We start from the raw sequence: 144,179 nt of genomic DNA, 5'->3' as shown, positions 1-144,179 counted from the left end.
CCTTCCCTTCCCCACAGCACCTGTATATATGTATATATGGTTGTACATATTTATTACTCTATTTATTTATTTATTTTACTTGTACATATCTATCCTATTTATTTTATTTTGTTAGTACGTTTGGTTTTGTTCTCTGTCTCCCCCTTTTAGCCTGTGAGCCCACTGTTGGGTAGGGACTGTCTCTATATGTTGCCAATTTGTACTTCCCAAGTGCTTAGTACAGTGCTCTGCACATAGTCAGCGCTCAATAAATACCACTGATGATGATGATGATGATGATGAAAGAGTGAACAGAAAGCCCACTCCCTCTCCGGCTGCGTCTTCTCTTTCTAACCAAATCAAGCACAATGAAACGGAGTTGACTCCCTCGATCCCTGGTGTGAGCACTGTAATAGTAATAATGGTGGCATTTGTTAAGCACATATTACGTGCCAGGCCACTGTACCAAGCACTGCCACTGTACTAAGCTCTGATCAATAGTCACTTTGGAGAATATATAAATTATCATTCATTGGAGAAGGGAAAACCCGAAGGAGGCCGCCCACCCGGGCCAGACCACCCTCTAAGTCGCTCAACTGTGTTTGGGAACAGAGCGGCGGCAGCCGACTCTCTCCTTCCCACCCACCTTCCCGCTGCGTGGAATAACAAGGAGGCTTTATTTCGAGCCTCACATTTCTGAGACATTAGGTAAAATCCAGTTCGGACGGCATGCTAGGCCCCAGTGGGGCCGGGGGCAGCCGATTTTCAGGGCGCACGAGAGTTACCTAGAAACTTATAATAATAATAATAACGTTGGTATTTTTTAAGTGCTTACTATGTACCAAGCACTGTCCTAAGCACTGGGGTAGATACTAGGCAATTAGGTTGCCCCACAAAGGGCTCACAGTCTTAATCCCCATTTTACAAATGAGGTAACTGAGGCCCAGAGAAGTTAAGTGACTTGCCCAAAGTCACTCAGCGGGAAGAGACCGGGCTTTGGAGTCTGAGGTCATGGGTTCAAATCATCATCATCATCAATCGTATTTATTGAGCGCTTACTATGTGCAGAGCACTGTACTAAGCACTTGGGAAGTACAAATTGGCAACATATAGAGACAGTCCCTACCCAACATTGGGCTCACATCCGAGCTCTGCCAATTAATAACAATAATAATGGCATTTATTAAGCGCTTACTATGTGCAAAGCACTGTTCTAAGCGCTAGAGAGGTTACAAAGTGATCAGGTTGTCCCACTGGGGCCTCACAGTCTTCATCCTCATTTTACAGCTGATGGAACTGAGGCACAGAGAAGTTAAGCGACTTGCCCAAAGTCACACGGCTGACAATTGGCGAAGCTGGGATTTGAACCCATGACCTCTGACTCCAAAGCCCGGGCTCTTTCCACTGAACCCGCTTGTCAGCTGTGTGACTTTGGGCAAGTCACTTAACGTCTCCGGGCCTCAGTTCCCTCATCTGTAAAATGGGGATGAAGACTGTGAGCCCCCCTGGGGACAAGCTGATCACCTTGTAACCTCCCCAGTACTTAGAACAGTGTTTTGTACATAGTAAGCACTTAATAAATGCCATTATTATCATTATTATTATTATTATTATTATAAGTGGCAGAGCCGGGATTAAAACCCACGACCTCCGACTCCCAAGCCCGGGCTCTTTCTCCTAAACCACGCTGCTTCTCTAACACCTTGGATTCCTTGAGACACTGAATTCATGCCTACCGGTGAAGAAAAATCACATGCAATTAGCAAAAATCCACCTCCATCTCTTTCCCAGTCTGGCAGTCCAGGGAATAGCGGACTTTATGTTGATATTTGATATTATATTGATATTTAGGACAAATTCCATCCAGGAGAGAGGGAGACTGTGAACCCACTGTTGGGTAGGGACCGTCTCTATATGTTGCCAACGTGTACTTCCCAAGCGCTTAGTACAGTGCTCTGCACATAGTAAGCGCTCAATAAATACGATTGAATGAATGAATGAAGGGAGGGAGGAAGCTCTTTGAGGTCTGAGCGCCGCCTAGTGGAGTCGGAAAGTGCTATTCCTGAGAGCTAGGCCTGTGGTGCCCTCTTGTGGTGGTATTTGGGATTGCTTTCAATTCTAACCCCGTGGGTCAGAGCCTAATAAATAAATAAATAATAATAATAATAATAATAAATCGTATTTATTGAGCGCTTACTGTGTGCAGAGCACTGTACTAAGCGCTTGGGAAGTACAAGTTGGCAACATATAGAGACGGTCCCTACCCAACAATGGGCTCACAGTCTAATAATGGCGTTTATTAAGCGCTTACTATATGTAAAGCATTGTTCTAAGTGCTGGAGAGGGTACAAGATTATCAGGTTGTCCCAAGTGGGGCTCACAGTCTTCATCCCCATTTTACAGATGAGGGAACTGAGGCCCAGAGAATAATAATAATAATAATAATAATAATAGCATTTATTAAGCACTTACTATGTGTAAAGCATTGTTCTAAGCTCTGGGGAGGGTACAGGATTATCAGGTTGTCCCACGTGGGACTCACAATCTTCATCCCCATTTTACAGATGAGGGTACTAGGGCCCAGAGAATAATAATAATAATAATAATAATGGCATTTATTAAGCGCTTACTATGTGCAAAGCACTGTTCTAAGCTCTGAGGAGGGTACAGGATTATCAGGTTGTCCCACGTGGGGCTCACAATCTTCATCCCCATTTTACAGACGAGGGAACTGAGGCCCAGAGAATAATAATAATAATATTGGCATTTATTAAGAGCTTACTATGTGTAAAGCATTGTTCTAAGCGCTGGGGAGGGTACAGGATTAACAGGTTGTCCGTCGTGGGGCTCACAATCTTCATCCCCATTTTACAGATGAGGGAACTGAGGCCCAGAGAATAATAATAATAATAATAATAATAATAATAATAATAATAATAATAATAATAGCATTTATTAAGTGCTTACTATGTGTAAAGCATTGTTCTAAGTGCTGGGGAGGGTATAAGATTATCAGGTTGTCCCACGTGGTGCTCACAGTCTTCATCCCCATTTTACAGATGAGGGAACTGAGGCCCAGAGAATAATGATAATAATAATGGCAATTATTAAGCGCCTACTTATATGCAAAACACTGTTCTAAGCGCTGGGGAGGATACAGGTTGATTAAGTTGTCCCGCGTGGGGCTCACAGTCTTCATCCCCCTTTTACAGATGAGGGAACTGAGGCCCAGAGAATAATACTACTACTAATAATAATAATAATGACATTTATTAAGTGCTTACTATGTGCAAAGCACTGTTCTAAGCGCTGGGGAGGATACAAGCTGATTAAGTTGTCCCACGTGGGGCTCACAGTCTTCATCCCCATTTTACAGATATGAGGGAACTGAGGTCCAGAGAATAATAATAATAATAATGGCATTTATTAAGCACTTACTATGTGCAAAGCACTGTTCTAAGCGCTGGGGAGGTTACAAGGTGATCAGGTTGTCCCACGGGGGACTCACAGTCTTCATCCCCATTTTACAGATGAGGGAACTGAGGCCCAGAGAAGTCAAGTGACTTGCCCAAGGTCACACAGCTGACAAGCGGCGGAGCTGGGATTAGAACCCATGACCTCTGACTCCCAAACCTGAGCTCTTTCCACTGAGCCACGCTATTTATATTTTTTATTTCATTTCACTTTTTAATTTAAAGGTATTTCATTAGATACAATTGTATTTATTGAGCACCTAATGTGTGCAAAGCACTATTCTAAGTGCTTGGGAGATAATAATAATAATGGCATTTAATTCATTCATTCAATCGCACTTATTGAGCATTTACTGTGTGCAGAGCACTGTACTAAGTGCTCAAGAAGTACAAATCGGCAACATATAGAGATGTTCCCTACTCAACAACGGGTTCACAGTCTAGAAGGGAGAGACGGACAACAAAACAAGTAGACAGGCGTCAATACCCTCAGAATAAATAGAATTATAGCTATATGCACATCATTAATAAAATAGAGTAATAAATCTGTGCAAACATATATACAGGTGCTGTGGGGAGGGGAAAGAGGTAGGGCGGGGGGATGGGGAGGGGGAGAGGAAAGAGGGGGCTCAGTCTGGGAAGGCCTCCTGGAGGAGGTGAGCTCTCAGTAGGGCTTTGAAGGGAGAAAGAGAGCTAGTTTGGCTCTCTTCGTTTGCTAGCAAACAGGGCAGGAGCAAAATTGCCATTCAGTCAGTTGTACTTCATCATCATCATCATCATACTGATGGTATTTGCTAAGCGCTATAATTATGGCATTTACTAAGTGCTTACTATGAGCAAAGCACTGTTCTAAGCGCTGGGGGGATACAAGGTGATCAGGTTGTCCCACGTGGGGCTCACAGTCTTCATCCCCATTTAACGGATGAGGTCACTGAGACCCAGAGAAGTTAAGTAACTTGCCCAAAGTCACCCAGCTGACAAGTGGCAGAGCTGGGATTCGAACCCATGACCTCTGACTCCAAAGCCCGGGCTCTCTCCACTGAGCCACGCTGCTTCTCTAGTAATGATAACGGTGCTTACTGGGGGCCAACTCTCCACTGAATAAATTTTCTTAGGCGGTAGGCTTCAAATAATAATAATAATAATAATAGCATTTATTAAGCGCTTACTATGTGCAAAGCACTGTTCTAAGAGCTGGGAGCCACGAAGGGCTCACAGTCTTAATCCCCATTTTACAGATGAAGTCACTGAGGCCCAGAGAAGTGAAGTGATTTGCCCAAAATCACACAGCTGGCAATTGGCAGAGCCTGGATTTGAACCCATGACCTCTGACTCCAAAGCCCGGTCTCTTTCCACTGAGCCACGCTGCTTCTCAAGCAGTGTCTAAACTCTTAAATAGATGTTTCCGAGCATCTCGCGGTAAAAATAAAAATACATTTTCAAATGCCATTGAGTCATTTCCGACCAAAAGAGACTCCATGGACAAACCTTCTTCAGAGTGTCCTATCTTTTCTCATAAAGTCGTTCTGGTGTGTGTATTATAATAATAATAATAATAATAATAATAATAATAATAATAATGTTAGCATTTGTTAAGCGCTTACTAAGTGTATACATAGAGTTGTCTTGGTAAAAATATGGAAGTGATTTACCGTTGCCTTCTTCCGTGCAGTAAAAAACCAGAGTCTCTGACATTGTCCTTGATCACTGTTTTGATCATTGGATCAAAGAGGCTTTGACTCTTTCCTGCGTCCCTGCTGCCCAGATGAATCGACTTTGAGGCTTCGGCTAATAATAATAATAATAATAATAATAATGGCATTTGTTAAGCGCTTACTATGTGCAAAGCACTGTTCTAAGCGCTGGGGAGGTTACAAGGTGATCAAGTTGTCCCATGTGGGGCTCACAGTCTTAATCCCCATTTTACAGATGAGGGAACTGAGGCTCAGAGAAGTTAAGTGATTTATCCAAGGTCACACAGCAGACATGAGTCGGGATTCGAACCCATGACCTCTGACTCCAAAGCCTGGGCTCTTTCCACTGAGCCACGCTAAGACCTTTCCATGATGGGTAGCCCTATATAGCATAGCTCTAACCTTCATCAGCGAATGCAAACTCTCTTAATAATAATAATAATGATGGTGGCATTTATTAAGCACTTACCACGTGCAAAGCACTGTTCTAAGCGCTGGGGAGGTTACAAGGTGATCGGGTTGTCCCACGGGGGGCTCACAGTCTTCATCCCCATTTTCCAGATGAGGGAACTGAGGCCCAGAGAAGTGAAGTGACTGGCCCAAAGTCACACAGCTGACAATGGGCGGAGGCGGGATTTGAACCCACGACCTCTGACTCCAAAGCCCGGGCTCTTTCCACTGAGCCACGCTGCTTCTCATCTTGCCACGATGAGGCCTCGAGTCACAAGAGACAGTAAATTAAGACACTAGGAACTGCATAAAAGTCTCTCTGTTACCCAGGGCAGTGGAAACTGTAGGTGAAGCAAATCTGCGAACAGAGCAGGGCTTTGTGAGAGGAGATACCGTGGCTCAGTGGAAAGAGCCCGGGCTTTGGAGTCAGAGGTCATGGGTTCAAATCCCGACTCCGCCAACTGTCAGCTGTGTGACTTTGGGCAAGTCACTTCACTTCTCTGGGCCTCAGTTCCCTCATCTGTAAAATGGGGATTAAGATTGTGGGCCCCCCGTGGGACAACCCGATCACCTTGTAACCTCCCCAGAGCTTAGAACAGCGCTTTGCACATAGTAAGTGCTTAATAAAGGCCATTATTATCAGCGCTTAGAACGGTGCTTTGCACATAGTAAGTGCTTAATAAATGCCATTATTATCAGCCCTTAGAACAGTGCTTTGCACACAGTAAGCGCTTAATAAATGGCATTATTATCAGCGCTTAGAACAGTGCTTTGCACACAGTAAGTGCTTAATAAATGCCATTATCAGCCCTTAGAACAGTGCTTTGCACACAGTAAGTGCTTAATAAAGGCCATTATTATCAGCGCTATGAACAGTGCTTTGCACATAGTAAGTGCTTAATAAATGCCATTATTATCAGTGCTTAGAACAGTGCTTTGAACACAGTAAGCGCTTAACAAATGCCATTATCATCAGCGCTTAGAACAGCGTTTTGCACACAGTAAGCGCTTAATAAATGCCATTATTATCAGCCCTTAGAACAGTGCTTTGCACATAGTAAGCGCTTAATAAATGCCATTATTATCAGCGCTTAGAACAGTGATTTGCACACAGTAAGCGCTTAATAAATGCCATTATTATCAGCGCTTAGAACAGTGCTTTGCACACAGTAAGTGCTTAATAAATGCCATTATTATCAGCCCTTAGAACAGCGCTTTGCACACTATCTCTATATGTTGCCAATTTGTACTTCCCAAGCGCTTAGTACAGTGCTCTGCACATAGTAAGCGCTCAATAAATACGATTGATGATGATGATGATAAATGCCATTATTATCAGCATGTAGAACAGTGCTTTGCACATAGTAAGTGCTTAATAAATGCCAATATTATCAGCGCTTAGAACAGTGATTTGCACACAGTTAGCGCTTAATAAATGCCATTATTATCAGCCCTTAGAACAGTGCTTTGCACATAGTAAGTACTTAAATGCCATTATTATCAGCCCTTAGAACAGCGATATGCACACAGTAAGCGCTTAATAAATGCCATTATCAGCCCCTAGAACAGTGCTTTGCACACAGTAAGTGCTTAATAAATGCCATTATTATCAGCCCTTAGAACAGTGCTTTGCACATAGTAAGTACTTAATAAATGTCATTATTATCAGCCTGTAGAACAGCGATAAGCACACAGTAAGCGCTTAATAAATGCCATTATCAGCCCTTAGAACAGTGCTTTGCACATAGTAAGTGCTTAATAAATGCCATTATTATCAGCCCCTAGAACAGCGCTTTGCACACAGTAAACGCTTAATAAATGCTATTATTATCAGACCTTAGAACAGTGCTTTGCACATAGTAAGTGCTTAATAAATGCCATTATTATCAGCCCTTAGAACAGCGCTTTGCACACAGTAAACGCTTAATAAATGCCATTATTACCAGCGCTTAGAACAGCGCTTTGCACACAGTAAGCGCTTAATAAATGCCATTATTAGCCCTTAGAACAGCGCTTTGCACACAGTAAGCGCTTAATAAATGCCATTATTATCAGCCCTTAGAACAGTGCTTTGCACATAGGAAGTGCTTAATAAATGCTATTATTATCAGCCCTTAGAACAGTGCTTGCACATAGTAAGTGCTTAATATATGCCATTATTATCAGTGCTTAAAACAGTGCTTTGCACATAGTAAGCGCTTAATAAATGCCATTATTATCAGCGCTTAGAACAGCGCTTTGCACACAGTAAGCACTTAATAAAGGCCATTATTATCAGTGCTTAGAACAGCGCTTGGCACATAGTAAGTGCTTAATAAATGCCATTATTATCAGCGTTTAGAACAGCGCTTTGCACACAGTAAACGATTAATAAATGCCATTATTAGCCCTTAGAACAGTGCTTTGCACACAGTAAGTGCTTAATAAATGCCATTATTATCAGCGCTTAGAACAGTGCTTTGCACACAGTAAGCACTTAATAAAGGCCATTATTATCAGCGTTTAGAACAGCGCTTTGCACACAGTGCGCACTTAATAAATGCCATTATTATCAGCACTTAGAACAGCGCTTTGCACACAGTAAGCGATTAATAAATGCCATTATTAGCCCTTAGAACAGTGCTTTGCACACAGTAAGTGCTTAATAAATGCCATTATTATCAGACCTTAGAACAATGCTTTGCACATAGTAAGTGCTTAATAAATGCCATTATTATCAGCCCTTAGAACAGTGCTTTGCACACAGTAAGTGCTTAATAAATGCCATTATTATCAGCCCTTAGAACAGTGCTTTGCACACAGTAAGCGCTTAACAAATGCCATTATCATCAGCGCTTAGAACAGTGCTTTGCACACAGTAAGCGCTTAATAAATGCCATTATTATCAGCCCTTAGAACAGTGCTTTGCACACAGTAAGTGCTTAATAAATGCCATTATTATCAGCCCTTAGAACAGTGCTTTGCACATAGTAAGAGCTTAATAAATGCCATTATTATCAGTGCTTAGAACAGCGCTTTGCACACAGTAAGCGCTTAATACCATTATTGTCAGCCCTTAGAACAGCGCTTTGCACACAGTAAGCGCTTAATAAATGCCATTATTATCAGCACTTAAAATAGTGCTTTGCACACAGTAAGCACTTAATAAATGCCATTATTATCAGCGCTTAGAACAGTGCTTTGCACACAGTAAGCGCTTAATAAATGCCATTATTATCAGCGCTTAGAACAGTGCTTTGCACACAGTAAGCGCTTAATAAATGCCACTATTATCAGTGCTTAGAACAGCGCTTTGCACACAGTAAGCGCTTAATAAATGCCATTATTATCAACCCTTAGAACAGTGCTTCGCACATAGTAGGTGCCTAATAAATGCCATTATTATCAGCACTTAGAACAGTGTTTTATGCATATTAAGCACTTAATAAATACCATCATTATTATTACCACCGAGCCCTGGCTTGACTGGCGTCAAGGAAACAAACATCCCCTCCGAACACGAGCCCAGGAGCAAAACGTTAAGTAGAAAAAAGGCCTGAATGATGAAAAATAGAAAAATGGCTTCAATCACAAGGTCACAAGCACCAAATCCTCCCCAAACATCGAGCAGCAGATGGATCAGTCTTCTAGACTGTGAGCCCACTGTTGGGTAGGGACTGTCTCTACATGTTGCCAACTTGTACTTCCCAAGCGCTTAGTACAGTGCTCTGCACACAGTAAGCGCTCAATAAATACGATTGATTGATTGATCAGTCTCATTTTTTCAAGCAAAATCTTCCAAGGCAACTCCAGCCTCCTTTCAGCTCTGTGCCTAGGACAAGGGAGGAAAACATTTCTTCTCCGCTACCAAGAAAGAGTGGTGGGGATGGGAGCGGGCCTGAGATGTCAAACCTCAGACCTCCTTCAATCCAGGAGAAGCAGCAGGGCTCAGCGGAAAGAGCCCGGGCTTTGGAGTCAGAGGTCATGGGTTCAAATCCCGGCTCTGCCAACTGTCAGCTGGGTGACTTTGGGCACGTTACTTAACTTCTCTGTGCCTCAGTTCCCTCATCTGTAAAATGGGGCTCAAAACTGTGAGCCCCCCGTGGGACAACCTGATCACCTGGTAACCTCCCCAGCGCTTAGAACAGTGCTTTGCCCATAGTAAACACTTAAATGCCATCATTATTATTATTATTATTTTGATGCCCTTGCTTTGTCAAACTTTCTATTATTTATTGGTCAATAAACAATTGTCTATCGCCTGCAGTATGGCCTTGTGTCTGCTGTGTGACTTCGGGCAAGTCACTTCACTTCTCTGGGCCTCAGTTACCTCATCTGGAAAATGGGGATTAAGACTGTGACCCTCGTGAGGGACTGGGATTGCGTCCAACCTGACTGGTTTACTACAAAGCACTAACATACATATCTGTATGTTTGGGAAGCAGCGTGGCTGAGTGGAAAGAGCCCGGGCTTTGGAGGCAGAGGTCAGGGGTTCAAATCCCGGCTCCGCCACTTGTCAGCTGTGTGACTGTGGGCAAGTCACTTCGCTTCTCTGGGCCTCAGTTACCTCATCTGTAAAATGGGGATTAAGACCGTGAGCCCCATGTGGGACAATTTGATTACCTTGTAACCTCCCCAATGCTCAGAACAGTGCTTTGCACATAGTAAGTGCTTAATAAATGCCATCTTTATTATTATATCTGTAACTTTATTTATCCCTTTGCTCTTCCCCATCCCAGCCCCAAAGTACTTATGTGTGTATCTGTCATTTTATTTATTTGTACTGATGTCTATCTCCCCCACTCTAGACTGTGAGCTCGTTGTTCACAGGGAATGTCACTGTTTATTGTGGTATTGTACTTTCCCAAGCGCTTAGTACAGTGCTCTGCACACAGTAAGCACTCAATAATTATGATTGACTGAATGAATTAGCTTGTATTGTGGCTCAGTGGAGAGCACAGGCTTGGGAGCCAGAGGTCATGGGTTCTAATCCCGATACCACCACTTAATAATAATGATGGTATTTGTTAAGCACATACTATATGCAAAGCACTGTTCCAAGCACTTATCTGCTGTGTGACCTTGGGCAAGTCCCTTAACTTCTCTGTGCCTCAGTTCCCTCATCTGTAAAATGGGGATTAAGTCTGTGAGCCCCACATGGGATAACCTGATTACCTTGTATCTACCCCAGTGCTGAGAACAGAGCTCGGCACATAGTAAGCACTTAACAAATATTTTCTATATTTCTATGATAGTATACTGTTCTAAGTATATATATGCACATATATGTGGAGAAGCAGTGTGGCTCAGTGGAAAAGAGCCCGGGCTTTGGAGTCGGAGGTCACGGGTTCAAATCCCAACTCCTCCAACTGTCAGCTGTGTGACTTTGGGCAAGTCACTTCACTTCTCTGGGCCTCAGTTCCCTCATCTGTAAAATGGGGATTAAGACTGTGAGCACCCCGTGGAACAACCTGATCACCTTGTAACCTCCCCAGCGCTTAGAATAGTGCTTTGTACATAGTAAGTGCTTAATAAATGCCATTATTATTATTATTATTATTATTATTACTAAGCACTGGGGTGGTTACAAGGTTGGATGCAATCCCTGTCCCACATGGGGCTCAGTCACCATCCCCATTTTCCAGATGGGGTAACAGAGGCCCAGAGAAGTGAAGTGACTTGCCCAAGGTCACACAGCAGACAAGTGGCAGAGCTGGGATTAGAACCCATGATCTTCTGACTCCCGGGCCTGTGCTCTATCCAGGTAGTAAAGAATAGTAGAAGGGGATGATAATAATAGTTTTGGCATTTGTTAAGCGTTTACTATGTGCAGAGCACTGTTCTAAGCGCTGGGGAGGATACAAGGCGATCAGGTTGTCCCACGTGGGGCTCGCAGTCTTAATCCCCATTTTACAGATGAGGTAACTGAGGCCCAGAGAAGTGAAGTGACTTGCCCGAGGTCACACAGCAGACAAGTGGCAGATCTGGGATTTGAACCCATGACCCATGACTCCCAAGCCCGGGCTCTTTCCACTGAGCCACGCTGCTTCTCTAACCAGCCCGACTCCGACTTGCCCTGGCTCCCAGGCAGAGACTGGGGGGCGGCTGGGGGAAGTGAGAAGCAGCGTAGCCTAGTGAGAAGACCCCAGCTCTGGGAGTCAAAGCACCTAAATTCGAATCCTGGCTCTGACAATTGTCTGCTCTGTGACCTTGGTCAAGTCACCTACCTTCTCCGTGCCTTTGTTCCCTCATCCGCTAAATGGGGATTCAATAATAATAATAATAATAATAATGATGGCATTTATTAAGCGCTTACTATGTGCAAAGCACTGTTCTAAGCACTGGGAAGGTTGCAAGGTGATCACGTTGTCCCATGGGCTGGCTCACAGTCTTAATCCCCATTTTACAGATGAGGGAACTGAGGCCCAGAGAAGTGACTTGCCCAAAGTCACCCAGCTGACAAGTGGCAGAGCCGGGATTTGAACCCCTGACCTCTGACTCCAAAGCCCAGGCTCTTTCCACTGAGCCACGCTTTTCTCCCTCCAATTCAATCATTCATATTTACTGAGGACCTACTGTGTGCTTGGGACTATTGCTTGGGGCAGGGATTGCGTCCAACCTGATTTGCTTGTAACCACCCCAGTGTTTAATACAGAGTGTGACACAGAGTAAGTGATTAATAAATGTCATTATTATTATTAATGATAATAATAATAATGATGGTATTTGTTAAGCACTTACTATGTGCAAAGCATTATTCTAACCGCTGGGGAGGTTACAAGGTGATCAGGTTGTCCCACGGGGGGCTCACAGTTTTAATCCCCATTTTACAGATGAGGTAACTGAGGCCCAGAGAAGTGAAGTGACTTGCCCAAAGTCACACAGCTGACAGTTGGCGGAGTCGGGATTTGAACCCATGACCTCTGACTCCAAAGCCCGGGCTCTTTTTTCCACCGAGCCAAGCTGCTTCTCTATCCCCAAATCTACATCTACTGCCCTTTCTCCTTCTCTGCAGGCTCACATTTCCTCCTGCCTTCAGGGCATCTCTAATAATAATAACGGTATTTGTTAAGCACTTACTATGTGAAAAGCACTGTTCTAGGGAGGTTATAAGGTGATTAGGTTGTCCCATGGGGGGCTCACAGTTTTAATCCCCATTTCACAGATGAGGTAACTGAGGCACAGATTATTATTGGCCTTCCCCTCCCCACACCGCTCTGATGGGTGGGGTGGGGGTAACGGGAGACACAAAGAGGGTGTATTCTAATGGTTGAATATGAATGCACTGTAATAGCCTCCCCTATATTCTTAGTCTTGAATAGTCCCAAGTGCTTTGGAGAGGACAATACAACAATAAACGGACACATTCCCTGCCGGCAATACCTACTTAGACTGTGAGCCCACCTAGGGCCTGATTATCTTGTACCTGCCCCGGCGCTTAGTACAGTGCTTGGCACATAGAATGGGCTTAAAGAGATTTGCACATAAGTGCTAAGGTTGGAAAAGATTACAACATTTGCTTGAACCGCTCTCTCTCTGTGAGCCCGTTGTTGGGTAGGGACCGTCTCTATATGTTGCTAACTTGTACTTCCCAAGCGCTTAGTACAGTGCTCTGCACACAGTAAGCACTCATGAATGAACATCCACATTCAATCACCAAATCCTGAAGATTCTTGCCTCCCTTTCTCGCTAACCTGATGCTACTATCCCGGCTGGGCAAAGGACAGAGAGGAAAGCCGGTACTCAAGGATTTAGATCCATCAATCAATCAATCGTATTTATTGAGCACTTACTGTGTGCAGAGCACTGTACTAAGTGCTTGGGAAGTACAAGTTGGCAACATATAGAGACGGTCCCTACCCAACAGTGGGCTCACAGTCTAAAAGATGAGACAATATATATTAAGTGCTTGGAAGGCTACAGAATGGTATCTGTTGAGCACATATATGCACAGCACTGTACTAATCAATCATATTTATTGAGCGCTTACTGTGTGCAGAGCACTGTACTAAGCGTTTGGGAAGTACAAGTTGGCAACATATAGAGACAGCCCCTACCCAACAGTGGGTTTACAGTCTAGAAGAGCACTACTACCCCGGCTGGGCAAAGGACAGAGAGGAAAGCCGGTACTCAGGGATTTAGATGAGACTATATTAAGTGCTTGGAATGCTACAGAATGGTATCTGTTGAGCACTTATATGCACAGCACTGTACTAAGCGCTTAGGAGACTACAATTCCACAGCATTAGCAGACACGATCGCTGCCCATAACGAGTTTAGAGTGGAAGGGGAAACAGACATCCATGTGAATAAATAAGATGTGATCCCTGGCCCCGGACCCATCAATCTATCAGTCGTATTTATTGAGTGCTTACTGTGTGCAGAGCACTGTACTAAGCGCTTGGGAAGTACAAGTTGGCAACATATAGAGACAGTCCCTACCCAACAGTGGGCTCACAGTCTAAAAGGGGGAGACAGAGAACAAAACCAAGCATACTAACAAAATAAAATAAATAGAATAGATATGTACAAGTAAAATAAATAGAGTAATAAATCTGTACAAACATATATACATATATACAGGTGCTGTGGGGAAGGGAAGGAGGTAAGATGGGGGGGATGGAGGGGAGACGAGGGGGAGAGGAAGGAAGGGGCTCAGTCTGGGAAGGACCCTTGAAACTCTTGGTGGCTTGTAAGCCCCACGCTAGGAAGCAGCATGTCATACTTGATAGAGCACGGGCCTGGGAGTAAAAAAGTTATAGATCCTAATCCCAGCTCTGCCACTTGTCTGCCGTGTGCCCTTGGGCATATCTTTTCACTTCTCTGTGCCTCAGTTACCTCATCTGGAAAATGGGGCTTGAGACCGCAAGCCCCACGTGTAAGCTCTCCCGAGAGTACAACAATAAACAGACACATTCCCTGCCTACAGAGAGCTTAGTCTAGAGACGGGGGAATTGTTTAATTCCCTTTGTAGGGACCTTGCCCCCTGCTTTAGAGAAAAAGGTAAAAAAAGGGATGGTATAGATGGAGGCGGAGTGAGCAGATAAAAGCACAATGAACTCAGAGCCTATTATTAAGAGGCCAATTCTAGGAATCTCCTGGAAAACTTAATTAGCTATGAATTATACAGATGCTGACGAAATTCAAGCCCGAGGAGCAATGTAGTCTAGTGGAGAGACCACCGGCCTTGGAGTCAGAAGGACCTGGCTTCATTCATTCATTCAATCACATTTATTGAACGCTTACTGTGTGCAGAGCACTGTACTAAGCGCTTGGGAAGTACAATTCAGCAACAGAGACAATCCCTACCCAACAATGGGCTCACAGCATAGAAGTGGGGAGACAGACAACAAAACTAAAATAAAACAGGTACAAGTATATGCAGCGTGGCTCAGTGGAAAGAGCACAGGCTTTGGAGTCAGAGGTCATGGGTTCAAATTCCAGCTCCCCCAATTGTCAGCTGTATGACTTGGGGCAAGTCACTTCTCTGGGCCTCAGTTCCCTCATCTGTAAAATGGGGATTAAGACTGTGAGCCCTCCCCCCCCCCCCCCCGGGTGGGACAGCCGGATCACTTTGTAACCTCCCCAGTGCTTAGAACAGTACTTTGCACATAGTAAGCGCTTAATACCATCATTGTTATTGCTATATGTATCAGGATGAAATCACTGAATAAAGAGCTGAATGTACAGTTGAATATACCCAAGTTCTGAGGATGACTTAAGTGCTGAGAATAACTTACTCTCTGCCCATCTCTTTAACTTAGTTTAAAAAGTTAAAAAGTCAATATAATCCATCCAAAGAAACAACTATGACCACTTAAATAATAAAACAGGTAATGTTGCTTTGAGAGTATCACCTCAACCTTATTTCAACAACAAAAGAACCCATCAAAAATGAATGACCCACAACACTTTGAGCAAACATTCATCTCGAAGAAGTTCAAATAAGTTGATACACAGTTGTTAATTAATTATGGTATTTGTTAAGCACTGCTATTGTTCCTCTGCTAATTGCTTGCTGTGTGGCCTTGGGCAAGTCATGACATTTCTCTGTGCTTCTGCTAAAGAGATACCTGTTCTCCCTCCTACTTACTGGCCCAGTGGAAAGAGCACAGGCTTTGGAGTCAGAGGTCATGTGTTCAAATCTCAGCCCCGCCAACTGTCAGCTGTGTGAGTTTGGGCAAATCGCTTAATCTCTCTGGGCCTCGGTTCCCTCATCTGTAAAATGGGGATTAAGACTGTGAGCCCCACGTGAGACAACCTGATCACCTTGTAACCTCCCCAGCGTTTAGAACAGTGCTTTGCACATAGTAAGCCCTTAATAAATTCCATCATTATTATTATTATTATTACTTGGACTGTGAGTCCCGTGCGGGACAGACTGTGCCGACCTAATTAACTTGTATCTTCCCCAGCTCTTACAACAGTGTTTGACGCATAGTAAATGCCTAACAAACACCATTTTAAAAAATTCCAGTGATTTTTATCTTTTCTTCTGACTTGAAATTCGGAGGTATTAGGATAAGAAATAAAAACAAAAGAGATGTTTTGCCTTAGGCTGGCTCTTCGCAGCCCTACTCTGACATCAATCCAGATAGGGTAACTAACTGTCAGGGTTGAACTCCAAGTTCCTTTCCTATAATCTTCTCCTGTCAAAAGTCACCCAAATAATCAATGACATTTATTGAGCACTGTCCTAAACTCTTGGAAGAGTACTCTAAAAGCCAAACCCATTCAGCTCTCTTTCCCTTATTCATTCATTCAATCGTATTTATTGAGCGCTTACTGTGTGCAGAGCACTGTACTAAGCACTTGGGAAGTACAAGTCGGCAACATATAGAGACGGTCCCTACCCAACAGTGGGCTCACAGTCTAGAAAGGTATCTGCAGTCTATCTGCAAGGTAGAGGGGAAAGCTCAAGATAATGACAATAATAATAATCATAATAATGATAATAATGGTATTTTCAAGCCCTTACTATGTGCCAAGCACTGGGGTAGATATACAAGGTAATCGAGTTGTCCCACATGGGGCTCGCAGTCTTAATCCCCAGATTCAGAGGTAACTGAGGCACAGAGAAGTGAAGTGGCTTGCCTAAGATCATACAGCAGACGGGATTAGAACCCACATCCTCTGACTCCCAAACCCTCGCTCTTTCCACTGAGCCACGCTGCGTCTCTTATTTATTGAGCGCTTACTGTGTGCAGAGCACTGTACTAAGTGCTTGGGAAGTACAAGTTGGCAACATATAGAGACGGTCCCTACCCAATAATCAATCGTATTTATTGAGTGCTTACTGTGTGCAGAGCACTGTACGAAGCGCTTGGGAAGTACAAGTTGGCAACATATAGAGACAGTCCCTACCCAACAGTGGGCTCACAGTCTAAAAGGGGGAGACAGAGAACAAAACCAAACATACTAACAAAATAAAATAAATAGAATAGATATGTACAAGTAAAATAAATAAATAATAGAGCAATAAATATGTACAAACATATATACATATATACAACAGCGGGCTCACAGTCTGGAAAGGTATCGGCAGTCTACCTATCTGCAAGGTAGAGGAGAAAGCTCAAGATAATAACAATAATAATAATCATAATAATGATAATAATGGTATTTACAAGCCTGTATATATGTATATATGTTTGTACATATTTATTACTCTATTTATTTTACTTGTACATATCTATTCTATTAATTTTATTTTGTTAGTATGTTTGGTTTTGTTCTCTGTCTCCGCCTTCTAGACTGTGAGCCCACTGTTGGGTAGGGACTGTCTTTATATGTTGCAAATTTGTACTTCCCAAGAGCTTAGTACAGTGCTCTGCACACAGTAAGCGCTCAATAAATACGATTGATTGATTGATTCTCTTACACAACATTGTAACCCAGGATATTCAATAGTTCCTCACTGTGGCTTTTTAAGCTCTCTAAAGAAACACTCCATCAACTAGGTGGGACAAGAGAAAATCTTTTTAATTCCCCCCCCTTCTAAAAAATCCACATGTAAGGTAACTAGTTTTAATTTGACAGGGCGAAGGGCATTTCTAAATGGAACCGTCTTTTGTGGCTACTTCAATTCTTCTTTTCCTTCTAGACTGTAGGCTCGGGGTGGGCAGAGAACGTTTCCGTTATATCAGTCGGTCGTACTTAGAGAAGGAGCGTGGCTTAGTGGAAAAAGCACGGGCTTGGAAGTCAGAGGTCATGGGTTCTAGTTCTGGCTCCGCCACTTGTCAGCTGTGTGATTTAAGGCCTCCTTCACTTCTCTGTGCCTCAGTTCCCTCATCTGTAAAATGGGGATTAAGCCTGTGAGCCCCATGTGGGACAACCAGGTCATCTTGTATCTATGCCAGCGCTTAGGACAGTGCTAGGCACATAGTAAGCACTTAACAAACACCGTCATTATTATTATTATTTACTGAGTGCTGTATGCTGAGCACTGTACTAAGCGCTTGGGAGAGTGCAATATATTGCTAGTATCTTATATAAAATTGTTAACATTTTGTTAATCTATACTGTCAATATATTGAGCAATATAATTAATGTCAATCGACATTGTCGATATATTGTTATACTGTACTCTCCCAAGTGCTTAGTACAGTGCTCTGTACAAAGTGCTTAATAAATACGATGGATTGATTTCCAAGATTCAGCCTAGTGAAATACTTGCCTGCTTTTTGCATCCACCACCTCCTCCCGCTCCCCTTCCCTCTCCCTACCAAGATAGAGTACAGAAAGTTCAGGTAGCGTTACCAAAAAACAACAGTCCTGGGATCTCAGAGGGATATCAACAGAGCATAAGAATGCCAAAAAACCCAAAACATCTCACCTCCTACAGAATCATCAGAGGCCTTCGACTTTAGTTAGAGCCACCAAAACGCAGGCAAAATGTTCTTACCTTCAGGTAGATGCCAGGTGATCCCTGTTGATGGAGATTTGGTTGGGAAAACTCTCAACTGGGAGGGGTGCGTGTCCCAGGAGGCCTAGAAAAAAGCAGGTGAAGAAGAGAGCTCACCCATAGTGCCTCATGCTCCCTAGCCCTCCCTTAAAGAGAAAGGTAGAAAATTAATTCATTCAATCGTATTTATTGAGCGCTTACTGTGTGCAGAGCACTGTACTAAGCGCTTGGGAAGTCCAAGTTGGCAACAGCTACAGACGGTCCCTACCCAACAACGGGCTCACAGTCTAGAAGGGGGAGACAGACAACAAAACAAAACATATTAACAAAATAAAATGCATAGAATAAATATGCACAAATAGAGTAATAAATTCATACAAACATGTACATATATACATGATGATGATGGCTCCTGAAGCTTTCAAGGCAGACAGGCTCCTGTTCTCCAAAGCGGGAGGAGTGAGAGGCAGGTGGTGAAAACACCCCAAATCTTGGGGTTTAAAGTGTGGATGTTGGCCGGCAGGTAAGTGAGTAGGATCGACTGGATTTAGGACAGCAGGAAGCAGCGGTTACTCGTTCATTCATTCAATCGTATTTATTGAGCGCTTACTGTGTGCAGAGCACTGTACAAAGCGCTTGGGAAGGACATGTTGGAAACATATAGAGACGGTCTCCACGCAACAGTGGGCTCACAGTCTAGAAGGGGGAGACAGAGAAAAAAACTAAACATATTAACAAAATAAATAGAATAAATATGTACAAATAAAATAAATAGATAGAGTAATAAATACATACAAACATATATACAGGTGCTGTGGGGAGGGGAAGGAGGTAAGGTGGGGGGATGGGGAGGGGGAGGAGGGGGAGAGGAAGGAGGGGGCTCAGTCTGGGAAGGCCTCCTGGAGAAGGTGAGCTCTCAGTAGGGCTTTGAAGGGAAAGCTCAGTGAGGGCTCTCTATGACGAGGCTTGAGTCTCCGATTTCTCATGGCTAGTAATCATAATAATAACAGTAATAATGGCATTTATTAAGTGCTGACTATGTGCAAAGCACTGTTCTAAGCGCTAAGGAGGTTGCAAGGTGATCAGGTTGTCCCACTGGAGGCTCACAGTCTTCATCCCCATTTGACAGATGAGGTAACTGAGGCCCAGAAAAGTGAAGTGACTTGCCCAAAGTCACACAGCTGACAAGTGGCGGAGCTGGGATTTGAGCCCATGACCTCTGACTCCAAAGCCCGGGATCTTTCCACTGAGCCACGCTGCTTCACTTTTCTGTGCCTCAGTTCCCTCATCTGTAAAACGGGGTTTAAGACTGTAAGCCCCACATGGGACCACCCGATTACCTTGTATCTCCCCCAGCGCTTAGAACAGTGATCAGCACACAGTAAGCGCTTAACAAATGCCATTATTATTACTACTATTATAATGCCACAGAGTTGGTAGACATATTACCTGCCCACAGAGAGAAGCAGCGTGGTTAGTGGAAAGAGCATGGTCTTGGGAGTCAGAGGTCACGGGTTCTAATCTCGGCTCTGCCACTTAGCTGTGTGACTTTGGGCAAGACAATTAACTTCTCTGGGCTTCAGTTACCTCATCTGTAAAATGGGGATTAAGACTGTGACCCCCCCCATGTGGGGCAACCTAATAACCTTGTATATACCCCAGTGCTTAGAACAGTGCTTGGCACATAGTAAGCACTTAATAAATGCCATCATTATTAATAGGTTTACAGTAATAATGATGATATTTAGTGCTTACTGTGTGTCGAACACTGTTCTAAGTGCTGGGGTAGATTCAAACTAATCAGATTACATACGGTTCCTTTGTCTCACAGGCTCACAGTCTAAATTTCCATTTTACAGATGAGGTAACTGAGGCAAGAGAAATTAAGTGACTGCCCAAAGTCATAGCAGACAAGTAGCAGAGCTGGGAATAGAACCCAGGTTCTACAGTCTAGAGGTTGCTCTCTCTTGCTCGCTCTCTCTTTCTCTTTTCTCTCTCTCTCTTTTTTCTCTCTTTATCTTTCTCTTTTTTCTCTTTCTTTTCTCTTTCTCTTTTCTCTCTCTTTTCTCTCTTTTCTCTCTCTTTTCTCTCTCTCTTTTCTCTCTTTTCTCTCTTCCTCTCTTCCCTTTTCCCTTTCTCTTTCTTCTCTCTTCTTTCTTCTCTCTTTCTCTCTTCTCTGTTTCTCACTTCTCTCTCTCTTCTCTCTTTCTTCTCTCTTTCTGTCTTCCCTTTTCTCTCTTTCTTCTCTCTTCTCTCTTCCTCTCTTTTCTCTCTCTTCTCTTTCCCTCTTCTCTTTCTCTCTTCTCTCTTTCTCTCTTCTCTTTCCCTCTTCTCTTCATCTCTTCTCTCTTTCTCTCTTCTCTCTTTCTCTCTTCTCTCTCTCTTCTCTTTCCCTCTTCTCTTTCTCTCTTCTCTCTTTCTCTTTCTTTCTCTCTCTTTCTCTCTCTTCTCTCTATCCTTCTTCTCTCTCCTTCTTCTCTCCTTCTCTCTCTCCCTCTTCTCTCTCTTCTCTCCCTCTTCTCTCTTTCTCTCTTCCTCTCTTCTCTCTTCCCTCTTTCTCTCTTCTCTTTTTCTCTCTCTTTTCTCTCTCTCTTTTTTCCCTCTCTTTTCTCTTTCTCTCTTTTCTCCCTCTCTTTTCTCTCTCTCTCTTTTCTCTCTCTCTTCTCTCTTTCTGTCTTTTCTCCCTCTCTCTTTTCTCTCTCTCTCTTTTCTCTCTCTCTTCTCTCTTTCTCTCTTCTCTCTCTCTTCTCTCTTTCTCTCTTCCTCTTTTTTCTCTTCTCTCTTTCTCCCTTCTCTCTTTCTCTCTTCCTCTCTTTTCTCTTCTCTCTTTCTCTCTTCTCTCTTTCTCTCTTCCTCTCTTTTCTCTTCTCTCTTTCTCTCTTCTCTCTTTCTCTCCTCTCCTCTCTCTTTCTCTCTTCTCTCTTTCTCTTTTCCTCTTTCTCTCTTTCTCTCTCTCTTCTCTCTTCTCTCTCTCCTTCTTCTCTCTCCTCTCTCCCTCTTCTCTCTCTCCCTCTTCTCTCTCTCTCCCCCTTTCTCTCTCTCTCTCCCTCTCCCTCTCTCTCTCTCTCTATCTCTCTCTCTCTCTCTCTCTCTTTCCCTTTCTCTCCCACCCCCAAATGAGTTCTAGTGCCAATCAGTTAATGGTATTTATTGAACGCTTACTTTGTGCAGAGCACTGCACTAAATGCTTAGATAGAGTAGTAAAATCTCTATGTATAAAAGTGCTGTGGATGGAAGATTATTAGTGCAAAAACTGTGGAGGTGGCCAAAAAGGTGCTGAGGTGGAAGTTAGGAGAATACAACCAGGGAAGAGAAAAATTAATTGGGAGAGGCTTCCTGGTGGAAATGGGATTTCAAAGGGGTTGTGAAGACCGGGAAGAGCTGTGATCTGGCAGGTTTGAAGGGGATGGGAGTTCCAAGGCAAAGGGAATGTAAGCAAGAGGTCAGAGATGGGAAGAGAGGCAAAATGAGTAGGTTTGCTTGAGAGGAATAAAGAGCCCAAGCTGAGGGGTAGCAGGAAAAGAGAGTGGTTAAATAAGAGGGAACTGATTGAGTGTCTTAAAGCCGAGTTAGGAATTTTTGCATGGTGCAGAGAGAAAATCATGGTTTGTGGAAAAGGGAGATATGTGCGGAATAAAGTTTTAGAAAATTGATCTGGCAAAAGCAGCATGGCTTAATGGTTAGAGCAAGGGCCTGGAAATCAGAAGGACCTAGGTTCTAATCTAATGCCATGGGTCTGCTATGTGATTTTAGGCAAGTCCTTTCACTTCCCTGTGCCTCAGTTGCCTCATCTGTAAAATGAGGATAAGAGTGAGCTCCATGTGAAACAGGGACTGTCTGACCCGATTAATGCGTAGTGCATAGAACAGTGCTTAAAGAGAAGCAGCGTGGCTCAGTGGAAGGAGCAGAGGCTTTGGAGTCAGAGGTCATGGGTTCAAATCCCGACTCTGCCGATTGTCAGCTGTGTGACTTGGGGCAAGTCACTTCACTTCTCTGGGCCTCAGTTCCCTCACCTGTAAAATGGGGATTGAGACTGTGAGCCCCCCCCCGTGGGACAACCTGATCACCTTGTAACCTCCCCAGCGCTTAGGACAGTGCTTTGGACAGAGTAAGCACTTAATAACTGCCATTATTATTATTAATGGCACATAGTAAGTGCTTAACAAGTACATTTATGAAATCTGGATTGAAGAGGACAGAGGCTGGAGGCAAGGAGATGAGTGAGGAGGCTGTTGCCGTCATCAGTCTAGATGCCACATGTGTCTGGATCAACGTGTTGTCGATTTTGCATGGAAAAGGAGGCTTGGAAATGTCACGGAGGAAAAGCCAGCAGGATGATTTAAGGGGAGAGCGAATGCGGGCATTCAGTGAAAGTCAAGGATAATGCCCATTCGGAGATTGGGAGGATGGTGATATTGTCGGAAATGATTAACGAGTCCAGGTTAGGTCAGCCTTTTATTCATTTTGTTGCAACAAAAAGTCAGTGGCTGTTTGGCAGCCAAAGACCAAGAACTGAGGATGAGCCCATCCTTATATTTCCCGCTGGTCCCGCTTCTCCGGGTGACGTAGCACCAAGTCCCTCAAGTCCTATCTGTTCGTGCGCTGGATTGCAGCGGGGCTCAGTGGCAAGAGCCTGGGCTTGGGAATCATCATCGTCATCATCATCAATCGTATTTATTGAGCGCTTACTATGTGTAGAGCACTGTACTACGAGAAGCAGCGTGGCTCGGTGGAAAGAGCTCACCTCCTCCAGAGTAATATATATATAAATACATATATTTATGTACATAAATATAAATAAATAAATAAATAAATATTTATATATTTATTATTTATTTATTATTTATATATCATAAATAAATATATAAACATATATATATATTTATATACATAAATACAAATGCATATATAAATAGAGTAATACATATTTATTACTCTATTTATTTATTTATTTATTTATTTTACTTATACATTTCTATCCTATTTATTTTATTTTGTTGGTATGTTTGGTTCTGTTCTCTGTCTCCCCCTTTTAGACTGCGAGCCCACTGTTGGGTAGGGACTGTCTCTATGTGTTGCCAATTTGTACTTCCCAAGCGCTTAGTACAGTGCTCTGCACATAGTAAGCGCTCAATAAATACGATTGATTGATTGATTGGAAGAGCACGGGCTTTGGAGTCAGAGGTCATGGGTTCGAATCCCGACTCCGCCACATGTCTGCTGTGTGACCTTGGGCAAGTCACTTAACTTCTCTGAGCCTCAGTTACCTCATCTGTAAAATGGGGATGAAGACTGTGAACCCCACATGGGACAACCTGATCACTTTGTATCCCCCCCAGCGCTTAGAACAGTGCTTTGCACATAGTAAGCGCTTAACAAATGCCAACATTATTTATTATTATTTTACTAAGCGCTTGGGAAGTACAAATTGGCAACATATAGAGACAGTCCCTGCCCAACATTGGGCTCACAGTCTAAAAGGGGGAGACAGAGAACAAAACCAAACATACTAACAAAATAAGAGGTTGTGGGTTCTAATCCCGACTCCGCCACTTGTCAGCTGTGTGACTTTGGGCAAGTCACTCAGCTTCTCTGTGCCTCAGTTACCTCATCTGTAAAACAGAGATTAAGATTGTGAGCCCCGCGTGGGACAGCCTGATCACCTTGTATTCCCCCGGTGCTTAGAACAGCGCTTTCCACAGAGTAAGTGCTTAACAAATACTATCATCATTATTATTATTTTTATTATCACGTGCCGCTGTTTGTTGTCGTCTTCATTAGCCTCTCATTATACACCAAGCTCCTTCATTATCAGCTCTGGGTCATCCAGCGGACACTCTGTGGCTGAAGAAGTCTTCAGCAAGCATAGATGTTGGGTTTCAAGGCTATGGGCTGCAGCCAGTAATTTATTGCTGTTAGGGTTTGCTGTCAACCTGGGGTCTCAAGGCTGAGGGCTACCAATTTATTGTTGTTAGGGTTTGCTGATAATATGGGGCCCCAGGTCGTGGTCGGTGACTATATGTTGCCAACGTGTACTTCCCAAGCGCTTAGTACAGTGCTCTGCACACAGTAAGTGCTCAATAAATACGATTGAATGAATGAATGGTTGCCGCTAAAAGTGCTGACAAGGTAAATCACGGCCTTGCCGGTCGCTGATTTCCTGGGTGGAGCTCAGCACAACCCATCAGTCCACATACCCAATGACAGTAGCATTAATAATAATAATCATAATGGTATTTGCTAAGCACTTTTATACATGAGCAGGGTTAGGGCTTGACCACAGTATCGTCAACTGTGCTGGAAAAGTTGCAGACTGGAGAGGGGAGATGAGTTCAGCTTTGGACATGTTGAGTTTAAGGTGCCATCTCCTAGGAGAGAGATTTTAGAGGCAAGAGGAAATATGGGATTGCAGAGGAGGGGATATGAGTGTTGACCTTGGGGAGAGTGAGCTCAGTGGAGGGAAGTAGGGAGAAACCGGATTTTAGAGGATTCGGCTCTCAATCTGACTGCCAGTCAGATTGAGAAGCGGCACGGCTAGTGGAAAGACCACAGGCCTGGGGAGTCAGAGGACCTGGGATTTAATCCCAATCAATCAATCAATCAATTGTATTTATTGAGTTCTTACTGTGTGCAGAGCACTGTACCAAGTGCTTGGGAAGGACAAGTCGGCAACATATAGAGACGGTCCCTACCCAACAACAGGCTCACAGTCTAGAAGGGGGAGACAGACAACAAAACATGTAGATAGGTGTCAAAATCATCAGAACACATAGAGTTATAGCTATATAATTCTATATTCTATATATAGCTATAATTCTATAGATATATATCTATAATTCTATATATAGCTATATAGAGAGAGCTATATAGCACATCATTAACAAAATAAATAGGACAGTAAATATGTACGGGGAAAATACAGTAATAAATCTGTACAAATATATACAAGTGCTGTGGGGAGGGGAAGGAGGTAGGGTGGCAGGGCGATGGGGAGGAGGAGGCGGGGAGAGGAAGGAGGGGGCTCAGTCTGGGAAGGCCTCCTGGAGGAGGTGAGCTCTCAGTAGGGCTTTGAAAGGAGGAAGAGAGCTAGCTTGGTGGATGGGCAGAGGGAGGGCATTCCGGGCCCAGGGGATGATGTGGGCCGGGGGTCGATGGCGGGACAGGTGAGAACGAGGCACAGTGAGGAGGTTAGCGGCGGAGGAGCGGAGGGTGCGGGCTGGGTTGGAGAAGGAGAGAAGGGAGGTGAGGTAGGAGGGGGCCAGGGGATGGACAGCCTTGAAGCCCAGGGTGAGGAGTTTCTGCCTGATGCATAGGTTGATTGGTAGCCACTGGAGACTTTCGAGGAGGGGAGTAACATGCCCAGGGCGTTTCTGCACAAAGATGATCTGGGCAGTGGCATGAAGTATAGATTGAAGTGGAGAGAGACAGGAGGATGGGAGATCAGAGAGCAGGCGGATGCAGTAATCCAGTCGGGATAAGATGAGAGATTGAACCAGCAAAGTAGCGGTTTGGATGGAGAGGAAAGGGCGGATCTCGGCGATGTTGTGAAGGTGAGACCGGCAGGTTTTGGTGACGGATTGGATGTGGGGGGTTGGATGTGGGGGGTGAACGAGGAAGCGGTGTTGAGGATGACACCAAGGTTAGGTAACTGAGGCCCAGAAAAGCTAAGTGACTTGCCCAAAGTCACCCAGCTGACAAGTGGCGGTGCCGGGATTAGAACCCATGACCTCTGGCTCCCAAGCCCAGGCTCTTTCCACTGAGCCACGCTGCCTGGCCCATAGTAAGCACTTAACTGCTATTATTATTGTTCCCTGAAGTCAAATTGACTGAAACCGTACGTTATTTTATTCAGCCGTATTTATTGGGTGCTCACTAGGAGCAAAGCACATGCTATAGTCGTCAAAAACAGACCCAACTCGGCCCCGACCTCCTAAGGCCAACAACCTTGGCGGCCATTGGCTCTCCTCTCTTTCCTGGCATCCTTAGGGCGGCCCCCTCCCCACCTTATTACACTATTTATTTATTTATTTTATTTGTGTATATTTATTCTATTTATTTTATTTTGTTAATATGTTAAGGTCCTACTGAGAGCTCACCTCCTCCAGGAGGTCTTCCCAGACTGAGCCCCCTCCTTCCTCTCCCCCTCCTCATCCCCCCTGCCTTACCTCCCTCCCCTCCCCGCAGCACCTGTACATATGTATATATGTTTGTACAAATTTATTACTCTATTTATTCATTTTACTTGTACATATTTATTCTATTTATTTTATTCTGTTAATATGTTTTGTTTTGTTTTCTGTCTCCCCCTTCTAGACTGTGAGCCCGCTGTTGGGTAGGGACCGCCTCTATGTGTTGCCAACTTGTACTTCCCAAGCGCTTAGTGCAGTGCTCTGCACACAGTAAGCGCTCAATAAATACGATTGAATGAATGAATGAATGAATGAATGAATGAATGGCCCCCGCGACCGGCCTCAAAGGTCGGGGAGGGGAGGGGGTCCCTGCACCATAAAATAAGAAAAGGGGAGAGGAACTGCCCTGGTCCTTCTCTTTGGGGAACAGCAGAACACAGACACCGTCCCCGTGTGGATTTGCAGTACTTCCCAAGCGCTTAGTACAGTGCTCTGAGCACAGTAAGCGCTCAATAAATACGATTGATTGATTGATTGATTGACTGATTGATTGATTTGCAGGGGCCCACCAGGGGGCAGCAGAACCCAGTCACCGCCTCCGTGTGCATTTGCAGGGGCCCACCAGGGGGCAGCAGAACCCGGTCACCGCCTCCGTGTGCATTTGCAGGGGGCCACCAGGGGGCAGCAGAACCCGGTCACCGCCTCCGTGTGCATTTGCAGGGGCCCACCAGGGGGCAGCAGAACCCAGTCACCGCCTCCGTGTGCATTTGCAGGGGGCCACCAGGGGGCAGCAGAACCCGGTCACCGCCTCCGTGTGGGTGATAATAATTAATAATGATAATAATGATGGTATTTATGAAGCGCTTACTACGTGCAAAGCACTGTTCTAAGAGCTGGGGAGGTTACAAGGTGATCAGGTTGTCCCACGAGGGGCTCACAGTCTTCATCCCCATTTTCCAGATGAGGTAACTGAGGCCCAGAGAAGTGAAGTGACTTGCCCAAAGTCACACAGCTGACAATGGGCAGAGCCGGGATTTGTACCCATGACCTGACTCCAAAGCCCGGGCTCTTTCCACTGAGCCACGCTGCTTCTCTCACTCAATCGTATTTATTGAGCGCTTACTGTGTGCGGAGCACTGTACTAAGTGCTTGGGAAGTACAAGTTGGCAACATTGTGCAGCACAGTGGCTCAGTGGAAAGAACCCGGGATTTGGAGTCAGTGGTCATGGGTTCAAATCCCAGCTCTGCCAACTGTCAGCTGTGTGACTTCGGGTGGGGACTGTCTCTATATGTTGCCAGCTTGCACTTCTCAAGCGCTTAGTACAGTGCTCTGCACACAGCAAGCGCTCAATAAATACGATTGATTGATTGATTGGGGCAAGTCACTACACTTCTCTGGGCCTCAGTTACCTCATCTGTAAAATGGGGATTGACTGTGAGCCCCACGTAGTACAACCTGATCACCTTGCACGCCCCCTCAGCGCTTTGAACAGCGCTTTGCACATTGTAAGCACTTAATAAATGCCATCATTATTAGTATTATTATTAATAGTATTATTATTACTATTGTTATCCACATGGAGATGGTGACTGTGCCCTGCTGCCCCCTGCTGGTCATCTCGGAATCCACACGGAGGCGGTGACTATGGTGTGCCGCTTAGCCAAATATCAACATTATTATTATTATTATTATTAATAACAAATACTATCATGAGAAGTGGCGTGGCTCAGTGGAAAGAGCCAGGGCTTTGGAGCCAGAGGTCATGGGTTCGAATCCCGACTCCGCCAAATGTCAGCTGGGTGACTTTGGGCAAGTCACGTCACTTCTCTGGGCCTCAGTTCCCTCATCTGTACAATGGGGATGAAGACTGGGAGCCCCCCGTGGGACAACCTGATCACCTTGTAACCTCCGCAGCGCTTAGAACAGTGCTTTGCACATAGTAAGCTCTTAATAAATTCCATCAGTATTATTATTCTCGTTATTATTATTATTATTGTCATTATTATTTGGGCCGACCCCAGGCCTGAAGCAGCCGTACGCCCTGCCGGGCGCCATCCTCGACGCGCTGATTGACAGAAGGGCGGGTCACGTGCCCAGGCCGCCGGGGCGCAAGGAGGGGTGTATTGCACCTGCGCAGTGGGCGGGGACGGGATGGGGGCGTGTCGCGCCTGCGCTTTCTGCGGGGGGTTGCGGCAAGAGGGGCAGGGAGCGTGCCGCGCCTGCGCACTGGGCAAGGGGAGCGCAGGGGCCGTGCTGCGCTTGCGCCGTGGGAGAACTGAGCGGAGGGGGCGTGCCGCGCCTGCGCAGTAGGCGAGGGGCTTGCGGCACGTTGAGAGGGGGCGTTCCGCGCCTGCGCCGTGGGCGAGGGGTTGCGGCGAGGGGAGCGGAGTGGGCGTGCGGCGCCTGCGCGGTGCGCGAGGAGGGGAGAGGGGCGTTCCGCGCCTGCGCCGTGGGAGAGCGGAGCAGAGGGGGCGTTCCGCGCCTGCGCTGTGGGCGAGGGCCGGGGGTGGGAGGGGACGGTGCGTGCCGCGCCTGCGCCTTGGGCGGGAGGTGATACGGCGAGGCGGCGTGCGGCGCCTGCGCGGTGCGCGAGGAGGTGAGGGCCTGTGGGAGGACGGAGCGGAGCGGGCGTTCCGCGCGTGCGCCGTGGGCGGGGTGTTGCGGCGAGGGGAGCGTAGCGTGAGTGCGGCGCCTGCGCGGTGCGCGAGGAGGAGAGGGGGGCGTGCCGCGCCTGCGCCGTGGGAGAGCGGAGCGGGGGGGGGGGGGGGGTGTTCCGCGCCTGCGCCGTGGGAGAGCGGAGGGGGCGTTCCGCGCGTGCGCAGTGGTCGGCGTGTTGCGGCGAGGGGAGCGGAGCGGGCGTGCGGCGCCTGCGCGGTGCGCGAGGAGGAGGAGGGGGGCGTGCCGCGCCAGCGCCGTGGGAGAGCGGAGCGGAGGGGGCGTTTCGCGCGTGCGCAGTGGTGTTGCGGCGAGGGAGCGGAGCGGGCGTGCGGCGTCTGCGCGGTGCGCGAGGAGGCGAGGGGGGCGTGCCGCGCCTGCGCCGTGGGAGAGCGGCGCGGAGGGGGCGTTCCGCGCGTGCGCCGTGGTCGGGGTGTTGCGGCGAGGGGAGCGGAGCGTGAGCGCGGCGCGTGCGCGGTGTGCGATCCGGGGCCTGCGCCGCCGCCTCCGCCGCCGGTCCCTCAGCCTCCGGCCCGGGCGTCGCGTCGCGTCCAGTCCCGTCCGGTCCCGTCCGGTTTCGTCCGGTCCCGTCCGGTCCGGTGAGGATGAAGCAGAGCTCCGCCGTGCCGGCCTTCCTCAGCAAGCTGTGGACGCTGGTGGAGGAGGCCCACACCAACGAGTTCATCACCTGGAGCCAGGTGCGCGCGCATCCCCCCCTCCCCCCCAGGGTCATTTAATCAATCAATCATCGTCCTCATCAATCGTATTTATTGAGCGCTTACTACGTGCAGAGCACTGTACTGAGCGCTTGGGAAGTACAAGTGGGCGACACAGAGAGACAGTCCCTCCCCAACAGCGGGCTCACGGTCTAAAAGGGGGAGACAGAGAACAGAACCAAACATACCAACAAAATAAAATAAATAGGATAGATATGGACAAGTAAAATAAATAAATAAATAGAGTAATAAATATGTACAACCATATATATATATATACACATATTCTATGTACTGAGCGCCCACCGTGTGCGGAGCACTGGGCTGAGCGCTGGGGAAGGCCAAGGCGGCCCCTCCCCAACAGCGGGCTCGCCGGCTAGAAGGGGGAGAAGGACAAGACAAAACATATTCCCTATTTATTTATTTATTAATTTTACTCGTCCATATCGATCCTGTTTATTTTATTTTGTTAGCATGTCTGGTTTTGTCCTCCGTCTCCCCCATTTAGACTGCAAGCCCACTGTTGGGTAGGGACCGTCTCGATCCTATTTATTTTATTTTGTTAGTATGTCTGGTTTTGTCCTCCCTCTCCCCCGTTTAGACTGGAAGCCCACTGTTGGGTAGGGACCGTCTCTATGGGTTGCCAACTTGGACTTCCCAAGCGCTTAGTACAGTGCTCTGCGCATCATCAATACATACGGTTGACGATGATGCTATTAACAAGACGCTCTGCACACAGTAAGCGCTCCCCAAATGCGACTGACTGAATGGTAAATAAATGCAAGTCAGTCAGTCAGTCGTATTTAGGGAGCAATTACTGTGTGCAGAGCACTGTACTAAGCGCTCGGAAGTCCAAGTTGGCAACAGATAGAGACGGCCCCTACCCAACGGCGGGCCCGCGGCCTTGAAGGGGGAGACAGACAACAAAACATATTAACAAAATAAAATAAATAGAATAAATAGGTACAAATGAAATAAATAGACGCACACGCCCCGCGGGGGGAGGTTGGGCTGTGGGCCTCCGCCCCCCCCCCCCCCCCCCGGCCCATCTTGGGGTCATCGTCGTCATCATCAATCGTATTTATTGAGCGCTTACTATGTGCAGAGCACTGTACTAAGCGCTTGGGAAGTAGAAGTTGGCAACATCTAGAGACAGTCCCTACCCAACAGTGGGCTCACAGTGTAAATGGGGGAGACAGAGAACAAAAGCAAACGTACTAACAAAATAAAATAAATAGAATAGATAAATAGAATAGATAGAATAGAATAGACTGGGTCCGGTCCTGGAGGCCCCGGGGGCATTCTGGAGGGTCAGAGGTCACGGGGTCGTTCGTTCGTTCATTCATTCACTCACTCATTCATCCGTTCAGTCGTATTGACGGAGCGCTTACTGCGCGCAGAGCACTGGACTAAGCGCTTGGGAAGGACAAGTCGGCCACAGATAGAGACGGTCATTCATTCATCCAGTCGCATTGACTGAGCACTATTGTGTGCAGAGCACTGGACTAAGCGCTTGGGAGAGTCCAGGCTGGCAACGTATAGAGACGGTCCCTACCCAACATTCATTCATTCACTCATTCATTCATTCAGTCGTATTTATTGAGCGCTTACTGTGAGCAGGGCACTGTACTGAGCGCTTGCGAAGGACAGGTCGGCAACAGATCGAGGCGGTCCCTACCCATCATTCATTCAATCGTATTTGTTAAGCGCTTACTGTGTGCAGGGCACTGTACTAAGCGCTTGGGAAGGACAATTCGGCAACAGATTGAGGCGGTCCCTACCCAACATTCATTCATTCACTCATTCAATCATACTTATTCATTCATATTTATCAAGCGCTTACTGTGTGCAGAGCACTGGACTAAGCGCTTGGGAGAGTCCAAGCTGGCAACTTACAGAGAAGGTTCCTACCCAACATTGTCAGTCATTCATTCAGTCGTATTTATTGAGCGCTTACTGTGTGCGGAGCGCTGGACTAAGCACTTGGGAAGGACAAGTTGGCAACATAGAGAGGCGGTCCCTACCCAACATTCATTCATTCATTCATTCAGTCGTACTTATGGAGCACTTACTGTGTGCAGGGCACTGTACTAAGTGCTTGGGAGAGTCCAAGCTGGCAACTTATAGAGACGGTCCCTACCCAACATTTATTCATTCGTTCAATCGTATTTATTCCCTACCCAACATTCATTCATTCATTCAATCGTATTTATTGAGCGCTTACTGGGTGCAGAGCACTGGACTGAGCGCTTGGGAAGGACAAGTCGGCAACAGATTGAGGCGGTCCCTACCCAACATTCATTCATTCACTCGTTCAATCGTACTTATTCATTCATTCATTCACTCGTATTTATCCAGCGATTGCTGTGTGCAGAGCACTGGAGTAAGCGCTTGGGAGAGTCCAAGCTGGCAATGTATAGAGACAGCCCCTACCCAACATTAATTCATTCATTCATTCAATCGTATTGATTGAGTGCTCACTGTGTGCAGAGCACTGGACTAAGCGCTTGGGAGAGTCCAAGTCGGCAACAGATAGAGGCGGTCCCTACTTAGCATTCATTCATTCAATCATATTTATTGAGCGCTACTGTGAGCAGAGCACTGTACAAGCTGGCAACGTATAAAGACGGTCCCTACCCAACATTCATTCATTCATTCAGTCGTATTTATGGAGCGCTTACCGTGTGCAGAGCACTGGACTAAGCGCTTGGGAAGTACAAGTCGGCAACAGATAGAGACGGTCCCTACCCAACGTTTATTCATTCATTTATTCAGTCGTATTTATTGAGCGCTTACTATGTGCAGAGCACTGCACTAAGCGCTTGGGAAGTACAAACTGGCAACATACAGAGACGGTCCCCACCCAACATTCATTCATTCGTTCAGTCGTATTTATTGAGCATTTACTGTGTGCAGAGCACTGTACCAAGCGCTTGGGAAGTCCAAGTCGGCAACAGATAGAGGCGGTCCCTACCCAGCAGCGGGCTCATGATCTAGAAGGGGGAGACAGACAACAAAACAAAACATACTAACAAAATAAAATAAGTAGAATAGTAAATATGTACAAGTAAAGGAGAGTAATAAATATGTACATACATGTATACATATATACAGTGTGTACATATATATATATATATGTGTGTATATATATATATATATACACACTCATCCATTCAGTTGTATCGATGGAGCACCTACTGTGTGCAGAGCGCCGCGCCGAACACTTGGGAAGAAGCAGCGTGGATTTTTTCTTCCAGTCATTCAGCCAGTCAGTCATATTTATTGAGCTCTGCACACAGTAAGCGCTCAATCAATACGATTGAATGAATGAATGAGCACAGAGCACTGTACTAAGCGCTTGGAAAGGACAGGTCGGCAACACGTAGAGACGGCCGCTGCTCCACAAAGGGCTCCCCCCGGCTCCTCGACTCGTCTGCTGGGTGACCTTGGGCAAGTCTGGGCCTCAGTGACCTCATCTGGAAAATGGGGATGTAGACTGTGAGCCCCGCCTGGGACAACCTCATCACCTTGTCACCTCACCAGTGCTTAGAACAGTGCTGGGCACATAGTAAGCGCTTAATAAATGCCATCATTATTACTCTCTGGGCCTCAGTTCCCTCATCTGTAAAATGGGGATGCAGACAGTGAGCCCCCCGCGGGACAACCTGATCACCTTGTAACCTCCCCCAGTGCTCAGAACAGTGCTGGGCACATAGTAAGCGCTTAATAAATGCCATCATTATTATTCTCTGGCCTCAGTTGCCTCATCCTGGAAAATGGGGATTAAAACTGAGCTTCCCCGGGGGACGACCTCATTACCGTGTATCCCAGCGCTTAGGACAGTGCTTGGCACAGAGTAAGCGCTTAATAAATACCATAGTAATAATACTTAATACGGGGCTCTGGGGGGACGGCCTTGTGGGGGGGGGTGGGAGGGGGTCCGGGGTCCCAAAGGGTGCGGGGCGAAGAGGGCTGGGTGATGATGATTGTACGTATCTATTCTATTTATTTTATTTTGTTAGTATGTTTGGTTTTGTTCTCTGTCTCCCCCTTTTAGACTGTGAGCCCACTGTTGGGTAGGGACTGTCTCTAAGTGTTGCCAACTTGTACTTCCCAAGCGCTTAGTACAGTGCTGTGCACACAGTAAGCGCTCAATAAATACGATTGATGATGATGATGATGGTATTAAGCACTTCCTATGTGCCAAGCCCTGTTCTAAGCGCTGGGGGAGATACAGGGTGAACAGGTTGTCCCCCGGGGGGCTCCCAGTCTTCACCCCCATTTTACAGATGAGGGAACTGAGGCCCAGAGGAGTGAAGTGACTCACCCAAAGTCACACAACTGACATGTGGCGGAGCCGGGATGAGAACCCACGACCTCCGACTCCCAAGCCCGGGCCCTTTCCTCCGAGCCACGCTGCTTCTCACGCAGCGCTCATTTACCGAGCGCTCACCGTGGGCAGAGCACCGTACTAGGCGCCCAATGCCGGATTGGGGGTGGGGGGGAGAGGACACGCAGTTAAAAATAAGCCTCAGCCTCGTGCGGCTCCTCGCCCGTGACTCCGCTCCCCCGGGAGGGGATTAAAGCGGGCCGCCGATGGTCCAGGCCGGACGGCTGGACGGACGGACACGTGCTCCTGCCTCACGGCCGCTTGAGATTTTTCTTTTTCTTCCCCCCCCTCGCACAGGAAAAAGCAGCCCCACGCGCGGCTCCTTGGGCCCCAGTTAGCTCGGGTTGGCTTTCTGCTTCTGCTTCCTGGAAACAGTCACTCCCCAACATGGTGATGAGTAGCGGTGCCGGGTGTCTAGCGGCCCGGGTCCTGGGAGAGCGTGGTGTCGGACAGGATGTGCACATGGACAGTAATAATAATGATTATTATTATCATTATATATATATATTATATTATATATAATAATTACAATGATAATTATTATTAATAATGATGGCATTTGTTAAGCGCTTACTATGTGCCAAGCACTGTTCTAAGCGCTGTGGGGATACAAGGTGATTAGGTTGCCTCATGGGCTCACAGTCTACATGAATAATAATAATAATGATGGCATTTGTTAAGCGCTTACTATGTGCAAAGCACTGTTCTAAGCGCCGGGGGGGGGGGATACAAGGTGCTTAGGTTGCCTCACGGGGGGATCACAGTCTACATGAATAATAATAATAATGATGATGGCATTTGTTAAGCACTTACTGTGTGCAAAGCACTGTTCTAAGCGCCGGGGGGGATACAAGGTGATTAGGTTGTCTCATGGGGGGCTTACAGTCTACATGAATAATGATGATGATAATAATAATAATAATGATGGCATTTGTTAAGCGCTTACTATGTACAAAGCACTGTTCTAAGCGCTGGGGGGATACAAGGTGATTAGGTTGCCTCACGGGGGGCTCAACAGTCTACATGAATAATAATAATTATGATGATGATGATGGCATTTGTTAAGCGCTTACTGTGTGCAAAGCACTGTTCTAAGCACTGGGGGGATACAAGGTGATTAGGTTGCCTCATGGGGGGCTCACAGTCTACATGAATAATAATAATAATGATGATGATGGCATTTGTTAAGCGCTTACTATGTGCAAAGCACTGTTCTAAGCGCCGGGGGGGATACAAGGTGCTTAGGTTGCCTTACAGGGGGCTCACAGTCTACATGAATAATAATAATAATGATGGCATTTGTTAAGCGCTTACTATGTGCAAAGCACTGTTCTAAGCGCAGGGGGGGATACAAGGTGCTTAGGTTGTCTCACGGGAGGCTCACAGTCTACATGAATAATGATAATAATAATGATGGCATTTGTTAAGTGCTTACTATGTGCAAAGCACTGTTCTAAGTGCCGGGGGGGATACAAGGTGCTTAGGTTGTCTCACGGGGGGCTCACAGTCTACATGAATAATGATAATAATAATGATGGCATTTGTTAAGCGCTTACTATGTGCAACGCACTGTTCTAAGCGCTGGGGGGGATACAAGGTGATTAGGTTGTCTCACGGGGGCTCAGTCTACGTGAATAATAATAATAATAATAATGGCATTTGTTAAGCGCTTACTATGTGCAAAGCACTTTCTAAGCGCCGGGGGGGATACAAGGTGATTAGGTTGCCTCATGGGGGGGCTCACAGTCTACATGAAGAATAGTAATAATAATGAAGATGATGGCATTTGTTAAGCGCTTACTATGTGCAAAGCACTGTTGTAAGCGCCGGGGGGGATACAAGGTGATTAGGTTGGCTCACAGTGTCCATGAATAATAATAATGATGATGATGATGGCATTTGTTAAGTGCTTACTGTGTGCAAAACGCTGTTCCAAGCGCCGGGGAAGATACAAGGTAACCAAGTTGTCCCACGGAGGGCTCACAGTCGTCATCCCCGTTTTACAGATGAGGGAACTGAGGCTCAGAGAAGTCAAGTGACTTGCCCAAGGTCACACAGCAGACAAGTGGCGGAGCCAGGATGAGAACCCGTGACCCCTGATTCCCGAGCCCGGGCTCTTTCCGATGAGCCACGCTGCTTCTCTAACTACAGGCCGGCTGCCTGGAGGAAGGTGCCCGCCCGCTTCTGGCCCTCAGAGAGGGCACGGAGCAAACTACTTTTCCGAGGGGGCAGGCTAGGGGGGCGTTTAGTTCTGATCGGTCATCGGTGGTGTTTATTGTTAATAATAATCACGGTGTTTGTTAACAGTAATAATAATGATGGCATTTGTTAAGCCCTTACTATGTGCAAAGCGCTGTTCTAAGCGCTGGGGAGGATACAAGGTGATCAGGTTGCCCCACGGGGGGCTCACGGTCTTAATCCCCATTTTACAGATTTTACACTGAGGCACCGACAAGTGGAGTGACTTGCCCAAAGTCACCCAGCTGACAAGTGGCGGAGCCGGGATTTGAACCCTTGACCTCCGACTCCCAAGCCCGGGCTCTTTCCATTGAGCCATAAGCGCTGACTATGTGCCAGGCACCCTACCAAGCGCCGGGGTGGACACGCTCCCCGTCCCACGTGGGGCTCACAGTCTCGATTCCCCCCATTTTACGGATGAGGTAACTGAGGCAGTGAGAAATAAGGGCGTTTGCCCAAGGTCACACAACAGACAAGTGGTGGAGCCGGAGGTAGAACCGGTGATCTAACTCCCACGCCTGTGCTTTCTCCGCTACACCGTTCTGCCTCTTAATTGGTGTTTGTTGGGCGCCTACCATGTGCTAGGGCACTGTACTGAGCACCTGGGAGAGTACATTGGAACGGAGCGTGAAATCATATTCCCTGCCCTCCAGGAAATTCCGGTTAGTGGGATGATTCGGTTCTAATCCCTACCCTCTCCTGCGACTGGGATGCTCGAGTGCGTCATGGAAGGGCTACATCGATAATCCATCAGTGGTATTTACTGAGCGCTTGCCGTGTGTAGAGCGCTTTGGGAAGCGCTTCCCACTTGGGGAGCTCATTTTGGCACAGTAATGCCACTTTGGATCTGCCCCGTGCTTTACATTTTATTTTAGCGGTGCTTGTTAAATGCATACTACACGGCGCGTCCCCCACGGGGCTCAGTCTTAATCCCCATTTTACAGATGCAGAAACGGAGGCAGAGAGAATTAAGCGAGTTGCCCCAGGTCACACAGCAGACAAGCGGAGGGGCCGGAATTAGAACCCGGGTCCTCCGACTCTCCGGCCGGGGGCTCCTTCTGCCACCATGCCACGAGGCTTCCCGCAGCGCTTTCTCGTCATCAATCGTATTTATTGAGCGCTTACTGTGTGCAGAGCACTGTACTAAGCGTTTTCTCATCGGTTATCGTATTCTATCGTGCCAGAGAGAGATTTGGATGATTATGTCTGTTCGTACAGAGGAAGAGAACCGAGGCCCAGAAAGGTGGAGTGGCTTTCTGGAGGTCAAACAGTAGGCCAGTGGCAGTCGGGAGAAGAGTCCCCCCGCCTTCCCCCAGTCCATCACCTCTCTCAACTCCAGTCCCGGACCCTCCCTACCCAAACAAGCGCTCTCCCTAACCATCATCATCATCGTCAATCGTATTTATTGAGCGCTTACTATGTGCAGAGCACTGTACTAAGCGCTTGGGAAGTACAAATTGGCAACGTCTAGAGACAGTCCCTACCCAACAGTGGGCTCACAGTCTAAGTCTCGTGGGTACAAGCGCTTTTCTGCTGTAGGGGTGGACGGGTGTGATCGGTGGGCGACGGTGACGATATCTGTTAAGCGCTTACTATGTGTCAATCACCGTCCTAAGGGCCGGGGAAGCAGCGTGGCTCAGTGGAAAGAGCCCGGGCTTTGGAGTCAGAGGTCACGGGTTAGAATCCCGGCTGTTTGACCTTGGGCAAGCCACTTAATAATAATAATAATGGCATTTGTTAAGCACTTACTGTGTACAGAGCACTGTTCTAAGCGCTGGGGGTGGATACAAGGTGATCACGTTGTCCCACATGGGGCTCACAGTCTTAATCCCCATTTTTACAGACGAGGGAAGTGAGGCTCAGAGAAGTCAAGTGACTTGCCCAAGGTCACACGGCAGACATGTGGCGGAGCTGGGATTCGAACCCGTGACCTCGGACTCCAAAGCCCGGGCTCTTCTCCACTGAGCCACGCTGCTCCTCTGCTCCACTTGACTTCTCTGAGCCTCAGTGACCTCATCTGGAAAAGGAGGATTAAGACGGTCGAGCCCCACGGGGGACAACCCGATCACCTTGTATCCCCCCAGCGCTTAGAACAGTGCTTTGCACGTAGTAAGCGCTTAACAAATGCCATCATCATCATCATTATTATTATTATTATTATTATTACAAGGTAATCAGGCCGGACGCAGTCCCTGTCCCCGGGGGGGATCACGGTCTCAGTCCCCATTTTACAGGTGAGGGAACTGAGGCCCGGAGAAGGTCACACAGCTGGCAGGTGGCGAAGCCGGGATGAGCACCCGTGTCCCTTTGATTCCCAGGCCCGGGCTCTACCCATTAGGCAACGCCGCTTCTCACGGCCCCGCCGGTGGCGCAGGTTTCCGAGCGCTCAGTACAGCGCTGCGCACACAGTAAGCGCTCGATAAATACGAATGAGTGAATGGGCTGGCGGGCTGGAAGGTGGCCCGGGTGGCCGCCGCTCTAAGCCTTCGGTGCCCGGGGAGGGGAAGAGGGGGTCAGCAGGGCCACCTGGGTGGGCTCGTTGCCCCTGGGGCCGCGTCACGGCCCCGTCGGGCCCTACAATCCCCCTCGCCCGGATCCCAAGTGTCACTTGCTGGCAGCCCTGGGAATCCAGGGAATCATCCCGGTCGGGAAGGGATCTTGAGCTTTAGGGAGGAGGCACCCTCTGCCAGCCCAAGATAGTCGGGCAGCCGTGGTGGGGAAAAGAAATCAGGGTTGACCAGTCCCCTGGGTAACTAGCAAACAGAGCAGAGGGAGGCAGGGAGGTGTGGATATAGGAGATCAAACAAAGAGAGAAATCAGAGGTGGCCGCAAGTATTCATTCATTAAATCGTATTTATCGAGCGCTTACTGTGTGCAGAGCACTGTACTAAACGCTTGGGAAGTCCAGGTTGGCAACATAGAGAGACGGTCCCTACCCAACAGCGAGCTCACAGTCTAGAAGGCCCTCACCCTCCCCCATCGTTTCCCCGACGGGCCGGAGGGCGTGCCTTCATTCATTCATTCAGTCCTCTGTATTGATACGATTCAATAAGTACGATGGGATGAATGAATGAAGGGAGTGCTTACTGTGTGCAGAGCACTGTGCTAAGCGCTTGGGAAGTCCAAGTTGGCAACTTGGGCAAGTAGGGCCTCCCTTCAAGGCCCTACTGAGAGCTCACCTCCTCCAGGAGGCCTTCCCAGACTGAGCCCCTTCCTTCCTCTCCCCCTCGTCCCCCTCTCCATCCCCCCATCTTACCTCCTTCCCTTCCCCACAGCACCTGTTTATATGTATATGTGTTTGTACATATTTGTTACTCTATTTTACTTGTACATATCTATTTATTTTATTCTGTTAGTATGTTTGGTTTTGTTCTCTGTCTCCCCCTTTTAGACCGTGAGCCCACTGCTGGGTAGGGACCGTCTCTCTATGTTGCCAACTTGTACTTCCCAAGCGCTTAGTACAGTGCTCTGCACACAGTAAGCGCTCAATAAATACGATCGATGATGATAATGATGATAGAAGGGGGAGACAGACAGCAGAACAAAACATATTAACCAAATAAAATAAATAGATTAAATATGTACAAGTAAAGTAGAGTAATAAATGTGTACAAACATATATACAGGTGCTGTGGGGAGGGAAAGGAGGGGGCTCAGTCTGGGAAGGCCTATCAGCCCTAGCTGTTGCTGCTACTTTAATACTGTTCACAGTGACAGTTTAAATGGGTAGAGTTCCCATTTTATTCCCCCGTTTTGGGCAGGTGAGGAATCTGAGGCCCAGAGAGGTTGCGACTGGCCCGAAGTCACACAGCAGGCCAGAAGAATTCTGTATCTTTAGGCCGCAGCTGTCTCTTTAGGGTTTGGAAAGCAGAGTTGGTCCTCTTTGGCATCGTTGAGTCCATTGCCATCTGCGCTTATCCAAAGAGCCCAAATCCACAAGTAGCTCCGTCAGAAATTTCCCAGTGGGGAGGGGCAGTGGAAAAGCCGAAATCTATTATTTAGGAATGATTGCTTCCGTGCCTTAGGGTCCCGGCTTTGTTTGATGGTCTTCCGTTGTCTGGGAATATTTCAGACAGAACGGAGGACCAGTTCGGTAAACAGAAGGTTCTTAAGGTAAAGTTTGTGCAGAGTGTGTCAAAAAGAGCCGCAAAAATTGCAAGTCCGCCCTCAGGGTGTTCCCGAGCATTGGGGGATCATGATCTGCTGCACTTTAATTTTTACCTTTTTTAAAAAATATGGTATTTAAGTGCTTACGATGCGTCAAACACCCTTCTAAGCGCCGAGGCAGGTGCAAATTAATTATGTCTTTTAGACCGTGAGCCCACTGTTGGGTAGGGACCGTGTCTATATGTTGCCAACTTGTACTTCCCAAGCGCTCAGTACAGTGCTGTGCACACAGTAAGCGCTAAATAAATACGATTGATTGATTGATTGATGTTGGATGTAGCCCCTGTCCCGTGCTGGGCTCACAGTCTGAAGTAGGAGGGGGAACCGGTATCCCCATTTAATAGTTGAGGAATCAGGCCCAGAGAAGTGAAGTGACTTGCCCAAGGTCACGCGCAGCAAGCAGTTGGCAGAGGCGGGATTAGAACCCGGGTCCTTCGGACTCTTAGGCCCGCTTCCCGTTTATATTTTTTACAAAGGCCGGTGTCCAAGTCATTTACTCCCCCCTCCCCCTCGTCCCCCTCTCCATCCCCCCATCTTACCTCCTTCCCTTCCCCACAGCACCTGTATATATGTATATATGTTTGTACATATTTATTACTCTTTATTTATTTATTTTATTTGTACATATCTATTCTATTTTATTTTGTCAGTATGTTTGGTTTTGTTCTCTGTCTCCCCCTTTTAGACTGCGAGCCCACTGTTGGGTAGGGACCGCCTCTATATGTTGCCAATTTGTACTTCCCAAGCGCTTAGTCCAGTGCTCTGCACACAGTAAGCGCTCAATAAATACGATTGATGATGATTTAGGCCTAGAAGAACAAAAGCCTGCGGGCCTTTTAAAAATATCTTTGAGTTTATATTTTCCATCCCCAAAATAGATGGTGGTGTGCGCATTCTGGAATCTTTCCCCCTGGCAGTTTGTGGTGCCGGATGGACAGCCGGTGTGAAATACGTAAAGTGACTCGCCGCGCCGTTGCCAAGTGCCCGTGTGTTGGGGGAAGCGTCCGTTGCCCTTTGGGAGGTCACCTGTGATGGGGAGGACGCCGCGGGCGGCGGGAGAGATGAGAGAGAAGCAGGGTGGCTCAGTGGAAAGAGCCCGGGCTTTGGCGTCAGAGGTCGTGGGTTCAAATCCCGGCTCCGCCAACTGTCAGCTGGGTGACTCTGGGCAAGCCACTTCACTCCTCTGGGCCTCAGTTCCCTCATCTGTACAACGGGGATTGACTGCGAGCCCCCCGTGGGGCAACCTGGTCCCTCTGGAGCCTCCCCAGCGCTTAGAACAGTGCTTTGCACGTAGTCAGCGCTTAATAAATGCCATCATCATTATTAAGGTGGTCGGGTTGTCCCACGGGGGGCTTCACAGTCCTCACCCCGTGGCTCAGTGGAAAGAGCCCGGGCTTGGGAGTCTGAGGTCGTGGGTTCAAATCCCGGCTCCGCCACTTGTCAGCTGTGGGACTCTGGGCAAGTCGCTTCACTTCTCCGGGCCTCAGTTGCCTCGTCTGGAAAATGGGGATGAAGACTGTGAGCCCCCCGTGGGACAACTTGATCACCTTGTAACCTCCCCAGCGCTTAGAACAGTGCTTTGCACATAGTAAGCGCTTAACAAATGCAATAATAATAATAATAATAATAATAATAATAATAATAATAATGAATCAATGCCCCTGGAGCCGTGGACACCGGCAGCAGAAGTTTCAAAGCAGCGTTGGGGGATTATCCTCCCCCCAGGAGAGCATTGGGCGTTCGTTCAGTCGTGTTTAGTGAGCGTTTACTGGGTGCAGGGCTCTGTACTAAGCGCCTGGGAGAGTAGAGAAGCAGCGTGACTCAGTGGAAAGAGCCTGGGCTTGGGAGTCGGGTCGTGGGTTCGAATCCCGGCTCCACCACTTGTCAGCTGTGTGACCTTGGGCAAGCCACTTAACTTCTCTGGGCCTCAGTTACCTCATCTGTAAAATGGGGATTAAAACTGTGAGCCCCACGTGGGACAATGTCATCACCCTGTATCCCTCAGCGCTTAGAACAGTGCTTTGCACATAGTAAGCGCTTAACAAATACCATTATTATTATTATTATTATTAAAATACAACAATAAGCAGACACATTCACTGCCCACAGTGACTCCTGCCCATCTTGCCGGGGAGAGAGGTGGCCGAGTCAGGGTCGGAGGCCCGAGGGGACCGCACCTTGGGGTCAGTCCCGTTGCATTTGAGCGCTCGCCGTGCGCAGAGCGCTGTACTAAGCGCTTGGGAGAGAGCAACAGAACAAACTCACTGCCCTCAACAGTAGCAGGACTGTCTTTTAGACTGTGAGCCCGCTGTTGGGTCGGGACCGTCTCTATATGTTGCCAACTTGTACTTCCCAAGCGCTTAGTACAGTGCTCTGCACACTGTAAGCGCTCAATAAATACGATTGATTGATTGATTGACTGTCGGGAGTGAGGGTGTCGGGTGGTGTGGAATGCATAAACGCTCATCGAAGGGCCTTGTTTGCCACAGGGGAAGTCGGAAATGTTGGGGAACTATTCTAAGGTGATAAAGTGGGGCAGGAGGGGAGAGAGTGACTTCACGTACTTTTTTTTTTTTTAATGATTTAAGCACTTACTAGGTACCAGGCACTGTATTAAGCGTTGGGGTCGATACAAGCTAGTCGGAGTGGACCCAGTCCATGTCCTACATGGGGCTCACAGTTCTAATCCCCATTTTACAAATGGGGTAGCTGAGGCACAGAGAAGTGAAGTGACTTGCCCCAGGTCAAACAATAATAATAATGATGGCATTCATTAAGCGCTTACTACGTGCAAAGCACTGTTCTAAGCGCTGAGGAGGTTACAAGGTGATCAGGTTGTCCCACGGGGGGCTCATCGTCAATCCCCATTTTACAGATGAGGGAACTGAGGCGCAGAGAAGTGACTTGCCCAAAGTCACGCAGCTGACAATTGGCGGAGCCGGAATTTGAACCCATGACCAGTGACTCCAAATAATAATAATAATAATAATGGCATTAATTAAGCGCTTACTATGTGCAAGGCACTGTTCTAAGCACTGGGGAGGTTACAAGGTGATCAGGTTGTCCCACGGGGGGCTCATAGTCAATCCCCGTTTTACAGATGAGGTAACTGAGGCCCAGAAAAGTGAAGTGATTTGCCCAAAGTCACGCAGCTGAAAATTGGTGGAGCCGGGATTTGAACCCATGACCAGTGACTCCAAATAATAATAATAATAATAATAATGGCATTTATTAAGCTCTTACTGTGTGCAAAGCACTGTTCTAAGTGCTGGGGAGGTTGCAAGTTGATCAGGTTATCCCAAGGGGGGCTCACAGTCAATCCCCATTTTACAGATGAAGTAACTGAGGCACAGAGAGTACCTTTTCCACTGAGCCACGCTGCTTCTCAAATAATAATGGCATTTGTTAAGCGCTTACTATGTGCAGAGCACTGTTCTAATAGACAAGTGGGGGGGGGGGGGGGGGGGGGAGGTCCTCTGACTCCCAAGCCCGTGGTCCAGGAGGCCAAGCTACTCATCCCAAAAGTAATAATTTTGGTAATTTTTTTTTTCTAAGTACTTATTAGGTGCCAGGCAGGATACTAAGCACTGAGGCAGATACAAGATCATCAGGTTGGACACGGTCCATGTCCCGCATTTTACAGATCAGGGAACTGAGGTACAGAGAGGTGAAGTGACTTGCTCGAGGTCACACAGCAGACAAGTGGAGGAGCCGGGATTCGAACCCAGGTCCTTCTGATTCCCAGGCCCGTGCTCTACTCACTAGGCCACACTGCTGGTTCAGAGCTTATTGCGTGGCGCGTTCAGGACAGTCAGATTGGACACAGCCCCTGTCAATCAATCAGTGGTATTTATCGAGTGCGTACTGTACTATCTTTTATCCACCTCGGTGCTTAGAAGAGTACCTGGCATATATTCATTCATTCAGTCGTATTTATTGAGCGCTTACTGTGTGCAGAGCACTGTCTTAAGCACTTGGGAAGTACAAATCGGCAACGTATAGAGACGGTCCCTATTCATTCATTCAGTCGTATTTATTGAGCGCTTACTGTGGGCAGAGCACTGTCTTAAGCACTTGGGAAGTACAAATCGGCAACGTATAGAGACGGTCCCTATTCATTCATTCAATCGTATTTATTGAGCGCATACTGTGTGCAGAGCACTGTCTTAAGCGCTTGGGAAGTACAAATCGTATAGAGACGGTCCCTATTCATTCATTCAGTCGTATTTCTTGAGCGCTTACTGTGGGCAGAGCACTGTCTTAAGCACTTGGGAAGTACAAATTGGCAACGTATAGAGACGGTCCCTATTCATTCATTCAATCGTATTTATTGAGCGCATACTGTGTGCAGAGCACTGTCTTAAGCGCTTGGGAAGTACAAATCGTCAACGTATAGAGACGGTCCCTATTCATTCATTCAGTCGTATTTCTTGAGCGCTTACTGTGGGCAGAGCAGTGTACTAAGCACTTGGAAAGTACAAATCGGCAACGTATAGAGACGGTCCCTATTCATTCATTCAATCGTATTTATTGAGCGCATACTGTGTGCAGAGCACTGTCTTAAGCGCTTGGGAAGTACAAATCGTCAACGTATAGAGACGGTCCCTATTCATTCATTCAGTCGTATTTCTTGAGCGCTTACTGTGGGCAGAGCAGTGTACTAAGCACTTGGGAAGTACAAATCGGCAACGTATAGAGACGGTCCCTATTCATTCATTCAATCGTATTTATTGAGCGCATACTGTGTGCAGAGCACTGTCTTAAGCGCTTGGGAAGTACAAATCGGCAACGTATAGAGACGGTCCCTATTCATTCATTCAGTCGTATTTCTTGAGCGCTTACTGTGGGCAGAGCAGTGTACTAAGCACTTGGGAAGTACAAATCGGCAACGTATAGAGACTGTCCCTATTCATTCATTCAATCGTATTTATTGAGCGCATACTGTGTGCAGAGCACTGTCTTAAGCGCTTGGGAAGTACAAATCGTCAACGTATAGAGACGGTCCCTATTCATTCATTCAGTCGTATTTCTTGAGCGCTTACTGTGGGCAGAGCAGTGTACTAAGCACTTGGGAAGTACAAATTGGCAACGTATAGAGACGGTCCCTATTCATTCATTCAGTCGTATTTCTTGAGCGCTTACTGTGTGCAGAGCACTGTCTTAAGCACTTGGGAAGTACAAATCGGCAACATGTAGAGACGGTCCCTATTCATTCATTCTCGTATTTATTGAGCACTTACTGTATGCAGAGCACTGTGCTAAGCGCTCAGAAAGTACGATTCAGCAACAAAGAGAGACAAGCCGTACCCAACAATGGGCTCACAGTTATTGAATCCCCATTTTACAGATGAGGTCACTGAAGCACAGAAAAGTTAAGCGACCTGCCCAAGGTCACACAGCCTGGATTAGAACCCAGTTCTCCGAACTCCAGGCCCTCGTTCTTTGGGAAGCAGCAGGGCCTGGTGGCTTCAACGGGCTCACAGTCTAGAAGGGGGAGGCAGATAACAAAATAAAAAGTAGATAGGTGTCAGAACCGCCAGAATAAATAGCGTTATGGCTATATACGCACCATTAAAAAAATAAGGGTAATAAATATGTACAAATATACACAAGTGCTGTGGGGTGGGGAAGGGGGTACGGCGGGTCGGGGGCGATGGGGAGGGGAGGAGGAGCAGAGGAAAAGAGGGGGCTGAGTGTGGGAAGGCCTCCCGGAGGTGGTGTGTTTTCAGTAGGGCTTTGAAGGGGGGAAGAGAGCTAGCTTGGTGGATGGGCGGAGGGAGGGCATTCCAGTAAGCGCTTAACAAATGCCATAATAATTATTATTGTTAGTACTATTCTGCCCATTCCACAGGGGACTCAGAGTCTGGGGCGGGGAGGATTTAATCTCCATTTTAAAAACGAGGAAACCAAGGCACAGAGGAATTGTCCAGGGTCACACAGCCAGGATTAAAACCCGGGTCTCCTCAGTCTCCCCACCCCCCTTCAAAGCCTTACTGAAGGCCCGTCTCCTCCAAGAAGCCTTCCCAGACTAAGCCCCACTGTCCCTCCTCTCCTAGTCCCTTCTGCATTGCCCTGACTTGCTTCCTTTGTTCTTCCTTTGTTCTTTTAGACTGTGAGCCCACTGGTGGGTAGGGACCATCTCTATATGTTGCCAACTTGTACTTCCCAAGCGCTTAGTACAGTGCTCTGCACACAGAAAGCGCTCAATAAATACGATTGATTGATTCCCCCGCCCCACAGCACTTATTTACATAGCTGTAATTGTATCCATTTATATTGATGTCCATCCCTCTCCCTCCTGCTCACCCCACCACACCCTGCAGCCTAGAGTGTAAACTTGTTGTGGGCGGGGAATGTCACTGATTATCGTTGTATTTTACTCTCCCAAGCTTGTGGTACAGTGCTGTGCACACAGTAATAATAATTAATGCATTTAATAATAAGGGTGGCATTTGTTAAAGCGCTTACTATGTGCAAAGCACTGTTCTAAGCGCCGGGGAGGATACAAGGTGATCAGGTTGTCCCATGTGGGGCTCACATTCTTCATCCCCGTTTTACAGATGAGGTAACTGGGGCACAGAGAAGTGAAGTGACTCGCCCAAAGTCACACAGGTGACAGTTGGCGGAGCCGGGATTTGAACCCATGACCTCTGACTCCCAAGCCCCGGCTCTTTCCACTGAGCCACGCAGCTTCTCAGGAAGCACTCAAACACATTTGAAGGACTGTGAGCCCACTGTTGGGTAGGGACGGTCTCTATATGTTGCCAATTTGTACTTCCCAAGCGCTTAGTACAGTGCTCTGCACACAGTAAGCGCTCAATAAATACGATTGATGATGATGATGATGAAAGTGTTGGGGCAAGTTCCTGCTAGGAGTCGACTACAGCACACGGGGCCACTCTAAACTGTCTCTTGGCTCCCTCCAAACAGACATCCTAACAGTCGCTGGTCCCGGAATAGCCACCCCATTCCCAGTTCCTTGACTCATTGTTGTCCGTGGATAATCAGAGAAAGAGGCAAGGCATCTATCTGGGGGGGGTGTTCGAGGCATCAGATTCCAGAAGTAGAAGAAAGGCAGCTTAAATTCTCCAGGTTGCAGCCCTTGCCGGTTTGCGCGTGCGTGCGTGGGACTCTGTGACCGGAATAGATCGGGAAGAAGGAAGGAGGGGAGTGGAAAATTAAACAGTCCTCGTTTAGTAAACAGCCGTAATCCTCACGTTGCCTCTCGTGACCCCGTGACGTTTGTTGCCCTACAGCACTTGATGTATAATAATAATGATGATGATGGCGTTTATTAAGCGCTTACTCATCATCATCATCATCAGTCGTATTTATTGAGCGCTTACTATGTGCAGAGCACTGTACTAAGTGCTTGGGAAGTACAAATTGGCAACATAATAATAATTAATAATAATGATGATGATGGCGTTTATTAAGCGCTTACTCATCATCATCATCAATCGTATTTATTGAGCGCTTACTATGTGCAAAGCACTGTTCTAAGCGCTGGGGAGGTTACAAGGTGATCAGGTTGTCCCACAGGGGCTCACAGTCCTCATCCCCGTTCTACAGATGAGGGAACTGAGGCCCAGAGACGTGAAGTGACTGGCCCAAAGTCCCACAGCTGACAAGTGGCGGAGCTGGGATTTGAACCCGTAACCTCTGACTCCCAAGCCCGGGCTCTTTCCACTGAGCCACGCTGCCTGTCATATAGAGCACAGGCCTGGGACTCAGAATTCAATTCAGTCGTATTTATTGGGCACTTACTGTGTGCAAGAACACCGTACTAAGCACTTGGGAAGTCCAAGATGGCAACATGTAGAGACGGTCCCTACCCAACAGTGGGCTCACAGTCTAGAAGAAGGTCACGGGTTCTAAACCGGGCTCCACCACTTGTCCGCTCTGTCACCTTGGGCAACCCACTTCACTTTTCTGGGCCACAGTTACCTCATCTGAAAAAACGGATTAAGACTGTGAGCCCCACGCGGGACGGGGACTCTGTCCAACCCAGGGACTCCGTGGGACCCGATTTGCTTGTATTCGCCCCGGGGCTTAGTACAGTGTCTCAATAAATGCCATCGATTGGTGAAGTGGGGAGGAGTGTGGCTTCCTGAGATGGGCTGTAGTCCTTCCTGCCTTTTCTTCCCATCTTCCCCTCCGCCCGGCAGGGCTGGAATCCCATCCCCGCTCCCTCCGCGCCGCGGCCTTCCCTGACAGAGCCCTCTTTTCCCCGGCTCGCTCTCCCTCCCGCATCGCCTTCGCGCCCGGATCTGCACCCTTTGGGTGTTTGATAATCACCCCGCAACGCTTAACGTACATACCTTTAAATTACACATTGTAAGTTATTTCTCTTAACATCCATCTCCCCCTCCAGACCGGAGAAAGCTCGTTGCCATCAGGGAGACGTGGCTGCCAACTCCGTTGCGCTCGGTGTTCCGCACAGAAGCGGTCAGTAAATACCTTGGATGGATTGATTCATTCATTCAGTCGTATTTCTTGAGCGCTTACTGTGTGCAGAGCACTGTACTAAGCGCTTGGGAAGTGCAAGTCGGTAACATATAGAGACGGTCCCTACCCAGCAACGGGCTCACAGTCTAGATTTGCCAAAATAAGCGTAGCGCTAGAGTGAGGGAGCTGGCCGTGAACATCCTTTTGAAGAAGCCAATCAATACCGTTGATCGGTAGTCAAATGAAAGCCTTCCTGCCTCCGGATGCTTCCCCTTCTAGACTGGAAGCCCGTTGTTGGGTAGGGATTGTCTCTCTCTGTTGCCGAATTGTACTTTCCAAGCACTTAGTACAGTGCTGAGCACACAGTAAGCGCTCACTAAATACGATTGAGTGAATGAATGAATGAGTCAGGGCTCAGAAGTCTGAGGGCATAATGCCTTCTCTTTCGGTTGGAGGCTTGTCCCTGGGGCTTCTCCCTTATAATAATAATAATAATGATGGTATTTGTTAAGCGCTTACTATGTGCCAGGCGCCGTACCAACGGCTGGGGTGAACCCAAGCAAATCTGGTTGGACGCAGTCCCCGTCGTAAGTGTGGCTGACAGCCTTAATCCCCATTTTGCAGATGAGGGAACTGAGGCCCGGAGAAGTGAAGTGACTTGTCCAAAGTTGCACTGCAGACAAGCCGGGATTCGAAGCCGTGATCTTCCAGCTCCCAGGCCTGTGCTCTATCCACCGTGGCACGCTCTGTCTCCGTATTAATGTCTGTCTCCCCGTCTAGACTGTAAGCTCCTTATGGGTAGGAAACACGTCTGCTAATTCTGCTGTATTAATAATAGTGATGGTATTTGTTAAACGCTTACTGTGTGCCAAGCACTGTTCTAAGCACTGGGGTAGGTACAGGGTAATCAGATTGTCCCACATGGGGCTCACAGTTTTAAACCCCATTTTACAGATGAGGGAACTGAGGCACAGAGAAGTGAAGTGACTTGCCCAAGTGGCGGAGCCGGGATTAGAACTCACAGCCCCTGCCTCCCAATCCCGTGCTCTTTTTTCTTTTTTTAATGGCATTTATTAAGCGCTTACTATGTGCAAGCCACTGTTCTAAGAGCCGGGGGTATACAAGGTGATCAGGTTGTCCCACAGGGGGCTCACAGTCTTCATATCCATTTTCCAGATGAGGTAACTGAGGCCCAGAGAAGTGAAGTGACTTGCCCAAAGTCACCCAGCTGACAAGTGGCAGAGCGAGGATTCGAACCCATGACCTCTGACTCCAAAGTCCGTGCTCTTTCCACTGAGCCACGCTGCTTCTCCCTGTATTGTACACTCAAGCGCTTAGCACAGTGCTCTGCACATTGTAAGTGCTCGATAAATATTAAATTCCCCCGCTGGATGCTTCCCCCGCTGATGGAGTCAGGGCTCAGAAGCCTGAGGGAATAATGCCTTCTCTTTGGGGGGCCGGGTGGAGAACTGAGCTCCCAATCTAGGCCTTCCTCCTCGCCTCAACCCCAGGCCCTACCGGCTCCCAAAAGGGATAAGCAGGGAGCGTGGGCCAACGGCCTAACGTGGAGGAATTTTCCATAGTCACGAGTTTTAAGGCCGATCCTAGACGGCTTCGGATAGTATCGTAGCGGAGGACGGATCAACCGAGAAGCTGCCCAAATAATAATAATAATGGTGGTCTCTGTCAACCACCTGCTACGTGCCAAGGCACTGGAGTAGATTCAAGAAAATCAATCAATCAATCAATCTATCAGTCGTATTTATTGAGCGCTTACTATGTGCATAGCACTGTACTAAGCACTTGGGAAGTACAAATTGGCAACACATAGAGACAGTCCCTACCCAACAGTGCGCTCACAGTCTAAAAGGTCTAAATCTAAATCAGGTCAGACACAGGCCTGGTCCCACATGGGGCCCCCGGTATAGGGCGAGCGGGGAGAGCAGGTATTTATCCCCATTTTACAGATGAGGAAAATGATGGCACAGAGCAGTTAAGTTGCCCAGAGTTGCAGATCGGGTGTACAGCTCGGGTCCTCCGATCCCCCGGGCCCGCCGGGATGGTGCGTCGTTCGTTGCGCTGGTCTGATTCCACCGGGATTTTCCCTGTCCCCGAAGTCAGGGTCGGGAAATGGCCTGCCGTAGCCCAGGCAACGAGCACAGTGCTCTGCACACAGGAAGCGCTCAATAAATACGATGGATGATGATGATGATGAGACCTAAGGGCCAGAAAAGTGAGCGGCAGGGTGGGTGGGGGAGGGAGGGCTGGCTAAAGGGAAATGGGAAACCCTTGTTTCGGGGGAAGGAGAGGGGAAGGGAGGAAGGATGGAGACTGTGAGCCCACTGTTGGGTAGGGACTGTCTCTATATGTTGCCAACTTGTACTTCCCAAGCGCTTAGTACAGTGCTCTGCACACAGTAAGCGCTCAATAAATACGATTGATTGATTGATTGAGAAAAGGGAAGGAGGAATCCAGAGCCAGGGAGGAGCGCCCTGCAGCAGGACTCAAAATCCAGTTTAACCCCCTCGTACCTTTTCTTTCACTCCCACACTCGACTCATGCCCCAAATATAATAATAATAATGGCATTTATTAAGCGCTTACTGTGTGCAAAGCACGTTCTAAGCGCCGGGGAGGTTACAAGGTGGTAAAGTTGTCCCACAGTGGGCTCACAGTCTTAATCCCCATTTCACAGAGGAGGGAACTGAGGCCCACAGAAGTGAAGTGACTTGCCCAAAGTCACACAGCTGACAGTTGGCGGGGCCGGGATTCGAACCCCTGACCTCTGACTCCAAAGCCCGGGCTCTTTCCACTGAGCCACGCTGCTTCTCTAATATATATACTAAAATACATAAATATACTAGTCATCCTCCCCGTTGAGCTGGATTATTTTTTTTTTATTTTATTTGAAGGAGGGCATTGGATGGTCCATCCCTAACCAGGAATTTAGGCATCCAGTAGGGTGAGCAAGTGCCCCGGGGCCAAGGTCCCGAGCTAATTAAGTCAGATCGGAGCCCACTATAATAATAATAGTAATAATCTCCCCGTTTTGGACTGTGAGCCCACTGTTGGGTAGGGACTGTCTCTATATGTTGCCAATTTGTACTTCCCAAGCTCTTAGTACAGTGTTCTGCACATAGTAAGCGCTCAATAAATATGATTGATGATGATGATAACAATAATAGTACTGGCATTTATTAAGCGCTTACTATGTGCCAAGCACCGTTCTAATCGCTGGGGGAGATACAAGGTGATCAGGTTGTCCCACGGGGGGCTCACAGTCAATCCCCATTTTCCAGATGAGGGAACTGAGGCCCAGAGAAGTGAAATGACTTGCCCAAAAACACACAGCTGACAGTTGGCGGAGCCGGGATTTGAACCCGTGACCACTGACTCCAAAGCCCGGGCTCTTTCCACTGGGCCACGCCGCTTCTCCGTGAGCCTGGTCGGTTAACCGATGTTTCGCTTTCTATTTCAGAATGGCCAGAGTTTCCTGGTGTTGGACGAACAGCGGTTTGCAAAAGAAATCTTGCCCAAGTACTTCAAGCACAACAACATGGCGAGCTTTGTGAGGCAGCTGAACATGTGTAAGTCTAGACCGACCCGCCGGCCGAGCGTCTCGAGCGTCCTGAAATTCATTCAGTGGTATTTATTGAGCGCTTACCGTGTGCGGAGCGCTGTGCCCTAAAATGGGAATCTCCCCTTGGAGAAGTAACGGAGGCATCGTGTAACGGCAGCTAGAGCCTGAGCCTGAGGAGTGAGAAGGTCATGGGTTATAATAATAATAATGATGATGATGGCATTTATTAAGCGCTTACTATGTGCAAAGCACTGTTCTAAGCGCTGGAGAGGTTACGAGGTGATCAGGTTGTCCCGCGGGGGGCTCACAGTCTTAATCCCCATTTTCCAGAGGAGGTAACTGAGGCCCAGAGAAGTGAAGTGACTTACCCAAAGTCACACAGCTGACAATTGGCGGAGCAGGGATCTGAACCCATGACCTCTGACTCCCAAGCCCGTGCTCTTCCCGCTGAGCCGCCGGTTCCCATCCCGGCTCCGCCACCTGTCTGTTGGGTGACCTTGGACAAGCCACCTCACTTCTCAGAGCCCGGGCTTTGGAGTCAGAGGTCGCGGGTTCGAAAGCCGGCTCCGCCACTTGTCAGCTGTGGGACTTCGGGCCAGTCACTCCACTTCTCTGGGCCTCAGTTCCCTCATCTGTCAAATGGGAATGAAGACTGTGAGCCCCACGTGGGACAACTTGATCAGCTTGTGTGTCCCCCGCCAGCGCTTAGAACAGTGCTCCGCACGTAGTAAGCGCTTAACAAATGCCAACATTATTATTATTATTCTCGGGGCCTCAGTTCCCTCGGCTGTAAAATGGGGATCGAGACCGGGGGTGGGACGGGGACTGTGTCCAACCCGATTTGCTCGTATCCACGCCAGCGCTTAACAAATGCCATCCTTCTTCTTCTTATTATTATTATTCCATGGGGGGGTTTCCCGGCGTTCACGGCCCCGGCGTTTGCCTTTCAGACGGCTTCCGCAAGGTGGTCCACGTGGACTCGGGGGTGGTGAAGCAGGAGCGCGATGGCCCGGTGGAATTTCAGCACCCGTATTTCAAGCAGGGCCAGGATGACCTGCTGGAAAACATTAAGAGGAAGGTAAGAGTGGTCCCTCCACCCCCCAGGAGCCCCTCACCCTCCGTCCGGGGCACGGGTGCCATCCCTTCTTCACCGCGGCGGGGGTCGGGGTGGGGAGAGTCGGGGCGAAAGCGCCGCTCCAGCTGAAGACCGTGAGCCCGTTGTTGGGTAGGGACCATCTATATATCGCCAGCTTGTACTTCCCAAGCGCTTAGTACCCAGTAAGCGCTCAGTAAACACGATTGAATGAATGAATGAATCCACTCTGCGGCCACTGCCACCGCTGCTCCAATCAATCACTCATTTATTGAGCACTTACTATGTGCGGTGCGGCTTAGTGGATGATGATGATGACGTTTGTTAAGCGCTTACTATGTGCAAAGCGCTGTTGTAAGCGCTGGGGAGGATACAAGGTGATCACGTTGTCCCACGGGGGCGTGCTCTCAGTCTTCATCCCCCTTTTACAGATGAGTTAACCGAGGCACAGAGAAGGGAGGTGACTTGCCCAAAGTCACCCAGCTGACAAGCGGTGGAGCCGGGATTTGAACCGATGACCTCTGAGTCCCAAGCCCGGGCTCTTCCCACCGAGCCACGCTGCTTCCCCAGGGCACAGACCTGGAAATCAGGAGGATCTGGGTTCTGATCCCGGCTCCGCCACGTGTCGGCTGTGTGACCTCGGGCAAATCACTTCACTTCTCTGGATGTCGGGTACCTTGTCTTTAAAATGGGGAGCAAGACTGTGGGCCCCATGTGGGAGGATGATGATGATGATGGCATTTATTAAGCGCTGTTCTAAGCACTGGGGTAGACACAGGGTAATCAAGTTGGCCCACATGGGGCTCACAGACTTCATCCCCATTTTCCAGATGAGGGAACTGAGGCCCAGTGAAGTGACTTGCCCAAAGTCACCCAGCTGACAAGTGGCGGAGCCGGGATTTGAACCCATGGGACTGTGTCCAACCCGATTAGCCCGTAGAAGCAGCGTGGCTCAGTGGAAAGAGCCCGGGCTTTGGAGTCAGAGGTCGTGGGTTCAAATCCCGGCTCCACCAATTGTCAGCTGGGTGACTTTGGGCAAGTCACTTCACTTCTCTGGGCCTCAGTTACCTCAGCTGTAAAATGGGGGTTAAGACTGAGCCCCATGTGGGACAACCTGATCACTTTGTAACCTCCCCAGCACTTAGAACAGGGCTTTGCACACAGTAAGCGCTTAATAAATGCCATTATTATTATTGTTGTTACCGACCCCAGCGCTTAGAACCGTGCTTGGCATATAGTAAGCGCTTCACAAATGCTATCATCATTATTATCGTAGATATTATTATTATTTGCAGAGCACCGTACTAAGCACTTGAAGTACAATGCAACAGAATTGGCAGAACCTGTTCCCTGCCCATAACGCGCGTGCAGACTAAAGGGGGAGGCAGACATTAATGCGAAGTAATTTACAATATATAATTTTAAAATAATGTAGGTGAGACCGGCAGCACCTTGAGGGCAGGGATCGTGGCTACTTCTTTTTCGTTCTCTCCCGAGGGCTTAGTACTGTGCTGTGCGCACAGTGAGCGCTCAGTAAGTACCACACTGATGGGTCGCTTGCTGTGTTCAGAAGGAGGGTTGCCCCGGCACATGCGTTCTGTGTTTAAAAATCATCATCAATCGTATTTATTGAGCGCTTACTGTGTGCAGAGCACTGTACTAAGCGCTTGGGAACTACAAGTTGGCAACACATAGAGATGGTCCCTACCCAACAGTGGGCTCACAGTCTAAAAGGGGGAGACAGAGAACAAAACCAAACACACTAACAAAATAAAATAAATAGAATAGATATGTACAAGTAAAATAAATAAATAAATAGAGTAATAAATATGTACAAACATATATACATATAGACAGGTGCTGTGGGGAAGGGAAGGAGGTAAGATGGGGGGATGGAGAGGGGGACGAGGGGGAGAGGAAGGAAGGGGCTCAGTCTGGGAAGGCCTCCTGGAGGAGGGGAGCTCTCAGCAGGGTCTTGACAGGCGACTGGGACAGGCGAGGCAGGGGATTGAAAGACAACGTCCCAGAAAGCGGGTTTGGGCACTCCAAGGAAGGGAGGCGTGTAAATCATTGTTGGGTAGGGACCGTCTCTATGTGTTGCTGGCTTGTCCTTCCCAAGCGCTTAGTACAGTGCCCTGCACACAGTAAGCACTCAATCATCAATACAATTGAATGAATGAAAGAAAGGCCCCGACTCTGCCGCTGGCTGTGGGCCAGTGAGCTAATGGAACCGGTCGGTATTGATTGAGCGCTCACATGTCTGCTGTGTGACCTTGGGCAAGTCACTTCACTTCTCTGTGCCTCAGTTCCCTCATCTGTAAAACGGGGACTAAGACTGTGGGCCCCACATGGGACAGCCGCATCTCCTTGCGTTCCCCCCAGCGCTTAGAACAGGGCTTTGCACAGAGTAAGCGCTTAACAAATACCAACACTATTACTATGTGCAGAGCAGTGTACAGTACATCAGAATTAGCAGGCACACCCCCTGCCTGTATCGAGCTTCACAGTCTAGAAGAACAGGCAGGTATCTGAGGGAGGCCTTTTCCCATGGAATTGGGTAATTTTTCCCTTGTTCTGTGGCATTTTAGGCGCGTTCTCCCACCCCGGGACCCCTGACGGAGTCATTCCCCGCAGCCCCCCTCTAGACTGTAAGCTCGTTGTGGGCAGGGAGCCTATCTGCTAACTCCATTGCATTGTACTCTCCCAAGTGCTTAGTACCGAGAAGCAGTGTGGCTCAGTGGAAAGAGCACGGGCTTTGGAGTCAGGGGGTCATGGGTTCGAATTCCGGCTCTGCCGATAGTCAGCTGGGTGAGTTTGGGCAAGTCACTTAATTTCTCTGGGCCTCAGTTCCCTCATCTGGAAAATGGGGATTAAGACTGTGAGCCCCCCGTGGGACAACCTGATCTCCTTGTAACCTCCCCAGTGCTTAGAACAGTGCTTTGCACATAGGCAGTGCTTAATAAACACCAACATTATCATTATTATTATTATGATTCAAATCCCGGCTCCGCCACTTGTCAGCTTTGTGACTTTGGGCAAGTCACTTCACTTCTCTGGGCCTCGGTTACCTCATCTGTAAAATGGGAATTAAGAGGGGGAGCCCCACGTGAGACAACCTGATCACCTTGTGTCTTCCCCAGCGCTTAGAACAGTGCTTGGCACATAGTAAGCGCTTAACAAATGCCATTATTATTATTACAGTGCTCTGCACGCAGTAAGTGTTTGATAAATACAGTCTTTTAGACTGTGAGCCCACTGTTGGGTAGGGACTGTCTCTATATGTTGCCAATTTGTACTTCCCAAGCGCTTAGTACAGTGCTCTGCACATAGTAAGCGCTCAATAAATACGATTGATGATGATGATAAATACCACTGATTGATTGCCGAGAGCCTCCCTGGCCGCAGTAGTCTTTGCTCTTCCGCATGGGCTTCCTCAAGCATTTGGGGCCGTTGTGTTCATTCATTCATTCATTCAGTCAGTCAGTCGTATTTATTGAGCGCTTACTGTGTGCTAGAGCACTGTACTAAGCACTTGGTAAGTCCAAGTCGGCAACATATAGAGGCGGTCCCTACCCAACAGCGGGCTCACAGCCTAGAAGGGGGAGACAGACAACAAAACATATTAACGAGATAAAATAAATAGAATAAATATGTATAAATAAAATAGAGTAATAAATACGTACAAACATGTATACAGGAGCTGTGGGGAGGGGAAGGAGGGGGCTCAGTCCGGGACAGTCATCATCGTCATCATCAGTCGTATTTATTGAGCGCTTACTATGTGCAGAGCACTGTACTAAGCGCCTGGGAAGTACAAATTGGCAACATATAGAGACAGTCCCTACCCGACAGTGGGCTCCCAGTCTAAAAGTCAGCGTCGGTTGGGCAGGTGTCCTCCTCCAAACCCGAAGAGAACAAAATCCGCCAGGAGGACTTATCGAAAATCATCAGCAGCGCCCAGAAGGTTCAGGTGAAGCAGGAGACCATCGAGTCCAGGCTGTCGGCCCTGAAAAGGTAAGGGGGGGAGTCGGGGATCCCCCGTCCACCCCGGAGGGTGCGGGGGGGGGGGGGGGATGGTGCGGAGCCGGGACTAGCAGTGGTGAGCGGTCAGCTCGTCCCCCGGACGAGGGAGGAGGGATGGCGGACCTGAGGGAGAAGCCAAGGGGCTGGGGCGCGTTGTTTGCTTTCATTTAAGGCGGCCATCTGGGGCCGATTGCAGCGGTCGCACTCATGCAAAGCCCCGCGTGGAAGAAAGTTTGCACCAGAGCATACTAACTTCTGTTAGTATGTTTGGTTTTGTTCTCTGTCTCCCCCCTCTAGACTGTGAGCCCGTTGTTGGGTAGGGACCGTCTCTATATGTTGCCAACTTGGACTTCCCAAGCGCTTAGGACAGTGCTCTGCACACCGTAAGCGCTCAATAAATGCGATTGATGATGATAGAGCATTCAGCCCACGTGAAAGGGCACCGTATCCAAACCGAGCGCGGGTGGACAAAGGCAGCTTTCCAGCCAAAATGGGTAGGGAAAGGCACCGTTTCCGGCATCCCAGATCCGGAGAGGGATTTGGCCTGTCGCACCCTGGCACAAAAAGCAGCCCAAGCCTTCTTTCTCTTTCTTAAAATGGTATTTAATAATACTAATGTTGGTGTTCGTTAAGCGCTTACTATGTGCCAAGCACTGTTCTGAGCGCTGGGGGGGATGCAAGGTAATCACGGTTGTCCCAAGTGGCTCCGCCACTTGTCAGCTGGGTGACTTTGGGCAAGTCACTTAACTTCTCTGGGCCTCAGTTACCTCATATGGAAAATGGGGATGAAGACTGAGCCATCCCATGGGACAACCTGATCACATTGTAACCTCCCCAGCGCTTAGAACAGTGCTTTGCGCATAGTAAGCGCTTAATAAATGCCATTAAAAAAAAAAAGGATGTGGGTTCTAATCTTGGCTCCACCATATGTCTGCTGTGTGACCTCCCCCTTTTAGACTGTGAGCCCACTGTTGGGTAGGGACTGTCTCTATATGTTGCCAATTTGTACTTCCCAAGCGCTTAGTACAGTGCTCTGCACACAGTAAGCGCTCAATAAATATTACGATCGATGATGATGATGTGACCCTGGGCAACTCACTTGACTTCTCTGTGCCTCAGTTACCTAGTCTGTAAAAAAAGGGGATAAGAGTGCGAGCCCCATGTGGGCCAGGGACTGTGTCCAACCTGGTTAACGTGTATCTACCCCAGCGCTTAGAACAGGGCTTGGCACATAGTAAGCGGGTAACAAATACCGTAATTACTATTATTATTCTGACCCCGAGGCTCCTGCTCTGTCCACTTGGCCACGCTGTTTTCTTGAGTGGGAATTAATAATGATAATAATAATAATAATGATGATGATGGCATTTATTAAGCACCTACTATGTGCGAAGCACTGTTCTAAGTGCTGGGGAGGTTACGAGGTGATCAGGTTGTCCCACGGGGGGCTCACAGTCTTCATCCCCGTTTTCCAGACGAGGGAACTGAGGCACAGAAAAGTGAAGTGACTCGCCCAAAGTCACACAGCTGACAGTTGGCGGAGCCGGGATTTGAACCCATGACCTCCGACTCCATAGCCCGGGCTCTTTCCACTGAGCCACACTGCTTCTCTACTACTTGGCTGCTCTACTGCTTCGCTGCTACTATAAGCTCACTGCAGGCAGGGGACGTGGTCTACCAACTCCCCCCTTTTAGACTGTGAGCCCACTGTCGGGTAGGGACTGTCTCTATGTGTTGCCAATTTGTACTTCCCAAGCGCTTAGTACAGTGCTCTGCACATAGTAAGCGCTCAATAAATACGATTGATGATGATGATGATGATGAACTCTGTTCTGCTCTTCTATTATACTCTCGCAAGCACTTAGTGTGGTGCTCTGCGCACAGTAAGGGCTCAGTAAATACAATTGATTGATTATCATCATTGCGGTTCGTGGCACCTAGCAAGCGCTTATTAGGTGCCTGATCCTCTGCTGGGCGTTGGGGTCATCGATTCAGATACCCTCGCCTGTCTCACCTGCAGCTTGTACTTCTCAAGCGCTTAGTGCAGTGCTCTGCACACAGCGCTCAATAAATACGATTGATTGATTGAAAGGCAGGCATGGAGAACAGTAAGAATCCGTGATGAGCAGTAAGAAGAGCAAGGTCAAATACAACAGACGCGGTGCTCCTGCGGGGTGCCAGATTTGGGGGAGCGGCCCCCGTGTTCAATCGTATTTCTCGAGCGCTTACTGTGTGCAGAGCGCTGTGTTGCCCGTGAGGGTTCCGTGAGTGGGGAATCCTTATTTTAAGGGCAAATGATGAAAGCGAAAATGGAAAGAGCCGGGCCTGGGAATCAGAGGTTCTGGTTTCTATCCCCGGCCCCGCCACTTGCCTGCTGGGTGACCTTAGGAAAGTCCCTTCACTTCTCTGGGCCTCAGTGACCTCATCTGTAAAATGGGGAGGCAGTCATCGAGAAGCAGCGTGGCTCAGTGGGATGAGCCCGGGCTTTGGAGTCTGAGGCCATGGGTTGAAATCCCGGCTCCGCCAGTTGTCAGCTGGGTGACCTTGGGCAAGTCACTTCACTTCTCTGGGCCTCAGTGACCTCATATGTAAAATGGGGATGAAGACTGTGAGCTCCCCGTGGGGCAACCTGATCACCTTGTAACCTCCCCAGCGCTTAGAACAGTGCTTTGCACATAGTAAGCGCTTAATAAATGCCAATTATTATTATTATTATTAATCCCTGTCCTCCCTCCCGCTTAGACTGTGAGCTCCAGTTGAGATGGGGGCTTTGTCTAAACTGACGTACTTGTACCTACCCTGGTGCTTGACACCGAGAATGTAATAATAGTCTAATAATAATAATAATAATAATAATAATAATCAGGAGAAGAATGGACATTTCCTAAAATTTCCGGGCGCTTGAGGGAATTGAGAGCCTGAATCTAGTGTTTGCATGCTCACAGCCCACTTCAGCATCGGCAACAGCGGGGGCCATAGGAGCGAGCGCGAGTCAGGCGACCACCTCCCCGGCCGAGTCGCCTAACCCCCGAGGGCCTCAGTCCCCTCGTCTGTGAAATGGGGAGAAGGAAATCCCTTCATCCGTTTCCCGTCCAGGTAGCCTAACTCTTTAGCTTTTCTTTCTTTTTAAATGGTGTCTTCCCCCGAAACCCCGTGGCCCAGGGAGAACGAATCTCTCTGGAGGGAGGTGGCCGAACTTCGAGCCAAGCACACGCAGCAGCAGCAGGTCATCCGGAAGGTGAGCCGCTGGGCATCTGAGGTGGTTGGGGTACCCCGGGGGGATGTATCGTCTGTCTTGTCCCCCAAAATGGGGATCTGGAGGGAAAGGGAGCTACAGGAGAGCGGAAGGCCGGTATCAAATCCCTGCTTGTTTCGCCCCAATTCCTCATGCCGACGCCTTGGTGGGTTTGCCCAACCCAGAAACCAAAAATGACTCACCGGATCCGATCCCTCTCCCGGTTAAAGCGGGCCAGAAGTGAATTTCTTGGCGTTCAGAGGCAGGGTCCGTTTTACAAGCCGGAGGACGTCGCCAAGGGGGCTAGCTGGTCTGACGGGAAGATCCCGGGGCTGGAAATCGGGAGACCCAGCTCCTGATACCGAGGGCTTAGTCCGGTGCTCTGTACAGAGTAAGTGCTCAAATACCGTTTGGCTGGTACGCCCAGCTATGCCGCTGAGTAGCTGTGGGACCTCGGGCAGGTTGCTTTATCGCCCTGGGCCTCAGTTTCCTCATCTGTACAGTATGGATAATGTCTGTCCCCCGCGCGGGGATCTTCTGAGGACAGGATGAGGTCGGCGGTGGGAAAGCCCAGCGAGGAGCAAAGTGGTTGGTAAAGGTGGTTACGTATCGGTGGCGTTAGCATCCTTCTGTGAAAAAAGCCGTGTCCCCCAATAGCAGCCCATCCGAGAGGAGCTGAAATCGCCCCCCACCCAGGTCTCGGGGTCTCCTGCCTCTTCTCGTTTGCAAATTCAGATCAGGTCCCCGCCGGCGTCTGCTCCACTCAGGCCTGCTGGGCTTTCTGGTCTCTGCCCCCGAACCCTGGCCCCGGAGACCCCGGAGAGGAACCGGCAAGGCAGAGCAGAACGATTAAAGGCCCGGAAAATGGGTCCTGAGGAACGGTGCCGGGAATTGGAGTTATTTAGCCTGGGGAGAAGAGCCGGCTGAGGGGGGGGGTGACCCACCCGGATGCCTTCAGAGCCCGCGAAGGGGGGTGTTTCGTGGGGCCGGTTCTCTTCCGGACCCTCGGTGGGCTTGAGGTGACAGGTGTCGGGGGTGTGGGGTGGGCGGCCAAGCACCCCTGTTGCTCCTCGGGTAAGAGGAGTTTCCCCTGAAATGAAAAGGAAGCCAAACCTCATGGGGTGGGCGGCTGTCTAAATCTAGGAGGCGGGTCACGACCTTAAGATTAGTAAGAGGGTCTTTTGGGGGGAACCGTTTAGGTTAGTCACGGTCTCTCCCCTGCCCCAGTCCAAGTGGCAGCCGTTCTTGGATTTCTAGACGCCTCTCTGTCCTCCCTTCCAGCGCTGGGTTTTGCGGGCTCCGCCTTGGTGCGGACTTGGGAACTCTCCGGAGTGGGTGACCGCAGCCTCTCTCTTTCTAGATTGTCCAGTTCATCGTGACGCTGGTGCAGAATAATCAGCTGGTGAGCTTAAAACGTAAAAGGTAAGGGTCTGGAAAGGAGTCGGGAAGGCGGCTGTGGGCCGAGAACGCACCTCTCAACTCTGGTGTAGTCTCCCCAAGCGCTTAGTGCAGTGCTCTGCACAAAGGAAGCGTGTTTTAAATGCCATCAATTGAATGGTTGACCAGCTGTCCCTGAAAAGGTGGTCAGCTTACTGACCCGGTAATAACCAGTCTCTACTGGCTTCTGGCCCTTCATCCCCGGGGCCAGGCTTGGCTTGTGAGTTCTGACTCCCACTATTTATTGACAAGTTAATCAGTCACAGTTTGCTTATTGAGAGGTTACTGCGGGCAGAGCACTGTACTGAGCGTAGGCCTTCCCAGAATGAGCCCCCTTTTTCTTCTCCTCCTCCCCTTCCCCCCCCCCACAGCACCTGTATATATGTTTGCACAGATTTATTACTCTATTATACTTGTACATATTTACTATTCTATTTATTTTGTTAATGATGTGCGTCTAGCTTTATTTCTATTTGTTCTAAAGACTTGACACCTGTCCACGTGCTTTGTTTTGTTGTCTGTCTCCCCCTTCTAGACTGTGAGCCCGTTGTCAGGTAGGGACCGTCTCTATACGTTGCCAACCTGTACTTCCCAATCGCTTAGTACAGTGCTCTGCACATAGTAAGCGCTCATTAAATACGATTGAATGAATGAATGAGTGAGAGAGTACAACACCAGATTTGATGAGTCGTCCCCTCCTCCCCCTTTCAAGGGGTTCCAGCCTGGCAGGGTTTGTAACGAGGTGGCTGGGTCACTACCATATGAGACTAATAATAGCAATGATGGTGTTTGTTAAGCGCTTACTATGTGCCATGTACTGTTCTAAGCACGGGGGAAGATACAAGGTCATGAGTTTGTCCCACGTGGGGGCTCACAGTCTCAGTCCCCGTTTTACAGACGAGGGAACTGCGGCCCAGAGAGGTGAAGTGACTTGCCCAGGGTCACACAGCCGAGAGGGTGGCGGAGCCGGGATTAGAACCCACGTCCTCAGGCTCCCAAGCCGGGCTCTTGCCACCAGGTCAGGCCGCTCTGGGCAGTCACACAAAAAGTAGCCGCGCTCCTGTCCCTCACCCAGCTCCTCCCCACTCACGGTCTCCCGGCGACCCACACAGTCTCCCCCTTCTAGGCTGTGAGCCCACTGTTGGGTAGGGACCGTCTCTGTATGTTGCCGACTTGTACTTCCCAAGCACTTAGTACAGTGCTCTGCACACAGTAAGCGCTCAGTAAATACGATTGAAGGAAGGAAGAAGAAGAAGGGAAGCAGAGCCGGTGCCCGGCAGGCTGGGTGCAACCTCTCCCTGGATCTCCAGCCTCCGCCCACAGGGAAGCAGCAGGTCGAAGATCATCATCATGATCAGTCGTATTTATTGAGCGCTGACTGTGTGCAGAGCACTGTACTAAGCGCTTGGGAAGTACAAATTGGCAACATATAGAGACAGTCCCTACCCAACAGCGGGCTCACAGTCTAAAAGGGGGAGACAAAACTTAACATACTGACAAAATAAAACCCATGACCTTTGACTCCAAAGCCCAGGCTCTTCCCACTGAGCCACGCTGCTTGAACTTGTACTTCCCAAGCGCTTAGTCCAGTGCTCTGCACACAGTGAGCGCTCAATAAATACGATTGAATGAATGAAGCAGCGAGAAGCAAGAGAAGGAGTGTGACTCAGTGGAAAGAGTATGCGCTTTGGAGTCAGAGGTCATGGGTTCAAATTTCGGCTCCGCCAGTTGTCAGATGTGTGACTTTGGGCAAGTCACTTAACTTCTCTGTGCCTCAGTGACCTCATCTGAAAAATAGGGATTAAGACTGTGAGCCCCACGTGGGACAACCTGATCACCTTGTAACCTCCCCAGCGCTTAGAACAGTGCTTTGCACATAGTAAGTGCTTAATAAATACCATTATTATTATTTATTATTAATGAATGATATGGGGAATTCAGTCAAGGAGTGCTTCCTAGAGGAGATGGGATTTCAGGAGGGCTTTATGTGTGGGAAGAGAGGTGGTCTACCAACTCTGTTATAGTCTACTCTCCCAAGCACTTAGTACAAGTGCTCTGTACACAGTAAGCACTCAATAAATAGATTGATTGGTCTGATTCATTCATTCATTCAATCATATTTATTAAGCACTTACTGTGTGCAGAGCACTGTACTAAGCGCTTGGGAAGTACAAGTCGGCAACAGATAGAGACGGTCCCTACCCAACAACGGGCTCACAGTCTAGAAGGGGGAGACAGACAACAAAACAAAACGTGTGGACAGTGTCAAAATCGTCGGAACAAATAGAATTACAGCTATAATAGAACTGTCTATTCTTGATCTGTTCATTCAATCATATTTATTGAGCGCTTACTATGTGCAGAGAACTGTACTAAGCGCTTGGGAAGTACAAGTCGGCAACATATAGAGACGGTCCCTACCCAACAGTGGGCTCACATTCTGGAAGGGGGAGACAGACAACAAAACAAAACGTAGACAGGTGTCAAAATCGTCGGAACAAATAGAATTACAGCTATAATAGAACTATCTATTCTTGATCTAACCATTCATTCATTCAGTTGTATTTATTGAGCGCTTACTGTGTGCAGAGCACTGTACTAAGCGCTTGGGAAGTACAAGCGCCCCTACCCAACAATGGGCTCACAGTCTAGAAGGGGGAGACGGACAACCAAACAAAACATGCAGACAGGTGTCAAAATCATCAGAACAAATAGAATTACTGCTATAATAGAACTATCTATTCTTGATCTATTTATTCATTCATTCAATCATATTGATTGAGCGCTTACTGTGTGCGCAGCACTGCACTAAGCGCTTGGGAAGTACAAGTCGGCAACATATAGAGACGGCCCCTACCCAACAGTGGGCTCACAGTCTAGAAGGGGGAGACGGACGACAAAACAAAACATGGGGACAGGTGTCAAGTCGTCAGAACAAACAGAATTAAAGCTTTCTATCATTGTTCGCATGAAGTTACAAAGTTTCTTAGTTATTTCCGTTGCAGGCGTGGATTTGAAGAGGGAGGGAGTGAACAAAGGGTCAGAAGTGGAAGGGTCACAGTGAAAAGAGCAAGGACCTGGGTCCTAATCCCAGCCCTGCCAACTGCTTGCCGTGTGACCGCAGGCAAGTCACTCAGCTTTTCTGGGCCTCAGTTTCCTCAGCTGTAAAACGGGGATTAAATGCCCGTTCTCCCTCTCCTACTTAGACCGTGAGCGCCCTGCGGGACAGGGACCGGGTCCGACCTAATTAACTCGCGTCCGCCCCAGCGCTTAGAACCGTGTTTGGCACACAGTAAGCGCTTAACAGATACCATTAAGAAAACGGTGAACTTGGGAGAGGAGTAACGGAGAGGGGCTTGGACTTGTAGTTTTGTAGATTAGGATTTGGGGTTCTCCTCGGGAGCCAGCCCGGCCGTGAAGCACGTGGATAGGGAAGCACTCGCCCACCCGGCGGCGGTGGAAGGGTCGCCGTCCGACTGGGGTCTCCCTCTCATTTCAGGCCTCTCCTGCTCAATACCAACGGCACCCCCAAGACCAACCTGTTCCAGCAGATCGTGAAGGAACCGGCCGAAAACAACCATCACAAGGTAACGGTTCGTTGCGCCGCCCGAGCCTGGCCCGGCCCGCCCCAGCCTCTGCCAGGGTCGGAGGGCACGGCCCAAGTACAAAGCTAAGAGCCTAAAGCGTGTTTCCCAGCCGGGACCTAGTGGGCCTGGTCCGGTGGGATTCGATCGTGTGGGTTGACAGCACTGCAGGCATTTGTCCGCATCAAACAGGAACGCCTCACCTTTGGCTTTAAAGCCCTTCGCCCTCCGGCCTGCTCCTACCTCACCTCCCTTCTCTCCTTCACATCCCAGCCCGCACACTTCGCTCCTCTCCTGCTAACCTTTCTCACCGTGCCCCCATCTCTCCTGTCCCGCCGCCGACCCCCGGCCCACATCCTGCCTCCTCACATCCGCCAATTATTCTCCCCGCCTTCAAAGCCTCACTGAAGGCCCATCCCCTCCAAGGGGCCTCCCTTTCCTCTTCTCCCACTCCCTTCCGCATCTCCCTGACTTGCTCTCTTTGTTCTTTCCCCCCCTTCCAGCAGTACAGATCTGTAATGTATTTATTTGTATTGATGTCTGTCTCCCCGCCTCTAGGCTGTAAGCTCACTGTGGGCAGGGAATGAGTCCGTGTTTCATTGTCTCGTGCTCTCCCAAGTACAGTGCTCTGCACACAGTAAGTGCTCTATAAATACGATCGAATGAATGTCTGCAGTTCCCCAGGGAACTGAGGGCCCTAACGGGACATCTCCAGCCCAAGGAGGAATCCCACAGTCTGGATTTCTTGGCTATTAGCAGGAGATGGCTTGTTCCCGGGGGCCGGGGTTGTAGAGCCTAAAGAAAGGAATTGCCGTGCCCAGGCTCGTGGGCATGTTAAAAAGGAATGCCTCACCCCAACATCTTGTTTGTAGATGTGGAGGGACTGGACTGGGGGGCAGGGGAAATGAGGGGGTGTGCCCCAGGAAAACCGTGCAAGATTGAGGATGTAGGTTTTCCATCAGTTTTGCAAAGCTCAGGGCTTGTGGCGTTCTTCTGTATGTGCTGATTCATTCATTCATTCATTCGATCGGATTTATTGAGCGCTTACTGTGTGCAGAGCACTGTACTAAGCACTTGGGAAGTCCAAGTTGGCAACATATAGAGATGGTCCCTACCCAACAGTGGGCTCACAGTGTAGAAGGGGGAGACAGAGAACAAAACATATTAACAAAATAAAATAAATAGAATATGCACAAATAAATTAGAGTAATAAATACGTACAAACATATATACAGGTGCTGTGGGGAGGGGAAGAGTCAGTCTGGGAAGGCCTCCTGGTTTAATGAGCCAGTCACTGTGGATCGTCGTCTCTCTCCCGTTGGTCTCAGAATCACCGGGATCGGCGCTGTACTAGCCACCCACCTACTCAAGCTCTGAGCTAGGTGCCCGAGGAACACACCAGATAAAACAGGCCCTTTAATCGTACAGTTTAATGAGGAAGACAGACAGAGTTTGTAGTAGGACTGTGAGCCCACTGTTGGGTTGGGACCGTCTCTTTATGTCTCTATATGTTGCCAATTTGTACTTCCCAAGCGCTTAGTACAGTGCTCTGCACACAGTAAGCGCTCAATAAATACGATTGATTGATTGACCGGGCCCGGGGCCCAGGCCAGGGCTGTCCCGGCTCCTGCCCGCCCGCGCCTTCCTCCTCCTCCTCCTGTGCGAAACGCAACAATAATAACCACGGCATTTTGTAAGCGCTTACTGTCCGCCCTGCACAGTAATAATAATATATATATATGTATATATGTTTTTACATATTTATCACTCTATTTTACTCGTACTGTTCTGAGCGCTAATAATAGATATATATGTATATATGTTTTTATATATTTATTGCTTTATTTTACTCGTACATATTCAATTTATTTTATTTTGTTAATATGTTTTGTTGTCTGTCTCCCCCTTTTAGACTGTGAGCCCACTGTTGGGTAGGGACCATCTCTAGACGTTGCCGACTTGTACTTCCCAAGCGCTTAGTCCAGTGCTCCGCACACAGTAAGCGCTCAGTAAATACGATTGAATGAATGAATAGCTAGGGGGTCAGTAGAGGCCAAAGTAAATGGTGCTAAACGTCCCTCTCCGCTGTCCCGCCTTGGCCCGGAATTTACTCCGCCAACTGGATCCCTCTTCCTTACAGCCTTCCCACAGTAGGCCCGAGGGTATAAAGCAAAGGGAGCAGATTTCCGACGACATCATCATTTACGACATCACCGACGACATGGCGGACGATATCACAGATGAAGAGAATGCCCCGGTGACTCCCGAAACCACCGAGGACGGCCGATCTGACGAGTCCAAGTGAGCGGAGCTGGGGGAAGGGGTGGGGGGTGGGTGGGGGTGTTTGTGTGCATGTGTGTATATGTGTGTGTGCGCACACTTGTGCATGAGAATGCAAGCACTTTTTAAAAAATGGTATCTGTGAAGCACTTACTATAATAATAATAATAATTTTGGTATTTTGTAGGCGCTTACTATGTGCAAAGCACTGTTCTAAATGCTGGGAAGGATACAAGGTGATCAGGTTGTCCCATGTGGGGCTCACAGTCTTAATCCCCATTTTACAGATGAGGTCACTGAGACACAGAGAAGCTAAGTGCCTTGCCCAGGGTCACACAGCTGACAAGTGCCGGAGGCGGGATTTGAACCCACGACCTCCGACTCCCAAGCCTGGGCTCTTTCCCCCGAGCCACGCCGCTTCTCTGTGTGCCGGCCACTCCGCTAAGCGCTGGCGTAAGATAGAAACTAATCAAGCTGGGCACAGTCCCCGTCCCACACGGGGCCCCCAGTCTTAATCCCCGTTTTTGAAGTGACGGCGTTTATCATTCAGCGCTCACTCTGTGCAGAGCACTGTTCTGAGCGCTGGGGAGGTGACAAGGTGATCAGGTTGTCCCACAGGCTTCATCCCCATTTTCCAGATGAGGTCACTGAGGCCCAGAGAAGTGACTTCCCCGAGGTCACACAGCTGACAGTTGGTGGAGCCGGGATTTGAACCCCCGACCTCCGACTCCAAAGCCCGGCCTCTTGGCTGCTTCTCTGACTTGCCCGAGGCCACCCAGCGGACAGGTGGCAGAGCGGGGATTCGAATCCAGATCCTCCTGGCTCCCGGGCGCGTGCTCTTTCCACCGGGCCACGCGGCTTTGCTTTTTGGCAAGACGGTGCCTCGGGAGACCTCAGCCTAGGAGAGTCTGGATGCTGTAAGCCCCCCAAAGTTTCGTGGCCCCCGTCAACTTGCGCCGCACGTCCTGCGGCGTGAGGGAAGGGGAAAAGCGCTGGAGGAGAGAGAGAGAGAGGGGAGGGACAGCGTTCCCTAGGGCTCAGCTGAACGCTGCCGCTTCTCTGTCCGGCCCGGCGGGGCCAGCTGCAGCCACTCCCCCGACATCGTCATCGTGGAAGACGACAACGAGGACGACTTCGCCCCCGTGGTCCAGAGCGGGGAGAAGCCCCCCGAGCCGCCCGGCGACCCCCTGAGCCCCGCCGGCGACGCCAGCAGCCCCCTCATGTCCAGCGCCGTCCGGCTGAACGGCCCGTCCGCCCTGACCGCCGAGGACCCCGTCTCCATGATGGACTCCATCCTCAACGAGAACATCAACCTCCTGGGGAAGTGAGTGGCGGGGCGCCGCAGCCTCCTCCCTCGGAAACTGAGCGCTCCCCGGGTGCCGAGCACTTGGGAGGGAGCGATGGAACCGGCACGCTCCCGCCCCGCCAGGAGCGGAGGGTTTGGCGGGGGAGGGAGGCGTTAATCGAAGGGAATGAACGCGCCATCGGGTCTTTCTCCTTTCCTTCCCCTCCCCGGCCCTTCCAGAGTCGAGCTCCTGGATTACCTGGACAGCATCGACTGCAGCCTGGAGGATTTCCAGGCCATGCTCTCGGGGCGGCAGTTCAGCATAGACCCGGATCTGCTGGTGGACGTAGGTGTCTCGGCCTCCCCTCCCTCCCTCCCTCTGGGCCGCGGCCCCGGCTCGATCCCGGGGGGCCCGTTGGGGAGGAAACACCGGAGTCGGGGAATGACCGGGTTAAAATGTCCTCCTGTTGCGTCCGAGTGCCCTCCGCCCACCCTCCCACCGGACCCGGGGTGCGTGGCTCTGTGCCTACAGCGCGGGCCTGCTTTCTCATCCCATTCGTTCAGTCGTATTTATTGAGCGCTTACTGTGTGCTAGAGCACTGGACTAAGCGCTTGGGAAGGACAAGTCGGCAACGTATAGAGACTGGCCCTACCCGACAGCGGGCTCACAGTCTAGAAGGGGGAGACGGACAACGAAACAAAGCATGTAGACGGGTATCAAAATCGTCAGAATCAATCAATCAATCAATCATATTTATTGAGCGCTTACTATGTGCAGAGCACTGTACTAAGCGCTTGGGAAGTACAAGTTGGCAACATAGAGAGACAGTCCCTACCCAACATTGGGCTCACAGTCTGAAAGAACAGACAGAATTAAAGCTAGATGCACATCATTAACAAAATAAAAAGAATAGTAAGTATGTACTAAACGTTTTCCAATGGCTGTTAACACTGTCCGGGTGTTTCCTAACATAGTGTTGTGATGACCCAGCCCAGAGGAAAAAGTCTCAATGGTATTTTCAACACAGTCTCATAGATGTCTCTTAAATATCTGGTGCAGAAAGAAATATCTGATACCACCAGCACCTGAAAAACGTTTTCCAGTGGCTGTTAACACTGTGTGTTTCCTAACATAGTGTTGTGGTGACCCAGCCCAGAGGAAAAAGTCTCAGTTGTATTTTCAACACAGTCTCATAGATGTCTCTTAAATATCTGGTGCAGAAAGAAATATCTGATACCACCAGTATCTGAAAAACGTTTTCCAGTGGCTGTTAACACTGTGTGTTTCCTAACATAGTGCTGTGATGACCCAGCCCAGAGGAAAAAGTCTCAACTGTATTTTCAACACAGTCTCATAGATGTCTCTTAAATATCTAATGCATAAAGAAATATTTGATACCACCAGCATCTGAAAAACGTTTTCCAATGGCTGTTAACACTGTCCAGGTGTTTCCTAACATAGTGTTGTGATGACCCAGCCCAGAGGAAAAAGTCTCAACTGTATTTTCAACACAGTCTCATAGATGTCTCTTAAATATCTAATGCATAAAGAAATATTTGATACCACCAGCATCTGAAAAACGTTTTCCAATGGCTGTTAACACTGTCCAGGTGTTTCCTAACATAGTGTTGTGATGACCCAGCCAAGAGGAAAAAGTCTCAATTGTATTTTCAACACAGTCTCATAGATGTCTCTTAAATATCTGACGCAGAAAGAAATATTTGATACCACCAGCATCTGAAAAACGTTTTCCAATGGCTGTTAACACTGTCCAGGTGTTTCCTAACATAGTGTTGTGATGACCCAGCCAAGAGGAAAAAGTCTCAATTGTATTTTCAACACAGTCTCATAGGTGTCTCTTAAATATCTGATGCAGAAAGAAATATTTGATACCACCAGCATCTGAATCTTCCTTGTTCCCATAGCAGGGCATTGGAGAATTTCAGTGTTTAGAGAAAGTCTTGTAGACAGATAACCTCTACCTAGTCAGTGAGTAACAAATATCCTATGAATTGTACATACCAGTGTGTAAAAAAATAAACAAGCAAACACACACTCCAGGGGGAGGGGCAGGGGGTTAGTAAATCAGACTCAAACTTCCCGGCTTCCGGGATGACCTTGGGTAAGTCACTCAACTCCTGGGCCTCGGTGACCTCATCTGGAAAATGGGGATTGAGACTGTGAGCTCCATGTGGGACAGGGACTGCGTCCAACTTGATTAACTTGTGCCTACCCCAGCGCTTAGTACAGTACCTGGCACATAGTAAGCGCTTAACAAATGCCCTCATTATTAGTAGTAGTAGCAGTAGTATAGTGGTATGGTTTTTCCAGGCCCCAACTTGACGTGAGGCCTCATCAATCCCACTGTTGGGTAGGGACCGTCTCTATATGTTGCCAACTTGTACTTTCCAAGCGCTCAGTACAGTGCTCTGCACACAGTAAGCGCTCAATAAATACGATTGATTGATTGGGGGACTTTGGTACCATCTTCTCGATCGAATGGATCACTGCCTCATGACCCAACTAAGCGCTTCTGCCCTGATCATCGCTTCCATTAATAATGTTAATAATAATAATAAGTATTACTACTATTATTATAATGGTATCAAGCGCTTACTCTCTGCTACGCACTATACTAAGCACTGGATTAGATACCAGCCAATCATTTATTCATTCAGTAAGAGAAGCAGCGTGGCTCGGTGGAAAGAGCCCGGGCTTGGGAGTCAGTGGTCGTGGGTTCTAATCCCGACTCCGCCACGTGTCTGCTTCACTGAGCCTCAGTGACCTCATCTGTAAAATGGGGATTAAGACTGTGAGCCCCCCCTGTGGGGCAACCCGATCACATTGTGTCCCCCCCCAGCGCTTAGAATAGTGCTTTGCACATAATAAGCGCTTAACATCATCAATCATCAATCGTATTTATTGAGCACTCACTATGTGCAGAGCACTGTACTAAGCGCTTGGGAAGTACAAATTGGCAACATATAGAGACAGTCCCTACCCAACAGTGGGCTCACAGTCTAAAAGAGTGGGCTCACAGTCTAAAAGCCTGCCACGTGCCAGCACACATGCCACATGCCACAGCACACATGCCAGCATTAACACATGCCAGCATTATTATTATATTGCTTACTGTGCACAGAGCACTCTACTAAGCGCTTAGGGGAGAGTACAAGGCAACAATAAACAGAGACACTTTCCCCGCCCACAGTGAGCCTACAGTCTAGAGGAGGTTGGACACAGTCCCCGCCCCACATGGGGCTCACAGCCTCAATCCCCATTTTACAGATGAGGGGACTGAGGCACGGAGAAGTGGGTGGGCTTGGAGCGGCGGAAGCGGTTGGTGCAGTCGGGGGGCCGCGCGTCCCCCTGCCCCACCCAGCCGGTTCTCTCTTCTCAGCCGCTTGGAGAAAACTGGATTTTCCCCACAACCGGGATCGTGGCTGAAGAGTGAGGGCCTCCTGGGAAAAACTCTAGTAGAGAGAAGTGCGGGGCGAAGCATTGTGCAAAATGCTGGGGAGCAACGGAATAATAATAATAATAATAATAATGGTGGGATTTGTTAAGCGCTTACCGTGAGTCAAGCACGATACTGAGCCCTGGGGTAGATACAAGCTAATCAGGTTGGACACAGCCCGGGTCCCACGTGGGGCTCCCAGTCTTAATCCCCATTTTACAGACGAGGGAACTGAGGCACAGAGAAGTGAAATGACTTGCCCAAGGTCCCAGAGCAGACAGGTGGTGGGGAGGGAACTGAGGCACAGAGAAGTGAAATGACTTACCCAAAGTCCCAGAGCAGACAGGTGGCGGGACCGGGATTAGAACCCAGATCCTTCTGGACTCCCAAGCCCGTTCTGTGTCTTGTCAGGCCACGCTGCTGTTCGGGCAATAGTTCCTGATCCTTCAGGGGTTTCGCAAAGGAGGGCAGGGTTTGTTTCAGTTTTTTATGGCGTTTGTTAAGTGCTTATTATGTTACTCACAGGCCATTCAGGATTCAGAACTGGCTGAGGAAGTGTTCGGGCCACTGACCCGCGTTCCTTGGCCTCGATGCCTCTTCTGGGAATAGTCAGGGCCGCGGGAGCCATTTTCCCATTTCTCACCACTCCCTCACCTCTCCCTTTGTCTCTGCTGTGGAGGTGTTCGTACAGGTTTATTACCCTCTTCATTTGACTTCTACATATTTACTATTCCATTTATTTCGTTACTGATGTGCATTTAGAGAAGCAGCGTGGCTCAGTGGAAAGAGCCCGGGCTTTGGAGTCAGAGGTCATGGGTTCAAATCCCGGCCCTGCCACTTGCCAGCTGGGTGACTCTGGGCAAGTCACTTCACTTCTCTGGGCCTCATCTGCAAAATGGGGCTTAAGACTGTGAGCCCCCCCGTGGGACAACCTGATTACCTTGTAACCTCCCCAGCGCTTCGTACAGTGCTTTGCACATAGTAAGCGCTTAATAAATGCCATCCTTATTATTATTATTATTATTGTTTAGCTTTAATTCTATTTATTCTGATGACTTGACACCCGTTTTGTTGTCCGTCTCCCCGCTTCTAGACCGAGCCCGTTGTTGGGTAGGGACCGTCTCTCTTTGTCGCCGACTTGTACTTCCCAAGCGCTTAGTCACCCAGCTGACAGGTGGCAGAGCCGGGATTCGAACCCACGGCCTCTGACTCCCAAACCCGGGCTCTTCCCACTGAGCCTTCTAGACTGTGAGCCCACTGGTGGGTAGGGACCGTCCCTATGTGTTGCCAACTTGTACTTCCCAAGCGCTTAGTACAGTGCTCTGCGCACCGTAAGCGCTCAATAAATACGATCGAATGAATGAATGAGCCACGCCGCTTTGAATATATGCCCCAGCGTAGGCACGCCAGCAGGCTGTATTAAACGTTTAGTTGTTAGGCGCGTTTATCGTTTTGCAAAACTTTTCATTTGGCCACGTGATAGAATCGGGATTTGAAGGGGAAGGAGTCTGGTGCCAGTTCGGATGGTGTTTGGCTAGGTAAACTGATGCCTGTGTGTACGTGGGTGCACGCCCGCACGCACTTGTCTAAAATGATTGAGAAAAACGCTCATCGGTGTAGAAAACCGAAGAGTTATTGAAGCGCATTTTTTCATTGCCGAGTGGTAAAGTCAGTCGTTTATTGAGCGCTTCCTGCTGTACTGAGCACCACTCGGGAAAGTACAATACAACAGGGTTGGTAGACACATTCCCTGCCCGCAGCGAGCTAAAGTCAATCAGTGGTATTTATTAATAACTGTAGTGGTCGTTAAGCACTTCCTATGCGTCAGGCATTCGTTCAGTCGTATTTCAATCGTATGTATTCATTCAATGGTATTTATGGAGCACTTACTGTGTGCAGAGCACAGAGAAGCAGCGTGGCTCAGTGGAAAGAGCCTGGGCTTTGGAGTCAGAGGTCATGGGTTCAAATCCCGGCTTCGCCAATTGTCAGCTGGGTGACTTTGGGCAAGTCACTTAGCTTCTCTGTGCCTCATCTGTAAAATGGGGATTAAGACTGTGAGCCCCCTGTGGGACAACCTGATGGCCTTGTAACCTCCCCAGAGCTTAGAACAGTGCTTTGCACATAGTAAGTGCTTAATAAATGCCATTATTATTATTATTATTATTATTATTATTATTATTATTCTAAGCCCTGGCGAAGGTACACAGTAATCACGTCAGACCCGGTCCCTGTGTCACACGGGGCTCACAGTCTAAGTAGGAAGGACCTCAGGTGTGGGATGAACTCCAGCGCTTAGACCAGCGCTTTGCACAGAGTAGAGAAGCAGCGGGGCCCAGTGGAAAGAGCCCGGGCTTTGGAGTCAGAGGTCATGGGTTCAAATCCCGGCTCCGCCAATTGTCAGCCGTGTGACTTTGGGCAAGTCACTTCACTTCTCTGTGCCTCAGTTCCCCCATCTGTAAAATGGGGATTAAGACTGTGGGCCGGCCGTGGGACAACCTGTTCCCCTTGTAACCTCCCCAGAGCTTAGAACGGTGCTTGGCTCATATTAAGTGCTTAATAAATGGCATTAATATAATATAATTATAAGCGCTTAACAAATGCCATCGTGATTATTATTATTCTGACAGAAGAGGGAACCGAGGCCCAGAGAAGTACCTTGTCCAAGGTCACACAGCAGCCGTTGAGCGGGGCCGGGTCTAGAACCCAGGTCCTGTGATATCCAGGCCCGCGGTCCTTTCCACCAGGCCGTGCTGCTCCGCTTTGAGGGCTGCTTGTGTGCAGAGCAGTGGACTAGACACTTGAGAGAGTCTACTGTAACAGAGTTGGTAGATACGTTCCCTGCCCACAGCAGGCTTAGATTTCGTCTCGCCACCCTCGTGTGTGGCGGAAGTGTAGGAAGCCTTGGACGTTGGGCATCTGGGGTTGGAAAGTTGGAAGGTGTCCGTGCCGCTCCCTGCTCCTAACCCCGTCATCCTTTGTTCGACCTCTTTCTTTTGTTAATACGTTTTGTTTTGCTGTCTGTCTCCCCCTTCTAGACTGTGAGCCCCCTGTTGGGTAGGGACCGTCTCTATACGTTGCCAACTTGGACTTCCCAAGCGCTTAGTACAGTGCCCTGCACACCGTAAGCGCTCAATAAATACGATTGAATGAATGAATGAGTCCAGTGCTCTGCACACAGTAAGCGCTCAATAAAGACGATTGAGTGAATGACTGGGGAGGGAGCATCCCCCAGGTCAGATGTAGACACCACCGTGGTACAGTTCCCGGGAAAAACAAAATAAGCGTGGTAGGCGCTAAGCACTTGTCATGTACAACTACTAGTGCTCTGTACACGGTAAGCACTCGGTATAATACCGTTGATCACATACTAGGCGTTGGGAAGCAGCGTGGCTGAGTGGATCGAGCCTGGGAAGCAGAAGGACCCGAGTTCTGATCCCGGCTCCGCCACGTCAGCTGTGTGACCTTGGGCAAGTCACTTCACCTCTCTGGGCCTCAGGTACCTTCCTCTGTAAAACGGGGATTAAGACCGTGAGCCCCGTGTGGGACAGGGACTCTGTCCAACCTGATTAACTTGTATCTGCCCCAGAGCTTAGAGCAGTGCTTGGCACATAGGAGATGCTTAACAAGTACCATTATGATTGTTATTGTTATTATTACTATTATTATCTTGGCTCAGTGGAAAGAGCCCGGGCTTGGGAATCAGAGGTCATGGGCTCAAATCCCGGCTCCGCCACTTGTCAGCTGGGTGACTTTGGGCAAGTCGCTTCACTTCTCTGGGCTTCAGTTACCTCATCTGCAAAATGGGGATTAAGACTGTGAGCCCCAGGTGGGACAACCTGATCACCTTGTATCCTCCCCAGCGCTTGGAACAGTGTTTTGCACATAGCGCTTACCAAATGCCATCATTATTACTGCTATTATTACCCACAATAGAAAGGGGCAGGAAGTCCCCGACTGAGAGTGGCTTTTGCTTCGTCGCGGATTTCACGCCCCCTCCGCCGTTCCGGCTGTTCTTCCGCCGTCTCCGGGGGCAGGGGTTCGGGTTCATTCAGTCGTATTTATTGAGCGCTTACTGTGGGCAAGGCACTGGACTAAGCGCTCGATGGCAGACCCCACCGGCTCCCAGTCCGCGGCTCGGAAAGCCACCCGGCCGCCGCCTGAAAACCCTTCGGAGCGACTAACCTTGCCTCTTGGTTTCCTTCCCACTCACGGTCTCTCTCGATCTCGCTTCTTTCAGCTTTTCACTAGCTCTGTTCAGATGAATCCCACAGATTACATCAATAACCCAAAAGTAAGTTCCCCTCTCTTCCCCTCCTCCTCCTCCCCCCACCCCCCACCCGTGCCCCTCGGGGCCCGCGGTCGTAAAAAAAAAACGCGGAGAGAGCTCAGCTCGGAGGGGACTCCCTCCCGGTTCCCGCGTGGCGGAGTCAGATAACCTGGAGCGGTCACGGGAAAACCGGGAAAACCAGCTTCCTTGCGGGGCAGTAAGCACCCGGGACGGGTCGGAAAACCGATCCGGATAAGGAGAAAGCCGGTATCCTACAGAGACAGGGCTTTGGGCCGCTCGGGCGTTTCCTGGAGACTGCAAGTCTCGTCTACCGGCTGTATTGATTTTTACTCTAACAGGCGCTTAGTACAGTGCTCTAGCAAGCATTCCGATCCTGTGGATCCCCTCCCCCCCAATCCCCTCACCCTCTTACAAAGCTACAAAGTTCAGGACACTAAAGGAGGGCAGGATTCAAGTCTCTGACTTTCTACACTCACCTTTTCTGGGTGTTTCATTTTCCTCAAGCAGTTCCTTCCTCTCCTAACGGTCCCGACGTTGAGCGGCTCGAAGGAATGGTCGTGGCCTTTCGGGGAGGGCACAGGAAGCTCGTACGCACCCCCGCTCGGAGCGCGTCCGATCTCTCCTTCCCAGTTCAGCCCCGTCCTCCGGCGGGAAGGCTAAACTCTGCTCCTTGCTGTCTTTCAGTTGGAGACCAAAGGTTTGGAAGCCACCAAGGCTAGCGGGGCGCAGCCCGCTTCCGAGGGCGCGAAGCACTCGAAGCCCAAATCTGGTGAGTACGGGACGTTGGCGGGGAGCCCTGGAAGCCCGAGTCTGTCGGGGAGAAAGGGCCCGGCGGGCCCCGTCAGCCATTCATTCATTCAACCGTATTTATCGAGCGCTTACTGTGTGCGGGGCACTGTACTAAGCGCTTGCGAAGCCCAAGTTGGCAACATCTAGAGACGGTCCCTACCCAACAGCGGGCTCACAGTCTAGAAGGGGGAGACAGACGACAAAACCGAACATATTAACAAAAGAAACAGAGGTCGAACAACTGTTCAGTAAGGTGGCAGGAAGCTGTTTGGCCTCCTGGGAAGAGCAGAGGCCCTGGTTTCCCACGCTGGCTCTCCCACTTGTCCGCCGTGTGACCCCGAACAAGTCTCTGGGCCTCGGTTTCCTCATCCGGAAAATGGGGGTTCAACACTAGGTCTCCCGCCCCCTTAGAAATCGAGCCCCGGGTGGGACAGGGACTGCGTTGGAGTGTGTTATCTCGTAGCTACTCTAGCGCTTACAAAAAGGACTTGGCACAAAGCAAGCATCTAGCAACTACCGTTTTTTTTTTTTTTTTTTTTTAATTAAAGCAGGGGTAAAGAGGAGACAGAATCCACTGATTTTTTGTTTGTTTTCTGGACACTTTCCATGGGCACAACAGAGTGTATTCCACTCTGTTTCTGTAGAACAGGTGTGGGATAAGCGCTTAACAAATACTATTGTTATTATAATAACAATAATAATTAGTAGTAGTATTCTACTCTGTTTCTGTAGAACAGGTGTGGGATAAGCGCTTAGCAAATACCATTATTATTATTATTAGTAGTAGTAGTAGTAGTATTCTACTCTGTTTCTGTAGAACAGGTGTGGGATAAGCGCTTAACAAATACCATTGTTATTATTATTAGTAGTAGTAGTATTCTACTCTGTTTCTGTAGAACAGGTGTGGGATAAGCGCTTAACAAATACCATTATTATTATTAGTAGTAGTAGTAGTATTCTACTCTGGTTCTGTAGAACAGGTGTGGGATAAGCGCTTAACAAATACCATTGTTATTATTATTAGTAGTAGTAGTATTCTACTCTGTTTCTGTAGAACAGGTGTGGAATAAGCACTTAACAAATACCATTGTTATTATTAGTAGTAGTATTCTACTCTGTTTCTGTAGAACAGGTGTGGGATAAGCGCTTAACAAATACCATTGTTATTAGTAGTAGTAGTAGTAGTATTCTATTCTGTTTCTGTAGAACAGGTGTGGGATAAGTGCTTAGCAAATACCATTGTTGTTATTATTATTAGTAGTAGTATTCTACTCTGTTTCTGTAGAACAGGTGTGGGATAAGCGCTTAGCAAATACCATTGTTAGTAGTAGTAGTAGTAGTAGTAGTATTCTACTCTGTTTCTGTAGAACAGGTGTGGGATAAGCGCTTAACAAATACCATTGTTGTTATTAGTAGTATTCCTACTCTGTTTCTGTAGAACAGGTGTGGGATAAGCGCTTAACAAATACCATTATTATTATTATTAGTAGTAGTAGTAGTAGTATTCTACTCTGTTTCTGTAGAACAGGTGTGGGATAAGCGCTTAACAAATACCATTGTTATTATTGTTATTATTATTATTATATGGTGTCCGATTATTTAATGTGTCGACACACAGGGGCCGTTTAAGACCCTGGTCTGAATCGACACAGGCTGAGGGTGGAATTGATGGAAGCTTACACACTTTATTCTGTTTATTTTATTTTTATTCTATTTATTTTAGTTTAATATGTTGTTTTTTTGTCTGTCTCCCCCTTCTAGACTGAGCCCGCTGTTGGGTAGGGACCGTCTCTAGATGTTGCCAACTTGTACTTCCCAAGCGCTTAGTACAGTGCTGTGCGCACAGTAAGCGCACAATAAATACGATTGAATGAATGAATCACGAAGGGCGCAGGCAGGGCGAACGCGGAATTACTGTTCTCCAGATCTCTCGGCATCGAGATCGAGGACCACCCAAATGGTAGCATCTGAAGGGGGGTAGGCCCAGAACCAGAGGAATAACTATAATAATTTTGGCATTTGTTAAGCGCTTACTACGTGTCAAGCACTATAGCAGCGTGGCTCAGTGGAAAGAGCCCGAGCTTTGGAGTCAGAGGTCATGGTTCAAATCCCTGCTCCGCCAATTGTCAGCTGTGTGACTTGGGGCAAGTCTCTTCTCTGTGCCTCAGTTACCTCATCTGTAAAATGGGGATTAAAAGTGTGAGCCCCCCGTGGGACACCCTGGTCACCTTGTAACCTCCCCAGTGCTTAGAACAGTGCTTTGCACATAGTAAGCGCTCAATAAATGCCGTCATTATTATTTTTATTATTATAGTAAGTGCTGGGATGGATACAGTCCACATGGCGCTCACAGTCTTAACCCCCAGTTTATATAGTACAGTGCTCTGCACACAGTAAGCGCTCAATAAATACAATTGATGATGGTGATGATAGATGAGGTGACGGAGGCCCAGAGAAGTGACGTGTCTCGCCCAAGGTCACGCAGCAAAGCGGCGGAGCCGCGATCAGAACCCGTGACCGTCCGACTCCCGGGCGTTTGCTCTAATATGTGGAATCTGTGCCTGAGGAAGGGGTGCGGCCGAAAATAGCAATGGGTTTGCGCACTCTTCTAGACGAGAGGTCCGAGTTGGGTCCCCAGAGGGAATGTTAAGGTGTCGCAGAGGGGATTTGAGAGATCTGTCAGTCGGTTAATCGTATGGGCAGGGACTGTCTCTGTATGTTGCCAACTTGTACTTCCCAAGCGCTTAGTACAGTGCTCTGCACACAGTAAGCGCTCAATAAGTACGATTGATTGATTGATTGATTGATTTATGGAGCGCTTACTGCGTGCAGAGCAGCGTACTAAAGTATAACACTATAGCGGACACGTTATCTGCCCACGACGAGCTTTTGGTCTAGAGGGGGAGACAGACGTAAATAGAAATAACCGTATTACAGATACGTCCCTAAGTGCTGTGGGGCTGGGACGGGGGGCGGTGAACAAAGGGAGCGAGTCAGGGTACCCCAAAAGGGAGTGGGAGAAGAGGACTTAGTCGGGGAAGGCCTCTTGGAGGAGGTGGGCCTTCAACGAGGCTCGGAAGGCGGGGAGGGCGACGTCCCCCCCGTCAAACTAACGCGTCCTCGTCCCCGCTGCCCGCAGATCAGCAGCTGATCCAGTACACGGCCTTCCCGCTGCTGGCCTTCCTGGACGGGAGCCCCGCCTCGGGCGCGGAGAACGGGGCCGAGGGGCCGGCCCCCGCGGACAAGGCCCCGGGGGTGGACGAGCTCCTGGACGGCGGGCCGGACCCCGAGCCCACCCAGAGCAAGCTGGTGCGGCTGGAGCCCTTGACCGAGGCGGAGGCCAGCGAAGCCACCCTCTTCTACCTGTGCGAACTGGCCCCCGCGCCCCTGGACGGCGACATGCCCCTCTTGGAGAATTAGAAGCCCCCCCCCCGGTCCGTCCCCCTCGCCCGCCGACCCCTTCCCGGAGGGCGAGTGTGTGTGTGTGTGTGTGTGTGTGCGCGCGCGCGTGTGGGTATTCATCAAAATGATGAAGTATTTATTTCAGAGTATCACCCGGTACTTTTTTTTTTCTTTCTTTCTCATCGGTTTGTTTTGTAAATGGCTTCCGTCCCGTGTCGTCGGGCACCGTGGGTTTCCCGTTGGCGTGTCCCCTGCCCCCTGGTCCGTAGCCGCACGGGTCGCTCCGACGAAGCTTTCAGATGGTCCCCAGCCGGGTTGACGTACGAGGCTCCTTAGGTGGGATTCAGGTCGCCCTGCCGAGGGTTCCCCTGCTTCCCGGTAACTGCAGTGGATGTATCTCGTTTGTTTTTTAAGCCCGTGTTTTCACGACTCCAGTTCATCAGACTTCGGTTTGATCATCGTTCATTAGTAACTTGCGTCCTGCCCGTTGAGGGTCTCCCTTTTGCCGGCCTCTCGAGAAGGGGATGGTATTCCAACCGCTTTCCCCATGGCAGTTTTCATTTTTTTTTTTTAATCAGACTTAAGTTTGATCATCGTTCATTAGTAACTAGTGTCCTGCCCGTCAGAGGGCATTGAGGGTCTCCTTTTTGCCGGCCTCTCAAGAAGGGGATGGTACCCCATGGCAGTTTTCATTTTTTTAAAATCAGACTTCAGTTTGCTCATCGTTCATTAGTAACTTGTGTCCTGCCCGTCAGAGGGCATTGAGGGTCTCCTTTTTGCCGGCCTCTCGAGAAGGGGATGGTACCCCGTGGCAGTTTTCATTTTTTTAAAAATCAGACTTAAGTTTGATCATCGTTCATTAGTAACTAGCGTCCTGCCCATCAGAGGGCATTGAGGGTCTCCTTTTTGCCGGCCTCTCGAGAAGGGGATGGTATTCCAACTGCTTTCCCCGTGGCAGTTTTCATTTTTTTTTTTTTAATCAGACTTGTTTGATCATCGTTCATTAGTAACCAGTGTCCTGCCCGTCAGAGGGCATTGAGGGTCTCCTTCTTGCAAGCCTCTCGAGAAGTGGATGGTATTCCAACCGCTTTTCCCCATGGCAGTTTTCATTTTTTTTTAAATCAGACTTCAGTTTGCTTATCATTCATTAGTAACTTGTGTCCTGCCCATCAGAGGGCATTGAGGGTCTCCTTTTTGCCGGCCTCTCAAGAAGGGAATGGTATTCCAACCGCTTTCCCTGTGGCAGTTTTCATTTTTTTTTTAATCAGACTTCAGCTTGATCATAGTTCATTAGTAACTAGTGTCCTGCCCGTCAGAGGGCATTGAGGGTCTCCTTTTTGCCGGCCTCTCGAGAAGGGAATGGTATTCCAACCGCTTTCCCTGTGGCATTTTTCATTTTTTTTTTAATCAGACTTCAGCTTGATCATAGTTCATTAGTAACTAGTGTCCTGCCCATCAGAGGGCATTGAGGGTCTCCTTCTTGCTGGCCTCTCAAGAAGGGGATGGTACCCCATGGCAGTTTTCATTTTTTTTAAATCAGACTTCAGTTTGCTCATCGTTCATTAGTAACTTGTGTCCTGCCCGTCAGAGGGCATTGAGGGTCTCCTTTTTGCCAGCCTCTCGAGAAGGGGATGGTACCCCATGGCAGTTTTCATTTTTTTTAAATCAGACTTCAGTTTGATTATAGTTCATTAGTAACTAGTGTCCTGCCCGTCAGAGGGCATTGAGGGTCTCCTTTTTGCCGGCCTCTCAAGAAGGGGACGGTATTCCAACCGCTTTCCCCGTGGCAGTTTTAATTTTTTTTTAATCAGACTTCGGTTTGCTCATCATTCATTAGTAACTTGTGTCCTGCCCGTCAGAGGGCATTGAGGGTCTTCATTTTGCCGGCCTCTCGAGAAGGGGATGGTATTCCAACCGCTTTCCCCGTGGCAGTTTTCCCTTTTTTTTTTCTTTTTAAACTCGACTTTTCCAACTGGGAACGTAAAGTGCCTGTATCCAGAAATGTTCCGTCGGTTGTATCGCCCTCCCCTGCCCTCATCCCCTTCCTTCCCTCCTCGGGGACTCGGAGGAGCTCAGGAGCTCCGACGAAAGAATCGATGGGTGGGATTTGGGGGGGAACCGCACTCCGGGGCGGAAATTAACCGAGCTTCTCGCGGGGGCCTAGCTTACGTGGGGTGTCGTGGGGACCCTTGCCCCGTCCCCGATGGGATGGATTTTAAAGGCTCGGAACTCCGTGTTTTATCAGTATGATGGCCTCAGCCGCTAGTCCGGCATTTATTCTTCCTGCCTAGCCTGTCACCTTTTTCCCCCTGCCCGTTGTTTTGTCTCGTACCGCTTTCGTCTTCGGAGGCCCGTGTAACTCGGGGCCCTCCGAAGCCTAGTTCTCGCACCGAGCGTTAGCAAACATCGTTCCGGGGCCTCCGATAATCGAGACGGTGAATTCCGTGCCCCAGCTCGGCTCCGTTAGCGTCTCCACCAAGGGAATTAATCACTTTCATTCCAATCCCAGCCCCTCGAAGGCGTCCCAGATGGAAAGGATCCCCTCAGCCGCTCTCCGCCAAGGAGAGGCAGAGTCGCCTTAGCTCTGCAGCCCTCCCCGCCGCCCGCATACTCTCTTCCCCACCGCGGTGTTCCTGCTTCTCTCGGAAAACTTCCACCGTGATTGTCTCGACTTATTTTTGATACTTTAAAAACGGCGCCCGGACTTGGGGACCCCGAGGGGAACCGCGGATCGTCAACGCGTCTTCCGGCCGAGTCGGGATGCGCCTCCACGGTCGGGGAGGATTGGGCGCCTTTGACACAATCCGGATCCCGTCCCGAAGGTAGAAGCGAACCAAAAAAAAAACGTTTGTGGCTGGAGACGGGTCGTTGCCTACTTTTAGCTGGAATAAATGGTTAAAGTTTTCATTGTTCAATGGGACGGTGACTGTTTTTTCGTGTCTCTGTGCTCGGAGCGGTATGTCTCGACAGGCGGAACGTCGGTCGATGGCGTCTGTTGCGCGCGCGCGTGGGAGAGTACAAAGTAACGGGAGTCGGTAGATAAGATCCCTGCCCACGACGTGCAGGAATTTATATCAATATCTGTCTCCCCTCCTAGTTTATGAGCCTGTTGTGGGCAAGGAATGGGTCTGCTTATTGTTGTAGGGTACTCTCCCAAGTGCTTAGTACAGTGCTTGGCACCCAGTAAGCATTCAAAAAATACGACTGAATGGATGAAAATGTTCCAAGTACTCAGTAGCGTGAACGAGCCTGGCCGTCCAACGGGATAACCTTGTATCTACCCCAGGGCTTAGAACAGGGCGCTTAAATACTATCATGGCTAAAACCTGTCGAAAAGACAGATTCAAAACATCTCACTTCACTAGGTAAACCTTATTTTGTTCCGATGAGATTATCACACACCCTTGCTTTGGACCACGTGGCCGCTAAGGAGAAAATGGCACGTTGGAAAAGCAAAACATTGGGCAGATGAGAGTCGACCAGCTCCTTGTACTTGGGGTAGCTTGGGATTTTTATCCGGTCGGGGAGAGGACTGCCAGAAACTGCCACATGAAGTTAAAAGAAAGCAAGGAGGAATCAAAAACAGGAGGGAACGGTTAAGTTTTCCGAATTCTGGTCTTCTGAGGGGTTTTCACCTGCAGGCTCACCTCTGAAGCCTGTCTTAAGCCACCAGCTCAACTTGCCTCAGTTTACCACCCTCTGCATTCAGGTGTTGCCTCGGTTTTGAGCTTTCTGCCCCTAAACTGTGATGGTCCCTCGAAGCTGAAACCTGAGGAGCAAAATTCCACTTCAACCCTCGCCTTTGTGATTTTGTAAACCTCGATCTCATTCCTTCTCCCAACTAGTGTCTCTCCCCACTGAGGAATCTCTGAGTCTATCTTCAGGCAGAAACCGCTCCATCCCCGGAGCAAAATTCCACTTTAACCCTCGCCTTGGTGATTTTGTAAACCTCGATCTCATTCCTTCTCCCAACTAGTGTCTCTCCCCACTGAGGAATCTCTGAGTCTATCTTCAGGCAGAAACCGCTCCATCCCCGGAGCAAAATTCCACTTTAACCCTCGCCTTGGTGATTTTGTAAACCTCGATCTCATTCCTTCTCCTAACTAGTGTCTCTCCCCACTGAGGAATCTCTGAGTCTATCTTCAGGCAGAAACCGCTCCATTCCCGGAGCAAAATTCCACTTTAACCCTCGCCTTGGTGATTTTGTAAATCTCGATCTCATTGGGCACCGAACGCCGGGTGAAAGTTCCCCGTGGCTTTGCCCGTCATCTTTGTAATCCCTTTCCCGATGAGGCCTGGCATCAACGGTCCTTTCTGACGACCGCCGCGTTTGACCGGAGTAGCCCAACTCCCGCTCGTGAGACTCTTGCTCGCTGTGTTTGTGGTGAAGAGAAAGGTGAGGTGCTTCTTGGCTCAAGCAGGAGTGAAAGTAAACCACGTGCTCTGCATACAGTAAGTGCTCAATAAATACGATTGATTGATTTTGGGACGTGAATTGATTTTTTTGGCCCAGGTGGCGGGAGGAAGGGGGCCCAGATGCGATGCTGACTGGTTCCCCCCCAGCACCCGATCTATGGCCTCAGCCCAAGGACGCTTTTGGTCTTCAGTCCGCGTGGCCCGGCCAGCGTTCGGAGAAGGGGCTGCTTCCATCTGCCTCTGTGCTAGACCTCCCCGGGGCGGCTGGACACCATCTCCACCCTGTTGGCCTTCGGTTCCCGAGGCAAGAGGGAACCCAGTCAAGCTCGTTCTCCCCCACTCTGGACTTTGTCTAGCCCCAAATCCTAGCGGTCCACCGTAATCCACCGTATTTATTGAGCCCTTACTGTGTGCAGAGCACTGTACTAGGACATGTGCCTCGGTTCCCTCCTCCCTCCCCTTTAACCGCACATTCCCACCAGTGGGCTGATCTGACCCGATTATCTTGGCTGTAGCCGGCCGCTTAGTATGGTGTTCAGTAGTCCGCGAACCCCCTCTTATTTTTGCAGGACTTGGGGGGAATAGGAGGAAAGCTTCCAGGAACAAAAAACCTGAATTTTCTAAGCAGAACTGAAGTCAGCCAAGGTTTGGAGGAGGTGGGTTCTCTTCGAGGCGGAGCGCGCTCTCTCCGTGACTAATCCTTGTCCCCCCCACTGAAGGTATGAAGCCCCTGGGACGAGGGCCTAACCGGTGTAGTCATTCACGCGATCGTATTGATTGAGCGCTTACTGTGTGCGGGGCACTGGACTAAGCGCTTGAGAAGTACAAGTCGGCAACAGATAGAGACGGTCCCTACACTCTTGGGTGTGCGCCCCGAAGCCGAGTTAACTGTCCCTTAAGGATAAGGCGAAAGCCTTCCTCTGTTGGAAAACTAGAGCCCGTAACAGGTCGTGTACGCGCTTAGGGTTCGTCATCTGAAAGTCTTTATTGAGGGGTAACGTTACAGATAAGACGCGCGTGCGATTATATACAGGGTTAATACTTCCCCCCACCCCGAGGCCCTCTTCTGAAATTCTGAGGGGTCGAGTCGCTTTCTCGTCCCATTCGATGCGCTCGTGGACAAAGTTTCAAATCGGGATGCACGTGAACGCCACGGGAAGCAGCAGTACACACACACGGGTGCTGAAATACACTTCTAAATTCAATCCCAACTAACGCTGCTCCCCTTGATAAGGAGGAAGAGCGGCCGTCAAGTCTCCGCGCTTCAATTACAGGGCAGCAGAGAGCTACAACAGCGGGTAAGATACTCACACACTACACAACACGCTTCTTTTATTTTTAACAAACATAACTCCCTAGCCAGAGTTCAATTCTCCTGGAATCGAGTCCACTGCCGGCAATGGACCCAGCGGGCCTCCCCGCAGCGTGAAAAGAATCCGTCCGAGGAGACGGCGGTGTTAGGTATCGGGCCGTGAACTCGATGCGTGAGAAAGCGAAGGGTTCGATGGAGGGGCAACGACCGCATTTTGTTCTCCTGCGGTCCCCTCCACCCCCTACTTTACCACCCTTTCACCCACTTGGCTTTTTCAACCGGAGGCGAAGCTCGACGATCCTTTCCACTGTCCTCGCTCCAGGCCCGGGGAAGAAGACCGATCACCGGGGGCTGCTCGGTAACCAACCCCTCCGCCCCGCACGGACGGAGGGGGGAAAATCCCTCTCGGCGTCGGAGGGAAAACGCGTCGGGATCCCAGTCCTCCGGGAAGCGGTACGGAAACGGCCGACTGAGAGGCGTCGGGAATCGCCAGGAGGCATTTCTATCTCGCTTCTCAACGCGGTGACAAAGACCGGCATCGCCGTCTCCCGCCCCTCCTCGCCTTACCGCTCGAAGCGTTCTTCTCTCGTCCCCGCCCTTTCCCACCCGCTTCTCCCGCACGGCATCGAAGCTACAGCGCTGCTGGAAGTCCAACGGAAATACTAGCGACTTGGGCGGGAAGAGAGCGAGTCAAAAGGTTAACGGCGGGTGACTTGATGCATGCAGGTCGGGCGCCCGTATTTACAACCGCGAGGCGTGACGGGGGGGTGGGGGGAGCGCGGGCACGGACGCGGGGCCCGGCTCAGTCGAAGTCGCGGTTCGTCAGGAGCAGCGGGGCCACCAGCGTCCACACGTACAGGGCGAGGCCCATCCAGCTGGACGAGATCTTCACCCAGACGGACGGCCACTTGCTGGTCAGTGCCTCGCTCGAGGAGTCGGGGCTGGAGGGCGGCGTGGGGGAGAAAGACGGGGGCCGTTACTACGCGTCCTTGGGCGCCGGTCAAACGGAAGCCGGTGACGGCGGAGCCAACTTAAAGGGGAGGATTAAAAACGCGCTATTCGCTCAGGATTTTCCCAGCGCGGCGGGCGGAGCACTGGACTGAGCGCTTAGGAGGGGACACGAGTTGGCAGACACACCCCCTGCCCTCAATCAAGAATCAATCCATTCTTTTAGACTGTGAGCCCGCTGTTGGGTAGGGACTGTCTCTATATGTTGCCAATTTGTACGTCCCAAGTGCTTAGTGCAGTGCTCTGCACACCATAAGCGCTCAATAAATACGATTGATGATGATGAATTGTATTTATTGAGCGCTTACTGTGTGCAGAGCACTGCACTGAGCGCTTAGGAGGGGACACGAGTTGGCAGACACCTTCCCTGCCCACAATCGTATTTATTAAGCGCTTACTGTGTGCAGAGCACTGGACTGAGCGCTTAGGAGGGGACACGAGTTGGCAGACACACTCCCTGCCCACAATCAATCAACTGATTCAATCAATCAAGAATCAATCGATTCTTTTAGACTGTGAGCCCGCTGTTGGGCAGGGACCGTCTCTATATGTTGCCAATTTGTACTTCCCAAGCGCTTAGTGCAGTGCTCTGCACACAGGAAGCGCTCAATAAATACGATTGATGATGATGAATTGTATTTATTGAGCGCTTACTGTGTGCAGAGCACTGGACTGAGCGCTTAGGAGGGGACACGAGTTGGCAGACCCCTTCCCTGCCCACAATCAATCGTATTTAAGCGCTTACTGTGTGCAGAGCACTGGATTGAGCGCTTAGGAGGGGACACGAGTTGGCAGACACCTTCCCTGCCCACAATCAATCGTATTTATTAAGTGCTTACTGTGTGCAGAGCACTGGACTGAGCGCTTAGGAGCGGACACGAGTTGGCAGACACCTTCCCTGCCCACAATCAATCGTATTTATTAAGCGCTTACTGTGTGCAGAGCACTGGACTGAGCGCTTAGGAGGGGACACGAGTTGGCAGACACATTCCCTGCCCACAATCAATCGTATTTATTGAGCGCTTACTGTGTGCATAGCACTGGACTGAGTGCTTAGGAGGGGACATGAGTTGGCAGACACCTTCCCTGCCCACAATCGTATTTATTGAGCGCTTACTGTGTGCAGAGCACTGTACTAAGCGCTTGACAAGCAGCACGGCCTAGTGGGCAGGGCATAGGAGTCAAAGACTTGCCTTCTAAACCCAGCCCTGCCAACAGCTTGCTGCGTGACCTTGGGTAAGTCACTTACTTAATCGCTCTGGGCCTCAGTTAATAATAATAATGATGGCATTTATTAAGCGCTTACTATGTGCAAAGCACTGTTCTAAGCGCTGGGGAGATTACAAGGTGATCAGGTTGGCCCACAGTCTTAATCCCCATTTTCCCGATGAGGTAACTGAGGCCCAGAGAAGTGAAGTGACTTGCCCAAAGTCACACAGCTGACAATTGGCGGAGCCAGGATTTGAACCCATGACCTCTGACTCCAAAGCCCGGGCGCCTTCCACTGAGCCATGCTGCTTCTCTCAACTGTCAAGTGGGGATACCTAGTCTCCCTCCTGCTCAGATTACTGTGGGCCCACTGTTGGGTAGGGACTGTCTCTATATGCTGCCAACTTGTACTTCCCAAGCGCTTAGTACAGTGCTCTGCACACGGTAAGCGCTCAATAAATATGAATGAATGAATTGTGAGCCCCGTGCGGGGCAGAGACCGCGTCCTACCTGTTTAACTTTCACCTACCCGCGTTTAGAACAGTGTCTGATCCCTGGTAAACGCTCAGTGCCGTAATAAACGCCCCAAAGTATAGACGATGATGCCTCCTACGCACAGGGAAGCAGCGTGGCTCAGTGGAAAGAGCCCGGGCTTTGGAGTCGGAGGTCATGGGTTCAAATCCCAGCAGTGGAAAGAGCCCGGGCTTTGGAGTCGGAGGTCATGGGTTCAAATCCCAGCTCCGCCACTTGTCAGCTGGGTGATTTTGGGCAAGTCGCTTTACTTCTCTGTGCCTCAGTTGACCTCATCTGTCAAATGGGGGTTGAGACTCTGGGATATCCCATGTGGGATAACCAGATGACCTCATATCTACCTCAGCGCTTAGAACAGTGCTTTGCACATAGTAGTTATTTATTTTACTTGTACATATCTATTCTATTTATTTTATTTTGTTAGTATGGTTGGTTTTGTTCTGTCTCCCCCTTTTAGACTGGGAGCCCACTGTTGGGTAGGGACCGTCTCTATATGTTGCCAACTTGTACTTCCCAAGCGCTTAGTACAGTGCTCTGCACATAGTAAGTGCTCAATAAATACGATTAATGATGATGATAGTAAGCACTTAATAAATGCCATTATTATTATTATTATTGTTATTTACAATAGCTATAGGTTCACCTGAGGCTTCTGTACGTTTGAGTTAAAATCCTGAAACACTCCAACGTTTGGTAGGCAGGCCTGTCGTGAGCGGGGGTCAGGCTAGCCAACTCTGTTATATTGCACATCATCAATCGTATTTATTGAGCGCTTACTGTGTGCAGAGCACTGTACTAAACGCTTGGGAGGTACAAATTGGCAACACTCCCAAGCGGTTAGTCTACAGGCTTTAAGTCCTTCGTGGGGCCGGTACAGGTCTGCTAACTCCGCCGCACTCTCCCGAGCGCTTACTACAGCGTGCCAGGAAGCGCCGGGTAAATCCCACCGCTGACAGCGGTGTCTGTTAAGATCCTGCCGTTTGAATTCGGTTCAATCAAAGCTCTTTACTGAGCGCTTCCTGTGTGCAGAGCACCGTGCTAAGCACTCGGAAGAGTGCAACGCAACGGTTGGTGGGTGCATTCCCGGCCCACAAGGAGCTTTTGTGGATTGTATCCTAATATACGTCCATTTCAGAAAGGCGGAGTGGCTCAGTGGAAAGAGCCCGGGCTTTGGAGTCAGAGGTCCTGGGTTCAAATCCCGGCTCCGCCACGTGTCAGCTGTGTGACTTGGGGCAAGTCACTTCACTTCTCTGGGCCTCAGTTCCCTCATCGGTAAAATCGGGATTAATTAGGACAACCTGATCACCTTGTAACCTCCCCAGCATTTAGAACAGTGCTCGGGACATAGTAAGCGCTTAATAAATGCCATCATTATTATTATTATCTGTACACACACACAAATGTATACTTATATAAATAAAAGATCACATATTAGTGATGTAAGAGAAGCAGCGAGGCTTAGTGGAAAGAGCACGGGCTTTGGAGTCAGAAGTCACGGTTTCAAATCCCAGCTCTATTTACCAGCTGTGTGACTTTGGGCAAGTCGCTTCACTTCTCTGTGCCTGTCACCTCATCTGGAAAATGGGGATGAAGACTGTGAGCCCCCCGTGGGACAACCTGATCACCTTGTAACCCCCCGCCAGCGCTTAGAACAGTGCTTTGCACATAGGAAGCACTTAATAAATGCTATCATTATGTTTCTCATCTATTTATATGCCAATGAAGATGAAGCTGCATGGCTGGCCCTGGATGACGCTCTTTTTTTTTGTCCTTCCTCCAAACTGACTGAAGAGAAAGAAAATGCCCTCTAAGAGGTTTCTAATGGGTAAGCAAATACGCTGGAAGGAAGTGGCTTGAAATCCTGCCATTTGCCCATTTGGACCTTAGAATAATCTTGCCCAAAACACATCTAGTTAATTACTAAAACAGCGGGCTATTTAGACCTACCACCGAATTACCGTTTGCTCAATTAACCCATCTGCCTCTGCCGCACCGTGCTCCCAAATGGAAACCTCTGAAGGGCCCTGAAAGTTGTTAATGCTCTGAGTTGTTCCTTTTATAGTAAAACAATTTAAGCTCTGAGAAACGTTGTGCCTCTTTTAGAGGATCCCGACTACCTAATCCGCCTGACTGTTTTTATAAATTAAAATTAAGGTCTGACCTCATCCATCTTAGAACCAGGTTTTCATTTTCCCTCGCCGGATACCGCTAGACGTTCAAACTCGAGACGGCGAGGGAAACTTTCTTTGGGCCTCGTTTTGGAAACGGCAGAGAGAAGCCCAGACTTGGGTTCTAATCACATGTCTGTTGTGTGACCTTGGACAAGTCACTTCACGTCTCTGTGCCTCAGTTCCCTCATGGGAATTGAGACTGGGTGCCCACGTGGGGCATGGACTGTGTCCAAATTTGATTAGCTTATAATAATAATAATAATAATAATAATAATGATGATGATGATGATGATGATGGCATTTATTAAGCGCTTACTATATGCAAAGCACTGTTCTAAGCGCTGGGGAGGTTACAAGGTGATCAGGTTGTCCCACGGGGGGCTCACAGTCTTAATCCCCGTTTTCCAGATGAGGGAACTGAGGCTCAGAGAAGTGAAGTGACTTGCCCAAAGTCACACAGCTGACAACTGGCAGCGCAGGGATTTGAACCCATGACCTCTGACTCCAAAGCCCGGGCTCTTTCCACTGAGCCACGCTGCTTATATCTACTTCAGTGCTTAGTACAGTGCCTGGCACATAGTAAGTGCTTAAGAAATACTATTAAAAAAAGTAGAAAAAGAGTCCTTATGGTAATTTTATGGCCCAACTCCAGCTCTGGCACCTTTAGTTGTGGCTCCTCAGAGCCCCAGGTGGGAAAAAGCAAAGCAAACAAAAAAAACCTTTCATTCATTCAATCGTATCTATTGAGCGCTTACTGTGTGCAGAGCACTGTACTAAGCGCTTGGGAAGTCCAAGTTGGCAACATAGAGAGACGGTCCCTACCCAACAGTGGGCTCACCTTAGGTACTGGAATCTGTAGGCAAATTTGTAGGCATTTGTGGACTGAATGGAGACTTGTAGAGTCCTAAACTCCCCTTCCGGAGTTCGCAATACCGAAAACTTGCAGCTTAGGCGACTAATGCCTTCGCTCGGCTGAAATATCCCTTGTTAATTCAGCTTTGGACCCGGAGGCTGGGGAAATTATTTTGCGACTCTTTCAGGATTCACTGACTCTGCGCCAGGAAGAAGCAAGCGTGGGCTAGTGGCAAGAGTGAGCCCGTTGTTGGGTAGGGACCATCTCTATATGTTGCCGACTTGTGCTTAGTCCAGTGCTCTGCACACAGTAAGCGCTCAATAAATACGATTGAATGAATGAATGAAGTCAAGAGAGTGTGGGATTTAATCCCGGCTCCACCCCTTACTTGCTATGTGACTCTATGCCTCTGTAAAATGGGGATTATTATCATCATTAATAATAATCATTTTGGTGATGATGAGGATGGCATTTATTAAGCGCTTACTATGTGCAAAGCACTGTTCTAAGCGCTGGGGGGGATACAAAGGGATGAGGTTGTCCCACGTGGGGCTCACAGTCTTCATCCCCATTTTACAGACGAGGGCACTGAGGCCCAGAGAAGTGAAGTGACTTGCCCGAAGTCACGCAGCTGACAAGTGGCGGGGCCGGGATTTGAACCCATGACCTCTGACTCCAAAGCCCGGGCTCTTTCCCACTGAGCCACGCTGCTGCTTCTTTTGGTGTCGTTAAAGCCCTTGCTCTGTGCCAGTCGCTCTGCTAAGCGCTGGGGTGGATACAAGCAAATCGAGTTGGACACAGTCCCTGTCCCAGGTGGGGCTCACAGTCTCCATCCCCATTTCACAGATGAGGGAAGTGAGGCGTAGACAGGCGGAATAATAATAATGCCGGAATCCGTTAAGCGCTTACTATGTGCGAAGCACTGTTCTAAGCGCTGCGGGAGATACAAGGTGAACAGGTTGTTCCACGTGGGGCTCACAGTCTTTGCCCCCGTATTACAGATGAGGGAACTGAGGCATAGAGAGGTGAACAGACCATGGGCAGAGTCGGGATTAGAGGCAGCGTGGCTCACTGGAAAGAGCGCGGGCTTTGGAGTCAGAGGTCATGGGTTCGAATCCCTGCTCCGCCACTTGTCAGCTCTGTGACTTTGGGCAAAATCACTTCGCTTCTCTGGGCCTCAGTTACCTCATCTGTAAAATGGGGATGAAGGCTGTGAGCCCCGCCGTGGGACAACCTGATCACCTCGTAACCTCCCCAGCGCTTAGAACAGTGCTTTGCACATAGTAGGCGCTTAAGAAATGCCATCATTATTATTATTCATTCATTCAATCATATTTATTGGGCGCTTACTGTGTGCACAGCACCGTACTAAGCGCTTGGGAAGTCCAAGTTGGCAACATACAGAGACCCTACCCAACAACAGGCTCACGAGTCTAGAAGGGGGAAATCCACCCTTCAATCAGCCCGAGCGAAACTTTAAAATTTTACATTTTACAGGGAGAGGCAGAAAGCAACGCAAAGCCCGTGTTCCGACGTGTTCCTTCAAACTGATAAAACGGCAATTACGGTCAAGATACTCGGCACTTCCTACGTGCCAAACACCGAGCGGCGAGGCTCGGAGGGAAGAGCCCGGGCTTGGGAGTCTGAGGGTCGTGGGTTCGCGTCCCGGCTCCGCCACGGGTCTGCCCTGTGACTTTGGGCCAGTCGCTTCACTTCTCTGGGCCTCAGTGACCTCACGTGGAAAATGGGGATATTATGACGACCCGCCGCCTCTCAGGCCGGGGCTCTCTCCCCGCTCGGCCGTGCGTCCCATGTGGGACGGGGACCGCGTCCGCCCCGATGACCCCGTACGTGGCCCAGAGGAAGCGCCGGACGCGTCCCGCGATTGATCCACCGGCCGCCGTTAACGAAGCCGTTCCCGCCCGTCACGACCCCCCACCCGCCCGACCCCGGACTCCGTCGGCTTCGTCGGTGCCCCTCGTCGGCGGTGCCCCCGGCCCCCGTACCTGTACCAGCTGGTCAGGGTCATCATGATGTAGAGGGAGGCCAGGAACAGCATGAAGTGGAAGAAGGAGTAACTGTAGGTGACCCCGTCCCGCTCGTTATCCACGGCCCGGCGGGCCTCCTCCCCGTCCTCGGGGGAGCCGTCGCTCCGGGCCGCCCCGTCTTCGATCAGCGTGGACTCGTCGCTGGTCAGCGTCAGCTTGTTCACCTGGCTGTTGGTGGACGTGCGGATGCTGCCGGACGGAGTCGGGGCGCGGGGAGAGACACGGAGAGAGAGGGAGCGTTAGGCCGCGGAAGGGGAGCGGCGGCGGGGAGGAGGGGAGGAGGGGAGGGGGCGGGCCGCGCTCACCTGGAGTAGAGCACGCACAGCAGGAAGAGGACCAGGCCGACGATCCCCTGCGTGTCCCACCACTGGACGGCCCCCTGGCCCGGCCCCGGGGGGCTGCCCGTCGAATTGTAGCCGATTATACTCAGCAGGCTGGGGTTGCACCGGCGGTCTGGGCAAAGCGGGAGAAGCGTCAGCCTCACGGACCCACCCGCTCTCGGCCCCACCCGGCGCCGCCCGGTGAAGCGGGGTGGCCTCGCCGACACGGCCCGGCCTTGGGGGTCAGAGCAGGGCCTGGGTTCGAGTCCCGGCCCCTCCCCTGCTCTGCTTCTGTGACCTCGAGCCAGTCGCTCCGCTTCTCTGGCCCCTAATGTGGCTCCAAGGGCCGTTTGTCTCTCGAAGACCAAGAGAGGCAAAGTGGCCCAGTGGAAAGGGCGCAGACGACCCGCCACTTGTCAGCTGTGTGACTTGGACCAAATCACTTCCCTTCCCTGTATATATGTATATACGGTTGTACATATTTATTACTCTATTTATTTATTTTACTTGGACATTTCTATCCTACTTATTTTATTTTGTTGGTATGTTTGGTTCTGTTCTCTGTCTCCCCCTTTTAGACTGTGAGCCCACTGTTGGGTAGGGACTGTCTCTATGTGATGCCAATTTGTACTTCCCAAGCGCTTAGTACAGTGCTCTGCACATAGTAAGCGCTCAATAAATACGATTGATTGATTGATTGATTGATTGATTCCCTTCCCTTACCTCATCTGTGTAAACGGAGATTAGGTCTGTGAGCCCCATGTGGGACAGGAACTGTATAGGTCCGACCCGATAGGTCCCCCTTTCCTTCCTCTCCCCCTCGTCCCCCTCTCCATCCCCCCATCTTACCTCCTTCCCTTCCCCACAGCACCTGTATATATGTATATATGGTTGCACATATCTATTACTCTATTTATTTATTTATTTATTTTACTTGTACATATCTATCCTATTTATTTTATTTTGTTGCTATGTTTGGTTTTGTTCTCTGTCTCCCCCTTTTAGACTGTGAGCCCACTGTTGGGTAGGGACTGTCTCTATGTGTTGCCAATTTGTACTTCCCAAGCGCTTAGTACAGTGCTCTGCACATAGTAAGCGCTCAATAAATACGATTGATTGATTGATTACCTTGTACCTACCCCGGCGCTTAGAACAATGTCTGGCACGTAGCAATGATGATGGTATTTGTTAAGCGCTTACTACGTGCAAAGCACTGTTCTCCCCCTTTTAGACTGTGAGCCCACTGCTGGGTAGGGACTGTCTCTATATGTTGCCGACTTGTCCTTCCCAAGCGCTTAGTACAGTGCTCTGCACACAGCACTCGATAAATACGATTGATGATGATGATGATGATGATGGGGGGATACAAGGTAATCAGGTTGTCCCATGCGGGGCTCCCAGTCTTAACCCCCATTTTACAGATGAGATGACTGAGGCTCGGAGAAGTTAAGTGACTTGCCCAAGGTCACACAGCAGACAGGTGGCAAAGCGCTGCTCTAAGCGCTGGGGAGGTTGTCCCTTCGGGGGGCTCACAGTCTTAACCCCCATTTTACAGCTGAGGGAACTGAGGCCCAGGGAAGTGAAGTGGCTTGCCCGAGGTCACACAGCTGACAAGTGGCGGAGCTGGGATTCGAACCCACGCGAGCACTTTTAACAAATGCCACAATGAGTCTTAGTATCACAGCGCTCTGCGTATACAGCAAGCGCTCGGTAAATAGGAACGACCGACTCGGAGAGACCTTTCCAGCGTGACTACGGTCTTTACAAATTCAAAACTCTGGCCCGGCACGGCGAGGCAAGCAGTAACCGTCCCTAGGGAGACGCCGAACTTCGGACAATTCCCTTCACGGAAAGAATGGGAGATTCGCACTCATTTTTTAGAATTACACCCAGAACGCAAGGCCCCTAAAGAGGCTCCAAGAGCAGTTTGTCTCTCGAAGAACAAGAAAAGCAAAGCAACCTAGTGGAAAGAGCGCGGACCTGAGTTCTAATCCCGGCCCTGCCGCTTGTCAGCTGGGGGACTCGGAGCGAGTCACTTCCCTTCCCCGAGCCTCAGTTACCTCATCTGCAAAATGGGGATGAAGACTGAGCCCCAGGTGTGGCACGGATTGTGTCCAACTCGATTAGCCTGCATCTACCTCAGTGCTTAGTCCAGTGCCTGCCGCACATTAAGCGCTTAATGCCGTGAAAAAGTAAAAACAGAGGACAGAATCTGAAGCCAGGAGGCAGAAGCAGCCATCCTGTTTCTTCATTTACCCTTTCCGGAAGACGAGTTAGACCTCACTCGTCGATCCAAATGCTTTGGAGAGAGACGGAGAAGTCACAGGAGCGCATGAAAACCCACCGCCCGAGCGCGGGAGACAATTCAGGGCTTAAGCACGTGAACAAATAATGCCGCGAAACCGATGCGGGATTAGTGGGAACCCAGGATGGACCACGTCAGTGCTCCTGCTGAAAAGCAGGCCCTGGAACACAATTCTTACCACGCAGGGGAGAAACACGAGAAGTCCCCTGCCTTCCCCACAAAGCCTGGATGGGTTCAGACAGTAGTCTCGGATGATTCCTGAATATTTAATTGGCGCCATCGCCGTGCCTAAGATCAGCCTTGGCGGGTGGAAAACTTTCGGCTCTCTCTACCAACTCTTAACCCAGAGACGGTTATGCGACTCCCTCGCCGCCCAAGCAAGTCCTATTTAAAATCACATTTCCTCCCGGAGGCCTTTCCCGATCTCATTTCCCCTATTCCTTCTCCCTTCAGCGTCACCTATACGCTCGGATCTATAGCCTTAAAGCGTTACGTACGTGTCCGTGATTTATTTTATGAATGATAACGATGATAACGATGGCATCTGATTGAGCGCTTACTATGTGCAAAGCGCTGGGGAGGTTACCAGCGTGGCTCAACGGAAGGAGCCCGGGCTTTGGAGTCAGAGGGCATGGGTTCAAATCCCGGCTCTGCCCAACTGTCGGCTGTGTGACTTTGGGCAAGTCACTTAACTTCTCTGTGCCTCGGTTACCTCATCTGTAAAATGGGGATGGAGACTGTGAGTCCCACGGGGGACAACCGGATCACCTTGTAACCTCCCCAGCGCTTAGAACAGTGCTTTGCACATAGTAAGCGCTAATAAATGCCGTTACTACTACTACTACTACCGGGTGAACAGGTTGTCCCTCAGGGGGCTCACAGTCTTCATCCCCATTTTACAGATGAGGGAACTGAGGCACAGAGAGGTTGAGTGACTTGCCCAAAGTCACCCGGCGGACAATTGGCAGAGCTGGGATTTGAACCCATGACCTCTGACTCCAAAGCCCGGGCTCTTTCCACTGAGCCACGCTGTGACTGTCAACTCCTTGTGGGCAGGGAATGTGCCTACCCACTCTGGTGTACTGCCCTTTCCCAAATGCTCAGTACGCCCAATAAGCACTCAATTATTCTTATTAGGGTACTGGTTAAGCGCTTACTGGGTCCCGGGCACTGTACTAAGCACTGCGGTGGATACAAGCAAATCGGGTTGGACACAGTCCCTGTCTGGACACGGTCTCATTCCCCACTTTACAGATGCAGTCACTGAGGCCCAGAGAAGTGAAGCGACTCGTCCAAGGCCACACAGCAGACTAGTGGCGGAGCCGGGATTAGAACCCATGACCTTCTGACTCCCAAGCCCGGGCTCTATCCAATACACCACCCTGCTTCTCGTCTATACCACTGGTTGAATAATGGATTGGCGCGCTGGGATTCAGGTGACTACGGGGCTGTAGACTGTGAGCCCACTGTTGGGTAGGGACTATATATGTTGCCAACTTGTACTTCCCAAGCGCTTAGTACAGTGCTCTGCACACAGTAAGCGCTCAATAAATACGATTAATTGATTGATTGTTGCCAAACTGCACTTTCCAAGCGCTTAGCACAGTGCTCTGCACACAGTAAGCGCTCAATAAACACGACTGAACGAATGAACGGAGTAACGATTCACAAAAATTACACGATAACGGTGGGGCAAACCAAATAGGATGAGCTGCAATTCATCATCAATCGTATTTATTGAGTGCTGTGTGCACAGCACTGTACTAAGCGCTTATCGCACACTTACCCCTACGTAAGTTCCTTACACTTACACCTATGTGCATTTTACCCTGTACCACCGGAGCAGCCTTTTCTAGAAGTCAATTTTCACCCTCCCTCGGCAGTGAAAATAATAAATAATAATAATAATAATAATAATAATGGCATTTTTAGACTGCGAGCCCACTGTTGGGTAGGGACTGTCTCTATATGTTGCCAATTTGTACTTCCCAAGCGCTTAGTACAGGGCTCTGCACATAGTAAGCGCTCAATAAATACGATTGATTGATTGATTGATAAGCGCTATGTGCAGAACACTGTTTGAAGCGCTGGGGAGCTACAAGGTGATCAGGTTGTCCCACGTGGGGCTCACAGTCTTCATCCGCATTTTCCAGATGAGGGAACTGAGGCCCGGAGCAGTGAAGTGACTTGCCCAGAGTCACCCGGCTGACAGCCGGCGGAGCCGGGACTTGAACCCACGGCCTCCGACTCCAGAGCCCGGGCTCTTCCCACCGAGCCGCTTCTCTAAGAGCAGAGAAAACCAAGGCCACCCCCGGCGTGGGGGGGGAGAGGGGGGACGGATTTTCTTTCCTAGGCCAAACCCCGCCAGCTTTGGAAGAGGCTCGGTTTCCCCGGACGATATGGGAGAGGTAAGTTTGGTGGTTTTCCCCCCCCCCGGGGGAAAAAGCCACCCCCCACGCACCTGGCTCGTTGGTCATCGCCGACCAAGTCAGATACATGGTGTAGACGGTGATCACGGAAGACTGCAGCAAACCAGACCGCGGCTGCGACTCCTACGCGGGAGAGATGGGGGGGGGCCGCCGGGCTACTTAGGATGCAACCCGCCTTTCCCGAGCGGCCCCCCCGGGGCCGCCCCCCCCCCGCCCCCCCCCCGGCCCCCCCCCCCCCCGGCCACCTGGATCTTGGGCAGAATGGACAGGACCGAGGCGCCGATGCAGAGCAGCATGTTGACGCTGATGAAGGCCTTGTTCTCGGAGCAGCCCCCCGGCCGGGTGTAGTAGACGAAGAACAGCACTATCGCCACCGAGGACAGCAGGTAGTTCAGCGCCGTGGCGGACAGGAGGGCTGGGAAAGGACACGGTGAGGAGGATGCCGTTAATTGGGCCGGCTTGCTGTACCACGATGATGATGATGATGGCGGCGTTTATTAAGCGCCGGCTACGTGCCGAGCACCGGTCGAAGCGCCGCGGCACGGCTGCCAGGCGCTGTACTGAGGAAGCAGCGCGGTGTGGGGTTCACTGGAGAAGCAGCGTGACTCAGAGGGAAGAGCCCCGGCTTGGGAGTCGGAGGTCATGGGTTCAAATCCCGGCTTCGCCGCTTCTCAGCTGTGTGACTTTGGGCAGGTCACTTAACTTCTCTGGGCCTCAGTCCCCTCATCCGGGAAATGGGGATGGAGACCGTGAGCCCCACGTGGGACAACCTGATGATCTTGTATCACCCCGGCACTTAGAACAGTGCTTGGCACACAGAAAGCGCTTGACAAATCCCATTATTATTATTGTTCTCTGTGCCTCAGTGACCTCATCTGTAAAATGGGGATGAAGACTGTGAGCCCCACATGGGACAACCTGATGATCTTGTATCACCCCAGCGCTTAGAATGGTGCTTGGCACACAGAAAGCGCTTAACAAATCCCATTATTATTATTGTTCTCTGTGCCTCAGTTACCTCATCTGTAAAATGGGGATGAAGACTGTGAGCCCCACGTGGGACAACCTGATCACCTTGTATCTCCCCAATGCTTAGAACAGTGCTTGGCACAGAGTAAGTGCTTAACAAATGCCATTATTATTATTATTATTCTCTGTGCCTCAGTTACCTCATCTGTAAAATGGGGATGAAGACTGTGAGCCCCACGTGGGACAACCTGATCACCTTGTATCGCCCCAGCGCTTAGAACAGTTCTTGGCACAGAGTAAGCGCTTAACAAATGCCATTATTATTATTATTATTCTCTGTGCCTCAGTTACCTCATCGGTAATATGGGGAATGAGACGGTGAGCCCCCCGTGGGACAACCCGATCACCTTATATCTACCCCCAGCGTTTAGAACAGCGCTCAGCACATAGTAAGCACTAAACACATGCCATCGTTAATTAATTAATTAAGGAGTGGAATAGATACGATGTAATGCGATCCAACACGGGGCTCACGGTCTAAGTAAAAAGGAGAACGGTCACTGAATCCCCATTTTACTGACGAGGGAACTGAGGCACGGGGAAGTTAAGTAACGTGCCCAAGGTCACACGGCAGGTAAGCGGCGGAGCCGGGATCGGAACCCCGGCCTTTCAACTCCCAGGACCGGGATCTTTCCACTTCCGTGCAGGGAAGTTAGGGTGGACAGTTAGGCCTCGTCAAAAATTGGAGAAACAGGGTGGGCGTGTGGGTGTACCTTGGACAAGGTACTTCTCTGGGCCTCGGTTCCCTCTTCTGTCAGAATAATAATAATCACGGTGGCATTTGTTAAGCGCTTATAATTATATTATATTAATGGCATTTATTAAGCACTTAATATGAGCCAAGCACCGTTCTAAGCTCTGGGGAGGTTACAAGGTGAAGAGGTTGTCCCACGGCGGGCCCACAGTCTTAATCCCCATTTTACAGATGGGGGAACTGAGGCACAGAGAAGTGAAGCGACTTGCCCAAAGTCACACGGCTGACAATTGGCGGAGCCGGGATTTGAACCCATGACCTCTGACTCCAAAGCCCGGGCTCTTTCCACTGAGCCCCGCTGCTTCTCTACTCTGTGCAAAGCGCTGGAGATCATCCCACACCTGAGGTCCTTCCTACTCAGACTGTGAGCCCCGTGTGACACAGGGACCAGGTCTGACGCGATTACCGTGTACCTTCGCCAGGGCTTATAATAATAATAATAATAATAATAATAATGACATTTATTAAGCGCTTACTGTGTGCAAAGCACTGTTCTAAGCGCTGGGGAGGTTACAAAGCCATCAGGTTGTCCCACAGGGGGCCCACAGTCTTAACCCCCATTTTACAGATGAGGGAACTGAGGCACAGAGCAGTTAAGTGACTTGCCCAAAGTCACCCAGCTGACAATTGGCGGAGCCGGGATTTGAACCCATGACCTCCGACTCCAAAGCCCGGGCTCTTTCCACTGAGCCACGCTGCTTCTCTGTGCTCTGCACACAGTAAGCGCTCAATAAATACCATTGAATGAATAAATAAGTACGACAAATATGACTGAACGAATGCCTGACGCATAGGAAGTGCTTAACGACCACTACAGTTATTAATAAATACCACTGACTGACTTTAGCTCGCTGCGGGCAGGGAATGTGTCTACCAACCCTGTTGTATTGTACTTTCCCGAGTGCTCAGTACAGCAGGAAGCGCTCAATAAACGACTGACTTTACCACTCGGCAATGAAAAAATGCGCTTCAATAACTCTTCGGTTTTCTACACCGATGAGCGTTTTTCTCAATCATTTTAGACAAGTGCGTGCGGGCGTGCACCCACGTACACACAGGCATCAGTTTACCTAGCCAAACACCATCCGAACTGGCACCAGACTCCTTCCCCTTCAAATCCCGATTCTATCACGTGGCCAAATGAAAAGTTTTGCAAAACGATAAATGCGCCTCACAACTAAAAGTTTAATACAGCCGGCTGGCGTGCCTACGCTGGGGCACATATTCGAAGCCCGCTCTCACACTTTCCTCTACTGTAAGCCCCGAGGAGGCCAGGGACTGTACCTGATCTGACTATTGCATTTACGCCAGTGCTTAGTGTAGTGCTTGGCACATAGTATTAACAAATATCACAATTATCATCATTTATTATTGTTATTATTATTGTGTCCTTATGTGTCCCCACCTTACCTCCTTCCCCTCCCCACAGCACGTGTGTGTATATATATATATATTTATTTATTATACTATTTATTTTACTTGTCCATATCTATTCTATTTATTTTATTTTGTTAATATGTTTTGTTTTGTTCTCTGTCTCCCCCTTCTAGACTGTGAGCCCACTGTTGGGTAGGGACCGTCTCCATATGTTACCAACTTGTACTTCCCAAGCGCTTAGTACAGTGCTCTGCCCACAGTAAGCGCTCAATAAATACGATTGATTGATTGACTGATTGAAGCGGCATGGCTCATTCATTCGTTCAATCGTATTTATTGAGCGCTTACTGTGCGCACAGCACTGTGCTAAGCGCTTGGGAAGTACAGGTTGGCAACATATAGGGATGGTCCCTACCTACCAGTGGGCTCACAGTCTAGAAGGCTCAGTGGGGAGAGCCCGGGTTTGGGAGTCAGAGGCCGTGGGTTCGAATCCCGGCTCTGCAACCTGTCAGCTGTGTGACTTTGGGCAAGTCACTTCCCTTCTCTGTGCCTCAGTTCCCCCATCTGTAAAATGGGGATGAAGACTAGGAGCCCCACATGGAACAACCTTGTATCCCCCCCCCAGCGCACAGAACAGTGCTGGGCATGTAGTAAGTGCTTAACAAATACCTTAATTATTATTATTATCTCGGTTGAAATTCAGGAAGCTTTCGCCCCGGCCCTTTGAGAAGCGATCGGTTCGGGTCCCCCGTACCTGCATACCAACATCTTGAGTTTCCCTCTTCCATCTTCTCCACCCACGACTCATTCCAAGAGTGAGCAAAATCAATCAGCAAGACCAGCTGGATAAGGATGAAGCAGAATGCCCCGGCCATACCGACGTAAAACCACACTGGAGGAGAAAAGGAGAGAGCCGTTTAACACCCCGAAGAGGGGGCAAAAAAAAAAAATCATCCCCTCGCACCTACTGCCGTCAGTGAAACCTCTGCGTTGGGTAGGGACTGTCTCTATATGTTGCCAATTTGTACTTCCCAAGCGCTTAGTACAGTGCTCCGCACATCGTAAGCGCTCAATAAATACGATTGATGATGAAAACGGATCCCGTTGGTTCCAAGCACTGCGTCTCGGTTTGGCCGCGGGAAGAGATTACCGCCCCGGCCCCGTGAGAGGACACCCCAAGACGTCATTCGGCCTCCTTACCGGTAGTGAAGGGTCCCTCGGGGATGAAGAAGGCTCCGACGCTAATGGCCACTGCGGCAACGAACTTGAAGAACCAGAATCTAGAATGGAAGCACAGACGTTAGCAAAAGGAAAAGTCCCTTTCCAACGCTCTCCTTCAGGTCCGTGCTAATGTAAAAAGGATTAAGGGCCGTTCAAAAGATCGATCATCGGCGTAACTGCATTGCTGAGGAGTTGAAATTTACAGTTTATGAACATTTTTTGTCTGCAAACTGCTGACGGTGTTTTCTGGCAACCGAGAAGGAAAGGCTATGAGAAGCGGAAAGGGCACGGGCTAGCGAGTCAGAGGACCTGGGTTCTAATCCCGGCTCCGCCAGTTGTCCGTGTGACCTCAGGCAAGCCACTTAACTTCTCTGTGCCTCCGTTAACTCATCTGTTTTTCCCTGTTTGCAAGCAGATACATCCCTTGTTTCAAGTTTCTTGCCAAGAAGATCAAAAATGGGTTGAGGGAACTGAGGCCCAGAAGTGAGGTGACTTGCCCAAGGTCACGCAGCAGCCAAGCGGAGCCGGGATTAGAACCCATGACCTCCTGACTCTGAGACCCGTGCTCTATCTACCATGCCGTGCTGCTTCGTCTGGTAAAGCAAGATACGCAAAATCATGCTGTTCCCCCAATTTTTTTCTTGACGTTAAAGTAGTAGTAACAGGATTTTTGTATGTACAAACGTATGGTTGTACGTATTTATTACTCTATTTTACTTATACATATCTATTTTATTTATTTTATTTTGTTAATATGTTTTGTTCTCTGTCTCCCCCTTCTAGACTGTGAGCCCACTGTTGGGTAGGGACCGCCTCTAGATGTTGCCAACTTGTACTTCCCAAGCGCTTAGTACAGTGCTGTGCACACAGTAAGTGCTCAATAAATACGATTGATTGATTGATTGATCTGTAAAATGGGGATTAAGACTGTGAGCCCCACGTGGGACAACTTGATTGCCACATATCTGCCCCAGAGCTTACAACAGCGCTTGGCACATAGTAAGTGCTTAATAAATAGGAAAGAGCGCTACAAAAATAACAAGCCATCTTAAACGGTTGGAGGAGTGAAGGACAGTTTAGGGGATTAAGATATTAAGAAGAGGGAAAAAAAAACTATTTCTCAAACTACTCTGAAAACACCGTAAGGAAACACGCCAAGTCCCACTTTAATGCTCGAAGGGATTTACCTGAAATCCATGACAGCGGCCTGCAGCCTGCACTCGATAAAGACTATTTTTGGATCGAATTGAAAATCTAGAAGCATTTCTCATCACCCTTTTTGTTCTCTGACTTGTGAAGTGGCGTGGGCTCAGTGGCTTCTTGGGGTGGGAAGCCGGGGGCAAGCGCTTAGTACAGTGCTCTGCACACAGTAAGCGCTCAATAAATATGATTGAATGAACGAATGAAGTACACCAAGGCAGGGAGGGGAGGTGATCCCCAAGGAACTTATTCTGGGGACCATTTCACCATCTTCGGGCTTAGGAGCCTCTGAGGGTCGCAGTGGATGGCCACGAGGGAGCCAATTCGCTTCCTGAACTAGAACATGCGCAGCAAAAATGTTATTTATACATGGACACCCACAAAAACAGGGCTCAATATTGGGTTTTTCACCCCAACTACACATTAGGGTAGTTACAGTTACACTTCCAGACAGCAGCACTCTCACTGCTTAGAACAGTGCCTTGAACATAGTAAGTGCTTAACAAATGCCATTATTATTGTTATTATTATTACTACTATTATTATTATTATCATTACTGAAGCACCCCCTTCAACTACTGGTTCGGGCAGAGGGATTGTCCGCAGGTACTATTTGAAATTTCGTTGACTGAATCGACACCTCAAAGGGAAAGGCCTTACAGTAATACGCATCTCTTTCTACAAACACAGCTGGCATCGGTATTGAAGGAACGTTTTTACTGAGAAAAATGCAATGAATTGGTATTTAAGGAGGCCTTTTACGGAGAAAAAGAGAATGTTCGGACCATTGAATTTAGGCGACTTCTACCCAGAGACCGTACGCGTTTTTTTTTAAAGCGCTCTCTTACCCATTGTGCACTGAAGCTCGAGGGTCGCTGCTGCTCTTGACTTTGATCATCAACAGGGAGAAGAGGAGGAAGAACATGGCCATGCCGAAGCAGACCCGGTACACTGCCTTGTATCCCACCAGGACGTTGCAGTTCACGTGCCCGTGGATTCCCGGAAGGGAAGTCCCCGTCCCACCGTCGCAGAAACCGGGAATCTGGGATCACGGGACAAAAACGCAGAGCTGGATAAAACTCCCCGCCGGGCGTTAACGGGAGTTTCGCTGTAAATCTGGGTCGCCAAGGTAACCCAAGGCAGCGTTCAATAGATAGGGGAAAGGCGCTACTCTATTCAGCAAGTGATGATTTTTAAAAATCATAATAAATCCAGACACGGATGCTCTCCCTCCCCTTAGAATGGTGAACTTTTCTTGAGTCGGTCATTATTTCAGACAGATGCAGTTCTTCTGGGAGCGTGAAACACAACCACAGCCTCCGGTTCGGAAGACTTAACGGAAAAGGCTGGTTATTAGAAAGTTTTCCTTACTGACACCCCCCAAACTACATCCGCCACTAACTGCGGAAGAAAGGAGAAGAGCGCTCAGTCCACTGATTGACCGAATGAGAAAATCCTTTAACTCTTCAGGCTATAATTCATAGCACTAGAGCACGGGAAGAAATCACCATGGGGTTGTTGGGTTTTTTTTTTTAAGTTTCCTGCATTTCAAACCCCATCTCACAAGGGGGGAAGTCTTTGCTAGACTGTTGAGTTGGTCTCCTGCCGACTTAAGGGAGCTGCTCTTTCAAAGCATTAACCGAGCATCTGGAGATTTCGATATGATTTAAAACAAGTGCTTTGGGGGGCGGGGGGATGCTACCGACTCCCCCAATTCCTCCCCAGGCACTGAGCGTAGAAGAGCCAGAGCAGCAAACGGAAGCAGGATCGGAGAAGCGGCGGGGCCTAGGAGAAACCGCCTGGATCTGGGAGCCGGAGGACTCGGGTTCAAATCCCAGCTCTGCCGCTTACCTGCTGTACGACGGAGTGAGTCGTTTACCTTCTCCGGGCCTCAGTTTCCTCCTCCGTTACCCGGACGTTCGCTACCTGCTCTCACTTCCTACTTCGCCCGTGAGCCCCGCGTAGGACAGGAACGGAGTCTCGACTGACTCTACCTCGGCGCTTACTACGGTGCTTGGCACCTAGTATGCGCTTAACAAATACCGCATTGATTATCCGCAGGCAGTCTAAGCCACAGTCTAATGAGAAGTTCTCCCATTTAAGTGGTGGAGAAAAGCAGCCATTAACAGAAGCCCCCCTCCCCACGCTACCCCTTCGGAACAGAAACGGGGCAGGGGGCATGTAACGTGCGCGTTTCCGTGAAACCTAACGGAAATACCGACCTAATAATAATTGCGGTATTTGTTAAGCGCTTACTGTGTGCCAGGCACTGTACTAAACGCTGGGGTGGATAGGAGATAAACAGGTTGGGCACAGTCCCCGTCCCCATTTGCGTGGCTCAGTGGAAAGAGCCCGGGCTTGGGAGTCAGAGGTCATGGGTTCCAATCCCGGCTCCGCCACCTGTCAGCCGTGTGACTTTGGGCAAGTCGCTTAACTTCTCTGTGCCTCAGTTCTCTCATCTGTAAGATGGGGATGAAGACCGCGAGCCCCACGCGGGACAGCCTGATTTCCTTATATCCCCCCCAGAGCTTAGAACAGTGCTTGGCACATAGTAAGCGCGTAACAAATACCATTATTATTATCATTATGAGAGAACTGTGAGGCCCAGAGAAGTGAAGTGACTTAACCAAGGTCACAAGGCAGAAAAGCGGCGGAGCTGGCCTCAGCCCATTGTTGGGTAGGGACCGTCTCTATATGTTGTCCGATTGTACTTCCCAAGTGCTTAGTACAGTGCTCCGCCCACAGTAAGCGCGCAATAAATACGACTGAATGAATGAATGAACCCGTGACCTTCTGACTATGATTATCTAACCTAAACCAAAATACGGCTGAGTTGAAAAGCTGACCATTTATTTTTTCTATCTCTCCACCAAGGATTTCAGGCTTTCCCCCATCCCCCTAGAGTTTCTGGGAAACATTCTCTCACCTCCTTCCCGAATCCCCAGCCCCAAGAAGCACCCCACGGAATAGGACGGGAATTACACACTGTAAAGCCGTGGCGGGCAGGGAACGTGTCCGGTTATACCGTGCTCTCCCAAGCGCTTAGTACGGGGCTCCGCGCACGATAAATACGACTGTGTGGACGAAGAGCTGACGGGCAGCCGTCGGGTTGGTCCCGACCTCCCAAGGCGGCCGCCCCGCCGCGTTACCGCGCGAGGAGCCTCACCTTCTTCAGCTCCTGCTCCATTCCGGGGAGCAGCATCACACAGGCGACGCTCACCCCGAGAAGCAAGAAGAAAGCGTACATCAGCCGAGTTATCGTGGAGTTGTTTCCGCTGGGGCAGCAGCGGCAGAGAAGACACGGGGCACTGCCACACAGGCATGGTATCTGGGGAAAAAAAACAACAACAAATCGTTCAGAGAGTAGGGACGGGCCAACGTAAAAACACCACCGGCAGTTCCACGTCTTCGGGAAACCCCACGGCAGTTGCGTTCCTCTCCCCCTCCTCCCCCTATCCATCAATCAATCAATCGTATTTATTGAGCGCTTACTGTGTGCAGAGCACTGTACTGAGCGCTTGGGAAGTACAAGTTGGCAACATATAGAGACGGTCCCTACCCAACAGTGGGCTCACAGTCTAAAAGCCTCCATCCCTCCTTCCCTTCCCCACAGCACCTGTATATATGTATATATGCTTGTACGGATTTATTACTCTATTTACGTATTTATTTTACTTGCACATATTTATTCTATCTATTTTATTCTGTTAACATGTTTTGTTTTGTTCTCTGTCTCCCCCTTCTAGACTGTGAGCCCGCCGTCGGGTAGGGACCGTCTCTATATGTTGCCGACTTGTGCTTCCCAAGCGCTTAGTACCGTGCTGTGCACACAGCAAGCGCTCAATAAATACGATTGAATGAATGAATGAATGAATGAATGAATGAATGACTGTGGCTCGCTCGCCGCTGTTTGATGAGGGAGGGGGGTTGGGGACTTTTCCCATTTTCGTTGGCTCCCTAAGGGATCGTCAGCGATCTTGGCTCAAATTCTTGGCAGAATTTGCCAATTTGTACTTCCCAAGCACTCAGTACAGTGCTCTGCACATAGTAAGCGCTCAATAAATACGATTGATTGATTGGCTCATCACTTGGGAGCGAAAGGTTCACCGAAGCGGCTACAAAGCGAAACTTCCCAATTAGATGTAACCTCCCGGCCAGAGGATGGACGGAATACAACCCAAGGTTGCGATCCCGGGATTCTGTTCTTTTCTACTTCTGGTGACAAATGACCTGTTCCTCACCAAGCAGTAAAACATTACACCTTCACTGACGACAGTGGACGTCGCCTCAAGTTTCCAGTGTTCACAGGCCCCTTCAGCTTCACAGATCACTTCAAAACCGGGGACGTCAAGAGTAGGTCTGTTCCCGGGAATGACAGAAGCAGCGTGGCTCAGTGGAAAGAGCGCGGGCTTGGGAGTCAGAGGTCATGGGTTCAAATCCCGGCTCCGCCGCTTGTCAGCTGGGTGACTTTGGGCAAGTCCCTTCACTTCTCTGGGCCTCAGTTCCCTCATCCGTAAAAGGGGGATTAAGAATGTGAGCCCCCCGTGGGACAACCTCATCACCTTGCATCCTCCCCAGCGCTTAGAACAGTGCTTGGCATAACAAATACCATCATTATTATTATTACTATTATTATTATAACAGTGCTTTGCACATAGTAAGCGCTTAACACATACCAACATTATTATTATTAATGGTGCTTTTTAATAATAGTAATTACTATGGTATTTGTTAAGCACTATGTGCCAGGCACTGTACTAAGCACTGGGGTGGATACAAGCAAATCAGGTTGGACAGGGTCCTGTCCCACACTGGGCTCACAGTCTGGATCCCCGTTTTACAGATGAGGGAACTGAAGCCCAGGAAAGTGAAGTGACTAGCCCAAGGTCACACAGCAGACAAGTGGCAGAGCCAGAATTAGAACCCATGACCTGCTAATGCCCAGGCCCGGGTTCTATCCACTACACTATGCTGCTTCTTAAGCACTTGCTATGTCCCAAGCACTGTTCTAAGCACTGAGATAGATAAAGGTTCATCAGGTCCCACAGGGTGCTCACAGGCGAAGTAGGAGGGAGAACAGGTACTGAATCCCCATCTTGCAGATGAGGAAACTGAGGCCCACAGAAACAAAATGACTCGACCGAGGTCGCATGGCAGGGAAGCAGCCGAGTAGGGATTAAAACCCAGGGCCTCTAACTCACAAGTCTGGGGGGTGGGGGTGGGGGGGAAGAAGGAAGAAGGAAGAAGAAAGAAGAAAGAAGAAAAAGAAGAAAGAAGAAAAAGAAGAAAGAAGAAGGAAGAAGAAAGAAGGAGGAAGAAGGAAGAAGAAAGAAGAAGAAAAGAAGAAGAAAAAGAAGAAGAAAGAAGAAAGAAGAAGGAAGAAAGAAGGTATTTTTTAAGTACTTACTATTTGCCAAGCACTGTTCTAAGCACTGGGGAGGATACAAGGTGATTAGGTTGTCCCCTGTGGTGCTCACAATCTTAATCCCCATTTTACAGATGAGGGAACTGAGGCACAGAGAGGTTACAGGGTCATCAGGTTGTCCCCTGTGGGGCTCACAGTCATAATCCCCATTTTACAGATGAGGGAACTGAGGCACAGAGAAGTTACAAGATCATCAGGTTGTCCCCTGTGGGGCTCACGGTCATAATCCCCATTTTACAGATGAGGGAACTGAGGCACAGAGAAGTTACAGGGTCATCAGGTTGTCCCCTGTGGGGCTCACGGTCATAATCCCCATTTTACAGATGAGGGAACTGAGGCACAGAGAAGTTACAGGGTCATCAGGTTGTCCCCTGTGGGGCTCACGGTCATAATCCTCATTTTACAGATGAGGGAACAGAGGCACAGAGAAGTTAGTGACTTGCCCGAAGGCACACGGCAGAGAAGTGGCAGGGGCAGGATTAGAACCCACGACCTCTGCCACCAAGCCAGGCTGCTTCTCTGCTGCCCGGAGGACTTTTTTTAAAAGATGATTCTGTGTACATTCACTTAGTCGTATTTACCGAGCGCTTACTGTGCGCAGAGCACTGTACTAAGCGCTTGGGAAGTACGAGCTGGCATCTCTGCATGCATCAGGGCCCTCTCCCATGGTTGCCGAGCCCTCTTTGTACTGTACTGGGAGTCGGAAGGTCGTGGGTTCTAATCCCGACTCTGCCACTTGTCAGCTGTGTGACCTTGGGAGAGTCACCTCACTTGAGCCCGGGCTTTGGAGTCAGGGGTCATGGGTTCAAATCCCGGCTCCCCCAACTGTCAGCTGTGTGACTTTGGGCAAGTCACTTCACTTCTCTGGGCCTCGGTTACCTCATCTGGAAAATGGGGATTAAAACTGTGAGCCCCTCCATGGGACAACCTGATGACCTTGCAACCTCCCCAGCGCTTAGAACAGTGCTTTGCACATAGTAAGCGCTTAATACCATCATTATTATTATTATTATTCTCTGGGCCTCAGTTCTCTCCTATATAAAATGGGGACTGAGACTCTGAGCCCCACTTTCATTCATTCAATCGTATTGAGTGCTCACTGTGTGCAAAGCACTGTACTAAGCGCTTAGGAAGTCCAAGTCAGCAACATATAGTGACGGTCCCTACCCAACGGCGGGCTCACAGTCTAGAAGGGGGAGAGAGACAACAAAAACAGAACATATTAACAAAATAAAATGAATAGAATAAATATGGACAAATAAAATAAGTAAATAAATAGAGCAATAAATCCGTACAAACATATATACATATATACAGGTGCTGCGGGGAGGGGGAGAGGAAGGAGGGGGCTCAGTCTGGGAAGGCTTAAGGAATACCATCATCATTATTCTCATTCCCTCCCCTGTCAAGTGGGGATTGAGCCTGGGAGTCCCACGGGAGACAGGGACTGTGTCTAATCCGGCTTATCCCGGCTCCACCACATGACTGCTGTGTGACCTTGGGCAAGTCACTTAACTTCTCTGAACCTCAGTTACCTCATCTGTAAAATGGGGATTAAGATTGTGAGCCCCACATGGGGCAACTTGATCACCTTGTATCCCCGCCCCAGCGCTTAGAACAGTGCTCTGCACATAATAAGCGCTTAACAAATGCCACCATTATCATCATCTTCATCTGTATCCACCCCAGCGCTTAGTACAGTGCCTGGCATATAGTGAATGCTTAACAAATACAGTTCAACCAATCACTAGCACTTACTGACTGCCTATTATATTATATGATGGAAACAGTACTAAAATTAGTAGCCCAGTTTCCTGTCCTCAAGGAGCTAGTTCAGATAAAATAGTGTGACTATTGATCAGATGCCTAAGAACACCACTGACTTCGTAGTTATAGTACTCTTTGTATATATGATTCTTCCTTTTGCAAACTTTCAGGTGAGCCACCTCATTATGACTCCCTTAACAAATGAGGGAACAATTATTGTGTACAAGGGGGCTCACAGTCTTAATCCCCATTTGACAGATGAGGTCACTGAGGCTCAGAGAATCAATCAATCATATTTATTGAGCGCTTACTGTGTGCAGAGCACTGTACTAAGCACTTGGGAAGTACAAGCTGGCGACATATAGAGACGGTCCCTGCCCAACAGTGGGCTCACAGTCTAGAAGGGGGAGACAGAGAACAAAACCAAACATACTAACAAAATAAAATAAATAGAATAGATATGTACAAGTAAAATAAATAAATAGAATAATAAATATGTACAAACATATATACATATATACAGGTGCTGTGGGGAAGGGAAGGAGGTAAGATGTGGGGATGAAGAGGGGGACGAGGGGGAGAGGAAGGAAGGGGCTCAGTCTGGGAAGGCCTCCTGGAGGAGGTGAGCTCTCAGTAGGGCCTTGAAGGGAGGAAGAGAGCTAGCTTGGCGGATGGGCAGAGGGAGGGAAGTGAGAAGTGAAGTGACTTGCCCAAAGTCCCACAGCTGGCAAGTGGCGGAGCTGGGATTTGAACCCAGGACCTCTGGCTCCCAAGCCCGGGCTCTTTCCCCTCAGCCACGCCTCCACACCACGCTGCTTATTCCCCTATTTTACTTGTACATATTTACTATTCTATTTTTGTTAATGCGGTGCGTATAGCTATAATTCTATTTGTTCTGACAATCTTGACACCTGCCTTGTTGTCCACCCTAGCCGCACACTGCATCCAGTTTGCAGAGGCGGCACTGACCGCATTTTCCCTAAGGGCTCAGCATAATCGATCAGTCGTATTTATTGAGCGCTTACTGTGTGCAGAGCACTGTACTAAGCGCTTGGGAAGAACAAGTTGGCATAACCGACTCCATTGTGCGCAGGGCTCGACAAGGGGATGTGTGAGGCCTAAGGCGCCGGCCTCGCCGAAGATCCTGTCATCAGGGAGGGCTGACCCTGATCAAAGCGGCTACGCCCCTGTCTGAGACGACCCCATCCTGCGTGGGGGCCGTGGCTCCTGATAATATCTCCTCGTAACAGGGTGCCAAAGTTTCGTGCGCAAGGGATTCGGATGGAGAACCAAATAAAAGGGAAGAAGCGGCTGGGATCGAGGCTGTTGGTCCCTCGGACCTCTCGGGAGGTGGACGGGCGAGCGGTTGTCCTTCCCAAGCGCTTTGCACACAGTAAGCGCTCAAAACGATTAATTGATTTATTTCCTACCTCTACTGCTCTATCTGAACTCACGGCTGTATATATGTTTGTACATATCTATTACTCTATTTGTACACATCTATTCTATTTATTTTATTAGTATGTTTGGTTTTGTTATGTCTCCCCCTTTTAGACTGTGAGCCCACTGTTAGGTAGGGACCGTCTCTATATGTTGCCAACTTGTACTTCCCACGCGCTTAGTACAGTGCTCTGCACACAGTAAGCGCTCAAGAAATACGATTGATTGATTGATTCCCTACCTCTACTGCTCTATCTGAACTCATGGCTGTATATATGTTTGTACATATTTACTACTCTATTTGTACATATCTATTCCATTTATTTTATTTTGTTAGTATGTTTGGTTTTGTTCTCTGTCTCCCCCTTTTAGACTGTGAGCCCACTGTTGGGTAGGGACCGTCTCTATATGTTGCCAAGTTGTACTTCCCAAGCGCTTAGTACAGTGCTCTGTACACAGTAAGTGCTCAATAAATACGATTGATTGATTGATTGATTGGCTCTGCGTCATTTTTCCTATCCGCGTCACCACCTTGGGTTCTCGAACCCTGCGGCCGATTTACACCGGTTAACTTCTTTTCCCCCCACTTGTCGATAACAGTCTCCGTGTTTTGTTTTGTTGTCCGTCTCCCCCTTCTAGACCGGGAGCTCGTTGTTGGGTAGGGACCGTCTCTATCTGTTACCAACTTGCACTTCCCAAGCGCTTAGTCCGGTGCTCTGCACACAGTAAGCGCTCAATAAATGACTGAATGAATGATTCTGGGACCATCCCACGTTGCCAGACGAGGAACGCAGTGGGGGAGGGATATTTTGTTCATGCTAAAATGCATAACTTTGTTTTAACACTTTCAAAATCTAACAGGATAACATTTAGTGAATCCAGAGGTTAACTGTTTGAACTAGAGAATCTAGCTCTCTTCCTTCAAAGCCCTACTGAGTGCTCACCTCCTCCAGGACGCCTTCCCTAACTGAACCCCCTTTTTCCTCTCCTCCTCCTCTTCCCATCGCACCCCCACTCCCTTCCCCTCCCCACAGCACTTTTTTTAAAGGCATTTATTAAGTGCTTACTATGTGCAAAGCACTGTTCTAAGCGCTTGGGAGGTTACAAGGTGATCAGGTTGTCCCATGGGGGGCTCAAAGTCTTAATCCCCATTTTACAGATGAGAGAACTGAGGCCCAGAGAAGTGAAGCGACTCGCCCAAAGTCACACAGCTGACAGTTGGCGGAGCGGGGGTTTGAACCCCTGACCTCTGACTCCAAAGCCCAGGCTTTTTCCACTTAGCCACGCTGCTTCTCTTGTATATATTGTATACAATATATTACTCTCTTCCTCCCTTCAAGGCCCTACTGAGAGCTCACCTCCTCCAGGAGGCCTTCCAGCACTGAGCCCCCCTTCGTCCCCTCTCTATCCCCCCCGTCTTACCTCCTTCCCCTCCCCACAGCACCTGTATATATGCATATATGTTTGTACGCATTTATTACTCTATTTATTTATGTATTTTACTTGTACATATTTATTCTATTTATTTTATTCTGTTAATATGCTTTGTTTTGTTCTCTGTCTCCCCCTTCTAGACTGAGAGCCCACTGTTGGGTCGGGACCGTCTCTATATGTTGCCAACTTGTACTTCCAAAGCGCTTAGTACAGTGCTCTACACACAGTAAGCGCTCAATAAACACGACTGAATGAATGATTATGTACACTGTATACAACATATACACTTGTATATATTTGCACATATTTATTACTACTTTTTTTATTTGTTCATATTTACTCTATTTTCTTAATGATGGGTATATAGCTATAATTCTATTTATTCTGATGGTACTGACACCTGTCCCCATGCTTTGTTTCGTTGTCCGTCTCCCCCTTCTAGACTGTGAACCCGTTGTTGGGTAGGGACCGTCTCTATAATGTTGCCGACTTCTACTTCAATCAATCAATTAATCAACCGTATTTACTGAGCGCTTACTGTGTGCAGAGCACTGTACTAAGCGCTTGGGAAGTCCAAGTTGGCAACATACAGAGACGGTCCCTACCCAACAGTGGGCTCACAGTCTAGAAGGGGGGAGACAGAGAACAAAACCAAACATACTAACAAAATAAAATAAATAGAATAGATATGTACAAGGAAAATAAATAAATAGAGTAATTCAGAGTAAATGCGAATGAATGAATGAATGATTCTGGGCCCATCCCCCGTTGCCAGGCGACGAAGGCAGCGGGGGAGGGAGAAGAAACATCAGCGACCCAATGCGCACGCGCGAACCCAACCCCCCACCCCCACCCAAGGCGCACGCGCGCCAAGCAGAGCAGGCACGCCCGCGCGCGGCTCGACTCACTGCGCACGCGCGCCAAAGCAGAGACCGCACACCCCCCCATGGCTCGACTCACTGCGCACGCGCGCCCAGCACAGAGAGCACGCCCGAGCACGGCTCGAGTCACCGCGCACGCGCGCCCAGCAGAGACCGCACACCCGCCTATGGCTCGACTCACTGCGCACGCGCGCCCAGCACAGAGGGCACGCCCGAGCACGGCTCGAGTCGCTGCGCACGCGCGCCAAGCAGAGCGGGCGTACGGCTCGACTCACTGCGCACCCGCGCCCAGCAGAGGGCGCAGGCCCGCGCGCGCATGCGTACTCCCCAGGGGCCGGGCACCGGGCGGCCACCAACCCCGCCCCCACCCATCCCCGAGCCCGGGGAGGGGCGGGGCAGGGCTTCCCCGAGAGGGGAGGCGGGGAGGAGGAGGAGAGGGAGGTGGATAAAAATAATAATGATGATAATAATAAGAATCATACCCAGCTCGCCACGGAGCACAGCCCCAGGACTCCCCCCATCTTCGGGCGGCGGCAGCAGGCACTGTCAAGATGGAGACGGCGTCCTCCCCCGCGGCTTGTTGACCGTCTACCGAGCCGCTTCCGGCTCCCTCTAGCCCGGCCCCGCCTACGGCCCTGACGTCACTTCCTGCGAGGGCGGGGCCGGGCGGTGGGCGGGAGGGGGAACGAGATTGGCTCAGAGAGGATGGGGGCGGGGACGGGGGGCTGGATTGGCTGGGGGCGGCCGGGGGGCGGGGCATGGAGGTGGGCGGGTGGGGGAACGTGATTGGCTCAGAGGATGGGGCGGGGCCCGGAGAGGGAGCGTGATTGGCTCAGGGAAGACGGGGGCGGGGCCGGTGGGGCTGGATTGGCTGGGGGCGGCCGGGGGCGGGGCCTGGAGGTGGGCGGGTGGGGGAGCGGGATTCAATCAATCAATCAATCAATCAATCGTATTCATTGAGCGCTTCCTGTGTGCAGAGCACTGTACTAAGCGCTTCGGAAGTCCAAGTCGGCAACATCTAGAGACGGTCCCTACCCAACAGCGGGCTCACAGTCTAAAAGGGGGAGACAGAGAACAAAACAAAACATATTAACAGAAAAAAATAAATAGAATAAATATGTGCAAGTAAAATCATCATCATCAATCGTATTTATTGAGCGCTTACTGTGTGCAGAGCACTGTACTAAGCGCTTGGGAAGTCCAAGTCGGCAACATCTAGAGACGGTCCCTACCCAACAGCGGGCTCACAGTCTAAAAGGGGGAGACAGAGAACAAAACCACACATACTAACAAAATAAAAGAAATAGAATAGATATGGACAAGTAAAATCATCATCATCAATCGTATTTATTGAGCGCTTACTGTGTGCAGAGCACTGGACTAAGCGCTTGGGAAGTACAAATTAGCAACATATAGAGACGGTCCCTACTCAACAGTGGGCTCACGGTCTAAAAGGGGGGGACAGAGAACAAAACCAAACATACTAACAAAATAAAATAAATAGAATAGATATGTACAAGTAAAATAAATAAACTAAGTAAAATGCGCACAGCAAGCTGAGAGCCTAGAGGGGGAGTGATAGAAATGAATGAATGACAATACCATGATGATGATGATTATTACTATCCCACTTTCCATAAGTAAGAGGGATATTGATTCTTCCCCCCACCATTCCCTGCCTAAATGACACTGGGCTTACTAGCCCTTCCCCAGGGGACCCCGGCCCTTAGTCAGAGGAGCCCAGCCCTTCTCTGAGTGATTGGCTGAGTGATTCAAGGCCCTGCTGAGAGCTCACCTCCTCCAGGAGGCCTTCCCAGACTGAGCCCCTTCCTTCCTCTCCCCCTCGTCCCCCTCTCCATCCCCCCATCTTACCTCCTTCCCTTCCCCACAGCATCTGTATATATGTTTGTACATATTTTTTACTCTATTTATTTATTTTATTTGTACATATCTATTCTATTCATTTTATTTTGTTGGTATGTTTGGTTTTGTTCTCTGTCTCCCCCTTTTAGACTGCGAGCCCACTGTTGGGTAGGGACTGTCTCTATATGTTGCCAATTTGTACTTCCCAAGCGCTTAGTACACTGCTCTGCACATAGTAAGCGCTCAATAAATACGATTGATGATGATGATGATGATGATTGGCTCAGAGAAGACGGGGGCGTGGCCCAGAGAGGAGGCGTGGCCCGGAGAGGGAGCGCGATTGGCTCAGGGGGGACGGGGGCGGGGCCCGGCTCTCCCCCTTCTAGACTGTGAGCCCACTGTTGGGTAGGGACCGTCGCTATATGTTGCCGACTTGTACTTCCCAAGCGCTTAGTACGGTGCTCCGCACACAGTGAGCGCTCAATAAATGTGATTGAATGAATGAATGAGAGGGAGCGCGATTGGCTCAGGGAGGACGGGGGCGTGGCCAGGAGGGGGGCGGGATTGGCTGGGGGCGGCCGGGGGGGCGGGGCCTGGAGGTGGGCGATGGGGGAGCGTGATTGGCTCAGGAAGGACGGGGGCGGGGCCAGGAGGGGGATGGGATTGGCTGGGGCGGCCGGGGGGTGGGGCCTGGAGGTCGGCGATTAGGGAGCGTGATTGGCTCAGGGGGGACGGGGGCGGTGCCAGGAGAAGGGGCGCGATTGGCTCAGGGAGGGCGGGGGCGGGGCTAATGGAGGGGGCGGGGCCCAGAGTGGGAACGTGATTGGCTCAGGGAGCACGGGGGCGGGGCCAGGAAGGGAGCGGGATTGGTTGGGGCGGGACCCGGGGGGCGTGGTCAGGGGAGGGGGAGGGGCCTGGGGGAGAGGCGTCTCCCACAGGGCCGAGCGCTCAATAAATAGCAACAATGCACTAGTTAATAATAATCAATCAATCGTATTTATTGAGCGCTTACTATGTGCAGAGCACTGTACTAAGCGCTTGGGAAGTACAAATTGGCATCACATAGAGACAGTCCCTACCCAACAGTGGGCTCACAGTCTAAAAGGGGGAGACAGAGAACAAAACCAAACATACTAACAAAATAAAATAAATAGAATAGATATGTACAAGTAAAATAAATAAATAAATAAATAGAGTAACAAATATGTACAAACATATATACAGGTGCTGTGGGGAAGGGAAGGAGGTAAGATGGGGGGATGGAGGGGGGGGACGAGGGGGAGAGGAAGGAAGGGGCTCCGTCTGGGAAGGCCTCCTGGAGGAGGTGAGCTCTCAGCAGGGCCTTGAAGGGAGGAAGAGAGCTAGCTTGGCGGAGGGGCAGAGGGATTGGGGGCATTCCAGGCCCGGGGGATGACGTGGGCCGGGGGGTCGATGGCGGGACAGGCGAGAGCGAGGTACGGTGAGGAGATTAGCGGTGGAGGAGCGGAGGGTGCGGGCTGGGCAGGAGAAGGAGAGAAGGGAGGTGATAATGCCAACATAATACTAATGTTGGCATTGATTAAGCGCTTACTATGTGCAAAGCACTGCTCTAAGCCCTGGGGAGGTTACAAGGTGATCAGGTTGTCCCCGTGGGGCTCACAGTCTTCATCCCCATTTTACAGATGAGGGAACTGAGGCCCAGAGAAGTGAAATTCATTCATTCAATCGTATTGATTGAGCGCTTACTGTGTGCAGAGCACTGGACTAAGCGCTTGGGGATTCCAAGTCGGCAACATAAAGAGACGGTCCCTACCCAACAGTGGGCTCACAGTCTAGAAGGGGGAGACAGACAACAAAAACCGAACATATTAACAAAATAAAATAAATAGATAATATAAGTGACTTGCCCAAGGTCACACAGCTGACAATTGGCAGGGTTGGGATTCGAACCCATGACCTCTGACTCCAAAGCCCGGGCTCCTTCCACTGAGCCACGCTGCTTCTCTATTTGTTCACTGTTCATTCATTCCATCGCGTTTATTGAGCGCCTACTCATCATCATCATCATACTGTGTGCAGAACACTGGACTGAGCGCTTGGGAAGAAGCAGCGTGGCTTAGTTCATTCATTCATTCATTCCATCGTATTTATTGAGCGCACAGCACTGTACTAAGCGCTTGGGAAGTACAATAGAGGGGGTCCCTACCCAACAACGGCCTCCCACTTTTCCCCGGCTTCCCTCTCCCTTCTGTGCCAGCTGTGCACTTGGGGCATTTCCCAGAGGCAGTGTGGCTCAGTGGAAAGAGCCCGGCCTTGGGAGTGAGCGGTCTTGGGTTCGAATCCCGGCCCTGCCCCTTGTCAGCTGTGTGACTTTGAGCAAGTCACTTCCGCTTCTTTGGGCCTCAGTTATCTGTAAAATGGGGATGAAGACTGTGAGCCCCCCGTGGGACAACCTGACTACCCACGCAGAGAAGCAGCGTGGCTCACTGGAAAAAGCCCGGGCTTTGGAGTCAGAGGTCATGGGTTCGAATCCCGACTCCGCCCCATGTCTGCTGTGTGATCTTGGACAAGTCACTTAACTTCTCTGGGCCTCAGTTACCTCACATGGGACTGTGAGCCCCACATGGGACAACCTGATCAGCCTGTATCCTCCCCAGTGCTTAGAACAGCACTTTGCGCATAGTAAGCGCTTAACAAATGCCAATTATTATTATTATATTATTACCCTGTATCTACCCCAGCGCTTAGAACAGGGCTCATAGTAAGCGCTTAACAAATACCGTCATTATTATTGTTATTATTATTATATACTGTGAGCCCGTTGTGGGCAGGGATTGTCTCTATTTGCTGCCGAATTGTACTTCATTCTCTCATTCAGTCGTATTTGTTGAACGCTTACTCCAAGCAATTACTACAGTGCTCTGTACACAGTAAGCGCTCAATAAATATGAATGAATGTGCAGAGCACTGTACTAAACGCTTAGAAAGGACAATTCGGCAACAGATAGAGACAATCCCTACCCAACAACGGGCTCACAGTCTAGAAGGGGGAGACAGGCAACACAACAAAACAAGTAGACAGGCGTCAATACCATCAAAATAGATCAATAGAATATAGATATATACACATCACCGATAAAATAAATAAGATAATACCTTCCCAAGCGCTTAGCACAGAGCTCTGCACACAGTAAGTGCTCAATAAATACAATTGTATAAATGAATGAATTCCCACCGTATGAGGTAGAAGTGGATATTAATGTCCCGTGAGGAAACAGGCAAAGAGAGGGTGACTCACCCTAAATCACACACCAGTCATAAGACTAGAACTTATTCATTCATTCATTCAATAGTACTTATTGAGCGCTCACTGTCAGCAGAGCACTGTACTAAGCGCTTGGGAATTCGGCAACCGATAGAGACCGACCCTACCCAATGATGGGCCCACAGTCTAGAAGGGGGAGACAGGCAGAGCACTGTACTAAGCGCCTGGGAGAGTACAATGCAACAATAAACAGACACACTCCCTGCCCACACGGAGCCCACGGTCCAACTCATTCGTTCATTTATTCAATCGCATTTATTGAGCGCTTACTGTGTGTTGAGCCCTGTACTAAGCGCTTGGGAAAGTACAGTACAGCAATAGAGACAATTCCTGCCCACAGTCCAACTCATTCACTGAATCACATTTATTGAGTGCTTACTGTATCGACCCCAGCGCTCAGAACAGTGCTTGGCACATAGTGAGTGCTTAACAAATACCATCGTTATCATCATTATTATTATCATTATTATTATTATTACTGAGTGCAGAGCACTGTACTAAGCGCTTGTACTTGTACTTCCCAAGTGCTTAGTACAGTGCTCTGCACACAGTAAGCGCTCAATAAATACGATTGATTGATTGATTGATTGATTGATTGGGAGAGCACGATGCAACAATAAACAGACACATTCCCTGTCCACAACGAGCTCACGGTCTGGAGGAGGAGACAGACATTAATACAAATACATTCACTCATTCATTCATTCATTCATTCATTCAATCGTATTTATTGAGCGCTTACTGTGTGCAGAGCACTGTACTAAGCGCTTGGGAAGTCCAAGTCGGCAACATATAAAGACGGTCCCTACCCAACAGTGGGCTCACAGTCTAGAAGGGGGAGATGGAGAATAAAACAAAACATCACCATCATCATCATCAATCATATTTATTGAGCGCTTACTGTGTGCAGAGCACTGTACTAAGCGCTTGGGAAGTACAAATTGGCAACATATAGAGACAGTCCCTACCCAACAGTGGGCTCACAGTCTAAAAGGGGGAGACAGAGGACTAAACCAAACATACTAACAAAATAAAATAAATAGAATAGATATGTAAAAGTAAAATAAATAAATAAACAGAGTAATATTTACATATTAACAAAAGAAAATAAATAGAATAAATATGCACAAATAAATAAATAGAGTAATAAATCCGTACAAACATATATACATATATAACAGGTGCTGTGGGGAGGGGAAGGAGGTAAGGCGGGGGGGGATGGGGAGGGGGAGACATAAATACATAAAATACATAAAATGACAGATCTATACATAAGTGCTGTGGGGCTGGGAGTGGGGGAATCAATCAATCAACCAGTTGTATTTATTGAGCACTTACTGTGTGCAGAGCTCTGTACTAAGCGCTTGGGAAGTACAAGTTGGCAACATATAGAGACGGTCCCTACCCAACAGTGGGCTCACAGTCTAGTGAGGAAGTCAGGGTGGCGTGGGAAGGGAGTGGGAGATGAGGAAAAGTGGGGCTTAGTCTGGGAAGGCCTCTTGGAGGAGATGGGCCTTCAGTAAGGCTTTGAAGATGGTGGGGGGAGAGTCATTGTCCAGTGGATGTGAGGAGGGAGGGTCTTCTAGACTGTGAGCCCACTGTTGGGTAGGGACCGTCTCCATATGTTGCCAACTTGTATTTCCCCAGCCCTTCATACAGTGCTCTGCACACAGTAAGCGCTCAATAAATACGATTGATTGATTGGTTGATTAATTGATTCCAGGCCAGGGGAAGGATGTGGGCCGGGGGTCGACGGCGGGACAGGCGAGAACGAGGTACGGTGAGGTGATTAGCGGCAGAGGAGCGGAGGGTGCGGGCTGGGCTGGAGAAGGAGAGAAGGGAGGGGAGGTAGGAGGGGGTGAAGTGATGGACAGCCCAGAAGCCCAGGGTGAGGAGTTCTTATTTGATGTGGAGGTGGATGGGCAATCCCTGAAGGTGCATGAGGCAGCGGGGAAAAATGGCTTGGACGCTTCTGTAGAAAATTGATCGGGGCAACTGAGCGAAATATGGACCGGAGTCGGGAGAGACGGGCGGCTGGGAGGCCTGCAAGGAGGTCGATATGATCATCGAGACGGGGTAGGAGAAGTGATTGGATGAATGTGGTAGCCGTCTGGATGGAGAGGAAAGGGCAGAATTTAGCAATGTCGTGAAGGTGGAATTGACCGGATTTATGATGTCTCCATGCAGTGTAGACAAGTTCCATAGCTGCCTTGGCTGTAGGTGACATTTTGCCAAAGAACGGAGCAAAAATCTAAGAGAGGAAGAGAGCTTTCCCGCGTAATTAGCAAAGGTGCTTCCTAGAAAACATCAAATCACTTAAAATCCAATTAGAAAACTTGAACCTCCCCGCGTTCTGATGAATGAACTGTGAATGATTTTCTCAAGTGAGTACCGAAATCAGAATGAGCCACTTACCTCACTCTCCTTCCTGTTGGTTTTTTTTTTTTTAATTCATACCCTGGGTTAGTGTTGTTTCTGTAATATTACAATTATTATTATATTGGCCTCCTGTTTCTGGGATGAGAGCCCTGGTTGAGAAGCAGTCAATCAATCAATCAATCGTATTTATTGAGCGCTTACTGTGTGCAGAGCACTGTACTAAGCGCTTGGGAAGTACAAGTTGGCAACATATTCATTCATTCATTCAATCGTATTTATTGAGCGCATATAGAGACAGTCCCTACCCAACAGTGGGCTCACAGTCTAGAAGGGGGAGACAGAGAACCAAACCAAATATACTAACAAAATAAAATAAATAGAACAGATATGTACAAATAAAATAGAGTAACAAATATGTACAAACATATATACATATATATATAGGTATAAACATATATACAGCAGCGGCCTGAGATTCAGAAGGGCCTGAGTTCTAATCCCAGCTCCGTCACTTTTCTGCTGTCTGTGTCATCTCGTCCGTCACTAAGCCTCGATTGAACACAATTCACGCTGGGAAGCAGCGTGGCTCAGTAGAAAGAGCCCAGGCTTTGGAGTCAGAGGTCATGGGTTCAAATGCCGGCTCCGCCACTTGTCAGCTGTGTGACTTTGGGCAAGTCGCTTCACTTCTCTGGGCTTCAGTTCCCTCTTCTGTAAAATGGGGATTGAGACTGTGAGCCCCCCGTGGGACAACCTGATCACCTTGTAACCTCCCCAGCGCTTAGAACAGTGCTTTGCACATAGTAAGTGCTTAATAAATGTCATAAAAAAAAAATTCGCCTTTTAGAGTCAATTGAGCAGACTATATTCCCCGGGGCACAGTGCTGTGCCCACTGTGTACCCTCAATAAATTGTTGTCTTATGCTGTCAAGTCGTCTCCGACCCATAGTGACACCATGGACACAGGCTTAGTGGAAAGAGCCCAGGCTTGAGACTCAGAGGTCGTGGGTTCTAATCCCGGCTCTGCCACTTATCAGCTGTGTGACTTTGGGCAAGTCACTTAACTTCTCTGAGCCTCATTTCTCTCATCTGTAAAATGGGGATTAAGACTGTGAGCCCCCTGTGAGACAACCTGATCACCTTGTATCCCTCCCAGCACATAGAACAGTGCTTGGCACATGGTAAGTGCTTGACAAGTGCCATCATTATTATTATTATTATTATTATTATTATTATTATTATTATTATTATTATTATTCTCTGTGCCTCTGTGACCTCATCTGTAAAGTGGGGATTAGGACTGTGGCCCCAAGTTGGGCAACCTGATTACCTTGTATCTCCATCAGAGCTTCGAAAACTGCTTGGCACATAGTAAGCGCTTAACAAATACTATTATTATTATTATTATTATCATTATTATTATTATTATTATTATTATTATTATTATCATCATCATCTCTCCCAGAACACCCCAACTTCATCTGCAATCATTCTGGAAGTGGATCCATAGAGTTTTCTTAGTAAAAATCCGGAAGGGGTTTGCCACTGCCGCCTTCTGTGCAGTCAACTTGAGTCTCCGAGTCTTCCTTCCTCTCCCCCTCGTCCCCCTCTCCATCCCCCCCATCTTACCTCCTTCCCTTCCCCACTGCACCTGTATATATGTATATATGTTTGTACATATTTATTACTCTGTTTATTTATTTATTTATTTTACTTGTACATATCTATTCTATTTATTTTATTTTGTTAGTATGTTTGGTATTGTTCTCTGTCTCCCTCTTTTAGACTGTGAGCCCACTGTTGGGTAGGGACTGCCTCTATATGTTGCCAACTTGTACTTCCCAAGCGCTTAGTACAGTGCTCTGCACACAGTAAGCGCTCAATAAATACGATTGATTGATTGACTCTCTCCCAGGCCGCTGCTGCCCAGCACGGGTGAGTTTTGATTTGTAGCCCATTGCCTTCCCTCGCTAGCCACTGGCCAAGCTAGGAATGGAGTGGACGGGCCTCTGCTTGACTCTCCCTCCCGTAGCCGAGACTGGTAGAGGACTGAAAACTCTCCAGGTGCGACCCAGAAAGGGTACTCAGTAAATACCACCGATAAAATGATTTATGGAGTCTAGTGTGAAGTCTGTGAGGCTACAAGATTATCAGGTTGTCTCACGGGGGGCTCACAGCCTTCATCCCCATTTTACAGATGAGGTCACTGAGGCCCAGAGAAGTGAAGCTCATACGAGAAGCAGCGTGGCTCAGTGGAAAGAGCGCGGGCTTTGGAGTCAGAGGTCATGGGTTCGAATCCCGACTCCACCAATTGTCAGCTGTGTGACTTTGGGCAAGTCACTTCACTTCTCTGGGCCTCAGTTACCTCATCCGTAAAATGGGGATTAAGACTGTGAGCCCCACGTGGGACAACCTGATCACCTTGTAGCCTCCCCAGCGCTTAGAACAGTGCTTTGCACATTGTAAGCGCTTAATAAATGCCATTATTATTATTATTCATTCAATCGTATTTATTGAGCGCTTACTGTGTGCAGAGCACTGTACTAAGTGCTTGGAAAGGACAAGTTGGCAACATATAGAGACGGTCCCTACCCAACAGTGGGCTCACAGTCTAGAAGCAGTGTGGCTCAATGGAAGGAGCCCGGGCTTGGGAGTCAGAAGTCATGGGTTCAAATCCCGGCTCCGCCACTTGTCAGCTGGGTGACCTTGGGTGAGTCACTTCACTTCCCCGGGCCTCAGTTACCTCATCTGTAAAATGGGGATTTAGTCTGTGAGCCCCACGTGGGACAACCTGATTACTTTGTATCCCCTCAGCGCTTAGAACAGCGCCTCACATATCGTAAGTGCTTAACAAATACCATCATCATTATTATTATTATCCTGTCCACTGAAATGGACTCCCTCGCTCCTCTGTTCCTATCCGGTCTCATATCATCATGGCCTAGTGTCTAGAGCCCGGGCCTGAGAGCCAGAAGGTCGGGGGTTCTAATCCCGGCTCTGTCACTTGTCTATTGTGTGACCTTGGGTGAGTCACTTCACTTCTCTGTGACTCAGTTCCCTCATCTGCAAAATGGGGATTAAGACTGTGAGCCCTATGTGGGGCAGGGACTGTGGCCAACCCGATTATCCTGTGCCAACCCCAGTGCTTAGAACGCTTCCCAGCACATAGTAAGTGCTAAACAAATACATTATTATTATTATTATTGTTATTATTATTATGTACAGCTAACCCATAATCCTGGTTCAGCTCCACCATCTGCTCCTTATAATAATAATAATGGCATTTGTTAAGCACTTACTGTGTGCAGAGCACTGTACTAAGCGCTTGGAAAGTACAATACAACAATAGAGACAATCTTTTCCCAACAACGGAGGTTTCCATCAATCCATACTATTTTTTCATTAATAGCCCTAGCTGTGACGCTCTGTTGGAGGAAATCTAGACTTCTCTCTGACCTTGTCCACCTCAAATTCATTCTAGTCTTTTTTTTTATTTGTTAAGCGCTCACTATGTGCCAGGCACCATCCTAAGCGCTGGGGGAGATACAAAGTGAGCAGGATGGACGCAGTCCATGTCCCCCATGGGGCTCGCAGTCTTAATCCCCATTTTGCCAAAGAGGTAACCAAGGCCCAGAGAAGTGAAGTGACTTGCTCAAGGTCACACAGCAGACAAGCGGCGGGGCTGGGATTAGAACCCAAGACCTTCTGATTCCCAGGCCTGTGCTCTACCCACTTGTCCATGCTGCTTCATAATAATAATGATGGCATTTGTTAAGCACTTACTATGGGCAAAGCACTGTTCGAAGCACTGGGGGGATACAAGGTGATCAGGTTGTCCCACGTGGGGCTCAGTCTTCATCCCCATTTTACAGATGGGGGAACTAATCCCAGCTCCGCCACTTCATCATCAATCGTATTTATTGAGCGCTTACTGTGTGCAGAGCACTGTACTAAGCGCTTGGGAAGTACAAATTGGCAACATATAGAGACAGTCCCTACCCAACAGTGGGTTCACAGTCTAAAAGGGGGAGACAGAGAACAAAACCCAACATACTAACAAAATAAAATAAATAGAATAGATATGTACAAGTAAAATAAATAAATAGAGTAATAAATATGTACAAACATATATACATATATACAGGTGCTGTGAGGAAGGGAAGGAGGCAAGATGGGGGTGATGGAGAGGGGGATGAGGGGGAGAGGAAGGAAGAAAGCCACTTGTCAGCTGCGTGACCTTGGGCAAGTCACTTCACTTAATAATAATAATGATGGCATTTGTTAAGCGCTTACTATGTGCCAAGCACTGTTCTAAGCACTGGATGTATACAATAATAATAATAATAATGGCATTTATTAAGTAAATGCCCATTTACTTAATCCCCATCTTAATCCCCATTTTACCGATGAGGTAACTGAGGCACAGAGAAGTGAAGTAACTTGCCCAAAGTCACACAGCTGACAATTGGCGGGGCCGGGATGTGAACCCATGACCTCTGACTCTAAAGCCTGTGCTCTTTCCATTGAGCCACTCTGCTTCTCAGTTATTCTGATGGTATTTATTCTGATAAGGAGGCCTTCCCAGGCTGAGCCCCCTTTTCCCTCTCCTCCTCCCCATCCCCCCCAGCCCTACCTCCTTCCCCTCCCCACAGCACTTGTATATATGTTTGTACAGATCTATTACTCTATTTATTTTACTTGTACATATTTACTATTCCATTTATTTTGTTAATGATGTGCATATAGCTTTAATTCTATTTGTTCTGACGATTTTGATACCTGTCTACATGTTTTGTTTTGTCGTCTGTCTCCCCCTTTTAGACTGTGAGCCCATTGTTGGGTAGGGACCGTCTCTATATGTTGCCGACTTGTACTTCCCAAGCACTTAGTACAGTGCTCTGCACACCGTAAGTGCTCAATAAATATGACTGAATGAATGAATGAATGAATGAATGAATGAATGAATGATGGTATTGACACCTGTCTACCTGTTTTGTTTTGTTGTTTTGCTATTCGTCCCATCTGCAACCCCACAGCGCTTATGTACATGTCTTTAAATGATGTATTATAAATGATTTATTCATATTCAGGTCTGTCTTCCCCTCTAGACTGTAAGCTCATTCATTCATTCATTCAATCGTATTTACTGAGCGTTTACCGTGTGCAGAACACTGGACTAAGCACTTGGGAAGTACAAGTCGGCAACATCTAGAGACGGTCCCCACCCAACAACGGGCTCACAGTCTAGAAGGGGGAGACAGACGACAAAACAAAACATGTGGACAGGTGTCAAGTTGTCAGAACAAATAGAATTGAAGCTAAATGCACATCATTAACAAAATAAATAGAATAGTAAATATGTACAAGTAAAATAAATACTTGTAAAATAAATCGTTGTGGGCAGGGAACTTGTCTGCTAGTTCTATTGTACTGTACTCTCCCGAATGCTTAGTACCATTAAGTAAGCACTCAGTAAATGTGATTGATTGATTGATTGATTGATGGATAGTGTAAGCAGGAGGGAGTAGAATTTCATCACCGTTTTATAGATTGAGGAACTGAGGCACAGAGAAGTTAAATGATTTGTCCCAGCTCACATAGCAGGTCACTGGCACCGCCAGGGTTTTGTTGTCTGTCTCCCCCTTCTAGACTGTGAGCCCATTGTTGGGTAGTGACCGTCTCTATATGTTGCCATCTTGGACTTCCCAAGCGCTTAGTACAGTGCTCTGCACACAGTAAGCGCCCAATAAATACGATTGAATGAATGAATGAACGAACTCAGGTCCCCTGAGTCCCAGGCCCACGTTCTTTCCACTGAGCCATGTTATTTTCCCAAGTGCTTAGTACAGTGTTACGCACATGGTAAATGCTCGATAAATAGCATTGATTGATTAATCGATTGATTACCCTGAGGAGGAATAAGCCCTCCTTGAAAAACTATTGATTGATTAATCGATTGATTACCCTGAACGGGAATAAGGCCTCCTTGAAAAACTAGGCTAGACCACGCACGCTAAATCATCTAATCCCTGAACAGGACTGGATCTCCCAACTCTCCACAATGCTCTGCATATAGCAAGGGTTCAGTAGATACAATCACTCAATCGATCTTATTTTTTATGCACATACTATTTTGCTTGCATAGATGGGTGTACCTCATTAGCATTTTATGGCATTGGGTCAGTGCAGTGCAGGGAAAGGATATAAAAAGAAGATTGTCATTAATATTGATAGTAATAGTTTATGTATGAGTTATTAATTCCCAAGGTACTGTTCTGGAGTATGTTTTCAAGAAGCTGAAAGAAGAAATTAGTATAGCTTAAAAATTTAGCATATTCATCAGAATTGGGTACATTTATTATATGGGACAAGATTGAAAGTACTGGTGAATGATTTTTTTTTGAAATTTGGAAGAGCATTACTAATGCTATCACTTGCTTTTTTATGCTAACCATATATTTATCCTTCATTATTACATTTCTTAGCTGGTTAAGTTTTAAGAAGTGGTTCAGTTAGAATTATTAGCCTCTTGACTTGAGAGATTGAACTAATATTCTGGAGAGGTGGTACGTCAGATGATTTTCATTTACCCAAAATAAATGTTTGAACTTGAAGAGAGCTATCAATCATGTCTTTGTACAGTGCCTGGCACATAGTTAAGAGCTTAACAAATACCATAATTATTATTATTAATATCTCTAAAACCCACCCTTTTCTCTCCATTCAAACTGCTACGCTGATCCAAGCACTCATCATATCCTACCTTGACTACTGCATCTGCCTCCTTGCTGACCTCCTTGCCTCCTGTCTGTCCCCACTCCAGTCTATACTTCACCCTGCTGCCTGGATCATTTTTCTTAAAAATCATTCAGTCCACATCTCCCCACTCGTCAAGAACCTCCGGTGGTTGCCCATCTACTTCCACATCACAGGAACTCCTTACCATCAGCTTCAAAGTACTTAAATCTCGCCCCCCACTCCCTACTTTGCCTCACTGATCGACTACAGTGCAAGCCACACAGCACCTGTAAATATATATTTGTACAGATTTATTACTCTATTACTTGTACATATTTACTATTTATTTTGTTAATGATGTGCATATAGCTTTAATTCTATTTGTTCTGACAATTTTGACACCCGTCTACATGTTTTGTTTTTTTGTTGTCTGTCTCCCCCTTCTAGACTGTGAGCCCGTTGTTGGGTAGGGACCGTCTCTATATGTTGCTGACTTGTACTTCCCAAGCGCTTAGTACAGTGCTCTGCACACAGTAAGCGCTCAATAAATACGATTGGATTTCCAAGTGCTTGGATAGATAGAACAATATAACAGACACATCCCCCGCCCACAACCACTGATTGATTGGTTTCATCAGTGCCTGTAAGCTCGTTGTGGGCAGGGAATGGGCCTGCTTTATTGTTCTTTTGTACTCTCCCAAGCGCTTAGTACAGTGCTCTGCGTACAGTTAGCATTCAATAAATAACACTGACGACTGACTGAATCAGATCAGGATATTAGCCCCTAGGGGACAGTGTAAACTAAGGAGTGAACAAAACAGAAGAGCGCAAACTGGCCAAGTCAATAAGAAGTTCAAATAATAATAATTATTGTATTTGTTAAGCACCTGCTGTGTGCCAGGCACTGTACTAAGCGCCGGGGTGGATACAAGCAAATCGGGTTGGACACAGTCCCTGTCCCACGTGGGGCTCACAGTCTCATTGCCTTTTAGACTGTGAGCCCACTGTTGGGTAGGGACTGTCTCTATATGTTGCCAACTTGTACTTCCCAAGCGCTTAGTACAGTGCTCTGCACACAGTAAGCGCTCAATAAATACGATTGATTGATTAAATGAATACAGGTTGGTGCATTGCTTTCCTCATCGGAGCTGTCTGAAACCGCAATGGTTGAGTCAGAGGACTTTGCCAAGACTCAGAGGATTCCTGTGCTATCATCAGAGGACACAGCTCAACCCTAGAAATTAGATTTATTATTACTATTAGTAATAATAATGATAATAATAATGGCATTTATTAAGCGCTTACTATGTGCAAAGCACTGTTCTAAGCGTTAGGGAGGTTACAAGGTGATCAGGTTGTCCCACGGGGGGCTCACAGTCTCAATCCCCATTTTACAGATGAGGGAACTGAGGCCCAGAGAAGTGAAGTGACTTGCCCCAAGTCACACAGCTGACAATTGGCAGAGCCGGTATTTGAACCCATGACCACTGACTCCAAAGCCCGGGCTCTTTTCCACTGAGCCACGCTGCTTCTCATAATAATGATAATAATAATAATAATGATAATAGTGCATTTGTTAAGTGCTTATTATGTGCTAGGCACTGTACAAAGAGCAGGGATCAATACAGGCACACCACATGGGGTAATTCCCCTTGACAGATTCATTCATTCAGTCATATTTATTGAGCACTTACTGTGTGCAGAGCACTGTACTAAGCGCTTGGAAAGTACAAACCGGCACCATATAGAGACGGTCCCTATCCAACAACGGGCTCACAGTCTAGAAGGGACTAGACTAGACAGTCTAGGAGATGAGATAATTGAGACACAAAGTAGTGAAGTTACTGCCCAGGGTCACACAGCAAACAAGTGGTGGAGCAGGGATTAGAAATTCTCCCCATTTTTTATGCCCCCATCAATCAATCAGTCAATCGGACTGAGTGCCTACTCACTCTGCGAAGCTCTTGGGAGAGCACAATAGAGCGGTACAACAGAGTTGGTAGACAAGATCCCTGCCCACAATGAGCTTACAGTCTAGAGAGGGAGACAGACATTACTATAAATATAAATAATTAAATTATGGTACGTACATGAGCGCTGTAGGGCTGAGGGAGGGGTGAATGAAGGAGCAGATCTAACTGCAAGGGCGTTGCAGAAGGGAGTGGGAGAGAAGAAATGAGGGCTTAGTCAGGGAAGGCTTCTTGGAGAAGATGGGCCTTCAATAAGGCTTTGAAGATTGGGAGAATAATTGTCTGATATGAAGAGGGAGGTCATTCCAGGCCAGAATCAGGATATAATAATAATGATGACATTTGTTAAGCGCTTACTATGTGCAAAGCACTGTTCTAAGTGCTGGGGAGGTTACGAGGTGATCACGTTGTCTCACGGGGGGCTCACAGTCTTCATCCCCATTTTCCAGATGAGGGAACTGAGGCCCAGAGAAGTGAAGTGGCTTGCCCAAAGTCACACAGCTGACAAGTGGCAGAGCTGGAATTCGAACCCATGACCTCTGACTCCCATGACCGGGCTCTTTATGCTGAACCACGCTGATATGGGCGGGAGGTCAGGAGTGAAATAGATGAAATTGAGTTACAGTCAGTAGGTTTTTGTTTTTTTAATGGCATTTATTAAGCGCTTACTATGTGCAAAGCACTGTACTAAGCGCTGGGGAGGTTACAAGGTGCTCAGGTTGTCCCACGGGGCGCTCACAGTCTTAATCCCCATTTTCCAGATGAGGGAACTGAAGCCCAGAGAAGTGAAGCGACTTGCCCAAAGTCACACAGTTGACAGTTGGCGGAGCCAGGATTTGAACCCATGACCTCTGACTCCAAAGCCTGGGCTCTTTCCACTGAGCCACGCTTGCCGGATTGTCTCTATTTGTTGCCGAATTGTACTTTTCGAGAGCTTAGTACAGTGCTGTGCACGCAGTATTCATTCATTCAATCGTATTTATTGAGCGCTTACTGTGTGCAGAGCACCGTACTAAGTGCTTGGAAAGTACAAGTTGGCAACGTATAGAGACGGTCCCTACCCAACAGTGGGCTCACAGTCTAGAAACACACAGTAAGCGCTCAATAAATACGACTGAATGAATGAATGGGCCCAGGTCCTTCTGACTACGCATTAGGCCACGCTACTTCCCAATTTACAGACAAGGGGATTTGCAGTCAAGAGGAACGATGCTGCTCAAAAGTGTCAGCTTGCCGAAATGGCTTATGAAATCCGATTTCCTCAAAGAAAACCATTGCCCATGATTAGCGAGGATGGAAACTGAGACCCCTTCTTGGGGTGTGGGGGCATCTATTAGAACCTCATCCTCCAGCAGTGGAGGATCCAGCAGTGGTAATATTAATAATAGTAATAATAATCATGGTATTTGTTAAGCGCTTACCACGTGCCAGGGTAGATCAAAGATCATCAAGCAGCATGGCGAAATGAGTAGAGCAAGGGGAGTCAGAAGGTCATGGGTTCTAATCCCGCCTCCACCACTCGTCTGCTGTGTGACCTTGAGAAAGTTACTTCTCTGGGCCTCGGTTACCTCATCTGTAAAATGGGGATTGAGACTGTGAGCCCCACATGGGACAAGGACTGTGTCCAACCCGATTTGTTTGTACCCACCCCAGGGCTTAGCACAGTGCCTGGCACATAGTAAACAGTTAACAAATACCTAATTGTCATTATAATTATTATTATTATTACATGGGGCTCACAGTCTAAGTAGAAGGGAGAACAGAAGAATCAATCAATCAATCAATCAATCGTATTTATTGAGCACTTACTGTGAGCAGAGCACTGTACTAAGCGCTTGGGAAGTACAAGTTGGCAACATATAGAGACAGTCCCTACCCAACAGTGGGCTCACAGTCTAGAAGGGGGAGACAGAGAACAAAACCAAACATACTGACAAAATAAAATAAATAGAATAGATATGTACAAGATAAATAAATAAATAGAGTAATAAATATGTACAAAAATATAGCAGTCGTGTACATGCCCTTATCTCTGCCATTCTCCCATCTGTAATTCATTCTAAGGTCTTTCTCTGACAATAGAGTTTAAACTCATTCATTCATTCATTCAATTTTATTTATTAAGTGCTTACTGTATGCAGAGCACTGTACTAAGTGCTTGGGAAGTACAAATCAGCGACATATAGAGATGGTCCCTACCCAACAACAGGCTCACAGTCTAAAAGGGGGAGACATACAACAAAACAAGTAGACAGGTGTCAAAACCATCAGAATAAATTAAATTAAAGCTATATGCACGTCATTAATAAAATTAATAGAGTAATAAATATGTACAAATATATACAAGTGGTGTGGGAAGGGAAAAGGTAAGGGTGGCGGGGCGGGTGCGATGTGGAGGGGAAGGGAGGAGGAGGAGGAGAGGAAAAGGGGGGCTCAGTGTGGGAAGGCCTCCTGGAGGAGGTGAGCTCTCAGTAGGGCTTTGAAGGGAGGAAGAGAGCTAGCTTGGCGGATGTGCGGAGGGAGGGAATTCCAGGCCAGAGGTAGGATGTGGGCCGGGGGTCGACAGAAGGACAGGCGAGAACAAGAAGAACTGAGTCATGGAGAAGTGACTTGCTCAAGATTCATTCAATCATTCAATCGTATTTATTGAGCCTACTGTTGGGTAGGGACCGTCTCTACATTTTGCCAACTTATACTTCCCAAGCGCTTAGTACAGTGCTCTGCACACAGTAAGCGCTCAATAAATATGATTGAATGAATGATGAATTGAGCGCTTACTGTGTGCAGAGCACTGTACTAAGCGCTTGATCCCACAGCAATTATTTGGCAGAGCTGAAATTCGAACCCAGGTCCTCTGACTCTCATGCCTGGGTTCTTTGCTATAGGCTATGTGGTTTGAAGGTATCGTATCGTCCTGATGGGGACGAATCATCCTACACCTTTAACTTTCTGGGTCTCCATCCCTAAATTTTCCTCTAATAATAGCAATCAGGGTATTTGTTAAGCGCTTACTATGTGCCGGGCACTGTACTAAGCTCTAGTGTTGCAGCATGGCTATCTCACCCATGGATCTGTTCCTCTTGAACCTACCAATTTTTTGTCCTGCCTAGTTTCCTTTTTTCAATATATTCGTTAATGTGCCAAATACTGTAAGATCATTGTGTGAGGGGAATGTGTCTGTTATATTGTTACATTGTCCTCTCCCACACGCTTAGTACAGTGCTCTGCACATAGTAGGTGCTTAGTAAATATGACTGGCTGACTGACTAAGCTCTGGGATTGATACAAGCTCATCAGGTCCATGTCCCACATGGGGCTCAAAGTCTTAGTCCCCATTTTACAGATAACTGAAGCACGAATCAATCAATCAATCGTATTTATTGAGCGCTTATTGTGTGCAGAGCACTGTACTAAGCGCTTGGGAAGTACAAGTTGGCAACATATGGAGACAGTCCCTACCCAACAGTGGGCTCACAGTCTCGAAGTAAAATGACACGTGAAGTGACTTACCCAAGGTCACACCTGTATATATGTATATATGTTTGTATGTATTTATTACTCTATTTATTTATTTATTTATTTTGTTTGTACATATTTATTCTATTTATTTTATTTTGTTAATTTGTTTTGTTCTCTGTCTCCCCCTTCTAGACTGTGAGCCCTCTGTTGGGTAGGGACCGTCTCTATAGGTTGCCGACTTGTACTTCCCAAGCGCTTAGTACAGTGCTCTGCACACAGTAAGCGCTCAATAAATACGACTGAATGAATGAATGAATGAACAGAAAGTAGCAGAGCCAGGATTAGAACCCAGGTCCCCATCTGCTAGGCCATGCCGCATCTCTGCCAGAACAAATTCTCTATCCTGTTTACTACTACCTGTTTACTACTGTTTACTATAGAGAAGCCGCGTGGCTCAGTGGAAAGAGCCCGGGCTTTGGAGTCAGAGGTCATGGGTTTAAATCCCGGCTCTGCCCATTGTCAGCTGTGTGACTTTGGGCAAGTCACTTCACTTCTCTGGGCCTCAGTTCCCTCATCAGTAAAATGGGGATGAAGACTGTGAGCCCCCTGTGGGACAACCTGATCACCTTGTATTCTCCCCAGCGCTTAGAACAGTGTTTTGCACATAGTAAGTGCTTAATAAATGCCATTATTATTATTATTATTATTATTATTATTACCCACTGTTTCCTGAGTTCCATACTGAATCAAGTTAGTAAAAAGGTACTTTTTTGCACCCAGTTGATTATACTCTATTCTCAGCCTGGCTAGGATTCAACAAGACCACAAGACCACATCTCTCTGACCTCACTGGATCATGTTATCATTCGCAGAAATCTCTTGCCATCTTCCTGCTTCCTTTTCATTCGGAGAACCATTTCTGTTTCCCAGAGTCTCTTCCAACTACGCTTGAGTTTAGAAAAACACAGCAAACGATAACAGAACCTTCTCATTTCCACATCTATAAAGGGGGAAATAATACCCTCCGACAATCCCACGTAGATGATGTGACAAAGATGACAGTAATGTGTGGGAGGTTCTTTGAACACCATTAAAAAAGTGCTAAATTAATTCAAAATCTTGTTTTTTGTTACCTTTTCCCCTTTTCTAATGCTTCTTAATTTCTCCCCAATACTCTCCTCTCTCTCTCCCTCTCTCTATCGCTCTCTCCTTTCTCTTTCATTTACTCTCTCTCTGTCCATCCTTTTCTTACTCTGCTGTCACATTTCAATGATTTCCCAATTTATTTCTTCGCAGATTAATATTCTTTTGATAGTGATACGTCTGAGTCAGATGAACGAATCCGCAGTTCAAGAATAGCAGGTGAAAAAGACTAGATTTCCATCAGAGGGCAGCCAGACAGTACAATACCATAGGTTTAAAGCTCTTTTTTGAAATAAGCACCTTTGGAAAACTAGCTACCACCATCAAGGTCAAAAACAATTTTTCTCTTTTCACCCAGAAAAAATGGAGCGGAACAGCATCACTTGCCTTTCTAGATGTAAAATAGAAGATGGATCCATATGGGTCACGGCCGATCTTGGCTTGGCGGAAAGAGCACGGGCTTGGGAGTCGGAGGTCATGGGTTCTAATCTCGCCTCTGCCACTTAGCAGCTGTGTGACCTTGGGCAAGTCGCTTCACTTCTCTGTGCTTCAGTTCCCTCATCTGGAAAATGGGGATTAAACCTGTGAGCCCCACATGGGACAACCCGATTACCTTGTATCTACCCCAGTGCTCAGAACAGTGTTTGGCACATAGTAAGCGCTTAACGTATACCATAATTAATTATTATTATCATTCTGACTGGCTGGGGGGTGGCTTCCAAGTGATGATTATTGGCTGGAAAGATCAATGGACAGGGCAAGAGCAGTGGCTAAACCAAGGGAAAGGAGAAGAAAAATAGGGATTCAATACCCGTTCTCCCTTTCTCTTTAATCAGTCAATCGTATTTATAGGGCACTCTACTAAGGGCTTGGGAGAGAACAATAGAACAATAAACAGACACATTCCCTGCCCACAACAAGCTTACAGTCTAGAGGGGGAGTTTACAGTCTTTGAGTCCCATGTGGGGCTCACAGTCTTCATCCCTATTTTCCAGATGCGGTAACTGAGGCACAGAGAAGTGAAGTGACTTGAGGCACAGAGAAGTGAAGTAACTTGCCAAGATCACACAGCGGACAAGTGGTAGAGTCAGGATTAGAACCGATTATCTGATTATTTTCTATCTGCCCCAGTGCTAAGTACAGTGCTTGGGACATAGTAAGTGTTTATCCAAGACCACAGTTCTTATTATCCACTCATACTGACTCAATCCTAGTGCTTAGTATTCAAAGCCCATAGTAAGAACTCAACAAATACCACGGTTGTGATTATTATCATGATTATTGTTGCTATTATTAATAGTAATTCGGATTAGAACCAATTATCTGATTATCTTCTATCTGCCCCAGTGCTAAGTACAGTGCTTGGGATATAGTAAGTGTTTATCCAAGACCACAGTTTTTATTATCCACTCATACTGACTCAATCCTAGTGCTTAGTATTCAAAGCCCACAGTAAGAACTCAACAAATACCACAGTTGTGATTATTATCATGATTATTGTTGCTATTATTAATAGTAATTTGGGTTAGAACCAATTATCGGATTATCTTCTATCTGCCCCAGTGCTAAGTACAGTGCTTGGGACATAGTAAGTGTATATCCACGACCACAGTTCTTATTATCCACTCATACTGACTCAATCCTAGTGCTTAGTTCAAAGCCCATAGTAAGAACTCAACAAATACCACAGTTGTGATTATTATCATGATTATTGTTGCTATTATTAATAATAACGTCTCTGGGCCTCATTTTCCTCATATGCGAAATGGGGATTAAATACCTATTCTCCCTCCCCCTTAGACTGTGAAACCATTGAGGGACAGGGACTATGTCTGGCCTGACTCTCTTCCATCTACCCCAGTGCTTAGTATAGTGCTTGGCACATAGTAAGTACTTTAAAAATGCCACAGTTATTATTAATTATAAAACAAGTGAATGTAATTATTGAAAGAAATCTTGTCACTTGGGATGTTTTTAATAATGTTGCTTTTAGTTTTGAAATATTAAGGTCTACTTTTCAGTAGATTGTAAACTCCCTAAGTTTTATTTTACTTTTATCTTTTTTGCCCCAAGAGTTTAGAACACTGCTCTGGCCCCAGTAGAAAATCAGTGGTTTTTTGCTCGTTTTATTTATTTATTTTTTTAATAGCACTTGTTAAGGGCTTACTAGGCTCCAAGAAGTAGTAGACACAAAATAATCAGCTCACTGTGGGCAGGGAATGATGTCTGCACTATCGTTCTATTGTACTCTCCCAAGCGCTTAGTACAGTGTTCTGCACACAGTAAGTGCTCAATAAATACGATTGAATGACTGACTGACTGACACATTCTCTGTCCCACAAGGTGTTCCCAGTCTAAGCAGGAGAGAGTAGGGTTGAATTCCCATTTTACAGCTGAGGTAACTGAGGCACAGAGGCGATCAGCGTGGCTCGGTGGAAAGAGCACGGGCTTTGGAGTCGGAGGTCATGGGTTCGAATCACAGCTCTGCCAATTGTCAGCTGTGTGACTTTAGGCAAGTCACTTCACTTCTCTGGGCCCCAGTTATCTGTAAAATGAGGATTAAGACTGTGATCCCCCTGTGGGACAACCTGATCACCTTATAACCTCCCCAGCGCTTAGAACAGTGCTTTGCATATAGTAAGTGCTTAATAAATGCCATTATTATTATTATTATTATTATTATTATTATTATTATCAGTGACTTGCCCCAAGGCCACCCAGCGGACAAGAGGCAGAGTCATGATCGGAACCCAGATCCTGGACTGAGTTTGGGTGGTGGAATCTTAATGAGGGAAGCATTCATGGGAGTTGGCTCCACGTTTGGGTAGAAGGGATCCTGTCTCCAGCTCTTTAAGAAGGAGTTTATGTGAGTCACCAGTATTTCCACCATTTAACTCATTTTCTGGAATTCAGTCAGTGATTGTCATACCAAATTAATTGAGTTTGGCAGTAAAAATAAGATGGCTTAGGTTGCCATTTTGGTATTTTCCATCTACTGTCTCCTAGAAGCAGCATGGCGTGGTGGATAGAGACCTTCTGGGAGTCAGAAGGTCATGGGTTCTAATCCTGCACCACCACTTGCCCGCTGGCTGATCCTGGGCAAGTCACTTCACGTCTCTGTGTCTCAGTTCCCTCATCTGTAAAATGGGGATTGAGAGACTGTGAATCCCATGCAGAACAGGGACTGTGTCCTTGCTTGTATCCCCCCCAGCGCTTAGTACAGTGCCTAGCACATAGTAAGCGCTTAACAAATACCACAATTATTATTATTGTTATTATTATTACTACCAGCGCTCGTCTTCTAGCTGCAATATGAAGCGAGTGTTTTCTTCTTTAATAAACCTCAATGTCTCTACTCCAGGTTCCAACTTCTCATCTGGTGTTCCTTGAGTCTTCTTTTATCCCCTGTACACACTCCTTTTTTTTATAGTATTTGTTAAGTGCTTACTATGTGCCAGGCACTGGGGTAATAATAATAATAATAACAACAACAGCAATAATGATAATGGTTTTTGTTAAGCGCTTATTATGTGCCTGGCACTGTAATAATAATAATGATGATGATGATGGCATTTGTTAAGTGCTTACTATGTGCAGAGCAATGTTCTAAGCACTGGGGGGGATACAAGGTGATCAGGTTGTCCCACGTGGGTTGTACTAAGCATTGGGGTAATAAGAGTAATAACAATAACAACAACAGCAATAATAATGATGGTATTTGTTAAGCACTTACTATGTGCCAGACACTGTACTAAGCACCGAGGTAGATACAAGTGGGAGCGGCATGGCTTAGTGGAAAGAGCATGGGCTTGGGAATCACAGGTCGTGGGTTCTAATCCCAGCTCCTCTACTTATCGGCTGTGCAACTTTGGGCAAGTCATTTCTCTGGGCCTCAGTTGCCTCATCTGTAAAGTGGGATTAAGCGCTTAGTACAGTGCTCTGCACATAGTAAGCGCTCAATAAATACGATTGATGATGATTAAGACTGTGAGCCCCACGTGGGACAACCTGATTACCTTGTATCTACCCCAGTGCTTAGAACGGTGCTTGGCACATAGTAAGCGCTTAACACATATCATCATCTTCATCATCATACAAGGTAATTGGGTTGGACACAGTCCCTGTCCCGAATAGGGCTCGCTGTCTTAATCTCCACTTTATAGATGAGGTAACTGAGACTCAGGGAAGCGAAGTGACTTCCCCAAGGTCACACAGCAGATAAGTGGCAGAGTCGGAATTAGAACCCGGGTCCCTCTGACTCCCGGGACGGTGCACTATCCTCTAGGATGCTCTGGGTAAATACAAGACGAACAGGGTGGACACAGTTCCTGTCCCACATGGTAGGAGCGAGTAGGATTGAATCCCCATGTTACAAATGAGGTAAACGAAGCCCAGAAAAGTGAAGCGATTTGCCCAAGGCCACGCAGCAGACAAGTGGCAGAGCGGGGGTTAGAACCCTTGACCTTCCGACTCCCAGGGTCGTGCTCTATCCACTAGTCCACACTGCTTCTCCTCTTTATTGCTAGATTTTTCTCCGGCTAATGCCGTAAAATAGGTTTTGTGAGGGGCAGGCGGAGTGTTTGATGGCTTTGAGTGGGCTTTGACACGTAGTGGGTCAATGAAGAATGGTGTCCTTTGAATAAATATAATCTGCTTTTTGTCCGGAATAGAGTGCAGTTACATTTCTAAAAATAAATCCCACAATCTGGATATTTTTAGGCTCTGGATTAATCTTCCAGTGGCCAGCAAGACAGATTCATTCTAAATGGGCTGCTCAGATCCGTGGCTGGATATGAGGGCCAGGAGTCCGGATCAATCTGTTTTTCTGAGAACGGAAACCGGAGCCGCTTTATTCCAAAAATCAGGTCACAGCCCAGAGACACATGATAACAAATAGCCCCTAAATCCGTAGAGCTCTTCTTTAATTTTGCCAAGCACTTTCACACCAGTAAGTGGATGGGAGGGGGAGGAGGAGCCCACAGAGGAGACCGAGGATGAACGGCCGGAGAGATAAGAGGAGAACCAGGAGAGGATGGAGTCGTGAAGCCAAGATTGGAGAGCGTGTTGAGGAGAAGGGGATGATCCACAGTGTCGAAGGCAGCTGAGAGGTCAAGGAGGATTAGGACAGAGTAGAAGCCATTGGATTTGGCAAGAAGGAGGTAATTGGTGACCTTTGAGAGGGCAGTTTCAGTGGAGTGTGGGTAGGCGTGTTTCCTGCCCACAGTGAGCTTATAGTCTAGGACGGGGAAATGCAAGCCTTAACACGGCCACATGAAAGTAATTGCATACCATCTTTTCATTCTCCATAGGCAGGTATTTCTGTCCAACCCTGAACCTGGCACTTATGGACAGATCTGTAACCTATTTATTTCTATTCTATTTCTATTTATTTTATGAGTATTTTTTTCTATTCCAGGCCAGGGGTAGGACGTGAGCCAGGGGTCGATGGCAGGACAGGCGAGAACGAGGCAGGGTGTTGCCCTTCTCTGCTCCTCTCCCCTCCACCTCGCTTTCTCCATTTTTTTCACAATATTTGTTAAGCACTTACTATGTTCAAGGCACAGTAATTCAATGAATTAATTAATGATGGCATTTGTTAAGCGCTTACTATTTATTCTATTCGTTCTATTATTTCTACTTTATATTATTTCTACTAGTCTGTCTCCCGCTCTAGACTGTAAGCTCACTGTGGGCAGGGAGTGTCTGTTATACTGTTCCAGTTTACTCTCTCAAGCGCTTAGTACAGTGCTTTGCACACAGTAAACACGCAGTAAGTAAACACGATTGATTGAGTGAACGAAAGAACGAATGGATTTCCCTCTAGTCATCTCTGGAGCTTTCTACTAGCTCCATTCTATCCTGTTCCTAGATTTCTTCTCTGAGTCAGGCTTTACAAGTTGCAGGGTGTTCTCCGAATAACTCCAGGTATGTTCGGGAGTGGTATTATTCGCCAAGATATTATTTCCCTTAAGCTTCTAGTTACAGAAAGCAGAATGTCCTTTGTTAAGATGCTTAAGTGCTAAAGGCGGGCTTAACCCAACAAACCCTGGGAAATTGGCTGCAGGTCACCCCTCCTGACAAGTTGGCTCAGGTTTCGTCGGCCTGGATCCTGGGGTTGTTGCCCTTCTCTGCTCCTCTCCTCCCTCAGCTTCCTCCATTTTTTTCATGGTATTTGTTAAACGCTTACTATGTGCAAGACACTGTACTAAGTGCTGGTGGTAGATATGAGCTAATCCGGCTATCCCACATGGGGTCTCACAGTCTTCATCCCCTTTTTACAGGTGAGGGAACTGAGGCCCAGAGAAGTGAAGGGGTTTGCCCAAAGTCACACAGCAGACAAGCGGAGGAGACGGGCTTAGAACCCCTGACCACCTCATCTGCCCTCCTAAATCTCTTCTTCTGCCTCCTCTACTTTTTCTTTCTTCTCCTCCTTCGGTTCCTCCTCCTCCTCCTAATTTTCCCCTCCCCGTCAATAACACTACCATCATCCCTATCCCAGAAGCCTGTAATCATGGTGCAT

The 144,179-nt window shown here is 48.5% G+C and overlaps 2 protein-coding genes across 2 annotated transcripts; one reads left to right on the top strand and one right to left on the bottom strand.

The window, feature by feature from the left end:
* The first annotated feature begins 29,788 nt into the window (after positions 1–29,788).
* On the top strand, positions 29,789–84,591 carry HSF2 (heat shock transcription factor 2). Its single transcript, XM_038770133.1, has 13 exons — positions 29,789–29,962; positions 52,701–52,809; positions 53,753–53,880; positions 57,785–57,909; positions 61,081–61,156; positions 62,514–62,575; positions 66,090–66,177; positions 68,315–68,475; positions 69,536–69,778; positions 69,980–70,085; positions 77,435–77,488; positions 78,170–78,254; positions 81,414–84,591. The coding sequence occupies exons 1-13, from the start codon at positions 29,870–29,872 to the stop codon at positions 81,692–81,694; spliced, it is 1,611 nt and encodes a 536-aa protein (XP_038626061.1). The 5' UTR covers positions 29,789–29,869; the 3' UTR covers positions 81,695–84,591.
* Positions 84,592–87,055: 2,464 nt separating this feature from the next.
* On the bottom strand, positions 87,056–117,417 carry SERINC1 (serine incorporator 1). The gene is made up of 10 exons (XM_038768078.1): positions 117,289–117,417; positions 109,026–109,187; positions 106,708–106,901; positions 104,639–104,718; positions 104,193–104,330; positions 100,524–100,693; positions 100,311–100,401; positions 95,530–95,677; positions 95,183–95,413; positions 87,056–88,345 (listed from the first exon to the last, which is right to left on the bottom strand). The coding sequence occupies exons 1-10, from the start codon at positions 117,325–117,327 to the stop codon at positions 88,207–88,209; spliced, it is 1,392 nt and encodes a 463-aa protein (XP_038624006.1). The 5' UTR covers positions 117,328–117,417; the 3' UTR covers positions 87,056–88,206.
* Positions 117,418–144,179: the final 26,762 nt, after the last annotated feature.

The sequence above is a fragment of the Tachyglossus aculeatus genome, chromosome 2 (genome assembly GCF_015852505.1).
Source record: "Tachyglossus aculeatus isolate mTacAcu1 chromosome 2, mTacAcu1.pri, whole genome shotgun sequence".
NCBI lineage: Eukaryota > Metazoa > Chordata > Mammalia > Monotremata > Tachyglossidae > Tachyglossus > Tachyglossus aculeatus.
Note: the sequence above shows the minus strand (reverse complement) of the source record. Positions and strands in the feature narration are given on the sequence as shown.

Excerpts from the sequence above, each read along its gene's own strand:
- HSF2 (XM_038770133.1), top strand. The coding sequence starts at position 29,870 with ATGAAGCAGAGCTCCGCCGTGCCGGCCTTCCTCAGCAAGCTGTGGACG. Across the intron at positions 53,881-57,784 it reads TGGAAAACATTAAGAGGAAG|GTGTCCTCCTCCAAACCCGA; the intron begins GTAAGAGTGGTC and ends TCGGTTGGGCAG. Across the intron at positions 69,779-69,979 it reads AACATCAACCTCCTGGGGAA|AGTCGAGCTCCTGGATTACC; the intron begins GTGAGTGGCGGG and ends CGGCCCTTCCAG.
- SERINC1 (XM_038768078.1), bottom strand. The coding sequence starts at position 117,327 with ATGGGGGGAGTCCTGGGGCTGTGCTCCGTGGCGAGCTGG. Across the intron at positions 106,902-109,025 it reads TGGAGCAGGAGCTGAAGAAG|ATTCCCGGTTTCTGCGACGG; the intron begins GTGAGGCTCCTC and ends CCGTGATCCCAG. Across the intron at positions 104,331-104,638 it reads CGAGGGACCCTTCACTACCG|TGTGGTTTTACGTCGGTATG; the intron begins GTAAGGAGGCCG and ends TTTCTCCTCCAG.